General features: G+C 40.0%; 1 long non-coding RNA gene and 1 other non-coding gene across 4 annotated transcripts; both read right to left on the bottom strand.

Annotated features, from left to right (window-relative positions):
* Positions 1-803: 803 nt before the first annotated feature.
* LOC110344217 (uncharacterized) lies at positions 804-100,024 on the bottom strand. 3 transcript variants are annotated; one of them, XR_015450475.1, is made up of 5 exons: positions 94,256-100,024; positions 93,565-93,675; positions 90,457-90,562; positions 89,348-89,402; positions 804-1,096 (listed from the first exon to the last, which is right to left on the bottom strand). It is a non-coding gene; the product is annotated as an uncharacterized LOC110344217 (long non-coding RNA). The 3 variants fall into 3 exon arrangements; XR_002386655.2 differs by having other exon boundaries at positions 97,620-100,024; XR_015450476.1 differs by lacking the exon at positions 804-1,096 and adding an exon at positions 85,912-86,723.
* Positions 52,450-52,554, bottom strand: LOC147828661 (U6 spliceosomal RNA). The gene has a single exon (XR_015450515.1). It is a non-coding gene; the product is annotated as a U6 spliceosomal RNA (small nuclear RNA).
* Positions 100,025-114,271: the final 14,247 nt, after the last annotated feature.

The following is a 114,271-nucleotide window of genomic DNA, read 5'->3' as shown; positions in this document are numbered from 1 at the left end:
TGAATTCAGAGTAGTGTTAGTAAAAACAACACTTCATGTGAGATCAGACATCCCATATGTCTTAGCCATGTGCTCTTCAGTTATATAAGTCATTTAAAATTTGAAGTTTTCTATTTCTTGCACTGTAAAATAGAGGTTCTGGTAATAAATTCCTGTTGATCCCATAGCACTTTCAAGAAGACCAAATGTTGTATTGGGAGTGGAAGAACTATATAAATTGTTAAATACTGAGTTCTGTAAAAGCCAAGGGTACACACTTTATGGGTTGTGTAAGGATTGGTGGGCTTCCGCATAGATTTTAAAGATCTTAATTTGAAATTCTTTATGTTTAATCTCCATTCTCCAAACCACCATGTATTACATCTCTCTGTCTTCCTCATTTGTCTCATTTTCTTGTATTTTGGAGCCATTACTATTTATGGCCCCTGGAAAGGAAATTGTTATGTTTGGAACCAAGAACTTTTGTGCTCTGGGCAGCATTATTAGAGTATGAATCCAATGGCATGAGATGGCCCTTGGCTTCTTCTGCTCCAGCCAGAAGGGAAAACACAGGCGCATAATTCCAATAAAGAAAAATAACACAATGCTTATATTCTCTGAGTCTTTCATTGATTCTTTCTCCTAAAAATTTCGGAGGGATCTGGATGCCCTGTAGAAGCTTTGACAGCCAATCATGCCCAATGGCGATGGATACCTTTAGGATCACTATCACCATCCTTTAGTCAGCTCAAATTTGGGGGCTGGTGTTGAAAGCCACAGGATCAGAAAGAGGCAGCAAATAAGAGAAATTGGTTAAAGCAGAAGACAGTGAAGAAATATACTTTAATAAAATAATCGATAACAGTATCATAATGCATATAAATTATCATTCACTTAGACCAGGCCGTGTGACTGACACTTCACAATCTCGCTAATGTTCATTGCAAGACTATCATTGCCCTCAATTTAAAGATGAAGAATGTCTTCTTTTTGATGTTACTAAGCATTTTACCAACTCTACATTTAGAGATAGCTACTCTTCTTCTTTCTTTCTTTCTTTCTTTCCTTTCTTTCTTTCTTTCTTTCTTTCTGATGAAGAATGTCTTGCTTTGGGTTTCTGCAGAAGAAAATGCCAAGACAAGGAGTTAGTCAAGTACTTTGGAGATGATTTAAAAAATCAGTAGGTCAGTGGGGAGTGAGACAGTAAAGGAAAAGCAGGAACAAAATGTCTACTATAAACTCATTACTGCTGAAGATCCCTGGAGCTTCATCCCACTGGGGAAGGCTCTGAGAAGCAGTGTAGGCCTTGTGCCTTGGGGTGACCCTGTGAAGGGAAAGGGAGTGAGTATATTCATTCGAGTACCACCTCCCAACAGACCTCAACTAGAGCTGCTTCTGGGGACACTTATTCTCTGACGCCTCTGGCCGGTCACGTAGAAAGAAAACCACTTTTGTTGCCAAGGGAAGTCCTCTAGGCTTGAAGGCGAAGTTATGAATCTGGCTAGTATGCACAGAAGTCGTGAGAGTGAGGGCACTAGGAGTATCTGCTGTAAGGAGTCTGTGTGTGTGTTAATTCATGATGTACATGCATTATTTGTATGTACATGTAAACATGTCATGTGTAAATATGTATACATAGATATGTATATAGTCATACATATACGGAAGATATTTGATTTTGAGAAAATAATTTAAGCATTAGATTAAAAGCCAAACTAAAAACTCTTAAACTGTCATTCAGGCCAGTTGTCACCTGACCCTTCAACATTAATAGGGTGCTTTGGTGGCCAGGCATTAGCCTTAACAGGTAATCTCTTCTAACCCCATTAAGATGCCAAACACTCTCAGAGAACATTAGGACCCATATTTAGAGCAGGCTTGTTCAGTGATCAACATCCAAAGTTCTGGCCTTGCAATTAACTCATTGAAGTCATTTTCTTTTTCCATATGTGTCAACAGCATTTTCTTATCACCCTGTACATATTTCACACCCAATGGTGTTTTTTTAAATCCAAAAATGATTGTGTTGTTGAGGTTTTGTGTGGAGCTGTGATTGCCATCTTTGGAACTGAAGATGCAATCAGGGGAGAGAATCGATGCCTCATAATTTAATGAATAGATGTGCTTCTGTGGCAACTTCTTCAGTAATTACTTGTGTAAACTCTGTTTCTGTAATTGAAACTCTATAGAGTGTGGGTGTAATTTATCAAAATCTGTAATTTATGATAACTTTTCCATCTTGCCTTCTGGTTTCTCTGCTTGTCCTCTCTAGAATACCCCCGCACCAGTATGTCATCCTCATTTACACTAGAAGGTGAAAACCATACAGTTCGCTTGGGAAAGAAGTTTCCCGTGGACTTGACAGAAACTTAAAATCCATTTTCCGAAGGACACAGTTGTTATTGTTGCTTTCAATGTGTGTTTTCAGACAGTCTCTAACGTGTGATTTATGAAATGGTTTTGAAGAGATTATCTACTTCAAGTGTCTAGATAATAACACCATTTTTCTCTGGTGGTCACCAACTATTCTAAGTGTGCCTGGGAGAGTGTCAGGGACTGGGACCCATGTTTTGCTAGCAAAGGACACTCAATCACAGAGCCATTGGAGAGAGAAGCCCTGCCTCCTGCTCTGAAGTTGCCACAGGACAACAGAAGGGGGTGGCTTTTAAAGAGTCCCTTCTAAGCAAATGCCAAAGCCACCCCAGGAAATACTCCGGAGCTGTTCTTGGTCCTGACTACTGTCTACTCTCCACTGATCATGCATAACAAGTAAAGTAGTTGTGGCATTTGAAGGATCCTAATGTCAAAGTATTGAAATAAACTTTACAGAAACTTCCATAATCTAACATATTTTAAAACAAAATTTACTTATTTCACAATCAAAATTAAACAAAGAAAATAAATACAACATTTCTCTTACCTCTAAAAGATAACCTATTGTTAGTTCAAGCTTTTTCTCTGCATAGTTTATATGTTAATATTATCTTACATTATCATATTTAATCTAAAATTTCCCACAACATTCAAAATAACCAAAACCATGATTTTATATTTTACTTTGGGATTTTTAAAGTATAATTTAAGTGTGGTAAAATTCACCCTTTTGGTGCACAGTCTTGTGAATTTTGATAAATTTATACAGTCACTATAATGTAGATACAATACAGTTCCGTTGCCACCAACAATTCCTATATAAACTTTATAATAAGTTTATCTTGAAACTCCAGTCCCTGGTAACCACAAATCTTGTTTCTATCCCTCTAGAAAAATAACAGTTAATGATTGCAGATCATTTTACAATGAGTGGATATACCATAATTTTATGAACATCTCCTTCCTGTAAGACATAGTTTATTCTAATATTACCAATTATAAATAACACAGTAATCAACATTTAGTGCATATATCTTTTACATGATATTTTAATTATCTATGGGATTATAGAAGTGGAATTGATACATAAAAGATTAAGAAAAATTTTAAGTTTGACTCTAGAACTAGATGCCAAATAAATATACTTGATACCAGAAGTCCTGAGGAACTATTTGTAAAACACTACAGTATAGAGGGAAGAATATGGAAAACACTAGAAATGGATCCTAGAATTTCTGACACATAACTATTTTGTTTAGTCTTCAATAAGTTTTCAGTGACCTCAGACAAAAACACAAAAGTTTTAGATTGTCATTTACCTTATGCCCATTTCCACACCAAATCCTGATCTACATCTGTATCTATATGTTATATATCTGTAAGGATGGTATAATCCAAATACCTCACACATGGTTTAAACTTCTCTCATGGTTCCTGAATGTATTGTTTTTTCTCATGATTCCTGTATTTGCATGTGTATCCTCTTTTCCACAACACCTCCTTACACCACCCTCACTGTCCTTTGATCTGCTAGCCTGCTTAATCCTAAATCCTAAATGCTGAGATGAACCAGCTGCTCTTGTTTGTGTTCCCATAGAACTTTCTACCTGTCTCTATGTTGGAACTTCTTCATTCATATCCAACAGTTCCATATTGAGTGTCTGCCCTGTTCTGGGTGATATGAACACGATGATCAGTGAGAAAAATTCATGTCAAATCAGAAATGCCATTGTTTTAGGGGAAGAGATGATTCTGGAGCAGAGGCATGGGTAGTGAAATTAAGCAGCCATGGAGATACGTAGATGGAAATATCTTCAGGCAGATATAAAAAGAAATGCAAAGTATATTAGAGGGAAAGTGCTCAGTGTATTTGAGGACCAAGAGTAAAGCCAAGGAACTTGTGTCTGGTGAGTAAGAAAAAGTTGTAGGTACTTAAGGTGGAAAAGAAAGCATGCCCGGATCACTCAAGACTTACAGGCTATGATACAGAATGTGGATTTTATTGAAAATATAAACGAACAAGGAGAAACTTTTAATTAAGAAATTTATAAGATATGACTTATATTTTAAGAACAGATTTGCCTTTTGGGTGCAGAAGAAGGAATATTATGGAAGAAAGTCTACCAAGTAGGAGAACATAGAAGCTATGTAGGCCTGAAGCAATGGTGGCTTAGAGCAGGGCTCAGCAAACTTTTTCTGCAGGGATCCACATAATAAAAATTTTAGACTTGTGGGCCATATAGTTTCTCTCACATTTACCAAGTTCTGCCGTTGTAGCATGAATATGCTTGTAGATAATATGCAAATAAATTAGGGTGACAATTTTCCAGTGAACCTTTATAACAATAGGTTGCAAGCTGGGTTTCGGGTTCACAGGCCATAGTTTGTGAACCCCTGACTTATATATAAGAGTTATGATGAAAGTGGTGATTAGTGATTAGGGTTACCATCTATTTTTTGACAAGGATCAGGTTTCATCAGACAAATCAATAGTTCTTCTTGCCCTAAGAAGTTTAAGATGTCCATTAGATGTGTGCATGAAGATTTTGAGGCAACAGATGGAGCACTCAGTGAAGAGAATATTGTGAAAACTTGGCTAGTGGTACTAATCCTGAGATCATCAACGTATATGACATTTAAACCGTTAACAATGAATATGGTCATTTAGAAAAAGAATTTTGATGGAAAAGAGGAGAGGAGAGAGAAGAGACCAGACTAATGACAGCGTGGAGCATTTCTGTATTTAGAAATTGTCATGTGAAGAAGATCTCACAGAAGACACCCCAGGGAGCCTCTGGCAGAAAAAAACATGATATCTTCAAAGTCAGTGGGGTTTTTTCTTTCCTTTTTCAATGCTATACATTGAGCCCAGGGCCTTTATGCTGTGCTACACCCCACCCTTTGTAATTACGTATTTTTTATTTTGAGACAGGTTCTCACTAAATCATTAAGTTGCCCAGGCTGTGCTTAACAGTGATCCTCCTGCCTCCGCCCCCCAGAATCCTGGGATTTCAGGTGAGTGCCATCATGCTTGGATGGAAGATACTGTTTTACCAGAAGGAACAGTGGTCAAATGGGTCTGAGATTACTGGGAATTCTCATAAGAGAATCAAGAATTCACCATTAATTTCAGCAGCATGGAAGTTATTAGTGGCTTTTATAAGAATAGATGCTTTGAAATGGTGGGGACAAAGAACATATGAAAATAGAATAAGCGTAGATTAAGGGGCATTTTACTATAGATTGGAAAAAGAAGTGGGATGGTGGATGGAAGGAGATGCTGTATCAAGGAAAATGTTCTTAAGAATGAATTGCTGTAGTATGTCTATACACTTATGGGAATGATCCACAGAGAAAGGAGAACTGATACAGAGAAGTTAATGGAAAATTGACACCTTTGTGGAACCAAGACAGTTTGTAAAGGTGACAGAGTTTCCTTTCAGTATTGGGTCCATCTGTTTAAGAGGAGATTCAGAATTAGTACAGATGATTGGATATTTGGTGGGGGTGGGATGGTGATTATGTGCTTATAAATGCTTCTATTTTCTCAGGGGATTGAAAGAAAGTTCATCAGTATTTTTAAGGATGGAAGAAGAGGAACTGACAGCTGGGAGACCAGCTTTTAAGTAGTCTTCTTGTAAAAAGAAAAACAAACACAATAGGATTTTTCCAGCAAGACTATGGTAATAAGGTACACAGAGTTTAATCAGCTTGGTCCATGTTTACCCAAACCTGTTGAGCTGTTAAGCTGCACCCTAGAATAGGTAAAGTACTGGATTTGGCCCTTGGCTCAGGAAACCAAACATAGGGAGAGAAGTTAGAAAAGGTTAAGGTGTGACCCAAGTGACACAACATAGCGCTCGATCAGGAGTCTTTACGGTGTGAAGAAGAAAGTAAGAGTGGACAAGAGATGATCGATAATGAGGTAGTGATGGAGACCCATGGATTAGAAGTCACACTGGTGGAGAAGAATTATTGATTAGGTGGTCTTACCAGAGGTCAGCTAGAAGGATAACAGTATATACACCAGAGGATTAAGCGCTTAAATTGGGGGATTTTGAATTTGGTGCACTCAAAGTTCTGGAGTGAAACTATATAAATGAAGGGCTGAATGAGGCAGAAGAACAGATTTGTACAGGCACATGACACAGAGATGCTAGGGGATGGGGTGGATATTGAAGCCACATGGAAGAGCCATAGGAATAGTGGTGGGCAGGAAAACTGCCAGGTGCTGGAGTTTTCAATGAATGAGAGTGAGCGGCTGGAAGATCAACAAAGGCTAAAAAGAAGGAGCTCTAGATGGTCAAAGCTTGGCATGGGCATCAAAAGAGCTGATATTTTGGAGGCAAGATGGGAAAGAAATGGCCAGGAAGCAGCCACATGAAACAAAAGGGGCATTTTCTTGCCTTTTGGCACACAAGGAAAACAAATCATCGGTCTCAGAAGATAGTCATATTCTGGTGAAGACACACGCACACATATGGTCATGTGCGGCACAAAGATCTTTTGGTCAGTGAAGAAGTACTATTAGGTGATGGTGGTTCCTTAAGATTATATTGCCTAGTGAGATATACACAGCTGTCTTCATTTGTATAAATACGCTTTATAATATTTGCACAATGATGCAATCTACAAATAGCGTTTCTAAGAACTTATCCTGACAAGCAACGCACAACATATACATGTACATGTATATGCACATATATGTATATATAATGTTATTCTACTATAATGGTAAAAAAACCCCTGAGGCTCTATGGGATTTGGCCATCTGCCTAAGGTCTCAGTGCAGCATTCTGGATTCAATCCCAGATCTGCACAATCTGGGAACCTATGGTGTTTCAGTACAAGTAATGAATCGAAACATCATGCTCTAGTCTGCCATGGGTTACTTCCTCCAGCTGTGTTTTCTCTGCCCTGGCCATCCAATGCCCTCCTTCAGAAGTTACCACCCCAAGTTACCCAGAAAGTCCCGGGGATTTGCAGCCTTGTCCAGGGCTGGGCTTGTCCTAGAATTCTTGAATTTTGTCTTCAAGGTTAACAACCTGTGTGACAGGGAATTCACCCTTGACTTCTCCTCCATCGATTCTATTCAGAGCAGGGATAAGTAGGTAATGACAGCTGGTTTTCATTCTCTTGGTGCTGACAAGGAGATAATGAGTCAAATTGGCCCTACTTACGAAATGAAGCTCCGCAAGAGAATTATCATCAGACTCCTTCGTGGGGAGAAGAGAAGGAGATTTAAATTAAAGTGATAACAGCCAATTTTGTTGGCATCCAGACAACCTGCTTAAGTCTTTCCTCTTCTTCATGTCATGTCTAAATGAGACAAAGCAGGCAACTGGTAAGTGGAAGCCAGGTAAAACTATGTTCAAGCATTATGATAATTCATCTTTAATAGCTCTCATTTAGGCCCTGTGCCACGCACTGAACAGGAATCATTCTACAGTCCTTGTAATAATCCTACAACACAGGCATCTTCCTCTCCTTGCCTCTCTTTCGCACATAGGCAATTGAGTCACAAGGTGATTATACATCTTACTTGAGTTCACTCATACATAACTTACTCCAAAATCATCTCCCTCTCCATATTATGGCAGTCCCTCTTCAGGCACCGATTCACCCCTGATGGTTTTGCTTAGCAGCTGGGGAGAAAAAGACCACATCCGGAGGCCAAATCAAATTTCTCTTGTGGGCACTAGTGTTCGGCTGTTGGGTTTTGAGAACACCACCAGCTGTGTGACCCTAGAAAAATTACTTGATCTCTCTGAACCTCATTTTCACTATCTGTAAGACTAGGATAAGTGTAGCTTTTATGGGTCTACTGTGAAGATTAAATCATTTAAATATGGTAAGCACTTAAAACTGTGTCTGGCACATACGGTGGTAGCTGTTATTTTTATAGTTGCTGCTATTGTGGCTTTTTAAAAATATTGTTAGTGACGATCTGGCTAGTAATGATGATAATGATGATGATGGCATCCGCAGTAAGAGCTAATCATTTGTTGTGCCCTTACTGGGCTGCCAGGATTGGCTGTGACAAGTGATTTACACGTAGTGTCGTAATTAACCCTCATCTGTTAGGCTACGTTTGGATGCAATAACAGAAATCGCAGTGCCAGCTGGTTTAAATGATAGGTCATTTATTACCGCCTGGAATGGGAACCTCAGACTAAGGCAGGCTTCACTGGAGGTTGGTTAAAGGGATCAATGGTGGCACACAGACCCATTTCCATTTTCCTTTCTTCTCTGTTGCACTATGGCTTCGCCCATAGTCTGGTAGTCCCCAGGGTTCACATGCAGATCAGACAGCAACCAGAAATGGAAAAGGCCCCTGCGAGAAGGAATTCTTTTCCAGAAGGTCCCAGGAAAGCTTTTGCTCTCATCTTCTTGGCCAATGTGGTGTCACACAGCTGGTCCTGAGCCAAGGGACTGGGTGGGGTTTTCCTCCACACCGATCAGGCCACCCTTGGAGTTGAGGTAGGATCAACCCGCCTGGGGAGGAGACTGCCTGAAGAAAACCATGCTTGTGTTAAGAAAGAAAGAGAAGTGATCTACTTTATGTAGGTATCACTATTTCTTCTAAACAGGGAAGGAAATTGAGATCTAAGCAGGATCATCAAGTCAGAAATGGAACTCAAAATCCAATTGTGATCATAAAATATTCTTAAAGGCCATACTAAAGTTTTGTGGGTTATGGAAATGAAATGTGACCATTTTTATAGGGCATGTACTATGTGCTAGTCACTATGTAGACACAAGACTCTTACTAAATTTCTTTAATCAATCCAATGAATTAGACGCTTTATATCCACATAATAGTATTGTTAGGGGTAAACTGAGGTTTGGGTGGATGAATGGAGGCCACTAAACTGACAAGATTCAAAGCCAAAGTTTGAACCCAGGTCTGTCTGGCTCCAAAGTCCCAAATTTCCTACTATGATTTCTCCCCAAATCAAATGACTTTCTTACATTCCTCTATTTTGGGGATTCATATGAGGAAAAGTCAAACTTTTAATGAGGATCCTGATGCATTTCAATTCCATGACCCAGTTTCTTTTAATCGCTTTTATTTTAAAATGAGACGCTTCCAAAGCACATGCCCCAGTGAACTTTTTTCCTTTTTTGCACTCAGAGTGCTGTGACCTGTTCTTCCCACCTGGCTTCACTGAGAACTTTGAGGATGAAACATCTTAATTGGCTGCTCTGATGCCCCCGGGCCGCATGGAGTCAGGCGTGTGGAACTGGTCTCTTTGGGTGATATGATGTCATGCCTCCTCCTCTCCCTTAGCCAGGAGCAAGGGGAGAGGTGAGGAGACTGTGATCACATGAAACCCGGGCCATGCCCAGCTCTTAGGTGGCATGCCCTCAAACATCTCTCCTCTGAGTTTCCTAAGATCTCTTCTAGTTCCAAGACAGAAAGGAATTAAGATCAGTGGAGGCTTCAACAAAGCGCCAGGCAATGTACTAGTGTTTAATTTTCACAGATAAAAGAACTGTGCTCAAAGAAGTAAAATAACCATCTAATATAACACAGCTATTGAGAAAGAGTTTGGAGCTGACTTGTGTCTGACTCCAAATGTTGGATTTTTCTCTTGGGTTTCCTGGATTGCAAATTTGTAGAGGGCAGGCCTGGCATTTAGCTCAGTGGTTTCGCCTCCTGCCTCGCAAGCACAAGGACCTGAGTTTGATCCCCCGTACCAAAAAAAAAAAAAAATTTGTAGAGGGCACATGCCAGTTTTATACTTCTTTGAACTCCTCCCATATTCTACACATAATCTCATTAAGTTTTGATTACTAGTCAGTGATTATGCAGATTTTTTTTCTTTCTCCCCTCTCTTTCCCTCTACCTCTTTCTCCTTTTTTCTCTCTTCCCCTCCTAATTCTATGCTCTCGGGAAAAGGATTAATTAGCCTGATTAAATCTCCTATAGCTCTGGCCCAATCATCTGTATTCAAAGGGATACAATTAATATTGTATCAAAATGGCAGCTTCAAAAATACAAGAAAAGATTCTTGAAGTTGTGCTTGTGCTGGATAGACAACCTAATAGGTCTCCTTTACAAAGCGGTTTAAAAAATATATTCTCATTATAAGGATCCAGTGAATTTCATGTAACACAGAGCATTGTTAACAAAATGTCAAATACATGCAGGTTATAGTATGGGATTCTCAACATTATCAAATTAATCCCTTCTTTGAAACGAGATGGAAAAAGAAATAGGGTGTTCTCTGACAAGTAGAAAAAGTGCATGAACTCAGGAAAGAATGAAAAAAGGGTCATAGAATTCTTCTTAGAACTGAAGTCGATGCATGTTTATCTCTAAGGGAGATGCCCTTTGGTTACAGGAAGTCTCAGATATTTGAAGATTTTTTTTCTCCCTCATTGAAAACAGTACATTTGACATTTGGTTCACTGGGAGTGCTGGAAAACTGCTAGTGCTAGGACCCACCTCTAGGGGTTTTTAAAAATGCTTCTGAGTTGAATCTAATATGCATAGAGGAAAGAACTAGTGATTCCAAATGAGAGGCAGTTGCCTGGAGACTTGAGTCTATTCCAAGATGATCTCATGATCCCCTTGTGACCAGTCTCATGGTCACAGGCAGGCAAGGAAAGCACAGTGTGTCACAGGCAGGTATTAGCGAGGCTTCTGGTATAAGACCTGCTTTTGATAATTACACGAGGAATAACAAAGTCAGGTATGCCTTGTTAGTGTCAAGTGCACTCCTCTTGGTTACAATTTGTTCTGCCTTTTTCATTCATCATCTCCCTTTGGAAGTTAGGAACAGTGCTCCAGGGTGACAGGATAACAGGTTCAAGGGACTACTGCTGTGCCACTTCTGAGATTCATGAGCAGAAAAAGAATCTGCACCTTGCTGCAGTACTTGACACCAGCAAAGGCCACCTAGCTCTCACCACTCACTCACTTTCTAGACAGTTATGACAACTGCCCTGCCCAGGCAAAGTTGCTGACGGCATCTTGAAGTTGTATAACACTTTACAACTTATAAAACGCCTTCTCAAATATCTCAGTGTTCGGCAGTGTGATACCATAAACCACAGGAGGTGTATAAGATACATTTAGGCAGTATATGGAAATTTTTCATAGTTATCTTAATGCACTTCAGGGAAAACATAATTATCAAGTGAAAAATCATGATTTCACAGATATTATTTCTTATGATAAGGTAGGTTATTAAGGTCCCCTTTGCTCCTTTAAGTGGGTTGATTTAAAGAGAAGTATTAATTCTAAGTGGTGAGTGGATATGGTAAGAAATTGTCATGTGTTTTGAGTATGGTCAAAGTTTGGAAAATATTATGTTGTTTCATCGAGTGACCTGCAATGCCAATAAGGTGTCACTTATTTTTTGATACCTTTTATGTGTTAGCAAATCAAGGATTTGAGAATTTTAACGAAGCATCCAGTTTGTGGTAGTTGTTTTTTTTTTAAACAGGGTTAAATCCCTGTCTTCTGAATGTACCTCCAGGTTTCATTCTACTACTCGACTCTTCCGCAGATTGTCTGAGCCAGAGCATTTGTTTTCCTAGCAGGCAAGGGGGTTGTGTTCATCAGGGGTTTTTTTGTTTTTCGTTTTTTTGTTTTGGTTTTTGCTGTGACAAAATACCCGTACCTGAGAAAATCAACTTAAAGAGAGAAAAAATAGTTAGGATTAGGCTTGGTGATATATATAAATACAAAACCCAGGTAGCCTTTTCCAATGTGTTGGCAAATATGATCTCTCAATTTTAAAGCTTGTATTACTCAACAGTTCTCACACAGGAGAGCAAACCTGTGAGATAGTCCTATATACAATTATATATTCTTGAGGCTTTGAAACTTAAAACAGAAATCACACTGTACCTATTTACAATTTGCTTCTTCCTGGGTCAGTTATTTCTTTTTCTTTTATTTTTCAGTACCAGGGATTGAACTCAGGACCCTGTGCTTCCGAGGCAGGTGCTGTGTCACTGAGCTAGCTCTCCAGCCCAGTTATTTCTATTTAATGTAGTTCAATTATTGATTGATTGCAATACTGGGGATTGAACTCAAGGCCTCATGTGTGCCAGGCAACTGCTCTTCCCTAGCCCTTAAAATTTTTTTTTTTTAACTTGTGATACTCCTCCCTCAACCTCCTGAATACCTAGAATTACAGGTGTGCACATTTACACCTGGAGTCACAATGAATGTGACTAGGTTAAATCTGCTTATTAAAATTAATCTTCAAGGGCCGGGGATTTAGCTCAGTGGTTCCACCACCTGCCTTGCAAACAAAAGATAATAGGAAACAGGGAGATAGATCTTTTGCACTTGGAAAGGAGATCAAGAGATGGAGGGAGGGGACAAGAACCTAAAAAGGGTGAAGGTGTGTTATGTGCATGTGCAATCTCCCTGCAATGAATGTAATCATTAAGTACTATAGATGTGTACTGAAAAAAACTAAAATTAATATGCTCAACAATAAAAAGAGTAAAACAATTTAAAAAAAGAGAAAAAATATTTATTTTGGCTGAATTCAGTCCATAGGTTCTCGGCTCCATTGTTTCTGGGCCATGATAAGGTGGAATGTCATGGCGGAGAGCATGTAGTGGAGCAAGGGGGCTCACCTCATGGCAGCCAGGAACCAGAGAGAAAGAGGACCGGACAGCCTGGGCTAGCAGACTTCACCCTGCTTCTGTGCCCTCAGGCCCCTATCCTATTGGTTGTGTCACTCACATTCAAGACAGGTCTTCTCCATTAGTTTGCTGTCCTACACACTGTCATCTCTGGAAATACCTGCACAGACACACGCAGAAGTGTGTTGTACTAATTTCCTAGGTGTTTCTCAATCCACTAAAGTTTACAATCAAGATTAACCATCACAGAGGGATTCCAAAAGTCATCTGCACTTCATTAGAGCGTCTCATGATCAATGGTATAAGGGGCTCTGAATACATAACAGAATGGACTGATTCAGTGCTTCTCCAAGGGTAGGTCCCAGACCAACAGCATCAGCATCACCTAGAACTTACTAAAAATGCAAATTCTTAGATTCAGTCTGAGAACTACTGAATCAGAAACTGGGGATAAGGCACAGAAATGTATTAACCTCGTAGTCTGATTCTGATACACACTAAACTTAGAGAATTATTCTGCAGTTCTCAACATGGGGTAACTGTCCCCATAGGAGACACTTAGAAATGTCTGCAGATATTTTTAGTTGTCCCAACTGGGGAAGATAGAGCTATGGACATCTAGTGATTCAAAGCCAGCAATGCTGCTAAGTGTCCCATAATGTATGAGACTTCTTGTCCCACAAAGAACTATCCAACCCAACATATCAATAGCGCTAAGGTGAAGAAACACTACATCACTGGCCACTGCTCAAAGATGGAAGGCCAGGGGACAAGGATCTTTTCCAGGCTGTTTATAGCCATATTGATGATACCTGAGAAGGCCATCACATTTTGGGCAGAGCTGGTGATGGGATTCAGCCCAAGAATCAAAGGAAACTAGAGGTGGATGTGGGAGGCACTGTATTTAGTGCTCCTTCGCTCTCTTACCTTACCCCCTTTGGCACCCTAGACTTCAAACTGCTAAGATTCCACCTATACAGAAAGAATGCTTATATCCAGGTCACTATTCATGAGATACTATAGCATAATGGTTACCAGCACTGTTTGGAGGGTCAAGTTCTTCAGCATGAAACCCCTGCCTTATCATTTCTCTGCTGTACAACTGTAGACAATGTCCTCATTTTCTTGAGCTGCATTTCTTCACGTGTAAAATTATATGAAAGTCCTAGTGGTACTTTCCTCTTTACATCATTGTGAGGATCAGATGGGATAACACATGTAAAGCTCTTAAGCAGTGTTAGATCCATAGAAAATGCCTGCCATCTGCTAATTACAATAATTACCAGTACTCTGTACTGTCTTTTTAGGTCTTCTGTCTTTTAAATGGAAAGTCTGTTTCCTTCATGCTCAATAAGAACCTCTAATACTCACATCTCTGGGTTCCAGAGTAAACATTTTCTCTCTTCTCTTCTTTAATGAGCTAACAAATTACAGCATATTCCCCCTGCTCCTGGGATTTCACCGTGGCCCTGGATGGTTGGTGCTATTGACAATGGGGCAGGGCAGGTGTCTGGTTTAACAGTAGCTTCCCTAAATACTAAAGAATAGATTTTAAATGATGGGTGATCAGCATCAGAGAAGATATTTTCAAGCAAGGAATGGCTTTGCCCTATACAGCCAGACTCATACTGAAGCTTTTATAATATTAACCTAGACCAGATTAATGTGATTTCAAAATAATAAAAGGAAAGAATCAGAATCTGTCTGCTCTCACTAAGTCCTTTCATATTAGAATATGTAGAAATCACAGTGGGAAGGACAGCTGTTTCCAGGTTGAACTAGGCTAACGCAAGCAGGGAAATAAATGGGGTCAATATTATTAAAAACAGAGCATCTCCCATCTCCAATTTGTCTACAGATGACCAAACCACCAAAGAAAGGGCTGATGGGGGAGCTCTAGACATGTCATAAAATGTGAACTGTATGAGATTCTTTCCCTCTCTATAACCTTAGAAATTGCCAAAGGTCTCCTAAGAGGCTCTCAGGACATCATCTACCTTATCAAAAACCTCTTTCTGCATTTGTGTCTGGATATCACAGTGGGAAATCTGCCCCAAGTCCAAACATAACAATAACTATGCGGCCCTCTTGATAACAGTGCTCTCCTCTTACCTGGAATTGTAGGAAAGTAGTTTGAATAGTCTTTGGATTTTAAGCCTGGAGGACAACAGAATGGGGGGGAACTCTTTCCAGATTTGTTAGGGTTGTTGTCATTTCAGAGTTCTCTTTGTAGGTCAAAAAGTATCATTCAGGGTGTGTATGGGCTTCATGCAAAAATAATAGTGTTATAACAGCCAGCCTCTGACTCCAAAAGAGTGAGTTATTTCTTGGGTGTTTTTAGGTGCTACACTACAAAGACAGCCATGTTGCACGAAGACTTCCACTTCAAGTGTTTGTTTCATTTTTCAGGAGCAAGTGATATTTTGGTGACTCATCCCAACAACAGTTGTAGGGGAACATCTGCTAAAGGTTAAGAGAATTTAACAGAAGAAACACAAAACAGCTAAATGGCAAATATTCTAATACACAAAACCTGTGGCAGGCACAAGGGTGGTAACTCTACCTTGGATATGCTTTGGAGTTTTCTGTGGCATTAAAAAATCCAGTGCGAAACATCTAAGCTAATGCCAACCCACTAATGAAATCAGAACCCCAGAGGATTACCCCAAGTATCTAGTATTTTTAAACCTCCTCCAGATGATTTCACTGGGAAGTTAAGGTGAAGAACCACTGGCCTACACTGACAGAATTAAATAGGACATAATTTACTCCCTGGAGAAAGTGTAAATAAATACACATGATAAGGGTATTAGATGCACCTATGGTGATATGTACTGCACAAAGGGTTAAGGCTTTGGCAGAGAACGGAATGGCTAATTTTCTTTGGGAGGGCAAGAGAATATTTCATGGGAGAAATAATGCCAGAATAATTTTAAAGGAGATTTTACCAACATGGAAAGTGGAAAAGAAGATTTGAAGGGGAAGGAAGATCACATGCTGTGTACTCAATTAGAGAAAGGCCAGAAAGATACTGGAAATTTCCCACCCAGTAACTACTAGATAGGCAACAATTTGTGCAGTGTGGTCCACCTAATCTGGAAACTGCTCCTGACTAATGAGAAATCAGCAACTAGAAAAACCCCTTTCCCTTCAGTAGAGCTGAGAGACATGGATCTGGGAGACGGAGGGCAGTACATGCCCACAGTTCCCCTTCCTAGGTTAAGAGCTGACAGAGAGGGCCTTGGAGCTGTTAACATTTTGTAAAGAATTTGTTAGCACGTACCAGATTCCATGTGGCTTTGAGTCATCAGGACACAGTGTGTGCTGCTCATAAACATGCACACACTCATGCACTTAAGCATCTCCTGAGCTCTTCCGCTGGAGAGCTTGACCTTCACGATGGCAGGAGGCTTTCAGGGAGTCCCCTTGACCAGAATGTTTTAGTCACCCAATCATACCACTTCAGTGTTGGTGGCTGCTCTCGACTTGTTTTTGGCAAATTTTACCTGTGCCCGTTCACTGAGAAAGGTCCACAAACTTGACAATGGAGCAGAAGCTCTCTGCTTCTGCTCGAAGTGGGACTGTTTCATACCAGCCTTTTCACAAAAGTTGGTTGATCTGGGTTGAAGTTGATCCTGTAGTTATGCCTGCCACCAGCATTACCCTGATCTCCATTTGCTTGTGGTGCTTGTTGAGGGAGCTGTAGCTGTAGCTGAATTTGTTGCTGTAGTTTTTGTGGCCCTGCAGTTTCTGGTCTCTCTGTCTAGATGGCGCACTTTGCAGCATTTCATATATGGGTGTTGTAGCTAATAGAAACACAGGCAACTGTGGCTACAGAAGCAGAAGTGGTGAAGACTTGGTGGGAATTTTAAAGATATGGTGTATATTAGTCAGCATTTCATTGCTGGGACAAAGTACAACACGCATAACTTAACGGAGGAAAGATTTATTTGGCTACAGTTTCGGAGGATTCAGTCCAGGTTCAGCTGTCTACAAGGTAGAAACATCATGGCAGAAGGCGTGGTAGAACGAAGCTGCTCAGTTCATGGCTATTAGGAAGTAGAGAGGAAGGGCCTGGGGACCATGTAGAGTATCAAAAGTCATGTCTCCATGATTCACCCAGCATACCCAGAAGTGTGCTTTACCAACCCTGTGCAGCTCTCAAGCCACGCAAGTCAACAATCCAGCTTAACTGTCACATGGCATGAATTTTGGGAATGGAATTCATGTCTGCAGATATTGTTTGAGGTCCAAATCAGCCACACCACCTCCCCATTAGACAGCAGGGGAGTTACCAACAGGTTCATTTATCACCTGAAATCTCATCAATGACTCCAATTGATAGTGAATTACCCATACTAGTGCTACCACTAATACCACAACTATGATAATTTAAGAAATTATTGAGGGCTTATTATGGCCTAATGTATTCATTGTTTTAAGAAATCTTTGACTGTTTCTGCCACTTAGGCTCTCTTTCTTCTTAATACTCTTCAAATGTTTTCCTTGCAGCTCTGATTACTATGTAATGGTAATATTTTGAAAAATTTAAAGGGATATTTTATTCTCTTTGTTGTGAGGCTAACCATATTTGCTTTGATTTAAATCCCCCCAAAGCGTGAATTTCATTGGAAACTTAGTCCCCAGTGCATCTGTGTTGGGAGATGGGGCCTAATGAGAGGTGATGAGACCATTAGGCCTCTGCTGCTATGACAGCTTCATGCCCTACTTGTAGGAGTAGCTTCATTGTCTCAGGCATGGATTCCTTATGAAAGGTCTTTATAAAGGTTTATGATGTCCTGTTACAGCAGTGTGAAATAGAGTAAGATAACCCTATTTAACACAGCATTACGGGAAGAGGGAAGAAAGGTGCCACCTTGAGCAGGAGGAGGGTGTAGAGAGCTTCATGGTGAGAAGGAAGAAGCAGTGGGAGTCCCATTTCTGCCCATCAGCTGGGTTGGGAAGGAATGTGTTAGCAGCTTACTGGATCGGGAGCAAAATGTGTGCATCTTAATCAACCTCTCTGAGTTAATGTGCCGGGAGAGGAGACCAGCTAGGTAGATGGAGGGACCAGATGAAAGCAGAAGAGGGTTTTTCTCTTTCTGTCTCCTATTTGGGATCTGAGAGAAAGGGATTTATGTGACGTCACCCATGTCCCAGTACAGTGTCAGAAACATGCCACGAGCTGGTTGAATTCGCCTCAGACAGCATTGTGAGGCTCCCTTGGTTCTTGTGGGGAAGAGTAAGAGCCGGTATTTTTTCTGAGTCACTGAGAGGATTGGGTGTCATCTGCGAATGACAGGGGGCCTTGCTTTTGGGGTTGCTGAGAAGGGGTGTATGGTAGTTGCAGCAGGGCGGACCGCTTGGCTTGGGAGACACAAGGCACAAGTCAACCTCCTCAGAGGGATACACAGAATGAAGAGAAGAGGAGAGGCACCTGTCACAGGTCCTGCAAGGGATAGGAGAGCACACAGCTCAAATTTGCCTGTCACTGGCATCCTCCTTGACTGCCAGCAGAGTGCTCAGCAACCCAGCAGTAAGGGGCATCTCCATAGAAACCAGAGGAGCCAGGATTCGGTTATGGCCTGATGGGGTGAATCTGAGGCAGGCCCTCGCTTCCCCGCCACCTAGTGCCATGCACTCCTGTCTCCAAATCCCCATCCAAATACCCAATAAAGAGGACATATAAGAAGAGGGGAGGAAACTGGAAATGTGGGAAGAAACTGAGTTCCCTTAAGAGATGGTTTAAAGTATCCCCTCAGACTCAGTTAACTTGATTAAACTGAATTTCAATTCTTGCCACTACTTTTCAGGATGAAGATTTCTGAGGACTTTTAGGCTAATCTAGAAAATCTAGATGGCACATTTTCTTTGTAATCTGCATATAGTATGCCCATTTGTGACCCAGTCTTATTAGTTTCCTAGAATTTCCACAACCAATCATAATAAACTGGATGGCTTAGAGTAACAGAAACTATTCTCTTATTGTTCAGGAAGCCAAAATTCTGATATTCAAGGTGTCAGCAGGCTTGGTTCCTTTTGGAAGCTCTGAGAAAAATCTATTCCATGTCTCTCTCTTCTGATTTCTGGTGGATGCCAGCAATCCTAGGCATTTCTTGGCTTGCAGACACATCATTCCAATCCCTACCTCCATCTTCTCCGGGTGTGTCTCCATACCTCCTCTCCTCCTTTTTCAAAAGATACCAGTTATTTTACTTTGGGCCAGCCTTAATCCATTGCACTATTATTTTTGGGGGGGGGGAGGTACTGGGGATCGAACTCGGGACCTTGCGCTTATAAGGCAGACGGCGGAACCACTGAGCTAAATCCCCAGCCCATGGGCCAGCCATAATCCAGTACAATCTCATATTAACCAATTACATCTGCAAAGATCCTAGTTTCAGACATCCCGAAGTTGAGTGTAGACATGACTATTTGGGGGACACCATCAATGCACATCACCAGCAACAAGGATTCCTTTCTCCCCCATTACCCTGTGAGCCCTGTGAGGACAGTGAGCAGGTCAGTTTTACGGATCACGTTTGGCATCTCACCCAGGTGTGTCCCAGTGTATTTACCGACTACATCAAAGAACAGGTGCAGGAGATTGGTTTTTACTTTGGCTCCTTCCCCGTAATTCCTCCACCCATCCCAGGAGTACTTCTCAGTTCGACTTGGGTCCACCGAGCCTTTTCTGTCCGTGATTCAGAGCCTGCATCTTCAACTTCTTTCTCATTCTCTAAGCCTGTGGCTTTAGTCATCTGAGCAAGTTCCAAAAACGTTCCTTTCTGCTTCTGGGTACAAGGTGATCAAAAAACCTTCACTGTGCCCGCCATAGCATATGTTGAGGTAGAGAAGAGATCCATGCTGTAAACATACAGCACATTTGTTCACCGCCTTGGATGGGCAAAAGAGATCAAAGCCCTTTCCACCTCTACTGACTCCACATTTGCTCTTTTGTCCGAGTGAAGGATTGGCCTGGACAAGGCACTTCTTCTGCAGGAAATGTATCCATGCAGAGTCTCAAAAGATTTTTGATCAGCCTGCTATATAATTAGGAGACAAAATAGGGCAGAGGCAACTGATGGAAAAACAGAGGTTTTTCACTGTTAAAGGCATTGTCTGATCTATAGCATAATAACTGTTATTTCTTCTGGCTTATTTTGTTGTATGCTTGCAACAAAAGAGATTATCTAGGTGGACTTGCTCACATATTTAGACTCTACAGGCTAAATTCATTACGGTTGCTAGGTGCCAAACTGTTTCTAGTTTCCTGGGACCCTGCATTTCCCATGTAATTTTTGTATTACCAATCCAGATTTAAAGGTAATCTCAATGAGATCTTCTTCCATCTGCAATGCTAGCACCCTACCCCAATTCATTTATCCTCTACAAGGCTCTCTTTGCTTATATATATAAAAAAGCAAAGCCTCCTTTGCTTATAAACAAAGAAATTCAAGAGATAAAGCCCAAGCCACAGAGTCAGATGGACTCAGCCATATATTTAGCTGTGTGTCCTTGGTTGGGGTAATTAGAAAGACATCTCAGGGAAAGGAGAACTTCTCACTGGCCTTTGCAGAATGTGTAAGTCTGAGATGTACAGCTCGTGTTGGAGAAAGAACAACCCTTTCAAAGACAAATGGAATTGATTTTAAATATCCCTCCCGATCAAATAATTCCTTGTATCTTTGGGGTCCCTTTCAAAATAGAAGGGGCAGAAAAGAACATATGTCCGTTGTAATTAGTTGCCTTTCACATTACTGGACACAATACTATACAGTGTAAAGGAGGAAGGGTTTAATTAAGCTAATAGCTTGGAGGATTCTGTCCATAGTCAGCTTGTCCCAAAGCAGAAATGTATGGTAGAAGGTCATGGCAGCTGGGGAACAGAGCAAGGTAACAGTGTTAGAGAGGAATGGGTGAACAGGTGTATAGTACCGAAGGCCATGCGTGCATGACCCACCCAGACACACCTAAGAACGTGCTGTATAATCTGCTAGGCATTTCTTAATCCAGTGACGTTCACATGTCATGATTAATGGTCACATCCATACAGTGGTATAAAAGAACATAAGGTTAAGTAGAGGCAATTTATGGAGGACCTGGAACTCCAAATAAAAGGTGTGGGCCCTTTTGTGAGTTCTGAGAGCCAAGAGCAGTTCTCCTTGCCACATCTCACAAGGTGTTGGTGATCCCACGAGGGCTGCCAACATCAGCTCCACCAGCTTCAAGCCCAGTCCAAAAGGCTATACATTTTCCAAATTGTGTGTAAGATATATATGCTTTGAACTCAAAATTTAGTCCATTGACCAGCAATATCATTGCCTTGTATAGATCCTGTTAGAAATGCACAATCTCGGATCTGATCTCGGAATTACTAATCTAAACCTGAATTTTAACAAAACTCAGGGATTCATGTGCACATTAACATTTGAGAAACATTGGTTTGGAGTCTTCTTGAAACATCTTTCTGAATCTTCATCCAATGGAGCACTGCTGTCATCACCATAACAACTCATGTCTCACAATAATCAGCGAGGGTGTTAAGAAAGACAAAAGGAACAAGTTGGCAAACACAATGTTCACCCCCAATATAGAAATGTTTTGTTTCCAGAAATCTTCAGCTGTGATATCAATTGCTTCTTTTGATCACTCTTCCCTTTTTACATACAATACTTACCTATTAATGGAGGAGAAATCAACAGTAGATCTGAGCATTTATAGCTTCTTGCTGTGAGTGATCTCATTCAGATGCATGACTGCATTTTACAAAGTTGTGCAGAAATACTAAGATTACACAAATCTTAAGAATTGCACCCTGCTCTGATCACATGATATTTAGACTGCCAACAGAGAATGCTTAAGTTATGCTCTATGTGTAAGAGTTGCACAAATAAGTGTCCTTGGGTTAAATTAGTATAGGAAATACCATATATTTTCCTTCCTCTCTTACAGATATATCATGTAGGGAAACATAGTTAAGGTTTGACATTATCTTATTTAAGATAAGCTTGTTTAACTTGTTGTTCCCACCAAGTTTGACCATGAAACACATTTCCTAAATGCATTAATCTCTTATGGAGCACAGTTGAAGAAACTGTTTCAGGAAAGAAAGGGATGTGATGCCAGGTGGCTAAAATGAACGAACAGAAATGCACTATTGATGTAGAAATAAAAGGGAGGAGTAAACAGTGCTGAGACAGACTTGGCATTATCTGTTGGCCTCACACTTCTGTCCTGTAATAAGCTTCTCAACTAACTCAGATTGTAGTTAGCTGAATGTATTTTTAAAACTCCTCAAAATTTCTAAACACATTATTGGTAAAGGAAAAACATGTACACTAATCTCATAGTTAGGATCAAATACAACTTTACGAGAGAGGCAAGGCATCTGACGTTGGACACACTGTCACCCTAGGTAAGTTTTTTCATTTGTATGGGCCTTAGTTTTCTTATCTCTAAGATAGGGATGATAGCACTACATACCAGACTTTTGTGAGTAGAAGTATTATACTTTGAAAAGGCATTTATAAAGAAATACAAAATATGAAAAAAATACATATGCAAGAACACAAGGTATGATCAGGAAATATGGTGAATGCTTAAATTAAATATAATTATCACAGCAAAAGATACATTGCCATAATGCCCCTCAAAATACTCCCCCTTGCTTCAACTGCACTTATTCTTTCTTTCTTGCCACTTTCTAAAGCAATTCTGGAATTTTTTATGTCTTTTTGTGGCTACCTTGATGCTTTCAATCAATTCAAAACGCTTATGACAAAAAAAATGCTTATGACAATTTCTGTGAAATAAAAACATTATGGTGTGTCTTCATCCACCGTTTTCACCAAACCTGGCATAGTGGGACCCCCAGATCTTCCCCAGAATCAAATGACTATGTAAGGTAAATATTTTGAATCGATTCAACATATCAAGGCAGTCACAACAGTGCAAGTAAAGACAATCCTGAAAGAGGACTTCCAGAACTGCTTCGGAAAGTGGCAGGAAGAGTGGGAGAAGTGTGTTAAAAGAAGAGGAGTGGTTTTTTTTGGGGGGGGGGGAAATCAATGACAATCTGTCTTTTACAATAATAATTTTTAAAATTTAAACATTCACCATGTTTTTCATTATATATACATATGTATATACGTATATATACACACATATATATGTAATTACCATTTAGGCTGCTTTTCATTATTTCACATAGCTCCAAATTTCTATCCGAAACACCTATTTTAATGCTAATCTACACTGCCTGAATAGTTTGGATTTTGTATGTCTGAAAATTTCCTTATTTTATATTTATAAAATCTGACCCTCCTTTCTCTCCCCCCAGTCCCAGATCCCTTTCTCATTTCCACATTTAAAAATAAATCTTTTTTTAGGGCTATTGTAAGTTCACAACATTGAGCAAGAAGTACAGAGGTTTCCCATATATTCTTTTTCCCTCTCACCTTTACTTTGGAAAGATATTCTCCCTAGGCATAGAATTCTAGGTCAAAAATTAATTAAACTATCGTATAAAGGCTGACCCCCTAGTCTTCTTGTTTGCATTTTTTTCACAAGATTACCTTCATTCTTATCTTTGCTCCTTTGTACTGAATATATCTTTTGTCCCCTTTATCTGACTTTGTGATTTTCTTTTTATCACTGGTTTTAAAACAGTTTGGTTACAATGTGTCTTGGTGTTTTCTTCCTATTTCTTGTGCTCAGTTTTGTTTTGCTTTTTCGATCAATGAGTTTATAGTTCATGTGGCATTTATAAAATTTTTATCATTATTTTTCCTAATATGTTTTCTGTTCCCTACTCTTCTCTGGGGTCTCCAGTGACACACACATTAAGTCAAAGTTAGCCAAGCTATGAATATGATGCTCTGTTTATTTTGGGTTTTTTTTTCTTTCTTTTTTTTCCTCTGTATTTCTCTTTGAAAGGTTTCTAGTGCTATCTAGTCTTCTGTTGCTCGTTTCCAGTCTAATTTTCATCTCTGGAAATTCAACTTAGGACTTTAAGTAAAGACATGGAAAAAGTATATAATGTGCTCCATTTTTTTCTGCATTCTTGAACATATGGGATATACTTATAATACTGTTTTAAATATCTTTGTCTAATCAGTTCTAGAATATTTGTCATTTCTGTGTCTGTGTTGATTGATTCCTTGTGCTCCTCATTATGGGTTGTGCCGTCTTGCTTCTTAGCATTCCTGGTAATTTTTGTTCCCATACAGACATTGTGATTTTAGCTTGTTGGATGTTGAGTAATTTTGTATTTTTAAAAATAGTCTTGAGTTTTGTTTTGAGATGCTTTCAGTTTACTTGGAATCACCGTGACCCTTTTGAGGCTTGTTTCTCATCTTTGTTAGGGGGAACCAGAGCAAGATTTAGCCCTGGGCTAATTTTGCCTCACTCTCAAGGCAATGCTGTTCTGAGTATTCCATCCACTAACGCAAAGTTTATGAAGTTTTCTGCTCTGACTAGCAGGGATGGGAGTTGTCCTGGCTCTTGGTGAGTTCTGGGGACTCTCCTCTTGCAACTACCAGGTGGTTCTGTGGACCTTGTGCACTTTTCTCAAACACAATGTGCAGGTCAGCACGGAGCCTTGGACTTGAGGTGGATCTTCTTCAGGTCTCCCTGACTCTGTCTCTGTATCTCCCCACCTCCTCCTCTCCAGGACTCTGTGAGTTCTGGGAATCTTGATCTCTCCGCACTTCCAACTGCATCTCGATACAGAGATTCCTGGACTTTTACTGAGATTCCCTTCTGTGACTTGAAAACTCGGTGTGGTTGTAAGTTTGGACGATCTATGAGGCGTAACTGATTTGGTTCCTCTCTTGAAGGGAGCACTGACTTGTATTCCCTTATGTTCATTATCTGAAAAATACACGTTTCATTTATTTCCCCAGTTGTTTCAGGTAGGAGGATAAATTTGGTCTCCGTTATTTCATCTTGGTTGCAAACAAAAAGCTCTGTTAGCAAAGTTAAATAAAAATTATTTCTACGAAAAATGCCAAATGAAGCAAGGAAATAGATAAACAATATGTTATCATTTGTGATCTTAAACTCAAGCCCCATTTATTCTAAATATTTCTGCTTCTCTGCTCAAAACAATATTTCAAGTATCACAACTATGTGTGAATTCCCCATGTCTTTGGGGGCTAATGTTCCCCAAAATTTAATAGAGAAATACCAGGGTCTGATTTCAGCTTACAAATGATTTTTTATTCAGTATAACTATAATCTGGACTTAACTGATTAGTACTCTTAATTTATAAATATTAGCCAAAGCTTAGTCTTTAGACAAGATAAATAGCTAATGTAGTAAGGTACCCCAAATGGGGACCATGTGCTAAATTTGGCTTTCTCTGAGTATCCATGCCTGGAGAAAATCTAATTGGTCTACACAGGCAGATATATGCCTCCTAGTGGCCGGTGCACAAATTGCAAGCATAGCTGTAATCCATATCAACAGGTTCCACTGCAGTTCTCAGGATGAAATGCATGAATGACAAAGTCCTTGATTGCATAAATAGTAATCCATAAATTATTTTTCATTACAAAATACTTTAACTTTTGCATTTATCAACAATAAGTATGTACAGAGAAGCTAACACATCATTTTAGGCTGGATTATAAAATTTTAAAAAAATAATTACTACTTAATGAGGGAATACTATGTTCAAATAATCATTTATAACAGCTGGGCAAGGAAACCACTATCATCTATTCATTTTGAGTGAAAAAATTAAGGTGCCGTTTTTTAGCACAGCATGGAATTACTGGCTGTCACAAACCGCTCAGAAAATCTATTTGGCAATTGTAATTTTGTTATATAAGGTTATGAGAATGAACAAGTTATTTCCAGGATAGGAGAGTTTGTCAACATGATATAGTGGAACAGGTATGATATTTAGAATCACATATATATGGATTTAAAACTCAGTTTAGCCACTAATTGAATTATCTTTGTGATCTTGGGAAAATACCCAAATGAGCATCAAATTTTAAAAAATCAAAAAGTAATAAAGATTCAGCATTATTTGGGCATGTACTATAGGTCATACTATGTATTACAGGGCAGGTACTATGGTACATATTATGTATCATAGGGAGGTGAGATAGAGCCTATTATTATCTGTTTTCCACGTGAAAAAAATGAGGCTTAGAGAGGTCACTAAATCACATGGATAATAAATGGAGAACCAGGATTTGAACCTTAGCTCACAATAGTATCACAAAAAAATAGGAAACATGGCACCCATATTAAAAAGTAATTGGTAAGGACTAAATACCGCCACTTCTGTTTTTTAGTGGTTTTTCAACAAATGGTATTCATCTTTTTCTCACTGTAATTTCTTTAGACAAAAAATCTATAAGGGGAGATCCAACAATTTAAAAATATAGTTCTTCATGATGTAAATTCTTGAAGTCAATGGGAAAATTCAAATTCAGAAAATGAAAGAAATTTTAAGATATCTTAGTAATAACATTACTTTGTTCTGTATGGGCTCCATGCCTGAGACTTCACATGAATTATTTGAAGATAATCTTTGGTGGAGTATGTGAGGCAGGCACTATTATCAACATATTATTCCTACCGAGAATTAAGGGCCACATGGCTTCCTAATGGGTTCACCTCATTAAGACTGTGGAACTGAGCCAGGCTTTGAGTCCAGGAAGTCTGACTTCAGAATTCTGAACTCTAACCATGAAACCACACTGCTTTATTATGGCTCTTAATACACAATAGTTTTACACAGTATTTTTTCTTTTTCTTTTTTGGTTTTTTGAGACAGAATCTTGCTATTAGTTCAGGCTTCAACTCACTATGTAGCCCAGACTGGCCTCAAACTCAAAGCAATCCTCCTGCCTCAGCCTCCTGAGCCACCACACCTGGCTACACTGCATTTCTTTCTTGGGGGTGGCCAGAAATTAAATCCAGGACCTTGTACATACTAAGCACATGTTTATCACTGGGCTATACCTCCCGGCCATTTTTTTTTTTGCATTTTTGGCTGAAGCCAAATATGAAGTTGGTGCCAGGATTATCATAATCATCCAAAAAGATTCTGCCCCACTCATGGATTCAGCATCCCATTTAAAGGCAATATGACAAGTTCCAGACAGGTTATGCAAATATTTCCACTACACATTCCACGGTGTACTTACCCTCCTGCCCCAGCCTGATTTCCAACTCCTGTTCATGAAAGCTAATTTGGAGCCAGGGAGGGTTGAATGCACAAAATCCTGGAAATCATACCAGAAATCCCTTTCCCTCCCAGGTTTATAGCAATTACAGCCTCAATAATGAATTGCTCATCAGTTCTGCAGGAGATGCAAGTGATTGCCTCTGCAGGTAGCAATCATTTTGGGCAATTGCCACAATTATCAATCCCCTTCAGGATGATTGGAATTGAGCAATAGGGATCAGAAGACTGGAAGTTTTTCAAGATATGGACTAATATTAGAAACTTGCCAATGAGAAATTATGTTTTTCCCCAATGAAGGTTTCTTAGCAAGTAAGAAAACTACATCAACATTTCTGAGTCTCTTCCCTTGAAGAATTTAATGCACTGTATCCACCGAAAAGAGTTGGTGGTTTTTGAAGTTTATCACAGACTTCATCTTTCCACTTCACTACTCCCATCCATTAATATGCGGACACACATACAGCTCTGACATAGCATTACATTTTAAATAGTTTTTAATGCTGGTGATGGTATTTGGAAGTATACATCTCCCCAACTCCGGGAAAAAATCATTTGTCAGGATGCATAAAAAGCTATAAAATTTATCTTATTTGTTCTTGTCATTCGTCTTTTGGAAGCCTAACCTAAGGAAAAAAAGCAGAGAGGTAGAAAAAGACTTGAATATTGATTTTATTTCTAATAACAAAATATTAGAAAACATTTCAAAGCTCAGTAAGAGCAGAATAGTTAAATAAAGTATGGTTCATTAAGTGATGGCATATGATGCAGCCATTAGAAGTCATGTTTTTGAAGAGTAGTTAATGACACATGGAAAATGTTTATTATAGAATGTCAAGTGGAAAAAATAAACATGAAGTTGAGTGATGGTAGATGTAATGTAATTTATTAAGCATCCATTATGTAATCCTGAAAGGTAGATATTTTTATCTCTGCAGTACAGAAAAGGAAATAAAGGCTCAGTATTTGTATTTGTGTGTGTGTGTGTGTGTGTGTGTGTGTGTGTGTGTGAGAGAGAGAGAGAGAGAGAGAGAGAGAGAGAGAGAGAGAGAGACATTTAGGAGAAATGTCAGATGGAAAGACACTAAATTCATGTTAGTGGCTAAGCTGGAATTTAAATTCATATCTGTGTAATTCTAAATACAAAATCCATTTCACTACATCATGTTACCCTGCAAGAGTAGGAATCAAAGTAAACTACTTTTTCTGTATGCATAGCGGTAAGTTCCACCATAAGCACTCACTATGTTTGCAACTAAAGAATAATAAATATTGTTAAAATGTTCTGGACATCCAAGAAACAAACAACTTTGGGGAAGAACCCTTAACTGAGCTGGGCTACATGAAGCAGGATGCCTTACTGCAGTCCTAGCCTTCAAACGCTCAAACTTGAGTGCAATCTTGGTTGTTTGGTTTTGACTCTAATAGCAGCATTTCTCAAAAGCATGGTGCAGGGATTTCTGAAGTAGGAACCACCTGGGGTCCTTATTAAAAACACCAATTCTTCAGCCTTTCAGGCTGCCCCCCCAATCAGGATGAAACTGGGGACTCTGCCTCTGTAACAAGAGCACCAGGTGGCTCTTCTGTACACTAATGTTAGACAACCACTGCTCCGGGGGAAATTACTGCTAACAGACAGAAAATAAAGATGCTTAACCCACTAAGAGGTTTAACAGGGCAGATATTTGGAGTCAGAAAACCTCTCTAATCACATCAGGTCAGTAACTTCCTGCTAGGATCCTGCCTCTGTTCATTTCCATTTGGGTGACCTTGCCATTAACAAATTACTTCTCCTGTCTGAGTCTTGTTGTTCTCATGCCTGAAACAGGAATAACAGCTTCATAGTAGCAATGAAAATGATTATTATATTTGAACCTAATTTATAGAAAAACAGGCAAAGCGACCTTTTGCCTGAAATAGAAGTGTGCAATAGAATCACATCTTGGACACTTAAATGGCCAGAGATCCTATGAGATCTACTTCCCTCCCCCAACCCTGACCTCGAGTTCTGCTCTATCCTTGTTGGTCTTTCTTGTGCCTGCCAGGCATGCTCCTGACATAAGGATCTTGAAATGGCTGCCCGATTCCTGTGATCTCTGCATCTCCCATTCCATCAGGTCCTGTGCTTAGTTACCTCCTCCCTGAGGCCATCCTACTGAGAAACCTCAACCTGTTCTCCTCAGCATAACACCAGTCTCCCTCCTCTTACTTTTACTTTTCATTTTCCATTATACTTTCACCTGTAAACATATTGTATGATTTACCCTTTGATTTTTCTTTTTTGTCCCTGACCTTTGGGATGTTCCTGTTGGCATGTAAACTATACAAAACCAGAGATCTTTTGTCCACTTGTTGCTGCTCATTGATATCCCCAAGCACTGGAACACTACCGAACACACAACAAGGGGTTCGTAGATGGTTATTGAATGAATGCATGGGTGAATAAATGAATGAAAAAAGAACTCAATAAATGTCTAATCTCTCATTTATGAGGGGGTGATGCTTAGGGAAGAGGGGCTTGAATCTTCAGATATTTACTTACTTGTCACTTGTTCTGCCTGGGGTTTATCTACTTCATTAGAAATCACTGTTAATCTCCCTGTTATGGTTAGATCTAAAATGTGCCCCCAGAATTTCATGTGTGTGGAAGGTGACCATGGAAGCACTACAGCTGACTCGCTGTTAGAAAGCAGGCCCTGGTGGAGGTAGATCACTGAGCACATGACCGGAAAGAGTATATTCTTGTTCTCTCCCTTCTCTCTCTCTGCTTCCTGGCCACCATGACTTGAGCAGCTTTCCTCTGCCAGATCTTTCCACCATACCGTTTCTGTCTTGGAGCCAGCAGACTATGGACTGAATCTCCTAAAACAATATTAGCCAAATAACCCTCTAAGTTGTAGGTGATGGATATTGTGTCCAGTGATGGCAGTGTGACTAAAGCACTCCCACATCCTCACCAAAAGTCTCTGCAGCTCTGAAAGAACCTAAATATATGCACGGATGACTTAGACTGTCCAGCACTTAGCCAGTGGAAATGCTATTTGTCATGACTGTCATTTTAAAAAGTCGCATGCCTCTGAAAAAGATGGACCAAATGTCTCCTCTCCCACAGACATGGGGGACAAGCTTACTGCACTGGACACAGATCCAAACAACAGTGTGCTGCAGATGGACAAGCTGGTGCCCTGCAGTCGTCTTGCTGGAGGATCTTCTCGACCTCGTGAGTTTAATAAAATTTCCCCAACTAGTTATGGGCTCTCTGCCCTTTCTGAATTTTCCTAAAGCCCCTCAGAAACCAGAATGACTGTCAGAAGTCAAAATGTATAAACTATAAAACACTCTACATCTTAGCAGCTGATATTGTCATCATTATTATAATTGTTATTGTTTATTTGCCCCGAGCCAGACGCATGAAGATTTTCAGTATCTGTTCTTGTTTCCTTGCTCTAACAGCCTTCAAATTCATCTGAAATTGGACTGATAGCATGAGCTGAGAACAGTCATTTGTTGACATCCTGATAAAAGGAAGCTTCTTCCAAACCAGCTTACTGCCGCCATTACCCCAAGTCTCCATAGAGGTGATCAATAAGAATATACAAAGTGCCTGGAAGGGCATGGTTCCCAGGAGAGGGGGCCAGAGGGAAGAACCACAAAAAGCTGTACTTAGCACTGCTTGGGCTTCTGTATGGCAGGCCCACTTGACCTAAATGATTATTTTTGTCATTTTGCCCGGCGAGACACAATTTATCTTTTCTGAGATTTCAGAATAGGGTGCTCCTCTCTTGTGCTTTGGTCTTTTTCAGATAACCACACTGGAGAATTCAAGGAACACCGAAGCCACACATAGAGCAGCTTTTCTCTACTTCTTAGTATGTAGCCACAAATCGAGAGGAAGATGGGAGGATCCAACTATTTTCTGGGACTGTGACCATTTTCTACATAGATAAGGCAGTGGTTTGAGGTCTAGGTGAGGAAGACCTCGATTCAAATCTTGGTTCTGATATTTTTCCATCAGTGCAGACTTGGGCAATTTACTTAACCTTTCTGTGACTCATTTTCTTTGACTCACAGAGGAGAATGATAGTATCTCTCATAGAATTGATGTGAGGTCTAGGGGTATTTCAAGATCCTGCTATATAGTGGGTACAGAATACCTTATTACTGCATGGAGAAAGGTCCATTTGTGATTGCCTCAAGACTGGTGGCCCATATGTTGTGAATAGCGGGCTTCCTTGTGTTACACTCAAATCCTTCTGTTTCTTCTGTATTACTGGTTATTTTCCCCCTTAGGCAAAGATCTCCAGTGATGGCAATGATTTCCATAATCTTGTCACCTTAATTGCTGCTGTCACTGTAAGTATTGAAATTAATTTTGATTTCTTTTTGTTTCTGCTTAGCACTTTGAATGTGACTAATGGGATTATTTTTGACTTTGGCTTGGATCAGTATTGCCAGGAACTTGAAGAGTGAGGCTAGTCTGAGTTTTCCACATGGGGCCACTTTTTGTCTGAAGACCACACAGATGTTGGAAACCTCATGGAAGAGAATCATTTGGTTGTGGTCATTTTGGCCAAATAGCACATAAATGGTATTTGCTTTCTGCCTACACACTCCCTCTTGTATATCTCAGTGAAACCTTACACATGGATCTTACTGAAATTTGGGTATTATAAAGAAGGGAAGCAAATAAAATTTGTTGAGCACCCGGGAATGATAGTGCTTTATGAGAATTATGTGATGACTCATAAAAAACTCAAGAGCTAAATGTAAAGATATCCATTGAGGTTTCAAGGGTGAATATGTTGGATTCTAAAGCCAGTGTGCATTTTGAAAACTAGGCTACTTCTGCAAATTCATTACAGGATTTTACTAATTACACAGGTATTTGTTTATAGTATCCATACCACCTTAGAGGGTGGTTTGTTTCCTTCTGATAATTTATATTATCCTTGGCTTTTAAGGCTTCATTCTAATTTAACTTTCCTGTTCATGTTGTGGGTCCTTCCCAACGTGTCATTTATTCCATGGCGGATTTAAAAACATAAATGTTATTATATTAACATCTGTACTTTAAAACTTCAATGACAATTTATTACATTTAAGATTGAAAAAATCTGTGGTTAGGTACATTTTTTCTGGTCACTCCTCCCATCAAGAAGACTGGCCCTGTGACATATTTGATCCACAGAAGGATGATGCTGTGTAATAGTCAAAGCTGGGCATTAAGAGATTTGCACCTTCCAATTTTGCCTCTTGGAGTGCATCTTCTACAGGTCAGCAGCTACACTGCAAGGTGAACCACACCTAGCCATGCCTTCAACATTCTAGCTCCATTCAATACCCAGGTGACTGCATCATGCATGACAGAGCCTGGAAAACACTAGCAAAAAAAAACTACCCAGGCAACTTACAGAATCCTGACAAATAAAAAGCTATTATTTTAAGCCATTAAGTTTGATAAGGTCTACTACTTAGCCACAGATAACCAAAACAAAATCCAAATGTTTACTGTGCTTATAAAACCTTGTATGATCTAAGCATTGACCATCTCTCAATTTTTGTAACACATTATTTCCCATATTATTCATTATGTGCCAACAGGACTGACCTCCCCTAAAACACTCAAATCCAATAAACTCTTTCCAGACTCCAAGCTTTTGCTTTATCTTTCCCCTGTGACCTCTCTCTCTCTCTCTCTCTCTCTCTCTCACACACACACACACACACACACACACACACACACACAAATCTTTATTTTCGGTATAGGGGACTGAACCCAGACCTTTCACAATGAGATACATTCCCAACCCTTTTTTATTTTTTATTTTGAGACAAAGTCTCATTAACTCACTAAGTTGCCCAGGCTGGGCTTGAAGTTCCAATCCTCCTGCCTCAGCCTCTCAGGGTGCTAGGGTGACAGGTATGCATCACACCTGGCTATGTTCTTTTCTTTATTCTTAGCATGAAAGGATCCTTCATACCTGGCTTAAATATCATTCCTTTAGAGAACTTTATGTCATCCCTATTAAATTAGTCACCCCATCTTGTTTTTAAAAAATTGTTTGTATCCTGATTGTGTTATTAACAGCACTTCTCATAATTTATGAGTGTACATTTCTTTGTGGGTTTATTATGTCTCCTCCAGTAAATTTTAAATATCACATGGGTAAAGACTGGGTTTGTCTTTTTAACTAATTTATGCTCTGTATCTAGCCCAGGCACACAATAATATATATTGCTTGAATAACTGGCTGATATACTGTGCTTTCCAGCTCCTCATAATATTAGTTATTGCAGTATTTTATCTCTGTCCTCTTAAGCAAAGGCCACATCTGGTACACAGTTATTTCTTCCATTTGCATACATCACAGACCCTAGCATGAGAGTGCATACAGCATGAAGTCAGCCAGGGGTTATAAAATGCCAGGATCATGGACCTACATCATCTGGGTTTTCTTGTTCCAGCTACTTGCTTTGGAGTATTTTGTAGGCAAAATCTGACAGCTACATTGGCGATCTTTAAGAATACCTTAAAATATTGTTCTCATCTATACAAAATATTTTCAGGTATATCCTTTTATTTCATCTACTAATTCACTCATTTGTTCATTCATCTAAGTATATATGCATTCTTCCATCCACTTATTTCTTCATATATTTACTTGTTCTTAGTCTTTAAGCAGTTACTGAACCTGTACTATGTGCCAGGCACCATTCTAGGCACTTGGAATGCTGAGGTAAATTTAACAGGTGTGGGCCTGTCCCTAATGAAGGTGACTGATTAGTGCTAAGCAATGAATAAACAAAAAAAAATACAATTGGATAAGTACAAATGGAGAAAATTGCCGTGAATTTGGTGAAGAGAGTGTTGTCATAGGTGCTGACATGCTCATGTTGCCCATGTCTATCACTTCTCTTCTGGCTGAAACCCTTTTACCTCATCTACCCCTTTACCCTCATTGCCCTCCATGACCTCAACATACAATTCATGTTCCTTGCAAGTCATTTCATGGCGCCATCTTCTCTTCCAATTTCCCTTTCCTAGTGGGTTTCTATTGTCTCTGTCTCTATCTGTTTTTCACCTCCAGATCAGAATTTCTCAACCCAAGGACTGGACAATTCTGTCTTGGGGGCTATTCTGAGCATGGCAGGATGACTAGGAGAATCCTAGCTTCTACCCCTTAGATGACAGTAGTATCCCCCCCCATACCCAATTTGGGAAAAGCAAAAATATCTGTAGAAATTTTCAATTGGTTCTTGGTTGAGAACCTGTTCTGAGTTGAGAGTGTCAGGTATGGCAGTGGGAAGGTTTTTCTGTCCCAACTGAACACCCTGCACTGTCAATCAACGTGCCCCCTTCCTCCATCCAAGGGGTAGGGCTGCGACTTATCCTAGGCTTCTAACACGCTCCTTCCATGGGATTTATGTTTCTGAGTGAAACATCTGACAGAACTGGTGATCATCCTGCTGGACCTCCCAGATGAGACCAGTCTAGCTTCTTAAAGCTTCCCGAACCTGCACTTTCTAAGCCTACTCCTTTAACTTTCTTGATGCTTTTCACAGATGCCCTATATTCTTCCTGTAAGCTCCCTTTCTCCCTTAGTTAGAATCAATTTCTGTGATTTATGACCAGAGAATCCTAACTGGTACATCCTCCTACACACTTTCCAATTTCTAGGATTCCAGTAGTAACATGCTCCCTGCTCTGCCCCTCTTCTCTCCTTTCCTCCCTTTCTCCTACTGGAATATCTCCCCCACCTGCTCCACCCACCTGACTCTTCATCCTTCCTGACCGAAATCAAATGCTATCTTGGTCTATGAATTTTCCAGAGAGTCTTTCTTCTGGTTCCTCATTTTCCCTACAGGGCTGAATGCATGCCTTGAGTGCAGCCATGCTGCTGTCTCGGTTTGCCTTCTGCCTTTCTGCCCTTGAACACTCCTCTGAGAGTGAGGATCAAGTCTCTGGCATGTCTGATGCTGAGCACGGTGCTAGGCACACACTTGTCTCACTCACTGATGCTTATATAGGTAGATGGAGGGAGGGATGCATGGACCCTGTGCAAGGACAAAAGGTCTGAGAGTCATGAGACTCCATAACTAAGAGCAATTGTGCCGACCTGTCCCAGAATAAACCTTTAGTAGGTTTGCACTCATAAGTTCAAAGTGCCCTGGGCCAAAATCAAAGAGTTTATTTCTCCAGATGCACAGAGGACAAATAGCAAAGTCACTGTGACCTCTGAGATTCTACTTTCTTCAAAAATAACATGAATTTCTTTTCTGGTTATCAAAGAGGTACAAACATATTGCAGAGAATTTATATAAAAAGGCAGAAAGGAGAAAATAAGAATCACTCATAACCCAGCACCCAAAGATAAATCCTCACCTTTTGAAGTACTTTCTTCTAGTCTTGTTCACCCATGTGCTCAGTTTATAGAGGAATATATTTATATACAATTTTTAATGCTTCTACCCATCTGATCTTACATAATGCTCACTTTCTTTTATGTATTTTTAAAGGGCGCCACTTTAGACTCTGCTCAAGATTCTGTCCTGTAGATAAACAAACACTGATTGAATCTGTCGTTTTCCTTGCCATAGCTGTGTTCTATTTTTGCTGGGTAGAAGTTAGACCCCCTCCTCGTATTTCTAGAGTGCAGTCTCCAAGGCAGGAAGCCAGACCCTTTCCAGCAGGGAGCAAGGACTGCAGATTCAGTCTCCTCACACATTCCCCTACCAGCTGCGTCTTCTCTTTCCTTGGAAGGACCTGCAGGTGTCTTCCACCTGCTTGCCTGTGGCATACCTTTTGATGACAGCTCCAGGATTTTCTTCAAGTAAATTTCTAGAAAAATGACTGGGTCAAGGAGATTGAATATTTTTAAGACTCTTGAAGCATATTTTCAACTTGTTCACTACAAAGTTTATCATTGAGTATTGTCATTTAAAAATGTTTGCCTCTCTATTTGATAGGAGTAAAGCTAGCTTGTTTTATCATGCTTATTTATTTGAGTAGTAATGAACCTTATCATTTTTGTCACCAGTTTGTTGTTCAGGCTTCTTTTGCTCTGAATTTCTGTTCAGATCCTTTGTTCTTTTTTTGCCTACCAAATTTTAATATTTCCATATGACATCAAACTGTCATATATTTTAATTTATTGTTTCACTTTTATTTGTAGGTTAAATAGGTTTTGTATTGTCAAATTTGTTGAATGTTGTGATTTCTTCCATTGTTACAGATTTTTTCCTTTTCAGGCACAAAATGTATATCTACATGATTTTTGTGATTTTATTCATGTATTTTTCATTTAATATTTTAATCTAGTTGATTTTAGTGTATGTTGTAAGGTTGAGATTTGTTTTCCTCTATAATAGATGCATAATTAGGTGTCTCAGCACTAGGTATCTCTTCTTTTACTGCTAATTTTTACATTTTGTGTTTCATTTATCTGTCAATTTGTCTACTTGGATACCATTTTACATAATACCTTATTAAAAACTTCAATGTGTAACAGGACATGAGTCCTCTTACTTCTATTTCCCCCCAAATCTCTTGGTCAGTTTTATTTCTATTTTCAAATGAACTTTAGAATACTTTTATTCTGAAACTGTACCTTTTAAAATTCTGATTGGCATTGAATTAAATACATTAGTTAATCTTAGATGAACTGACATTTTAATAATACCAAATTTTTCTACTCATACAAATGGCATACCAGGCCCTTTTGTCATATATATCCCTCAACCAAGATTGCGTGTGTGTGTGTGTGTGTGTGTGTGTGTGTGTGTGTGTGTGCATCCCATTCGTTCTGGATGTTTTATTTTCATTTAAAAAATTATTGTTACTGTGAACGGAATTTTAAAAATATTTTCTAAGTGTTTTATTTCAAATATATGGAAAAAATGGCTATATTGATTTTTTTAACTCAACACCTCCAAAACATTTTTATTAGTCTTATTTTTTTCTAGCTCATTGCTTTTCTAAGTAGTCAATCATATCTTCAAGACGGTTTTCCTCATTACTTTTTTCCTCATGATCCATTAGATTGACTAGTATATCCACTAATAGAATACTTCTTTATCTTATCATTAATAGGAATGGAAAATCTCTTTATTTGATATTGGCCATTTTCTTTAGATTATTACAAAATTGTATTGAGGTATTTGTATTTTAATTTAGTTGCACCAAGTTTAGAAGTGGCAAATGTTGATTTTACCATATCTTATTGTTGGTTATTAAAATCACTTTTTATCCTTCCTCACATGCTAATAACAACTTCAAGTTTGATGAATATTATTGGCACTTGATCTTTCTTCAAAACTTGATGTTACACAAGAAAAGCTTGAGGTCAGGTTGATGTTCAAATCTTTCTAGGTAAACTCTGTTCTTTCAGTTGTTTCATTCTATTTTATATATGGCTGCAGGTAGAAATTTTTTAAATTTGTCCTTAAAATTATAAAACTTTTTGAGATTATTTCTAATTAGTGACACTGTTTATCTATACAAATTACAAATTCAGGTAGTCCATAAATCTAAAAGATATTTTGCCAATTTCTCTGATTATTGTTTTAGTCCTAGTTTCTAGGATTATCAGTATATGTTTGCAATACATAAAAACTACATTCTTTGTTAGTAGTTGGTACATGTACATGACACATCATAATTTTTATGTGCTCTTACCCCCACCTCCTCCCCAGGTAGTGGTATGCTGAGTGTCTATATTTGGCTCTGTATCTTCTGTTATTATTTCTTATTACTTCATGTCTTTGCTGTTTGGCTCCATATTCTAGGCAAGGTTTGTGGATTTGTCCTATAAACCATTAGTTTAATTTCTATAATACTCTGCAGTATTTCCAGCATATGATTTAATTTGGCTCTAACATTTTGCATTTCCTGGTCATGTTTCTCTATAATATCAGAACATTGTCTTCTCTGCCTTTTAAAAATGTTAACTCAATCATTTTTCATAATATCATTGTATATTTTATGAATATTTATTTTCATTCATCAAATATTTTCTTTCAATCAGAATTTATAACTTGCTTTTAGAGTCTAAAAGTCATATATGTTTATTACAGAAAATATAGACAAGTACATAGAGGATGTAAAAATGACCTTTATCTAATTAACTGGACAACAATTGCTTTAAATATAATGAAATATTCTCTTTTAGTCATAATTTGTGGTTTCATTTAACAAAATTGGGACTTTCTGCTATATACTGTTTGCCTTGTTTTATTTTGAAGTAATTATAGTCTGAGTAGAAGTTACAAAAATTGTGGAAAATCCCTTGCACACTTCAGCATCCTCAGTGATGCTACCTTATGTAATCTCAGTACAATATCAAAACTAGGAAACCGATACCACTAAAATATTGTTTTCTAGCATGCAGATCTTATTCAGTTTTCACTATTATTTAATATATTTATTTTTGCATGTGTAGTTCTGTGCAATTTTATCCCATGTATAAATTCATGGAACCAGGACCACAATCCAAACCCAGAACTGTGACATCACACATCACCAAAAGCACCTCCCCTCATGTCACCACATTGTGTTCTCAACTCTCCATGCCATCCGGATGCTTTGGCAACCACTAAGTTCTTCTCTATATTTTTATGGTTTAATTGTCATAAGGTATAAAGCCTCAGTTAGACAGAATGAATAGTCTGAATTTTTTCAGATATACTGCATATCATGAAATAGTTAATATTTGACTACAGTACATTTCAAAATCAAGCAAATTTCAGATGTTATCACAAAAAAAGTGTTAAATATTTGAGGTACTGGATATGCTAGTTTAATCATCCCTATTGTTTTCTGTTGCAGTTCATGACTCTGGCACAGTGCAAAGATGAAAGATTACTAAGAGTCAAACTCCAAGAAGGCCTGGAGGGACTGCCCTTAGCTGAGACCTCTCAGTGTGAGAGAGTCTCATAAAGACAGCCCCAAGTGAAGCTTCTGTGGCTTTTCATTGATAAAACCAGGAAGCAAGGGTAAAGATCAAAGGAAGAATAAGGGAGAGGAGAAGAGAAAGGCAGGGTAAGGTCAGCGTGGTCTATTACACGACTGACCTTAGAGCCAATCTAAGTAATAAGGTGCAGTACGAGGAGGACAAAGTCCAGAGCGTTCATTCCTGAGGCAATGTATTTTGATCCTACTTGGACTTGTGGCCCTGGAGGCTATCTTTTAATCTCTAGCCATCCATTCTGGGACATTTGGGGCATGTGGCTTCAGAAGTCCCTCACCTCTGCATATCTACCTCATGGATGCCTCTGGCCCATGTCCCCACAATAGTCAAAATCTAGTGGCATTACTTTGCAATCCTATAAATATATACAATTATCATTTGCCAATACGTAATTGTGTAAAACATAGTTTGTAAATGGTATCTCCTAGCATGTAACCTCGTGCGAGTGACTCATTTTACTAAACACGTCTCTGAGATCTACGCAGTGTAGAAGCGGACCATTTGTCATGTTCTCCTGTTGTTCGTCAGGTACCTACCTCTGAGTAACTGGTGACCAACAGCAGCCCTGTCTTCTGGTTCTGACACTCCGCCCTCGCACTGGTCACTTCAGTTGCCCATAATTTCAATAGAATTTTTAATTTCCTGAACTTTGGGGGTAGCTTTTCATAGAGTTCTTTGCTGCACTGGTTTTGTATCATTTTGTTTAGCTCACCTAGTGTTTTATTACCGTCTTCTATAAACTCACTGATCATTTTGCTCATTAGGTCCATTATCTATTTTTGTTATATTTTCTTTGATCTTGCCCAGCACCTTATGGATCTAGTTTTTTTTTTTAATCTCCTCTGTTATCATTTTGAATAATTAGGTTGTGTGGCTTCTGATTTCTTCCTCCTTGATGCCCCATGGATCAGCTTTGACGGAGTTGGGAGTTGGGGAGACATTTTGTTGCTTGTCTTCTCAGGTTTCTATTGTTTTCTGCTTATTTGTTTTGTTTTGTGGTGAGGTTTGTGGGTTGCTTATAGTGGAAGCCTTTGTTGCTAGTATGGAGACCTTTCTAGTTCGTGTCTGCTTTTCAGTGATTTCAGAAAAGAGGCTAACTAGGCCTGTGCCTCTGTTCCAAGATCCAACCACCCCCATTCATCAGGGAGAGGAGGTTGCTTTGTGTTTGCTCCCACACCCAGTTCTCCAGGAATGAGCCACAGTATTGTTAATGACACACAGACAATCCAGATATTGGCATACAGAGAAAACCAATCAGTAACAGCGACTGGGCCACCTTGGCAGTACCAATAAAATCAACAACACTAATAGCATCAAAGAAAAGGTGGATACTGACAAACCCTACAAACCAGTTATGTACCACCCTTAACCATAGAAAAGAGATCTATGATTAGAGTACAAACACTAAGAAAAGGGCTGGGGATTTAGCTCAGTGGTTCCAGCGCTTGCTCTGCTGCCTGCCTTGCAAACGAGTTCGATCCTCGGTACCAATAAATAAATAAACATTAAGAAAAACCAAATATGGGCATAAAGTAAAGAGCATAACCGTCTACCCACTGAAGAAAGTATGAATTGATTTCATGTTTTGCTAATAAGAATAAAGCTGCTATGAATATTCATGCACAGATTGAGATTCTCTGATACACATTGTATTTTAAATCCCCTTTTAAAATACTGCATTCTACCATAAACATTTTTCCATATCATTATTTAGTCTTTCAAAAAGTTTTAACGGCTACATAACATTCTACCATATGGATGTATCTCAGTATATTTAACTGAATTTTATTGCCAACATACCAGATACTTTTTAGAGTTTCCTTAACCTCATGGCAAATATTTAAAGAATGTGTGTTCTTTCTATGCATTTTGAGTGTAATGCTCCATATCATTTATGATTAGAAGTTGTTTCCTATCTCTTAGCTGTTTTTAATTGACTTTATTTTGCTCAAAAATGAAGAAAGGGTTACGCAGGCTTGATGTTGCTGATAGGTCGGGAGAGTTTTTCTGGTGTCTCTGATTATTTACCTGGGTCCTGTTGGATCTCCATCTCTCAGACCTTTGGATGTCTGGCTGACTAATGTGCTCTGCTGCTGCCCAGATTTCTGAAGCCTGGTAGCTATGTACTGAGTGTAGGGAAAGGGAACTTTGACTCTCTTTGGATCTTTGTTCCAGTGGACATTTATTCATAAATTATTTTAATTTTTTAATTGCACATGATGTCTAATCTCTGTCTCCCCCCCCCTTTCCTCTTTCTCCTTTCCTCATGCAGATGGAACCCACAGCCTCTTACATGCTAGGTAGGTAACTCTATCACTGATCTGTGCCTTCAACCCAAGTTCTTCTTTTGTCAGAAGCAACAAATTAAACATTACCCGGAGCTTGCTGCTTCCTTCTTCTCCGCACTCTCTGCAGTGCTGATGATTAAACCCAGGATCTCAGAATGCTAAGCATGCCTTACCACTGAGAGGCACCCCAGCCCCCTTTCCTCCCACTTCACTCTCACGTCTTGCATCCCAGATTGCAATGGACCTCCACTGTTCATTACTACCCTTGCAGCGTTCACCATCATCACGTCACAACTCCGGCCATCACATCATGCTCGCCAAATGATTGTAAGACAAAGTAATTGGGGGGGGTGTTGCAGAAATCATAAGCTAATGAAGGGCACCTCTTATATATCAGAGATCCATGTCTCAGATATCAGGGTCATCAACAATCTGCTGTCCCCTTCCTGGTCATGCTGTTCTGCCTCAGTTGGACAAGATAGCATTCATCATGGAAATTTCTTCTAGAGTATGTCCAGTGTTATTGCCATCAGGCATCTTGGTGTGGTTTGAGATTATTTTAATGGAGATGTGGGAATGTAAAAATCAGGTGTCTCTAGATTGTTGCCTGCATTTCACCGAAGTCTATAATAGCTTTGTGATATAAAAGAATGGTACTGGGGGCAGTGTCTTATTCTCGTTCAAATGATGATGATTGTCATTTCTGAAACACTTCATTGTTTAAAAGGCACTTTATATGGATTATCTCAGCTCATTCATCCAGGTTTTGAGCACCTGTTATATGCCAAGCACGGAGAACACAGAGTGAATGACACACCCCATCCATTTTCCTTAGAATTCTCCAATCACTTCACATAACACTCAGAATAAAAAGTCAGTTTCATTCTTTTTGAGAGGCTGGTCCTTCCTACCTCTCCACCCTCACCTCCCCTCTATTCCCAGCTCCTCTTTAGCCACAAAGGCCTCTAGCTGCTCTTCATCCATGCTACGCACCTTCTCACCTCAGAACCTTCACTTATTTTTTCCTGGAATGCTCTTTCTCTGTGTTCATTTATCTCACTGCTCCCTGTCATTCAAATCTCAGCTTGTTACCTCTCTCAGATTGGTCAGAACATCCCGATTTGAATTATCAAATATTGGAAACAAAAGCATTCCACCCCCACCAAATCATTCTTTGCTTTACCTGCAATCAAGCAGCTGATAAATAATTAGTAAGTGCCCCACTCTGAGTGAAGCAGCACATTTGACGCTATCGCTACAGTGGCCAAGAGCTTATCACTCCCCTGATCTCTTGGAATGGACATTCTCCTGGTACCTGACAGTCTTCAAATGGGTAAGATCTTGCTAAAAGATGAATGATGTCAGCCTAACTGTAACGCTCTCAAATCCCTTGCTAGGAACTCCCATCTGTTTCTTCCCTTTAATTTCTAATTCTGCTCGTTTATAAACTCAGATTCTGGAGGAAAAAGGATTAATTTTCAAAGTGACGCAAATGCTCTCCAAGAGCACCATTAACCTTACCTATTTAGGAACCTGGCCGGCTTCCTAGCTCCAGTTGCAGGAGTGATTCACCCTATTTAAGTGGGGACGCAGAGGTTCAAACACCCTGGTCCCAGTGTTTGCCCACAGAATGTTCCAGCGGAAGATCTATTTGACTTTTGCTTTTCTGCTCCTTATGAGGAGCCTGAGTAGGGGCTAGTTGCCATGGTGACACAGGATGCTGACATCCTTGCCTTGTGCTCCAAGGGAAGGTTTTCTTTGTTCTTCCTTCTTGGTAGAGGAGGGGTAAGGTGGATATGGTCCCCCAGGAATGTAGCCTGGAATCCAAAACAGGCAGATGTCTCTATCTGAGATTTAAAATGCCCTAAACTGGTCATACTTAGGCTATGAAATTCTACCAGTATACTTATCCCTGTTAGCCTCAGTTTTCTGTTCAGAAAAAATGGTGAGAGTACACAATCTTGTTTTAGAAAGTCTTTGAAAAGTAAGTGAAGCTATTCCTTTAAGTGCTTATGGCAGTGTCTGGTATACAGCAAGGTAGCTGATGTTTGCTATTATTTGATGACCACTAGTACCATGATCATCATTACTTCACCATCATTACCATCACCATCATCACCATCCCAGTAGATTCCAGTTGCTTCATGGAGGAAAGAGCTATAGCAAAAAACAAAGAGAATGCAGTTCCAATCCTGACTCCATTATTTCAGTGCATTAATGTAGTGTCTCCGTTTCTATATCTATAAAATGAAAATAATAGAATCTATGTTTCAGGGTTATTTGGAAGATCCAGCAAACATAGTCAAATGAAAATGCCTAGAACACAATAAATGCTTAACACAGATTATCTGACCGTGAATTGGAACAGAGATCTAGCAGTAATCCCGCCTTAGATTTTAGGATGGTAGCCACTGCTAAAACTTGAAAGGGCCCTTAATAATTAAAGGACAGATAAAAAGAATATTTCTCTCTCCCAAATATTGGGGAAAAAAGAGTATTTTACAATCTGTTTGAAATAAAGTTAAAGTAGTTGAACATTGTCAAGTTCACTTGGTTTCACCAAATCCCCTGGCATCCTATGTATGATTCTCTTCACTATAGAGGTGAGTCTAAACGTGTGGGCTCTGCAGTCTGACTGTCTTGGTCCAGTGCCATCTTACCCACTTGCCTGCACTGAGACCTTGGGGAAAATAACCAATTTATGCCTTAGTTTTCCCATTTGTGAAGTATAATCCATCTCATAACATTGATGGAAAGATTAGACGACTATATATATGTATATAAAGAACAATATATTTATAAATATATAAATATATTTAACAGAACTCTGGGCATATAATTAATGGTAAATAAGTATTAACTACTGGTATTGTTATAATCATTGCTTTATTTTACTGGACTTCTCTTTTAGACTATAATGTTATGGAGAGCATTTACTGAATATTATTTGAACTTATTACCAAATACCAAATAAAGAACCAATGACAGATGACAATAGATGTTTATTGACTAAGTAAAGACCTAGATTTGTGTTCTAGTTCTGCTGTGCAATAGCTGTGTGATTTTGGACAAGCCATTAACTTCTCTGAGGCTCTTTGTTAATCTGCAAACTATAATTTTAAAAAATAAATTTTCTACCTCCTAACATCTTTACCTAATAGTGTAGTTACCATCCATTTCATTCATTCTACAAATATTTTTAATCCCTACTATGTATGTACTTGGAAGTATACACACTGCCAGGAGGTGAAGGTATCTTATACCAACTGTGCATATTCTCCTGATATGTAAGGAGTTACTTATAGAAAGAATAAGTATTGGGCACAGGAATAAAAAAGTCTTAATATGAAAGCTTCCCAGCTGATAGAGAAAAAAAGCATTTATATGGATTCTGAGACTTGAGATCAAGCGGTAGGTCAATAACAGTCCATAATAAGATTTCCAAATATTGTCATCAAATATATGACTCATATTCTTTGACATGAAATTAGAAGTAATTCCTTTTCCCACAGTCTGAGGAAGTCTGATATTCACAGGCCATGTATATTTGCTGGAGTGGGAAGAAGGTTAGGGTGGTAAAACAATTAGGAGCTTAGGTGGAAGAGACAGGAAAAGATGGTTGTTGGGGTCAAGTTTGCTGGCTAACAAGCCTCGCCAATGCTTTATCTAAAACATTTGATGGGATGGCTTGGATAAACAGAGCAGTTTGTTATTTTGGATGTGAACCAAGTTCAAGTACTAATCTTGTTAGAGGTTCTGTTTGGTCTGATGGAGTGAGATCCAATGTCTTAAAAAGGAGTCTTCTCCCTGATTCCAAACTATCCCCACTATGTGACAGTCCCCAGAATAATTCCATTATCTTCACCCAGAGTGTCTCAGCTCAAGGCACATAAGTAATGAAGAAAGAGAAGGAAAACATTCATCCAAGAAAGGGACCATCAACATGGATAAGTAACCATTAGCCTGGCACAGAACGTGGAGAAAATTATTACAAGGCCCCATGTGAGCATCTACTACGTGCCAGGCCCTGTGTAGATGATTTATACACACCCTGTTAAAAAAAAAAAAAGTGTTCCAGAAAAATCATACGTCCTGTTTCATAAATGAGCAAAATCAAAGCAGAAATAGTGTGGAATAAAAATGAGTTGGTATTAGTCTAAAATTATTTCAACCTTTAAAAAAACTTTGAAAAGTTGATATTAATTTGCTACTTGGGTGTTGACTCTTATTTGCAAGTGATAGAAATCCAATGAGTTTCAGAAAAGTGGGCACTGGGGTGACTCGTGGAAGCCAAGACAACAGCATGGCTGGACCTTAGGTCTAATTGGAGCCAGGGATTGTTGAATGCTGTGTGCCAATCTCTTCTTTCAAGCCATCTCATCTCTGAATGGCTGTTTCACTTTCAATCCCTTTGTCCAGATCGGGTTTCTCCATTTCTCTATTCCATGGGAAAGGAGACCTAAATGCCAAAATAATGGAGTTTCTTGATTTCCATATCCCCAAATCTCACAGGAGGACTCTGATCAGATTCTATGCTTATCCAAGGACCATATAAGCCAGGGTAACATTTTCCAGCTTCTACGATAAACCTGTGGGTGGGCTGGATGTGGCACACACATGTAATTGTAGCACCCAGCAGACCGAGGCAGGAGGATCATCACAAGTTTGAGGCCAGAGTCAGCTACACAATGAGTTAAAGTCCAGCTGAACTACACAGTGTGACCTTAAACAACGACAACAAAGACACCTAACAAAACAAAAAATAAAACCTGCGCATGGGGTCAAGAGGAATGACAAAGATGTTTGGGAAGATCCTCAGTATCGTGGAAAAGAAGCTATGTGGTATAATAACAAGAGGCCTGGTGTTGTTACTGAAGCAAAACCTCACAGATACACCTGCCAACCCAAGCTTCCTATACAACCAAGAGGCCTAGCTGTAAGTGTGAGGGACACTCAGATTTGGCCGTGGTCTAGAGCACTATGAGAGGAAGGAGGCAGACCAACAGTCATGCACAAATAGTCTATCCTGCACTGGGGCATTTTATACACACATCTCATTAATCTCTTTGCTGACATGGAAACCAAGGCTCCAAAAAGGCAAGGTGACTTGCTCAAAGTCACAGTTGAAATAAATGGTGAAAACAAATTCTAAACTCTGTGTGATTTCCAAAGTCTTTCTCACTCTGAATCAAGCTGGCCTGTTTTGTGACCAGTTTTCTCTTCTCCCTGATGTCTTTTCAAACTTAAGACAAAGTTTGCAGAATAGAGTTAGGCAGTAAATTTCTTATTTCCTTCTAATTTCCATAAAGCATTTGACTCTCCTCTGGTCTCAGGGGTGCTTGCCAGCATCTTTGAGTTAGTCAAATCGTCCCTTAAAAATGAAAAAAAAAAGTACAACCAATCCAGCACTAAATGATTCATGATACGCAGCATACATATTTATAGGCTATCTCCAAGAGTGAAATCCACTTGACTCTCTTGATCACACCCTCATGCACCTGCAAGCCTGCATCGGGCACTTGGAAGAACCAAAGACCGTGCCACTTGTTCACCCACACGTGTCTGTGATGGGGACTGAACTCTCAGTGAACCACCGCCACCCTCAGAGCCAAACTCTGAGTGCCCATCTGTGGAAGTGGATTCTGAAATATGAATCTGCTCCTGGCCCCCACAAGATATTCTTCCAGTTAATTTTTCTGTGTATTACATTCTCAAGCTTGATCTTACCTTTCGGTCTGCTCCTACTAACTCTGCAACCTTCGGATGTCTCTTCATCTCTTTGAGACTTAACTTTCCCTTCTTTAAAATAGAACTACCAGTGACCTGTATTATGAAACTTGTTATGAGGAGAGTGTGGACAGGGCTTAAGGAAACCCATCAAGTATAGTGAATGTCCCAAGAGTAGTCACAGAAGGCAGCTGATAACGACCCCTAAGCCTGTGAAGGAAGAGGAAAAGGTGGTTCCTGGAACCCAGAGCGGGCAGCTATATGGGGAGCTCTGCCAACAGAAGCTGTGGTCTGTAGAAGAGGGGAATGAAACCAGCTCACCCATGGTGACTTGACAAGGAAGGAACCAGTTGAACAAATACCCTGACTTCCTCTCCTCTCTCCCTCTGACTTCCACTAGTGCCTCCCAATGGTTGAATCCATTCTGTCTGTACTGATTAGCATCCCAGAATTAAAGTAGGATGGACAAGGTTTTGAGGAAGGACTGGAGGGGTCAGCCGAGACACCCAGCTGAAGTTCCAAACAGAGAGCACCATGCATGTGGAGTATCACATCACACCACTGGATGTGTGATATACGTTTGATAAATATTGGTCCTAATTACTTAATCCGTGTAGATAGAACTATCAACTTCAAATTTTATGTTCCATTTTATAGAAAACTTGGGAGAAGATAGTTTTCATTCTCAATGTTATTTGCCTATCCCATCACTCTAGCAATGACCTCCGGCTTTCTACCTTCCCCTCCTAGAGAAACATTTATTCATTCATTCATTCATTTTGTTCAGCAATGATTAACTCAGCCCTGTCTATGTGCAAGATACGGTACAAGGTGCTGAAGACATTGCGATGGCCATACACCAGGTCTCACACGTTTGCAGACTGGTGGAGATTAGAGACCCATAAACCGTCAACTAGGAAACAGCATGTGAGATGTGAGATCGAGGGAAGATAAGGAGGCCATGGCAGAAACAAGACAGTGGATGGGGCTCCAGCCTGACACTGCCACTACTAAATATTTGAAAACAAATGCTTAGGAATATGCAAAGAAGAGAAGCTTTGCAGAAAGAAAGATGAGTCTTTAATTGCAAAGGTTTGAGGATTAGCAAAAGCAGTTGTTCAGTCCCAAGTTTGGTGTCTTTCCAGGTGTGTAGTGGGGCACATGTTTAAACGTAAAAGACTGGGGTCGTTCCTAATTACTTTTAGAAAAAAAGACTCTTGTTCATGGGCTGAGCATATTCTTTTCCAACTAATTAGTTTGACAAAGCTGAACAGAAAGTTGTCTCTGACCACCCCTCAAGCAATTAAACATAAGTCTTTTATTCTGTCTACAATGCCTTCTGAGTTTCTGCTGCTAAGGAATGGTGCACAGGGGCTGGGCATGCATATCACTCCTTCTGTAGCAAAGGAATAGTGGTATCAGGAAGTCTAATGCTGATGGTTCCCTTCCATAATTCTTAGCCTCTTAGTTGGGTCTGCCTATAAAAGAAAGTTTCCACAGCAACTGGGGTGGAAGGCAGACATGCTTTACTGCGGAGGATGTACAGCATGGCACGACAGGAAGAACACATCTCAGCCAGGAATGGTGGTAAGTGACTATGACTCCAGTACTGTGGGAGCCTGAAGCAGGAGAATCACAAGCTTGAGCCTACCCTGGGCAACTTGGACATTTAGCAAGACCCTGCTTCAAAATTCTTTTAAAAAGGGGTGAGAATGTACCTCGATAAAAAGCCCTGGGTTCAGTCCCCACTAACGTCCCTCTACCCCCCCCACACACACACAAAGCATGCAAGGTGATCTGTATGTTAATTAGCTTGATTTAATCTTGCCATATTGTATACATCTATCCAAATATCACATTGTATACCATAGATATATACAGTTTCGACTCATCTATCAAAAATAATATTTTTTAAATGGCAATGCGCTAGAATGCCCTCTCCCATGTCATCTAGGGATAGCAGATGATAAACAGAGATGGAAATTGTCCTGGGGTAGCTGCATCAAGAGTCTCAAGGGTCTGGGTGACCAGCAAGGTGCAGTTATTTTGACACAGTAGTGAGTACTTCAGGCGTCCTTCCCCCTCCCTGTTCCCTGAGATCTAAGAGCAATAAATATTCCCTATGCTCAAGAAAGCATATTTACTATACAGCGCTAAAAGTGACTGAGTCTGCAGTGGCCCTGCTTTAACCAGCTAGCATAAAGCAATTTCCAGGAGGAGCTGGCACAGACTGTCAATAATAGAAAAAACAAAACACCATCTCCCTCAGCACAGCGTCACTTGATAAGCCCCAGAACTTGGCTACAACTGCTTGAGAAAAAGAATGGAGAGTCCTAAATACCTAACAATTTTTTTGGCTTGGTGGAATTGAGGCTCAAAAGAGAAACAGACCAAGAAAAGCACAGGCCCAGGAGTCAGAAGAGCCAAGCACGTGGGTCTGGTCTGGTCCTAACTGCTGGTTGATAACTGTGAGAACCCATTTTTCAAGTGAGGAAACTGAAGCACAGGGAGATTAAGTAACATAGCTTTCAAATGCTAAAAACAGGATGCAAATAAGATCAATCTGGCCCCTAAGCCATCTTGTCTTAATAGACACTATTCCAGTGATGGTGAACCTACGGCATGCATGCTGCAGCAGGCTGTTTGTATCATTGAAAGCTCTAAAAGGTTCACCATAACTGCACTGGCCTATGCTTTGAAAAGAATACAGTTTCACTAATGGAGAGTTCTCAGTGACAGGTGATGCAGATGGTCCTCTATTGTCCAGTGATATATAGAATAATTTTAGCAAGTATTTCATTGGCATCATCTAGAGCCAGTTCATTGGGTTTTACAAAGAAATCACAGTTACAAATTCTGAGACCCTAGTATAAGCACCAGCAAAACCAAGTGAGCTCACTATCATGAAATCAACCAATAACAAATGCTGGCGGGGCTGTGGGGAAAGAGGAACCCTGCTCCACTGCTGGTGGGAGTGTAGACTGGGGCAACCGCTGTGGAAATCAGTGTGGAGATACCTCAAAGTACTAGGACTGGAAGTCCCATTTGACCCCGCTATTCCACTGCTGGAGATCTTCCTCAAAGAATTAAAAGAATCATACCACAGTGATATATGTGCACCCATGTTCATAGCAGCACAGTTTGTAATAGCTAAAACTTGGAAACAGCCCACATGCCCATCAACAGGAGACTGGATAAAGAAAATGTGGGGTTTTTTTTAATAAAATGGAGTACTACTCAGCCATAAAAAATGAGAAATGGGATAATAGCTATAGCTATTATCTTATAGCTAAGTGGATGCACATTGAGGCCATACTCCTAAGTGAAATAAATAGGACACACATGTGTAAATACCGAATAGTTTCTCTGGTGTGAGAAACTGAAAGTGTAAATAAGGACAAAATGTATAATAGGTAATGTGAAATAGGAAGAAAAGGGGCAAAGGGGAAGGAAGTGGGGGGGCTAGGGGAAAGGCTAGAAGGGAATGGGATTAATATGAGAAAATGGAAAAATAGGAACAAAATCTTTGTAAATAGGGAGGACTGGAGGGGTTGAAGGGAGGGCTGGGCAAGGGTGAAAAATAAGAACCAAGAGAGACTATGTAAAGGTGCAAATTTCCAATGATGAATGTCATTATACTGTGTACCTAAAATGTACCTATGATTAGAATGAATAATCGATAACAAAAAATAGGAAAAAAAGGTCCAAAGGGGTAGGGGTAGTGGGAGGGGCAGGGGAAAGGAAAGAAGGGAAAGGAAAAATGATGAGAAATGGAAAAAATGGAAATAAAATCTTTGTAAATAGGGAAGGGTGGAGGGCGTGAAGGGAGGGCTAGGAATGGGGAAAAAATAAGAACCAAGATGCATTATGTAAAGGTACAATTCCCAATGAGAAATGTAATTGTGTTGTATACCTACAATGTACCAATAAAAGAATTTAATACAAAAAAAAAAAAAAAAAACAAATGAGCTAGTGATACAGGCTAAGTAATGGCCTCCCAAAGATGTCCACATCCAAATGCCAATACCTGTGAGGATGTCACCTTACATGGCAAAAGGGACTTTGCAGGTGTGGCTGATTTAAGGACCTTGATGTGGGAAACTTCCCTCAGATAATGGAAGGCCTGAGAGTTAGAGAAGGGGATGTGACAAGGCAAACAGGTAGGAGCATTGCTAGGCCACCAGCCAAGGACGCTGAGTTGCTTCCAGGACCCTAAAAAGGCAAGGAAATGGATTCTTCCAGAAGAGGGCCCTACTGAAAGTTTAATTTTACCCCAGTAAACTAATGTAGGGCTTCTAAACCTACAGAGCTGTGAAAATTATCAATTAGTGTTGTTAACCCTCTAAGTTTATGATAAATTATCACATAAATAAGAGAAAACCAATACAAAATGTTACCCACAGGAACATCAGAATCACGAAGGGTAGGTCAGTGGGCCTGGCATCTTGCTCAGCATAGGATTGGGACATAATCCCGAACTGCATAATTCCTGTGTTGAAATCTTGAAAGATCACAATCCCTTCCGTCTCAAATACAGAAAGAACAAAATCCCAAAAATGTAATTCTGGACAAAATAATTTTTAAAATTCTTTAAGAGAGTTTTTATTTTTAAAAGGGGATTTACTCAAGGAATATAAAAACACAACCAAACATTTCAAAGTCCACTTTATACAATAAAATAGTCTATAATAATATAAACTTTTATTTTTGTGAATATATTTTGACCATGTATTTTTTCATTAGTGCTTTTAAATATACCAAACATTGGGTTACACTGTTACATTTTCATAAATGCATATAATGTACTTTGATACTATGCATTTTCCCCATTACCTTCCCCTTAGCTTTCCTTCTCTTGAACCCTTGCTTTGGTCTAATAGTTTCCCTTCTACTTCCATGTTATGATGGTTAAGCTTAATTGCCAACTCAGTTGGCTTAGGAGCCATGTAGAAGAGTAGTAAAACATAGGTCTGGGTAAGTCTGGGTGGGTCATGAAGGCTCTATGTGGCTCCTTGCTCCTTCCTCTCTGGCCTGTTCCCCTGATCTGCTTCCAAGCTGCCATAAACTAAGCAGCTTTGTTAAGTGATAGCCTTCTGCCATCCTGTTTCTGCTTTGGAGCAAGCAACTATGGACTGAATCCCCAAACTATGAACCAAATAAACCTTTCTTCCTTGTAAGTTGTGAGTGTTGGATAATTTGTCCCAGCAATAAGATATCTGGAATACACACATTTTTTTTTCTTAAATTCTTCATATGAAAAAAAATATGGATAATTGTCTGAGTCTGGCTTATTTCAAAAATATGGAATACTTTGCAAATATGCATGCTACCTTACACAGGGGTTATGCTAATCCTGTCCGTATCATTTCATTTTGGTATGTGTGCTGTCTAAGTGAGCACAATAATATACATTTTTTTGCCAACCTAAGCACTCAGATATACTAACAGAAGAGCAGTTGCATAGATATAAATAGTTAGGAGCAGATGAACCATATTAATAAAGAAATAGGTCAAAAAGCAAAATGTATAAATGCACATCATTATGGTATTTCCTGCACTATTTCATAACTATAGTTACCTGAAACACTGTGACAGACAACTCAAGTTTTTTTTTGATGAGATCGATCAAAACCCGCAATGGGTTACCAATGCCTGTGCAACCTAGGACATATAAAGGCCACCGGGTCTAGGCTTCTGATATCCAGAGCACAAAGAATCAACAAGTGGGATCTCATCTTATTGAAAAGCTTCTGGGTCAAATGCAGGACCTGAAGCAGCAATCAGTCCAGGGATTGGGGTAGTCTAATAATGGTGACCAAGACTGGCCCAGAATCTAGAGCTACAAAAACATCCCTTTGGATCAAAGCAAGAGAGAAACTGGTTCCTCTAGGGAGCAATCTTTGGTTTTGCGAAGAGAATGTTGATTTGAAAGTGTGTATTTTTTGTTAAGTTTCCAAACAACTCAAAGCCGAATTAAAAAAACCTAGTTTTTGGGCTGGGGATTTAGCTCAGTGGTTCCGGCACCTGCCTTGCAAGCGCAAGGTCCTGAGTTCGATCCCCGATACCAAAAAAATAAATAAATAAAATAAGAACCGAGTTTTCTTGCAACCCTATGTAATCCTGTGAAGGGTACATTTGTATATTATCTTTTCCCTTAGTCTCATTCTCTCCTCTTCCTCTCCCTCCTCCTTCTCTTTCTCTTCTCTTCTCCTCTCTGCCTCTCCTCCCCCTCTCCTCCCCTTCTCTTCCATTCCCTTCTCTTCTTTCTTCCTCCAGTATTTTATAAAGTTTTCTACTGTGGAATTTTAAAAATTCTTATTGGTCATGAAAAGGATATATCTTTAGAAATTTCATGGAATAAAAAAGGGATCAATATTTTTTTTAATTCTTGGAGCAACATCTCAAAAATGGAGTAAAAGACATTAAAATCAAATGTGAACATAGGTAACTGCAGGGCATCCCCCATGAACTACTTCTGCAGTAGGACCAAGGGCGAGCAGGGTTCTCACTCAGATTAGAGCTCCAGCTTTGGTAGACCAGAATTCTACATTGTGTGCTGTTCTCAGAAATTCCTGCAAAAGTTTGCCTTTCTACAGAAAAAAAAAAGTACGGGGGAATGTGTATGCATGTGTGTGTGTGTCTTGGAGGTCTAAAAAAAAATAATGAGAGCAATCAGGAGAAGAATTAAGTATATTTTTCCCTACATGGTAGAAGCTATGATGGGCCGAATCCAGGAGAGCTTGCAATATATGACTCTAACTCCATAAGGAAGCTCCAAAACTCTTAACAGTGAGAGCAGAACTTTGGCAGCGGACCCTGGAGCAGAAAGAACAGGGAACAGGGAACAGGGGACAGGGAAATGCCCTTCCACGGTTTGCAATCTCTTCCACATGTTTTTAAATATGCCTAGATGGAAGAAGCTGTCAAGTTCCTGACATGTTCCCCCTGGCAGGTTTCCTTTTTAGTTCAAGAAACAACTGGGTAGAGGAGGTACAGAAAGAATTTCAGATGAAAATGCTAAGATATTCCCCACACTAAGGAGATCCATGTTCAGAATAAAATAAGTGCCCAGGATATAAGATGGGGAGAACACCAGCAAGCCTAGTCTTTTAAATGCAGATTGCAGATTTCAGCCTGGATTTCTTTTCTCTCTCTCTCTCCTCTCCTTCTCTCCATCTCTCCATCTCTCTTTCAGAAAAAGGCAAGGAGAGAGGGAAAAGGGAGGAAGCAAGAGGCTTGAGACTTTCCCTCGGGGCCAAACTAACACTGCCTCCTCAAATCCACCTCACTTTTCACTTTATGGTCCAAGCACATCAGAGCCCCAAGAATTTTTCAAGCTATCTAGAGCCCCTGTGATTTTGTTTGGCTTGCTCTGTCTGCCTTATAATTCTTTCTCTGCTTTTGTCTGACAAAACACTTTTTGCTTCCATCACTTGCTCTAAGACAGCTTTTCTCATTGCCTTTTCCCATCTAAAGGTATCCTCGGGTGTGACCCATGCTGCTATCATGACACTAATTATGCTGCATTTAAATGGTGCTGTATGATTCTGCTTCCCAACTTGACTGAAGGCCCCCTGAGTAAAGGAAGGGCTATTATTTTTGCTTCAGTGACTATCTCAGTCCTGGACACATGGTAGATGTTTCATAAGTATTTGCTGAAACTCCTACAGAGACCAATGGGCCACGTGGCAGAAAGACAAAAAAAAAAAAAAAGAGTCCAGAGGTGCCCGTGGTTGATTGACAGGAACCCAGGTGAAGAATGAGGTGGGCTAAGTGGAATGGAAAGGAGGATCATCTATACAGTCCTGACTCCTGGATTTCTCCTTACACACCGGGAAATTCAACCAACCAAGAGATAAGGTATGTATGGGCTTTGATGTACAAGTACTAAGTCTGAATTTCAGATTCTTTTAACTACTTTAATAATGCAGCAAAATACTCTCTGTGTGTCTGAGCATGTGTGTGTACTTATGTACTTCTTCTCTACAGTGTAAATTCTATGAGGGGCCATGACACATCAAGATATGATCTCTCCTATTTCTACTTTACTTGACATATATTGGTTGCCTTGGTAAATCAATACATGACAAATGTTATGTGCTAGTGGAGAGGTTTGGCAAACTACACAATTTTTCTCACATATAATATCCACTGATGTTTAATCTCTTCTTGTATGTGAATTTCCATATATGTGTGTGTGTGTGTGTGTGTGTGTATCTTAACTAAGATCAACCTTTCATTCCCTTCTCTCACATTCTATAGCCAATCCCTGGGTAAGCTGTGAAAACTCTTCCTTAGAAATGTAGTCCAAATTTATCTCCAGCTTTCTGTCTTGTTGTCCTCTCCATTCTTTCCCCTTAAGATCGATTCCCTAAACACCACAGATTGATTTTGTAGCACAGTAAAGAACTCATGGCACTCCCGTGCTTAAGATCTCCCAATGGCTTGGCACTGGCCTTGGCACGGAATGAAACTGCTGACCTCGGGTCTCTCAGTCCTTCCTCTCTGGGCTCCTGTGAACACCTACTGCCTCATCTCCTTCTATCCTCCTTATCACACACTGGCCTTTCCTGCTATTTTTTTAACCCACTTGCTGTTGCACTAGCTAGTCTCCATCTGAAGATGTTCTCCTTCTTGTCATTCAGATTTTGCAGTATGCGGCGACTTCTCAGAGAGGCCTCCCCGCAGTGACCTGATCCAAAGTTATTAGTACCTTTACCTTTATCACATCAGATGTTTTAATAATTTTCAGAGATTTGTTCATGGTCATGATTTTTTATCTGCTTTATTTGATATTTACTGGTTCCCCGACAAGAACGTAACTCCAGGGGTAGAAAGTATGTGTGCTATGTCCGAGGATATAGAATAGTTCTAATAAGTCACAAATCTTTGTTGAATAAATATATAAATTCATCCATCATAGCACAGTTGTGAGACTGCGATAATTTACGTAAACCTCACAATCTGGCACTTAAATAACATGCAATGAATATAGTTGTTTTAATCATTTATTACTTTGCTTTAAATGAAAAATTTGCACCTCTAAGTTTCTATTTCTGCATCAGTTCTACAAACCCACTGGGAATTGGGGAGGGGGAGGTCCTCCAGGCAGAGCTGACTTCTTTTTCCTATGTCTTGGGTAATGAAATGAAACAATATTCTGCTACCCATAGGGGAAAGGATCAGAGAGTCAAAGGGTTATAAGCTCAGCTACAGGTAATGGAAACCAAGAAAAAACATCAATTTAAACAGAGTATTTTCTTTTCATATGAGATGTCAGTGTATAGACAGCCCAGAGCTCATACCCATAGATCCTGCTTATCTTCTTATTCTTTAGGGCTCCTAAGTATGGTCACTCACATATACTGCACATTGCCCAAATTCAGGGTGCACCATTCACATTGGACTGTGTGGCCAGCACTGCCTGGAATTGCACTGCGCAGGTCAGCACCAGGACACAGAAACAAAGTTCCTCAGGACCCTTTCCCTTTTCAAAAAGAGTTTGATGCATATCTGCTCCCTAAAACCTGAACATCTTCCCCTTGACTATTTTTTCAGAAACAAAACACTGATGCAGAACTAAGGTCCCTCACCTGACTCCTTCCTTTGTTTTTGTTAGTTACGAAGATGAATAGACAACAGTTCAGTCTTTCCTTGATGTCTCCTCTGTTTCCATTATAACATAAGCTGACCTGTATCAGGCATTCTGTGCAAGGAATATCCTATATCACATTAGCTGTGACTGGGTTCTCTAAGACTGCTACATTTCTCAGGATAGGATAGGCTTATCTTTTTAAAAACAAAACCTTAAATTCCAATAGATTAACACACAAATGTTGACTTCTTGTTCATTCAAAGTTTATTACAGGTTAGGTAGTACCATGGGGAAGTCTCTCCCAAGATCTCTTTGAGATCCAGTCTATTTCATTCTTGTAACCATCTCAGTGGATACATTCCAAGGTTGTCAGTGCAGGAGAAACAAAAGATAGAGTTGGATGGAGGTTTTTACTGCCTCAGCTTGGAAGGAACACACACCACTATAATGTTAATTTATTTGTCAGCTGTAGTCACTGCTTAAGTTCAAAGGAGTAAGAAGTTTAGTGTTTCATAATCTCAGGATGAAAAAGGGGAGAACCAGGGTTTTTTTAAGCATTAATTGCAAACACAGCAGTGTTTCCTGAGCTATATACAGAAAATTCAAGTTTTGAGATGTTAATGTTAATAAATTAGCATTCTAAAATATTTTTAAAAGGTTATATGGTGCAGAAAGAATTTGCAAAAACCACACCACGTACCTTCAGCCTTCCTAATTTCAGAACTGCTGCTAAGGACAGTTCCCCCACACCTTGTCTGTGTGTCTTGTTCAAGGTGTGCCCTGTTGTCTCTCCATCCTTGATCAACTCAGACATACAGAGGTTTAAGACCCTTAGGGCAACTCTTAGATGATAAGGGGCTATGAGTAAGGGCCGGGATTTAGCTCAGTGGTTCCACCAGCCCCCTTGAAAGCGCAAGGTCCCGAGTTCAATCCCTGGTACTAAAAAAAAAAAAAAAAAAAAAAGAGGCTATGAGTAAATGTCTCATTCTTTCTATTCTCCAGTAAGACAGTTCTATGATGGATTCTACATGGATCTTTTAAGGGGTTTCCAGCAAGATGGAACTCTGGTTGGTTGTACAGAGCGGTCACCAGTTCATTAATATACGTTGGCTTTCTCCCTATCCTGATTACTTTTCCTATTTTCTCACTTATATTTTTGGAAATCTTCTCTTAATAAAATAACTATGCTCAAATATTTGTTTTATGGTCTCTTTTATGAGAAACAATTAAAATATTTATGATAAAATAAATTTGCAAAATATTGGGTAGACTGTGATTAACATGTTTTCTTTGTTACAGGTTTCAGAATCTTTAATATGGTAACACCTCTTATGACCCTTCAAGGGGGAAATGTAGAAATTGAAGAGTCCCAATCTTAGATTGTAAACTTTCATTCTAAAGTCAACTTTCAGAATATGCCAAGAAACATGTGTTAGGGATGCGTGATCTAAATTTTTAGTAATTTCCCTAATTTTTAAATAAAGAAAAATATTAAGATTTCTTTAATATGTAGCAGAGTAGATATGGGAATTAAAGGAGTTTTTAAATGTATGAAACTATAAACACTTCATTTTGTTCTGCCAAGAAGAAAGAATTGTTTAAAATGAAGCTGTCTAGCCCAAAGGAAATGTTTCACTGTGGGTTCCAAGAGGGAACATTAAGTGGCCAGACATTCCCTGGAAAACTTCGTGCAACTTCCACTGGAGGCTGTTAGCATGTGCTCCTTATAGTGGAAAAGCAAAAACTCACCACCACCACCACCCCACCACCCCCATTATGGTGCTGGACAGTGAAATGAAAACCAGCAGGTAAATACCTCCTATATAGATTTCTGGAGCAATCTCATGCTCTGGTTAATTGTATCAGTCTATGGAGGCTGATTAGCATAATTAATCTTACCCTGTGATCACCCTGAGGAGGAAGATGTTCTGAATTGCTGAGGGAGGATGAGGTGAATTGGTAACTTGTGTCTGTCTCCAAGTGCCAAAGAAGCATGGGCCAGAGATGGTTTGGAAATAAGAGCCAGAGTCCTCCGTGAGCATGGAACTTGGATTCACAGGACAGGAGAAGCGAGAGAAGAGGCAGTTTGTGCAGTCAAATTTCAAAGGCTGAGATACCCAGGAGTACTAGAGGTCTCCTCTCTGACAGGACTTCTTTGAACATCGGGTCTGTGTCTTCACTGTCTACAATTCTCTCATCACTTGGTGCAGGGATAGGCCTCTGATTATTTTGAGTAGAACAAGGTGGGAAAGGCAAATATAAGAGAAAAACCTGATGGAATTAGAGGGAGAAATGAAAGTATTATATTTGCTCGTTAGGAGTAGATGGATAGTCAGGCAAGTCAGGCAAAGGTAGATATAATGATGTGTGGTAGTGACTATGTGCTAGGCTCTGTGCTCGTTATGGTTATCCCCCAGAGCCTGGTGCAGTCATAGGTGGGGCTTTTTCAAAGGTGGCTGGACCTAGACTGTGTGACAGTGCAGTTGATCCACCCTGCAATGCTAGGATCAAGGGCACTAGGATTGAGGGTGTGAGTGCTACCTGCTCTAAGCAGCCTGGATAGGATATAAGGGATAGAAAGAGCTGTGGTTGTCCCTTGTTGCTTTATTATCTTCTGCCCACCACAAACTGTTTCTCCTCTGTGATGCCCCTCTGCCACGCCACCCTGCCTTGGAGCCAGCTGATTATGGACTGAAACCTCTACAAACTGTGAGCTAAATAAACTTTTTCCCCTTTAACTTTGGGTATTGAGTATTTTGTCTCAGCAGCAAGAAAAATAAGACAGTGCTCTTTGCTTCATATATAGCATCTTGTTTAATCTTCAAAATAACTCACTTCACCCTTTGGTTTACAACAAAAGGGTCCATATGATCAACCACTGATAGTTGTTAAAAGGAAGATTATAGGAGATAGGAATCTGCATCATTAAGAAGTGGCCCTTGTGATTCCCATAAAGTTGGTCCTAGAACCTAGCTTTGGATGGATTCTCTTTACAGAATGAACAAATGGATAGATGAGCTCTTTGAGGAAGTTATTCTAATGATCACTTTATTTTTTCCCATTCAGTTTATTAGTACATTTTAAGTATACATTATGATCACATTCATCATGGGGAATTTGTACCTGTGCGTGATATATCTTGTTTCTTGTTTTTCCCCATTCCCCTTCCCTTTCTTCTACCTCTCCACAACTTCCTATTTATAAAAATTGTTTCCATTCTTTCCCTTCTTTCCTTTCCCCTACTCCCCTCTCTACTTCCCCTTCAGTCCTATGTTATACATTTTGGTCCTCATTTACACTTTTAGAGTCTCACACCAGACTAATGATCACCTTTAAAAGGTACAGACTGAGGAAGAGAGCGAGAGAGTAGTTTGTTGAAACTTACACCATTGTTAATGAGGGTATATATGCCACATATCTGCTTCCCCTGCTAGATCATAATTTAAGAGAAATGTATAAAATAGACCCTGTGCTCTTTTTAGCTTGTGTCCTTACAGTAGAAAGGGTGGCAGTTGTTCAGTTGTTAGTCGATTCCAATACCGTAACTCTTTCATCAATATTTTAAGCCCTTATCCTAGGCCAGACAGTGAAGTTATAATAATGAACAAAACAGTGAAGTTTTCTGCCTTTATGAAATTTGTACTCTAAGATAGACATCAAGGAGAATATCCTCACAATTGTAACTTTATAAACTTCCTTAAACATTCTTTATTAGTAATATATGATTACAGTCACTATGAAGAATTGGTACATGTACCTAACACATCTTAATTCATTCATGTTAGTTCCCCTCTTCTCTCCTCTCCCTCATCTCATTCCTTTTTGAAGAATCTGAAAGAATACAGTGTCCCCACCCCCCACCAGAAATTGAACTCAGGGCCTTTGCACCGAGCTTGCTCGCTCTTTTTCCCACTTTCCTTCCTTCTTGCAACAAGGGTCTCACAATTAAGTTACCAAGGCTGAACCCCAATTTGCCGTCCTCCTGCCTCAGCCTCTCAGAGTGCTACGATTACAGGTCCATATGTGACTCAGGAAGCCGGGTCCCTGTTTAGGGTGCCGGCTGTAGCGGGCGGAGTCCGCAGCCCCACACTGGGGCGCCACCTGTAGCCTTCTTGCCCAGCTAGCCTTGCTCTGGGCCCTAGACCTGCTGCTTTGTTTCTCCCTAACCCAGGAAGCTCGTACCTCTAGCAGGCAGAGAAGCCCCAGCCTTCGGCTCACCTCGCTTTTATTCACCCAAACACGGGCCCCAGCAGTGAAGGTGACCCCAGGTTCTTCGGCTCTCCAATAGCCACTAGCACGTGCTCTGATAAACAACTCAACCTCAGCTGCCTTAACTTCTCCCTAATGTGCGGTCATCCCCGAGTGCGGCCTTTCTCACAGAGGAGGCCAGTTGGGTCTTAATTCTCCTCTGGTCCTTGACAGGTGTGTGCCTTTGCATCTGGCATGGTCTTTAATTTTTATTCGTACATGTTTGCATGTTACATAATGTTTACACTCCTTGTACTCTCTATATATCTTTGTGTAAGAAAAGTTGCAATAGGAGCCTCGATACCCTGAGAACTTTTCCTACTTCAGCTGGCATGCCAACCACGAATATGAGCTAACCAAGTAAACGAGGTCGAAGGGCACGCATTCCAGGCAGTGAAAAATGCAGGTGCAAAATCTGGAGTACAGGCTGAGGAGAGGGAGCACAGAGCTTGAAAACCTGAAAGCATATGAGTCAGGCTAGAGTAACCCCAGAGCAGCACGTCCCTGGAAACAGAGTGGCTGAACACGATGCAGCTTCAGCTAAGAAAGGTGGATGTGACTAATGGTTTAGGACTGGGTAAAGGCAAAACTATCTCGAGGCAGGTCTCTGTGTTGGAGAAATTAGATATAAGGAGACTATTGCAAGGTCAGATCTTTCTGGAGACATAAAAAAGATCGAGGAGAAAAAGTTCAGGAATAAGCTTATGATTAAAGTGGGTGTTGGAGACCGGCTTTATTTGACGTCAGCTGCAAAATCCAGAAGATTCAAAGACTCCTTTGGGATTAAACAAACCTTTTGAAGGACACATGATAAAGGAAGATAGAAAGACAAATCCCTCCAGTCCCACTTCCCTCTGTAATGAATCCTCATGCTCTGTACCCCAAAGCATGAAGGCCGTACTGCCCGGTTAGCCGACACTTTTGAATCCTGAGCACCATGTGACACTGCTTATACAGCAGTGAACAGAATGAGAATCTGGGACCAGAACTCAGTAAATATTTGTTGACTCATTGGACATAAACATACTTTGTTTCTGGCTTTCTTTCAAGTGGAATGATTTCCCCCTTTAAAAGGCCTCTTGAAACATAAGAACAGCTTTTCTAAATGGTGTCTTGCTGGAGGTTGATATGTTCCAATATTAGATGAGAAGAGGAATAAAACCACATCCATTTAAAATCTGGCAGGAACAGGAAGGACAAAGCACTCTCAGTCTAGTGGCGGCATAGAGACGGGTGTTGTTGTAATATTAGTTGCTGTTAAGCTCCTCAGCTCTTTTCAAGGAGGTAAAATACCATCCAGTATAGTGATATGCACAACAGGTAAGTGCCAGGTACATTCACACATGCAATTTGTGTCACAGGTCCCACTTCATGAATCCTTTTCCCTTGTCAATCACAAGATTTGGAGACAGATGAACCTGGTGTTCAGTGAATAGGAAAGAAAAAAAGAAGTAAGAGTTGGTGCTCCATGATTCCACGTGAGAGAGGGTGGCCTGTCATGGTCCAGATTATGTCGTCTGTCTCCTGGTCCAGGAATGGGGAATTGTGCACCAGAACCACTTGGAGTGAGAGCGAGGGAGAGGTAGCGAAATGAGACAATGCAGTGTCTTGCTGCTATTTGGTTCTACCCAGCAAGCAACCACTGGAAAATATCAACAGAGATCCATTTTCTAAAGCATGGATTGGAAATTATTTTTCAGTAAAGGGCCAGATCGTAAATCAATTGGGCATTTAGGGCCATGGAGTCTCTGTTGCTTCCAGTCAAGTATTTTTGTGGCAAAAATAAAATTGTAAGTAATAAATACATGAAAGCATTTTCCTGTGTTACAATAAAAGTGCTTATATAATCAGGAAATGGGCCACATCCGACTGATGGGCTGTGGCTTGCCAACTCCTACACTAATTATCTCATGAGCTTCGTTTTTCTCCTCAACAAGCAGAGGAAAGAGAGAAAAGGATATGAAGTTCGATAGCTGTGGTCTGGAGCCTGCTTGGCCTTCCCAGGTATATGACCTTGAGATACGGCACTCACTTCCGCAGGCTCTGCGGAGGACAGCTGTTGTATTGTTGCCTAGCATCTCTTTCTCCTAAAGACAAAGGGTTTTGTTTTTTTGTGGTTTTTTTTTATGGGATCGACCTCTCCCTAAATCTCATTCGCAAATAATTCTGGTGAAGAGCTCTCCATTCTTAGACCCAGAGACAGATCATATCAGCTCAGCTGTAACAACCACTTTACACTATTCTCCTGCCTGCAACAATCGCTAATACTGCCTAGTGAATAGAGAGGCCAAGGATGCTGCTAAACACTCTATAATCCACAAGACATCCCATCTTCCTATAATAGATAATTACTATCCCAAATATTAGTAGTACTGAAATATACACTCCTGCTATGAAATCGGTGGCTAACATAGCATTTTCCTTGATAAAAATGTATGTTCTACAATGAGGTATCCATTATCCTTTAAACAAAACCTTTGATCATCCCAGATCCCTAAATATTAACATTAGAAAGAGACTACCCCTGTTTAAGGCATTAAAGAAGTCTATATCTAGGCTTTATCTAGTTAATGAATGACCCAGGCCCTTATTTTTCTCATGTGTTGTATACCTAAAATGTACCAATAAAAGAATTAAAAAAAAAAGAAATAGAACCTACCTTAGGAATTGTATAAGGACCAAAGAATAATATACACATTGGCTAAAGGTATAGCCTAGAGGTAGAGTGTGTGGTTGGAATGTGTGGCCCGGGGTTGGCCCCCAGTACCCAAAAAGGAAACATGAAGAATAAAAGAAAGAACACATGTAAGTCCCTTAGCAGGGTTTCCAGTACCTGGCAAGCATTCAATTTCAGTCACCATTATTAATTTATTAGACATTATTCTTATTAGTCAATGGAAAAAATCTCCCAGTTGCTCTACTCAGGGAAAATGAATCAGTGGTTTGGGAATGAGGGAGGCAATTCCGGCTTGGAGCGAAACAAAATAAAAATAAAGTTCCAAGCAGGAAGCTTTGGCTTTCGAGGAAAAAATGTAGTTCAGGTTCAAGTCACAAAAGGGAAATATATATTCAAAGCATCTAAACACTCAGGCTGAGATGGGAACAGCAGCACTGAGATTGCATCCTTGTGAGTTCTGGACTGATTTTGTGTGAAGCTGAGCAGCTACCATGAGAAAGCCCTGCAGACATAAGCAAACTCAGGAATGAGGAAACCTATCCCACGCAATTCTGAGGTGATTTACTCCTCCAATAGATCAGAGAAGCGTTGGTAGCTGCTCTTCATTAACCTCTAAGTACCAGGCAGGATTCTTACCTGGATGGCTTCCTCTCATCTTCACAATTACTGTATAATGGAAATAACAGAGTTAATAGAATTATACCCATCTTAAAGATAAGGTAACCGAGGCACGGAAAATTTAAGTAAAGAAACTTCTAGGTAATTCTCACAATGCGGTGAGTAGTAGGGTAGGGAGAACGAGCATGTGCTTTGAATGTGGGAGAGCCTAGGCCTCCCTAGTAATTAGAATTCCCTACGGGCAAAAGGTAACTAAGAAAAAAATTAAAAAGAACAACGTTGGCAACTAAATAGTGAAGTAATTAGATGAAAGTCAATATTAACAAGCTTGTGCAATTCCAGGGAGCCAAAGGCATAGATTCAGAAGCCTCTACCACTTAGCAATTTTGAAGACTTGTGGCCTAAGGGCAAGAGATGTGACAGAGGAATTGATTCCTTGCCAGCTGATTAGTTGCTCGATATTTTCTGAGCAGCCAAGAGTCCTGTCCCAGCCATAACCACAAAGACGCTGCCAACTGTAACTGGTTAAATAAGGAATCAGCTACAGAAGCTGTTTTCCTTAAGGAAACAGTGCTCTCTCTGCCATGTACCTACACATGATTTTCAGGTGTTTTCCCTTCTTCTGTAACTTGGCTACCCAAAGCACCAAGACAAGACTGGTACCATGACCAACAATATAGCTGGCATTCAGTTTCATGATTTCTGCAACCAGTGGAGGTGAGACGGTTCACAGGGAATTCTACAGAGAAGATTATGTCAAACCTTGCAGCCAGAACAAGTCCAATATCCTTCCCAGCTTCCTCTCTCCGCACCAGGACCTTTAAGGAGTCTGTCCCCTGATAGTGTGGATTCCACTGCCATCTCCCTCTCCGGCCCACATGGTCATTTCCCTGTACCACCAATGTCCATTCTCATCCTCAGCTTCCTAGAACTGCAACAGCTTCCTCCCTGGTCACCCATTCCATGTTCATTCTTCCCAGTGAAAGCTACTTTCTACAGTGCAGTTGTGACTGCATCACTACCTTACCCTAGATGGTCCCAAAACAATAGGGTGGCATGGAGCTCATCAACATGACCTAATAATGCACTCTAAAATCTAGGCCTTCCTACTACTTCTCCAACCTCAATTCTCACTCTTACTTCCTCCAGATCCCACCATGTTAAGAGTGACTTCCATTCTTTAGACTTCTTTACTTCTTACTGTTTCTTTTGCTCAAATTGCATCTCCTTCCCTCTCCAAGCTCCACAGAATCAAGCCACTTGTGTTTAAGACTCACATCTATGCTAAGATTCCTTGAATTGAGTGAGGCACTTGTTCCTCTGTGTCTACGTGTTCTTTCCTTACTTCTTGGAGCGTTTTTAATTATGTCCATGGGTTCTATGATACTGTTCCCTTCAATGTATACACCCCAATTCCTTACTCCTTGATTGTGGGCCAAATTGAACAACTTGCTTCTAGCAAATATGATGTGGCAAGATAAGAGTGTGACTTTTAATGTCAGATCATTAGATACATTTCTGATCTCAGTTACTCCTGCTTGGATCACCTACTCTAGGAGGTGCCAGCTACCACTTTGTGTGAAGACTTGAAGTAGTCTGAGCCTCTCTCTCATATGGAGAGGAGCTGAGGACTCCAACTACCAACAGCATCTTGTGAGTTGCACACCTTAGAAGTGGTTCTTCAACCCCAGTGAAGCCTTCAGTTGACTAGCTGCAGCCCTAGCTGATATCTGGGCTACCTCCTCATCAGGGACCCTGAGCTGGAAATGCCCAGCTATACCACTTTTGAATTCAGACTCTAAAATTATAAGGATGATAAATTGTGGTTTGAAGCCACATCTCTAGAAACAGACTGTCTGGGTTGAAATCCTTGTTCTGTCCCCTAACTAGTGCCATGACTTTCAGCAACCTTCATTTCTTTGTGTTTCAGTTTCCTCACTTGTCAAACGAGAAAAATAATAGTAGCTACTACTTTCATTTTGCTGTCAAATTCTGCCAAACACAGGCCTGGTACGTGGTATCTGCTCACTATATGAGGGGTAGTCACAGAATGCCCACCTTTCACACTTCTGGAATTGGGAACCACTAGAGCAATACAGCTAAGAATCTGGTACTTAGATTAAAATCTAGATTCTAGCCAGGGTTCTCTTACTACTGCCATTTATAGGTGTTCTACCTTAGGGTTATTTAACTTCGCTACTATTCTTGCTCCTCATCTGTAAAATGAGGATTATATTAACACTAACCCAAGCACTTTTTCTGGTTATTAATTACTGCATAACAAGTATAACACAGGGTTTATTTAACACTAAAAAACTTATTTCACTTGAGGATCTTACAGTGTGGGTAGGCTCATAGGGAAGGCTCCTCACTGCATCACCAAGGGTCAGCTGTAGCTGCTCAGCTGCTGGTTGAAGTTCCGCTTCCAAGATTATTTTCCTACAGGTTGTGAAGCTGGTGTTGGGTAGGGGTTTGACTGGGACCAAGGACCAAGGACTTTGATCGCTCTCTACGTGGGTATCTTCATGTCCCTGGACTTCCTTCACAGCATGATGACAGTGACTGTCCCACAGCAGGGCTGTATTGCCCACTACAGTGCAGTCTTGGGAATCACATAGCATCACATTCACCACTCTTTGATTCTAAACAGCTACAAGAGCTATCCAGGGTTAAGGAGGGGAAGAGAGTCCACCTCCTGATAGGGCTGGCAAGGTTCCACAGGGCATATGGAACAAGAGATTACAAATCTACCATGGAAGTATTGCACAAATTAAAGGTAATGTATGTAAAATTCTTAGCTTGGTATCAGGCACAGAGTATACATTTTACAATATTCATTAAGTGAATTAAAAATGATAAATTTCTTTTCTCCAGGGGAGTAAGATTGTGAGCTATTAATTTCTACATCATCCATGCCTGGTCCATGGCCAGACACAGTAGATATTGAATAAATGTCTGATGGATAATGACATGTAGAGAAATGGATTTGTGTGCCTCAGAAAGCCAAAAAAAAAAAAAATAGAAAAGTGAAAGTGTCTTTCAAAGGGGCCAGTGAAGGACGCGTCTGGTTATGCTTCTGCCACACTGTGGAGCTAGTTGGAAGATGGTAATGATTCTGGAATCCTGGTTTAGTTTCTCTGAATATGAAGTACGATTTATCTGAAGACTTCATCACAGTTTTCTGCAGCATTACAAATCCAGACCAGCTGCAGCTGAACTAGGACAGGTCCTAGTGAGGACCTCACTAACCTTTGCCGAGTGAGGTTAAGACATTGTTGGGAAGGAAGAAAGGAAGGGAGGGAGGGAGGGAGGAGGGGAGGGGGAGGGGGAGGAAGGAGGGAAAAGGACAAAAGAGGAGAGAGGAAGGATTATGTGTAACTAGGGAGAAATTCTCCCTAAGATTCTGTCTAAAGAGTCCCTAGTCATGTTTTTTATTTCTCAGGTGGAACTACTATTTCATTTAGTTTTCTTCTTACTTCTCAAGTAAATCACTTGGACCTTCAGCAGACAAACTGCTGAGACCAGTTCCTGTTTGAGGACTGTTCTAGCATAAAGGGTGATAATAGGACATGTGGAGGATTGTGGTAATTGGCGGTTGTGTAGCCAGTACAAAGAAACTCACTTCAAGAGGGATGAATATCAATGGTAAAATGGTTCTAGGTCAATTAAAAGAACAAAGGACATCAAGCAGATACTGGAACAGTTGAAAGGTCTACAGAGCTGGTATTTATTGGTATACAGCATCAGCCAAAGAGAGCCTTTCAGCATAGAGGCTCTTGGTGGCACTTGGTGGTGGGTCTTCCTCTGATGTGGTGCCATGCAGCCAGGGTAATGGCTGCAGTTGGAAGCATCATGGACCTCCCCAGACTACTCTCAATTCTGGTGCTAATTTCAAGTTCAAAGGGAGGGGAAAAGCCACACTCACTTTTGATAATTAACTAGAACAATGCGTAGAACTCACTGAAAGCCATAAATTCATCGTTGTAATTTATTATAGAGAAAGAATATAGATTAAATCAGTCACAGGAAGCACGCCAGGGGAAGAATCCAAGAAAAGTTTCAAATACCAAACTCTGACGTCCTCTTCTCATGGAAAGAACATCTATCTATGTGTAACAGTGGGCATAAAGTATCACCACACAGGGATGCCACTCAAGGTTTGATGACTAGCGTTTCGATTGGACCTTGAACAGCAGGTCCTCCAGAGTTAGAACTGATAACACAGAGCTAACATTAGACTTTAGTTTCTCTGAAAGTAGAATTGAAACTTTAGAGGCCAAAGCCTCCATCATCAATCACATTGTTAACTGTCCAATGACCAAGACCTCCAGGCTAACAAAGACAATCCATCAGGTGTGACACTCCAACGGTCTATCAGTTATATGCCAGTAGCCAAGGGCAAAGACTGGACCTCACTTTGGGTAAGATTCATTCTTCACCACCACAGATGGTCCCCAATTTGACATGTTTTTTTTGACTTTACAATCCTGTGAAAGTGATATGCATTCAGTAGAAGCCATACTTCAAATTTTGAATTTTGGTCTTTTCCTGGGCTTGTGATATGCAAGTCACTCAAGTATACAGCACAAGGCAAAGAGGAGCAACAAGACAGATTTTTGTTCCATTTTATTTTCTTGGCACTTATTATATCTGAAATGGTCTTGTTGATGTGTTTGCTTTGTGTCTGTCTCTCCTAGAAGGGAGGGGTGTGGTGTTTGTCTGTCTCACCACTATCTTCATTCTAGGAAGAGTCCTCATCCTAAGGTAGACACTCATTATTCATTTGTTAAATAAATTTGATTCTCATCCGATGCCTGAAGAAGGATCTCTGAACTTTCTACATAAAGAGATTAGGTTTCTCCAGCTAATCAAAGCGAAGTTTATAGCTTCCAACAGTGTATAGCTCCCTGTCAGCTCTGTTCATTTCTTCCAGCAGGAGAATGATGTCCCGTATTGGGGGCAATGGAGTGAGTGTGGTTCATATGTCCTTTTAGATCTACTTCAAAGCTGAGGGATAATTACAGATGTAAACCTACTCTAACTGTAAAACTTCACACTGACTTACTAAAGAGTTGGGCACTTAACTTCATGTTTTTGCAACTTAACACATGAAGACACTATGAGAAGGGTTGAATGGACATAATTATCAATTTCTACATGCATATTAAAGCTCAGCTGGGGACAGGCAAATGCTTCTTAGACACTTCCTAGGCAGCTGACAGTGGCAATGAACATTTTGCTTCCACTATGTCAAAATTGTGTCACTTGTTTCAGACCGTATTTAATTGATTGCCAAATAAATCCTGGTAAATAAATGCAAAACATGAAAGTCATACTTGAAGTCCACCTAGTTGGAAGTGGGGGCAAAAAAGATCTGTAGAGTAAATAATACATACATCTTCTTTGGAGAAGTATAAATTGGCTGATAATGTCTTGGGACAGTGTAGAGATGGGCTTCTTTCATTTCCTGGGAGATAAATTCAGAGAAAGGCTGGAGCAGAGGACAATGCAAAATACTGAATAAAGGGAAATCTTTTGTTCTGAAGAAGGAATGTATACTGAGTTATTTCTATAGAATGAATTCGAATAAATGAATTATAAGGGTATCGTTATGTGGTTGCATATATTTGGAAATATTCTGCTGTAGAAATTGAATGAACTAAAATAGTAGAATAAGAACATGATTTGGGCCGGAAAATAAAAAGGAGGTAGCTGATTGCTACCATGACAGTAATAGTGAGATGAGTAATAGTGGGTAATAGTGAGAGAGAGAGAGAGAGTGACAGTGAGAGGAGTCAAGAGCACAGGTTGAATTCAACCAAGTCACGCGGAGTATCCTACTAAGGGTAAAAACAGCTCCAAATTGCTTGTTTGGAAGGCTCCCCTGCCCTCAGGTTACTGTAAATAATACATTTATCTATGTGCCTAGAAGCTTGTAATAATCAGAAGCAGAATGACTCAGGTCTAGCAGCTCTAATTTAGGAGCCCACCACAGAGCATAGAAGAAATGATTCTCCCTCCAGTCCATTCTTGTTGATCCACTGACTCAATGTTCAATGCACAATATAATGGCCTACAAAGGTTACTTCCTCAAGGGCAGCTGAAATACAGATGTCAGGGCAAGTCTGCCACAATTTGAATGCTAGTTCCAGCTATGTGATTTTGAGCAAGTTCCTTTCTGACTCTTCTTCCTTAGCTGTAAAACGAAGCTGACAACAGAATCCACCTGTAGTGTTATCTCGAGGGGTAAATGAGAGTTTGTACAATGCCTGGCATGGAGGAGGTTGCTCATCCAACATTTTCTATGAGGATAGGTAACGCTTCAAAGACAGGACCTTGAGTGTGCATCTGGGTCGGAGTGGAGGAATGTCAGTGAAGGCCAGCTCCTTCTGTAAAGTCTCTCTCCTACTCTACCAGCAACTCTTACTTCTTTTTCCTTCTTGTACCTGTTCCCTTACTCTCTCCTTGGGGGTTTACACTGAGATTGTTTCTCCTTCATTTCCTGAAACAAACACACACTTATAGGGAAATGGTGTGTACAGTGTTTTCTGGAAATGTCAATCTTTTATAAGTGTGCATAGCCGGTCAAATATGCCCTGTAGGGGGAGCCATCTCCTTTCCCTCTCATAACCAGTCCCTGAAAAACATTCCTGACCACTCAAAAGGATCAAATGGATATGGCTGCTTTCTCCTTACCTCTCACTGGACCTCCTAAAAGAAGAAGTTCTTTACTTGATATATGCAAATAAGGAGACTATAGTATAAGTTGGACCAGTCTCTCTACTGGAAAGAATTAATGTGTTAATGGCAGTGGACCCCTTTTGTTCAGCTCTGTACTCTTCAGTAGGAGTGAGATAAGCTATTGTCTTTCACATACATCTGGTCAGAGAGACCTAAACCTTCACCTATGGAGGCTCGTATATCATCATCATTAGCAACTGGCATAAAACAAACAATAGTGGCTTCAAACAACAATAATCATATTTATAGGCTATGTGGGTAGTTCTGCCAATCTGAGTGAGTTTGTTCAGCTAGCTTCATTCAGTCAGCTAGTGGCTGGCTGAGGCTGGCTGGTCTAGAATGTCCTTGACTGAAACAACAGCACTGCTCCATGCATCTCTCTCTCTCCAGAAGGCTGGCCCAGGCTAGTTCTTGGGGTGGTGCATCTAAGAATGTGTGTAAAAGGGCAAGGAACCCACAATGCTTTCAACATCTGCTTATGTGAAGTTTGCTGTTATCTTGTTTTACAAAACAAGTCACACATCTGAGTTAGATAACTACAGAATTATAGGCAAAGGGCATAGATGAAGGCAGGGATAATTAGGGATATGAATACAGTGAATGTAGCCTAGACCCAAGTTGGCCATTTGAGAGATGGTATATAAATCCCTATATTTCAAAGATCAAATCAAACTGGAAAAGATTCTGGAGAGAAACTTTGGAAGACAGGAATGTGTTTTTTAAGACAGGCAGGATAAACCAGGTGGAGAGCCCAGGTAATGAAAAGCTCAGAGGCCCCACACAGCTTGGTGTTTTGAAAAACTGGAAATAGCTTAGCAGAGTAAGTACAAAGGTGCATAAAGAGGGCTGAGGTTGAAGAGGTGGTGTTAAATAGGTTAGGGTTTATCTTGCAGTCTACCAGAAGCCACAAAGGTTTTAATGCTATTAAAGAAGGTGATCGGCCTTCCTTTAGAAAGATAACCCCTGTCCAAGGAGTAGGGAAAGGAAATGAGACTTACACCCATCTGATCTGTAAGTCAGGAAACTTTTGTTGTCAAATAATACTCCTTCTTGTACCACCTTGCTTTGTTTAGTACTACTGTTTCTCTCAGGAACACAGCTAAGTGGGTCTAATTCACAAATCTGGAAGCTAGCTCTTTTCAGACAATAACATATCCAAGCGTTCTGGCCACAGGGGGAAAAAAATATCAGAAATAATGGCTGGAATAAGAAGCAAAGCCCCAGTTTGAGGCTCTTTCTTGCATTTTCAACCTGAAGCATCTATAATTAGACTAAAGAGAAATGATTTACTTAATTCATGCTATTTCCTGCAATATCATTAGCAATACTCAGTCGTATCTTTATTACCCCTGTGCTTGCTCCCTCTCTCACCACTGAGAGCAACAATGGGGCTTTACTTATCTTCAGGAAGCCAGCCCATTCTTTTGATGCAGGAAAAATGGCCCATCCCCAGGTTGCCATAGACACTGGAGAAGGCTGTCACCAAGATGCAGCACACCTATTTCCTGGTGACGTGCAGAATTAGAGGTATTGGAGAATTAAGGGGAACACTAACTTGATGAAACAAAGGATACCTTCAGAGTCTCCTGACATCCTTCTTTGCAAAAGCAGCCTCCCTCTGCCCTTCTCCTCCTCCCTGCAGCCAGGTGAATGGATCTGAATCACAAGACTTTAGTTAGAAGAATGAAGGCAGTAACCTACATGCAGGGCTCAAATTCACTTGCAGAGCAAAGACCCCCCCTTAGACCTCGTCAATGACTTCTGGGGGTTCCAGACTTCTTGACATTTCTACACATCCTGAAGATCTGTCACCTGCCTGTTTCCAAATCCTCAGTCACTATGCAACTGCCACACTGTCTTCCTTTGAGTTCATAAATATGCAAAGCATTTTCTCAACTAGGGGACTTTATCTTGTGATGTTCCCCCTTCCTAGAATCCTCTCCCCCTTGGCCTTTGTGTGGCTGGCTCCTTCTTGTTCTCTTGGTCTCAGTTTGAAGGTCACTTTGCATGGAAACCATGTCTCCCTGTTATATCTAAAAAAAATCCTGCAGGGCGTGGTGACACCTGCCTATAACCCCAGCACTTGGGAAGCTGAGGCAGGAGGATCACTGAAAGGTTGAGGCCAGCCTGGGCTACACAGTGAGTTCAAGGCCAGCCTGGACTACACAGTAAGACCCCATCTCAGAAAAATAAATTCCTCCATCTCAGGAATTCCATCCCTTTCTACACCATTATCTTGGTTCTTTCCTGCCAACTGTTGTAATCTACAATTGTTTTTTATTTATATTTGCTTATTTATGGATGATTTCCCTCACTAGGGTACAAGCTACATAAAGACATATTAGGGTTTAGATCTAAACTGTCCCCCAAAGTGTCTCGTGGTGGAAAGTCATTTGCTCTCGGGGGTGCTATTCTCACCAGTGGATTCATCCTCTGAGGAGTGCAGTAGGTAAAGGTGCCGGCAGGAGGTGAGGGCGGGCTGGAGGTAGGTCACTGGGGTGTGACCCAGAAGGGTGTGTTCTTGTCCGTGGATCCTCCCTTCTCCCTCTGTGTCCTGGCTGTTGTGGTTTGAGCACTGCTTTCCTCTTCCAGGCCCCTCTGCCATCTCCTTCCTGCCTTGGAACCAGCTGACCATGGGCTGGAACAACGAGCCAAGCTAAACCTCTCATCCCCTGAGTTGTGGGTGTCAGGCATTTTGGTCCAGCAGTGGGAAAGTGACTAAGATAAGGCAGATGCCTGATAGATACATGCGCTTGCCTTTGTTTGGTTTCTTCCTAATGTAGATGCTCAGGCGGGGATGTGGGCGGTTTATTTGGAAGGCAAAGGAAATGCAATAAGGAGATGGAGAAGTAAGGCAAAGGAGGGAAGACGGCCAAGAAGGGTGTGTTCTCACACAAGTTACACTTGGGCACCTGGAGTATTAATCCGACCCAGTGTGGACACCTGCCTCAGAATTACCTCACCTGAATAGTGGATTACACGCCATCCCACATCAGTCCCAGAGGGCTCTTGTCATGGAGTCAGCCCTCTCAGCCCTTTTTAGTCTGCCATGTCCCTGGGCAAAGTGTGCTTCAGTGGCCAGGGGAAAGTTTTAAGTGAGGAGTTGTGGATGGTGCCATTGGAACTTAGGTTACGTACATGATGTCAGTAAGGCCTCAGAGAAAAAGAAGGGACAGGAGAGCATCTGTTTTGGGTATGAAAGATGATGTTTGTGCCTGATGCTAGTGGCATTATCTGACCATCAAGAAACTTTCAAGCCTATTAGGGCAGACAGCTAGCTCATATTAAAGAAGGAAAAGCACAGATTTGAGGCTTAGGAAGAGCTGGGCTCAAATCCAGCTGTATAACTGAGACAAATTTCATGACCTATTTGAATCTTTTACACTGAATTTCCCCCTCTCCTATAAAATGGGCATAATGGGCCGGGGATTTAGCTCAGTGGTTCCGCTGCCTGCCTTGAAAGTGGAAGGACCCGAGTTCGATCCCCAGTACCAAAAAAAAAAAAAAAGCTGCCAATAATTAGACAAAATATGAAAGCTGTACTAACCACTAAAATGGGCATAATGATTCTTGCCTCATAAGATTATTATAAAATGATTAGAGATATTGTGTACCAGGTTCACAATGATGTCGGCATGTAGTGGGTAACTAATATATGTTTATTTTTCTTTGTCATAAAATACCAGAAAATTCTATATTAAAGTATGTGGTCAAAGGCTCAATTGAGCAACCAAAAGTAGAAGACTCATGAGAGCTGGCATGGACATGAGTGAGGTAGGAATGCTTTGAAGAATGAGGTAGGATATTTTTGAGGAATGGTGGGGTTGGTCTGGATCAGTAGTAAATGGGAAACTAGTCTGCTAAGAACAGTATTTGACTCTCTTTATTAGGTGCCCACCATGTTTTAAGACATTGATAGGAGCAATTTATACATTTAACCCCAAACTGCACAGTATAACCCTATGAGGTAGGTGTTATTAACTCCCTGCCCTCAACTTTAAAGATGAAAAAGAAAGTTCAGGAAAGTTAATTCCCTGGGGTTACACAGCAAGTGAAGTTGTAGAATATAGATTGGAAGTAGGAATTGTCTTCGAAGAAGTGTGTAGGAAGGGGATCAGGTGGTTCTCCCCAGCAGGTATCTACAATATAAAGATGAAAGTAGGAGCATGTAGTGGGGAGCGATTTCACAGGAGTGATGGGGGCCATGTGCAAACAGGGGCTGGCCACGAACATCACAGGAGAAAGACAAGAGGGGGCATCACACAATGAAAGAGTCAACATGCTGCATTTCTAAACTTCAGGCAAGATTTGTAGGGCATGCACCTATCTTGATGGCACAGCCCAATGAGTTTTTACCTCTGATTACAACCATATAACCATCACCCCAATCAATACATACAGTAGTTCCATCACTCCAGAAAATTCTCTCTTTCCCTGTGCCAGTGAATATTTCTCCTTCCAGGAAATTACTCTTCTGACTTTTACCATCCCCACCCCACCACCAAAGATTAGATTTTTTTAAAGTAACATCTTATGCACAAAAGGAATATATGCATAAAAGGAAAATTTTGACAATGTAAAACAGATTACAGAAAGTAAGTGAAATCACTCATATTTCTATGGTTCAGAAGAAACCTTCTTGAACATTTTGGTCTATTTCTTGCCTTCTTAATTGTACATTTTTAAACTTTAACCATATTGTATATTCAATTTTATATTCTGTCTTAAAATGAATCATTAGGACATACGCATTTTCCTAGTACAAATTCTTTGTAAGCTTCATTTTACACAGCTTCCAATATTCCCTTGAGGAAATGCTTACAAATTCCCTAAATGTTAATTCTTTTAATATGTTTCCAAAGCTTCAGAGTCATTATCACCTTTCTCCATAAAGCTCTGTCTGGATTTCAGATTTTATTAGAATTGGACAGAAAGATCTCAGTAAACTAATATGCACTCTTCAAATGCTTGATACCTATTGCCAAAATGCTTTCCAGAAAGCATCAATTTAGATTCCCATCACCTGGATCTAGAGTTAGGAACACTCCTATTGCTCCTGGATCTAGCACACTTACCAGCATTAACGGCTACTGGTTTGAAATTCTTTTTAAACTTGAAGGACTTTCCAGGAAAGTTGAGAAAAGTCCTTGAACTAAAAGCTCTGTTTAGTATCCACTCTGAAGGGCAATGCTGCTTTATTTTTTGCCTCACATTCTGTAACGCTCAGATATTCTGAATGGATGACCTCAGAAATCACTTTGTTTCAACATCTGGAACCATCAGTGAGCTGTAAGTACAGAGGACACAGGGAGGCCTTCGTGGCCTGCCCCGGAGCAGGGTCACAGATGGTTTCTTGTTATGTAACTCCTTTCCAAGGAAGACATTCTGTTCCCCTCTCACATCATCACGGGCATCGCGAAGGAAGAAGTTGACAGATCCATCTGTGACTTGGGCAGCTTTGGTGGGTGCCTTTGTGAGGACCAGAATAGCAGGAGAACTGATAATTAGAGCACAGGGCACAGCCGAGAGGCATAATGATCAGGACCAACCTAAAATTTAGGCCAGACTCTACAATGGCCTTTGAAGCCATATTCTGCTGTTTAAAATTACCTCTCATCTCCAGGAACTCTGGTCCTTTTCGAGGGAATAAAAGGGCAGGATATTTGTGCATGTTCTCTAGATCTTGCTTCCAGGAAAATTCCTCACATGAAAATTTTAATTCAAATAAGCAAGAAAATCTACTTCTTGTAGACTTTCAAACAATTCAAAGGAGTAAGTCCAGTGATGGTCAGGCCCCAAGAGGTTCATGGGAACAAATAGTCTTGTTCTTAACCTAACCTGCACGTACTGCTTCCCAGCTGAACATTAGATACACCTGGGCCTATGTTTACTGAACATAGTTTTTCTTTACAGGTTCTTCTCTAAGTGACTTTGGGTCACATGATGGTCACTATCACCTAATTACTTCTGGACCTCTTTTCTCAAATCCATCATACATTAAAATGATGAGTACACAATAATTTTTCTTGTGAATATAGGCATGATTTTTTTCTAGGAGACATTTATTAGATGCTATAATGTTTACCCATAACAGCAATCACGTTTCTGTGACAATCTTTCAATACTAGAGACAGAAAAACAAGGAAGAAAAGAAAAAGAAGATGTGTGTGTGTGTGTGTGTGTGTGTGTACGCATGTGTGTTTGCATGCAGATGGTAAGTCTGTGCTCTCCAAATCTCAAAAACCATCATATTCTTAGTTCTTTTGTTTATTCTATGATTTGCTGCTTTTTAATGCAAGTCAACTTCCTATAGAAAATGATTCCAATTTCCATGGAGATTAGACTGAGAGTAAAGAGCAATGTCTGTCCACTGACAGAGCTCATAACCTGGATTAACCCACATGTGCAGCCTCTGGAGTTAATGGTGTGGCAAGTGATTTTTTTCTTTCTCCACCTGCCCCAGGTTTCTGGGCTGGCCCCCACTTTCAGGCATGCTGTGAGGCAAGCGACTAGGGGGATCAGTCACCTTTCTACACACCTCTCAGTCATCCCTCTAAGTTCCTACCACCTTCTTCGGGGCAAGTGGAATGCAAATTCCCAATGCATATGGAACCCAAATCAGTACTTTCTAGAGTTAGGAACACTCCTACTGCTCCTGAAGCTTATGACTAGATGTACCAAAAACACACACCTACCATAATTCACATATCCTCTCTGATGGACTTTTGAGAATCAAAATCTGCCACAGATATGGTTGATATCCTCAGCTTTTGGCTCAACGCACTCAAGCTAAAGGCTCACAAATGCCAAGCTGCCTTCTTTATAAAGGGGTGGGGGCAAAACAGAAAACAAAATATAGGTGGATGCAATCCTTAATCACACACACACCCCCCAAACTGCCCTGGCATTTGTAGATTTTCTTCCGTAACTCCTGCTTGTCCTTCCAACCTTTGGCTCAGAATCTCCTTCTGTTAGATATCTTATTTATATCCTCCTACCAATCAAAAGCAAATCATCTCTTCCTTCTGCTGACCTTGTTTTATTTGCCTTATGAGCCCATCATACAAAATTAAATTTTTGGTTTATAGACCATGAACATTTTGTGGGCAAGGCCCAATTGTTTCTACCATACTTTCCTCCTTAGAATTTAATTCAGTGTCAAGCGCTTAGTAGGGAGTCAGTAAATGTTTTAAATTATATTAAATGTTACAGTAAACCTACCTCCTAATTTGTACAAATAATAACACAGAGACCAATTAGGTGCTAAGTGCTGTTCTAAGTTCTTTTGTGCTTACTCCTTACCTAACTGAGAAGTAATACAATTACTGCCACTTTACAAACAAGGAAACAGAGGCCCAGAAATATTCAACAGCTTGCTGAAAGTCATCCAGTTAGTAAATATTAAAGTTGGGATTTGAATCCTGGTGACCTGGCTATAAGTAGAATCCTTGAGTTTAACCTGCCACCATTGTTTAATGTTCCCTGAATAATATCAGAGCTATTAAAACCAAAGGATTCAAGCAAAGGAAAGACGAGTGAACAAAGTGATTTCAAGTAACCTAAAAAGCACTTCCTTTTTATTATTATTAATTCTTAGGCCAATATACTGTATGTTCATTTGTTTCTTCTTTCATTCTTTCTGCCAATATTTATTGACTACCATGACCCAGGGACTATGCTAGAAATTGGCTTTCAGTTATGAACAGAAAAGAACATAGCCTTTATATCTACAAACTTAGCAACTAAATTCATTTCAGTTTAATTCTCTTTCAACAAACATCTGAGAACCTCCTTGGTTCTGAGATTGTGCTAGATGCTGGAGACACAAAGATAAATCCAGGAGAGTTTGAGTTCCTTGACAAACTCATAAATGGTGAAGAGAAAAACACATAGCAACAGTTAAAATATAAGCTGGGTGTGGCATTGCATACCTGTAATCCCAGCACTTTGGAAAGTTGAGACATGAGGATCACAAATTCAGCCACAGCCTTGGCAGGACTCTGTCTCCAATTTTTTTTTTTAAAAAAAGGTCTGGTGATGTAGCTCAGTGCAAACTCCCTGGGTTCAATCTCCGATATGTCAAATAAATAAATAAAATATGAAAAAGAAAACAAGTATGAGCTTCCTTCCAAGTAGATCCTGGAAGCAGAGATCTGGAAGAGAGCTATTACTTGACAATAGCTATTGACAATAATATAAATATTGCCTCACCAATCTAAGAAATACTTTGGGAGTAAGTTCCTGGACCTCCAGGCTGGAATCCTACTTTGTACTAGAAGGAAACTGCACTTAAACATGATTGATGACCTGATTATTCTGTAAGAGACAGAAAATAATGTAAAGGGGGAGGAAAAATGAATAAAGACAGGCCTGAGAAGGATAATGAGGGGGCACTAGTGGGTGGTTTATGATGCATGGTATTTTGCTAATGTTAAGATTTCCCAGGTGTGGCATATAGGTCACAGAACAAGGTACTAGATGGAAATTTTATTTTCTTGTTTAAAACAATAAACCTCTCTGAACTAAGTGAAAATATAGGGGCTCAGGAATACTAGGAGTTGGTTACAAGGGCATAAAATTGAACACAGGCTTTTTGACCCACCATGTAATAAGAAGAACAACCGGCCGAATCACCCCGCTGCAGACAGGCAGGCACCTGGTTCCACACTACAAAGACTCAGAGGACACCAGACAACCAGACCACCAGACCAAGGTTCTGAGTCCCGCTGCTCCCAGCCCAGAGGTAGGGGCTTCTGAGCCGCCGTCCCACTGCTCCTGGTCCAGAGGAAGGGCCTGCCTGGTCACCATCCCTCCCGCTGCTCCCAGCCCAGAGGAAAGGGCTTTTGGGCCACCTTCTGTCCCGCTGCTCCTGCCCCAGAGGAAGGGGCTTCTGAGCCACCATCCCACTGCTCCTGATCCAGAGGAAGGGGTTTCCCAGCCACCATACCTCCCACTGCTCCCAGCCCACAGGAAAGGGCTTTTGGGTCACCATCCCTACCTCTGCTCCCGGCTCCTGTCCCACCTCTCCCAGCTCAGAGGAGGTAATCCATGCAGGCGCTAACAGCCTCCCCCCGCAGTCGAAATGAGAAAACACATAAATAAGTCTCAAAACCAGACTTCCAGATCACCTAAAGCAACTCCAAAGGGAAATGAGATGGAACACTCTGATACTCAACCACCTGCACCCACTGAACTGGCAACAAAAGGGGATCTGGAAAAAATGAAATCAGAAATGATTTCTCAGATAACAGGAGAAATGGTGCTCCTGGTGCAAGACATGATTAATGAATCTAGAGAGGAGCTCAGGAACATGATGGAATCCCGACATAAGGAACAAATGGAATCCATAAAACCAATGCAAATAGATTTCCAGGACATGAAAAACTCCATTGAAAGTCTACACAGCAGAATGAGCCAATGTGAGGACAGAATTTCAGATACAGAAGATAAGATTGCAATTAGTGACCAGGAAAAGAAAAATTTCTTCAAAATTATAAGGGAACATGAGAAATCAATCCAGCAGCTGCTAGATGATGCAAAGAAGAATAACATAAGACTGATTGGAGTCAAAGAAGAAACAGGAGAGAGTGCAGATGACATAAAAAACCTCTTCACAGAAATAATGGCAGAAAACTACCCAAGGAGGGGAAAAGAACTTGACATACAGATAAGTGAGGCATATAGGACTCCAAATAGCCTTGATCAAAAAAAATCTACACATAGGCATATAATTGTTAAGATTCCAGAAACACAACAGAAGAACAAAGTTCTACAAGAAGTTAGAGAAAAGAAACAAATCACATACAAAGGAAAGCCCATCAGAATCACAGCAGACTTCTCAACACAAACCATCAAGGCAAGAAGAGCTTGGAGTGACATATTCCAAGCCCTAAAAGAAAACAGCCTCCAACCCAGATTGATGTACCCTGCAAAACTATCTTTCAAAATGGATGGAGAAATAAGATACTTTCATGACAAAGAGCACCTTAGGAACTTCATGAATACCAAACCAGCACTTCAAAGAATTTTACACAATAGCCTGGGAACAGACATTGAGGATCACAACCCCAGGAAGCAAAGCAGAATGAACCCATCTGCCACAACAAGAAATTAAATGTAAAGGGGGAGAACCCAACAAAAAAAAAAGTCATGGCAATGACAAGTCAATACTTTTCATCTATAACTATCAATGTTAATGGTCTCAATTCACCAATCAAAAGAAATAGACTGGCAGAATGGGTCAAGAAGCAAAATCCAACAATATGCTGCATACAAGAAACACACTTAATTCAAAAGGAAATTCATAGACTGAAAGTTAAAGGGTGGAAAACAATACTCCATGTGACAGGAACCCGAAAAAAAGCAGGAGTAGCTATCCTCTTGGCAGATCAAGTAGATTTCAAACCAACACTGATTAAAAGAGATGAAGAAGGACACTACATCCTTGTAAAGGGAAGAATCCAAGAGGAAGAGATGACAATCATAAATATCTATGCACCAAACACTAGTGCACCCAACTATCTAAAACCAATACTAACGGACATGAAAAGTCATATATGCACTAATACAATTGTAGTGGGGGACCTCAACACCCCACTGTCACAAATACATAGATCAACTAGACAAAAAATAAGTACTGAAATACTAGAACTCAATTGAACTCTTGAACAAATGAACTTAACAGATGTTTACAGAGTCTTCCACCCCAAAAAATCAGAATACACATTCTTCTCAGCTGCACATGGGTCATTCTCCAAAATAGACCACATACTCACACATAGAACATGTTTAAGTAAGTGCAAAGGAATTGAAGTTATCCCCTGCATATTATCAGACCATACTGCGATGAAATTGGAGATCCAGAGCAAAAGAAACTCAAAAAATTTCATAAACACATGGAAATTGAACAACACACTTCTGAATAACCAATGGATCACAGAGAAAATTAAAGAAGAAATCAGACAGTTCCTTCAATTAAATGACAATGACAATACAACATATGGGAATCTGTGGGACACAATGAAAGCAGTCTTATGAAGGAAATTAATAGCAGTGAATACACATATTAGGAAAACAGAACAAGTCCAATTAAACAACCTGATGCTGAACCTCAAGCTTCTAGAAAAAGAAGAGCAGGACAACCCCAAAGCTCATACAAGGGAGGAAATTATAAAGATCAGAGGAGAAATCAATGCAATGGAGACTAAGAGAATGATACAAAAAAATCAATGAAGCCAAGAGTTGGTTCTTCGAAAGAATCAACAAAATTGACAAACCCTTAGCCAACCTTGTCAGAAAAAGGAAAGAAAAGGCCCAAATCCATGCAATTAGGAATGAAAAGGGTGAAATGACAACAGACCCAGCAGAAATCCAGAGGATCATCAATACCTACTTCCAGAACCTATACGCCAATAAGATGGAAAACACAGAAGAAATGGACAGATTCCTAGGTACATATGAATTACCAAAGTTGAATGAAGAAGACCTAAAAATTCTGAACAACCCAATATCAACCAATGAAATTGAAAATGTAATTAAAAACTTATCAACTAAGAAAAGCCCGGGCCCTGATGGCTTCACTGCTGAATTCTGCAAGACACTTAGAGAAGAACTGCTGCCACTACTGTTTAAACTCTTCAATGAAATTGAAAGGGAAGCAATACTCCCAAATTCATTCCTGGAAGCTAGCATCACCTTGATCCCCAAAGCAGAGAAAGACCCAACTGAAAAAGAGAACTATAGGCCAATCTCACTAATGAACATAGATGCAAAAATCCTTAATAAGATACTGGCAAACAGAATGCAGAAGATCATCAAGAAGCTCATACACCCTGATCAAGTGGGATTCATCCCAGGGATGCAGGGATGGTTCAATATATGCAAATCAATCAACGTAATACACTATATCAATAGAGCCAAGGACAAAAACTGTATGATTATCTCCATAGATGCAGAAAAAGCATTTGACAAAACCCAACATGAACTTATGATAAAAACCCTACAAAAAATTGGAATAGATGGTCTCTACCTCAAACTGATAAAAGCCATCTATGAAAAACCAACAGCCAATATCATACTAAATGGTCAAAAACTGAAACCCTTCACACTAAAATTAGGAACAAGACAAGGATGTCCACTATCACCACTCTTGTTCAATAGAGTTCTGGAAACATTAGCCACGGCAATTAGACAAGAGAAAGAAATAAAAGGAATAAAGATAGGTAATGAAGAAGTCAAATTGTCATTATTTGCAGATGACATGGTACTCTATATAGAAGACCCCAAGAACTCCACCAAAAGTCTTCTAGACTTAATAACCAAATTCAGTCAAGTAGCTGGTTATAAGGTCAACACACAAAAATCAGTAGCTTTCCTCTACACAAATGAAAGACTCACTGAGAGAGAAATAGGGCAAATAATTCCTTTCACAATAGCATCCAAAAAACTGAAATACCTAGGAATCATCCTAACAAAAGAAATCAAAGACTTCTTCTCTGAAAACTATGGCACTCTGAAAAGAGAGATTGAAGATGATATCAGAAAATGGACAGACATCCCCTGCTCCTGGGTAGGAAGGATTAATATAGTGAAAATGGCCATACGCCCAAAACTGCTATGTAGATTTAATGCAATTCCAATTGAGATCCCAGCAGCATACTTCATGGACCTTGAGAAAACAATCCAAAAATTCATTTGGAACAAGAAGAGGCCCAGAATAGCAAAAGCAATTCTAGGTAACACAGACATGGCAGGGGGTATCACAATCCCCAACCTGCAACTCTACTACAAAGCTACTGTGATAAAAACAGCATGGTACTGGCAAAGAAACAGACCTGAGGACCAGTGGAACAGATTAGAAGATGTAGAAACAATGCCAGACACACTCAGCCATTTCATCTTCGATAAAGGAGCCAAACACCCTCACTGGAGGAAAGATAGCCTCTTTAATAAATGGTGCTGGAAAAATTAGCCTTCAACTTGCCAAAGATGAAAACTAGACCTATATCTCTCACCATGCACTAAACTCAAATCAAAATGGATTAAAGATCTAAATATTAAAATAGAAACTCTGAACCAGCTGGAACAGAGGTTAGGTAGAACCCTTGAAGACACAGGTGTAGGAAAAGATTTTATGAACAAAGCCTCAGTTGCCTTTGAACTAGCACAAACAATCAACAAGTGAGATCTCTTCTTATGAAAAGGCTTCTGCACAGCAAGAGAAACCACCAGCAGTGTGAAGAGACAACCCACAATGTGGGAAAAAAATCTTCACCTGCTCTTCCTCAGACAAAGGTCTACTATCTCGGATCTATAAAGAACTTAAAAAGATCAGACCTCCCAAATTTAAAGACCCAATCCAAAAATGGGCATCTGAAATGAACAGACATTTCTCAGACAAAGAAGTAGAAATAGCAAATAAATACATGAAAAAATGTTCAACCTCACTGGTCATTCGAGAGATGCAAATGAAAACAACGCTGAGATTCCACTTCACTCCAGAAAGAATGGCTGCTGTCATGAAATCAACCAATAACAAATGCTGGTGGGGCTGAGGGGAAAGAGGAACCCTGCTCCACTGCTGTTGGGAGTGTAGACTGGTGCAAGCACTGTGGAAATCAGCATGGAGATACCTTAAAGAACTAGGACTGGAAGTCCCATTTGACCCTGCTATTCCACTGCTGGGGATCTTCCCCAAAGAATTAAAAGAATCATACCACAGTGATATATGTGCACCCATGTTCATAGCACAGTTTGTAATAGCTAAAACTTGGAAACAGCCCAAATGCCCATCAACTGGAGACTAGATAAAGAAAATGTGGTTTTTTAATAAAATGGAGTACTACTCAGCCATAAAAAATGAGAAATTAGAGACATTTATAGCTAAGTGGATGCACATTGAGGCAATACTCTTAAGTGAAATAAATAGGACACACATGAATAAATACCAAATAATTTCTCTGGTGTGAGAAACTGAAAGTGTAAATAAGGACTAAATGTATAATAGGTAATATGAAATAGGAAGAAAATGGGCAAAGGGGAAGGAAGTGGGAGGGCTAGGGGAAAGGATAGAAGGGAATGTGTTTAATATGAGAAAATGGAAAAATAGGAACAAAATCTTTGTAAATAGGGAGGACTGGAGGGGTTGAAGGGAGGGCTGGGCAAGGGTGAAAAATACGAACCAAGAGAGACTATGTAAAGGTGCAAATTTCCAATGATGAATGTCATTATACTGTATACCTAAAATGTACCTATGATTAGAATGAATAATCAATAATGCAAAATAGGAAAAAAAGGTCCAAAGGGGTAGGGGTAGTGGGAGGGGCAGGGGAAGGGAAAGAAGGGAAAAGAAAAATGCTGAGAAATGGAAAAAATGGAAATAAAGTCTTTGTAAATAGGGAAGGGTGGAAGGTGTAAAGGGAGGGCTAGGAATGGGGAAAAAAAATGAGAACCAAGATGCATTATGTAAAGGTACAATTCCCAATGAGAAAAGTAATTTTGTTGTGTACCTACAATGTACCAATAAAAGAATTTAATACAAAAAAAAATGAAGAACAACCAACACCACTTACGTGTGTTTGCTGCTTTAAAGATTATTGAAGACTTTCAGTTTGTATTACTTCATGTGATTCTATCTCAGACCTGGGAAGCAGAGATTATACCACACCCATTGCACAGGTAATAAATAATGAGAAGGGCCAGGGATGTAGCTCAGTGGCGCCGCACCTGCCTGGCAAGCACAAGGTCCTGAGTTCGATCCCAGGTACTGGGGGAAAAAATGATCTGAACAAGTCTTGTCCAAGATCTTTTCAGGATTTTTAAGGAAGGAAACCAAAATTGTACTGAGTGTAAAATGAATTTATTTGGTCTTTATGGCACAACCCCCAACCATCCTCCTCCAGCCAAAGTCCCCCAGGAAGGTTAGAATTCTTCCACCTCTCTACTCTAATGTTAGTCACATTAACCATCAACTCAAATAAAATTTCTTCTATACTGATGAAGTTCATTATTTTTGGAACAACTGGAATTCTCCAAACATTTTTTTCTACTTTTCTCCAGTGAGCGTACCCAGAAGAAATAGTTTATTGTGTTAAAAGAAATGAAGTATCAGGAGAGGTCCTTTTCTGGGCATCCCTGGGAATACTGTCTGCTCTTGCTTCTCAGAGCTGGGACTCAAGAAGCAAGGCAGCCTGTGTAACTGGAAGAGTGCAGGAAAAATGTAGCTGCCAGCCTATTTTGTTTTGATTTGCGGAGTGTTGTTTTAAGCAATTTCTCTTTCCTTCACTTTTAATTTTGAAACATGTATATATTCACTGGCAGTTGCAAAAATAGTACAGAAAATACCATGTTTCCTTTCCCTACCTTCAAAGACAACATCTTGCCTATCTGCAGGGCATGCACATTTCTTCTGAATTAGTTCTCCAATTTAAAACAAAACAAACATCAACAGCAAAACTAGAAGTTCTAATGTAAAGACTGGATTTCTGGCTTTCCTTGGAAACTTGGAAGCCCTTGTGTGGACACTCCTGGTACCTACCTGGTGGTTTTGCTTTGTCCATGGGTGAACATTATCTGGGTCGGTGAGCGCTATCTGGGTCTGTGAACATAATTCACTCTCACTGTCTGCCTGGCCTCTTCCATCAGCTCCAGTAACCATCTCAAAGGGTAGGAAATGTTTGTGTCTCTCTGAACCTAGAAGGTTTAAGCATTTTTATTCTAGAAGAATATATTTTTATTGCTTATGTGTTCTCACCTATGATTCAGCTCACACTGTCCCCTGTCCCTATGGATAGAAATGGGGTCCTAGGCACACCTCACATATAGTTTTTCAACTGCTTTTCATCTTTTCACAGGGCTTTGTGAAATAAAATTAATTTTTTTCTCTGCCATCTACTGTTCCATTTCTTCTCCATTCCCTGTCTCTTTGTCTAATTATTGCCGTTGCGAGCTGCTTTAATTTTCTTCACTCCCTGATGATTGCTCCCAGGATTTAGAACATGCCCTGACCCCCTTCCTTAAACACAACACAGGCTATTGGAAAGGGAACTCAAAGAAGAAAATAAGAGATTGATAACAGATTAACTAGTAAACAGTCAATCTTCACATTTTTAAATGTGTATGTCTCAGTCATTCTGTTTTAAAGCCAGACAATGGGAAAGATTTTCTTTTTCCTTTTCATCCTTCAATAAAAAAGCTTAAAACTATCCACCCCTGATCCCCAACCCGGAAGGGAACAGGATAGATGGAATCAACTGACTGACATCTCTCACCTAAAGCCAAAAAGAAGAGATGAGACACTTCAGGGAAAATAAAGGAGTTAACGGGATTAAGGTTCCCTAGATTAGGAATGGGTATTAGAGAGCATATAAAGGAAAGGAGAACTCTCTTCTAAGGAAAGGGAGACCCAAGTATCTAAAATGACCCCCAAATCATACTAAGAAGCTCTCTGCAAATGCATAGATTCTGTAGGGCAGGTGACTGGGTGAAGGTGGGGCTGATAATTTGCCAGCCCCACCCCCTCCTCAAAGAGACAATTTCACCAATAAATGCAGGCAGATTGACCGTCCTGGACCACAAGTCCTCCTGCAAGTGGAGTCACTTGCCTAAATATTAATAGTCCCTTAGCAGCATTTCATCTAATCATAGCCCCAGCTGCCCATGCTGATAAATCACTGAGATCACTGCTTTCTAATGGGAAATTTGGAAGGTCACAAAAAGCAGAGTTGGCTCCCAACTGTGCTTTTGACAGCTGACCTTTTATTTCCTCCACGGCTCTGTGGCAAAAGCAAGTCCTTATTTTCCAAGTAGCTCCTCGTAATTGAGTATAACACAATGGCAGTGCAGAGACTTTGGCAAAGTGGAAACTAAGACTCAAATTTAAGGGATTAAAGGTTCGAGGACTGGAGAGTCCACCATATGACCCATCATCTTTCAGTTTCTGGCATTTTTAACACAGTGAGACTCTGTCTCAAAGAAAAAAAAAATATGGCCACGCATAATCCCAGCTACTCAGGAGACTGAGGCAGGAAGATTGCAAGTTTGAGACCAGCCTGGGCAACTTAACAAGACCCTGTCCTAAAATAAAAATATAGAAAGGGCCGATGATGTAGTTTAGTATAAAGTCCCCGGATTCAATCCCAAGTACCAAAATAAAAGGTATGAAGGTCTATGCTCCTGGCGAACCCTAAGTGTACAATGCAGTATCATTAACTCTAGTCCTTGTGCTGTACGTTAGATCCCCACAACTTACTCATCTTAAAACTGAAAGTTTGCAGCCTGGGACAAATGTGTCTCCACTTTCCCCACTGCCCTGAAAATAATTCGCTGTTCTACCCTCCACTTCTATGAATTAGACTTTCTTACAGTCCACATGTAAGTGAGAGCATGCAGCATTTTTCTTTCTGTCCCTTGCTGGCTTCATTTAGCACAAGGTCCTCCGGGTGTATCTATACTGTCTCAATGGCAGAATTTTAAATGTTTGCTCTCTCAAAAATGTCTCAAGAAGAATGGTCTACATCTTTGCTTTCTTTTAAGGTCATTGCCTCAAGTTTTCTCATTAGTAGAGATAAGAGCAACGGCAGGATGGAAGGCGACTCATCCTGCGAAGGAATGAAGACAGTAATTAAATTGCCATTTAGTCTTTTCTTCTGGACTAACTAATCCCAATTATTTTTAACCTTTTCACACGAGCCCTTTTTTCTTGACCACTTAATGAGTTTTCACTGCTTATGTCCAGTCCTTCTCCAGGGGTCACATATTCCTCACAGTTTGCCAAAGGTTTTCAATACTAATCATGAAGTGATTACTATTTTCCCCTAGTTGTAATAGCAGACTCCCATACATTTTTGAAAATCATTTAATAACTATGACATGCCTAATTTTCAGCTACATTTCTGCAGTGACATTTTGAATGAAGAGCATCAGCTAGGCCCTTTTTCTTTTGAGTGTGAATGTTTTAGATGCAAAATGAAATGATTATTTAAGATTTGTTCAAATGCTACTGTGGCTCCAATGGAAAAGTGAGCTGGGTGCTGTAAGGCATAGAAAATAGGGAGTTACTAACAGTATCTTACAGGTCCCTGTGACTTAAACACTGTCGTGATGAGCACAGTGAACTGACTGATACCTTTAAGAACCTATTTTGTGTGTAATACATACTTGACCACTTTAAATATTACCAGAATCCTTGCAGAATGGAAGGTAATATTGCCACCTTTCGGATGAGCAAACCAGGCCCAGAGAAGGCAAATGCCTTGAAGAAGTTCTCAGAGTTAATTAATAGTAGGAAAAGGACTATTAACTTAAACTTGTCTTACCTTAAAGCCAATACAATCATCCCTCAGTATCCTAGGTGATTGATTCCAGGACACCCTACAGATACCAAAATTAGCTGGCAATCAAGTCCTTCATATAAAATGGCATAGTATTTACATAATATCTTTGCACATTCCCCTGTATACTTTAAATCTTCTCTATGTTATTTATAACACCGAATATAAAGTAAATGCTAAGGAAATACTCAATACATGTTGTTTAGGGAATGATGACAAGAAAAAAGTCTATACACTTTTTTTCCCAAAATATTTTTGATCCATGGTTTAGCTGAATCCCCAGGTGTGAAACCTATGTATTCAGAGAGGCTGACTGAGCTTGGAACTTTCAGGACTTTATTTTTGCTCATGGACAGGACCTTGGATCCCTTTTCCTACAAGTCAAGGGTCACTTGAAAAAGACAAAGCTGATATTAGGAATAACTTCAGAAATACTGTTATGTCCTGGAGGTCAATGGGGGAATTCACAGGAAAGAGCATTAAAAGCTATCAATATCTTCTCAGTGAAATCACTGTTACCCTGTTCTTTATGTCTATTGAGATAATAGCAGGTATGATTGTAAAAAGTGATGAATGTCTAAAATTTTAAAGCATTATTACAGTAAAAGCCACATTGCCCTGTATCTCTCTCAAAATACTCCCCTTCACTCCAGACACACTTGTCCCACTATTCTTGCTATGTTCTGAAGAAGTTCTGTAAGTCCTCTTTCCTAAATGTCCTCATTTATACTCTCATGATGGCCTCAATGTCCTGAATTGATTCCAAAGGAACTTTTGTGGTCATTTTGACTTTGAAGAAGAGTCAGCAGTCACATAATGCCAAATCTGGTGAGTAGAGTGGATAAGGACACACTGTGTTTTTATAAGCCTGCCTTTCCCTCGGATGACACTTGGGCGAGGCATTCACTGAATTTTTTATCACACCTCACAAAGACACTCAGGAAAGAGGACTTCCAGAATTGCTACAGAACATAGCAAAAATAGTGGGATAAGTGTGTTTGAAGTGAGGGAGATTAATAGCAGTGTGTTTTTAATGCAATCTTTTAAAAAAACATAAACATTTGCCGTATATTTTGACCATCCCTTGTACAGACCTAGAGTCAACAGATGAGCCCAGGGTCAGGCTGGTTTTCATCCCAGGTCCTCTTCTGAGTAGCCATAGGTGAAATTCTTCACTTCTTTCTGCTTTCAGCTTCTCATCTGTAAAATGGAAAAATGGATAGTGTCCACCTCATTGCGTTGTTGAGTGTATTGATATGCGTAAAGTGCTTAAAATTGAGCCTGAACTAGATAAAGGCTGAGCAATTAGTAACCATCATTATCACAGAACACTTTTCTCCCCAGGGTGTAGCAGGGGGGAGCCCTTTTATTGTCCATCCTCTCTGAGCCACATCACTCTTACAGTAACCATGGCAAACAGCCCCTCCAGATGTTTCCATGGCATTTTTTTTTCTTCAAAAACAATTTGAAAATCTCTTTTGAAAACCAAGGATATCTAATGTTTTTCCAGACCAAAAGGAATCTAGTTTTCTATCACAGCCATAATAGATTTTAAACAAGGATATGGGGGATTAGACACGGTGCCCTGGAGCAATTATCTACACAAATGGGTGAGAAAAGAAGCATATCTATACGAGGTAGAAGGTCATTGTGTTTTAAGGTGACTGTGGAGACTTAAATAGGAATTGGAAATGGGAGAGAATCCTAAAGTGTCCTTGCTTATCTGAGTGGTTTATTCCTTTCTATTTTTCAATTTGAAATTTATATTAAAATATAACACAATATGAGAAAATGCTCAATCTCATGAATTTTTGCAGAGGCACACAGATGTGATCACCTCCCAGATCTGGAGACAGAACACTGCCAGTACATTTTCCTCTTTGGTTTACTTTCTATTTGCCTTTATATGCACAGCCTAACGAAGATTGAAAATATCTTAATGTTTGAAAAACATATGCCATTTTCCTTTGAACTGTCTGAGGTTGTGCCATATTTTTTCCCCCTCAGACTTTGGGCAAGATCAAGCCCTCCAGAAATACTTCTCAAAGGGTTGGTATAGTTTGTATAATAACTGACTCAATGCCAAGTACTTTTTCCAGTTATCCTCCAAAGAACATAAAATTTTAAAAACAAAAACTCTTATTGGAATAGACATTATTCTCTAACAAGTTAGGCTCAGCCCACGGAAGGATTTCTGTCCTTCTTTCCAATAAGGTTTACTGTCATTTGCCCAGTGTTTTATTATTTAGCTTCATTGTGTGTGTGAGTCTATCTTATCTTCTAAAACACATTTCGGATTCCCTGAGGGGAGAGTTCTGTGAACCACTCTTAAGTTTTTGCAGTTCTGAGTGCTCATGACTTACAGTTACCTCAATTATTGATTCAAAGAATGGGTACATCTATCTTTTCAGGCAATAGATAGTGTTAGGATAATGTAAGTTTTACTACAGAAACAAAAACAAAACCATGCTGTTTTCCTGGAAGCTGATGTTTTCATTAATTAGCAAAATGAATCCAGTTAATATGGAAAGAATTATGTTTGAAAAAGAACTGAATACTTACAGAGCTGAAATCTTGCCACACAATAGATTTGCAGTTTTAGTGTATTTTTCATTTTAAAGTGGAATTATTAAGCCCAAAGGCATTCTGTGCTCATAGTATATTTTCAAGAGCACCAACCTCTTTCCAAATAAAGAAGAATCCCACTGCTTTGTAATCAGAAGACTGGCTAATGGGCTGTTGAATGCTACGTAAGTGTTTAGGTAATGTTCTGCTGAAAACTCAGAATGCCACTCCTTTATTCATTAATCTATTTATTTATTCCTCATTTTGCTGACAGTCATTGAGCATCTGCTCGGTACCAGGCATAGCTTGTCTAACACAGAAATGCCACCAAGCTGACAACAAAGTGATACATGGTCAAAACCCCCAAAACACCAGGCAATATCTATCTTGATAGGAAGATAAGTCAGGTAGGAAAATTCTTCCTCTAACCTCAGCTCAAAATCTAGCTACCTCCTCCATGAATCTATCATGGAGTTACTGTGTTTCCCTTGCATTCATAAAGTTATGAACTAGCATGTCCTTTCGCTGTTATATTGTCTTTTGTGTTATATTATCACCTTGGATACAGAGAAACACAGTGATAAGAACGTGGATCTTGGAGACAGGTTAATATTTGCACCCTAACTTTAATTTTGACGAATAAAATTATAGGAAGCCATTGTTGTAGACAATGCTTCTGTACTGGAGACCAGATTAAAATTAAAATGGAGTCATCCTTGCTAAAGCTCCACTCACCAAAGTAGAGCTAAGTCATTTTCTAAGTTTTGGAGAAATTAGAAGAGAGAGATAACAGCCAAATTTTCCAAATAGGCCAGTTTCAGTAGGCATGATATTGAAGTTCTCTCTTAATCTTTACACACAAAAAACCTAACCTTAAATAACTTGATGCTAACCAACTGGTTTAATATTCTATTATTTTATCTCTCTGTCCCTGATGTACAAGTAACATGACTTTGAAAACACATATCCACTCTTTGTTCTTTGCTTCTGCTTTCCTCAGCCTTCTGTCTATGAAACCAGCATCTTCTGCTCAGCTTATTACAACACTTATTCTGTTTTATGGAAGGAAATGGTACTTGATTCTAGAACTGCAAATAAAGTCAGTTCAGACCTTTAAACTAAACTGTTGTAATTTTCGTCCTTTGATAGCCCTGACTTGCTCTGTGTACTTGAACATACTGATTAACCTCAATGGACCTCAGTTTCTTCACCTGTGAAGTAGCAGTAATGCATGATGGCCATGAAATATGACCTATGTAGTAACATTTCACACATAGAGAGATGAGAGCAATTATAGCTAAAACATATAGGACTAACTACATTTTAATTAATTAATTGGTAAATGAGTAATTATATATATTTATCCCTGTAATTCTTATAATAACCCTGTGAATACATTGATTGCTTCAGATTCACAAATGAGCAAATGGGATGCTAGAGAGATTGAGGAGCTCTTTCAACAACACACAATGAGTTAAATGGTGGATGTGGATATTAAGCCAAGGCCAATTGCCCTCTGTGTTCATGATCTTACCATACTGCTGTATACTGATTTTTTTAAAAGAACATAGTAGGCATTAGAAGTGGTAACTATTATTATCCTTACAATAAGCCCAATTTTCATCGTTTTTTCCTACCTTTATGTTAATAACCTCTGGAAACAAACTATGTCAAACTCATCTTCCTGCTCCTGTACTGTGCATCCAGTAGGATCACAGGATTTGTTGAATTGGATTGAAATGCCGTTCCTAAAAATAAAATAGTAAACACATACATTAGGTTAGATTTTTAATTCTGTCCATTTTTGTGGATAAGTCTTTTTCTTCCATAACCCCGGAGCCTGTGAAGAATGTAAATCCTTGAATGCTTTAGGATGTCACTCTCCATTTCAAACACTTCACAGCTCATCAGCCTCCAATTGTCTTCTTCCTCTCCCAGCCCCTCACCATAAGCCATTCTTAGAAAATAATTCTCACTTTCCATTCCAGATTTGCAACTTCTATTTATTTGCAACCTTGCAAATAGTCACCTGTCCACTGGCCCAGGGGGATGGCATCGATGCTAACAGGTTTAATGAGCATGAAAGTGTCCTACATCTTCTGAACTTGAAAGTGTACAAAGAGGGGGAATGAGGGAGGACTGGTTAGCTTTTACCAGTTGACTGTGGAGTCTTTCCATCTTTTAGAGACTACAGAGTAGAAATGTATAACACAAAACTTTACAAGACTGGATGCAATAAATAAGACAAGCAATTTTGAATTTGTTGAGTTCAATACATATTTCTTTACAAGTTTTAGTTTCCAAACAGGACTTTGTCTACGAACTCACTGTTAAACGGCAAAAGTGGTGGGTCCTTTGTGCCAATTTGTTTAGATGGACCAATCAAAGAAAATCCTGGCTATCACAAGATGGGCCATAGGGCATTGTGTTGCAGGAAGGAAAAAAAAAACAGTAGAGGGAATGTTTGTTTTCTCCTGTGTTTTTGCCTCAAGCTGCTGTTTCAAAGCTGGTTATTCAGTCTGAGAAGGCCACAATAAACGTCAGTTGGATGCTGGAAAATACAACCAAGAAATCATGTATTTGAGATGCACAGAATTTACAGAAGATCAACTTCAACCGCCTCTTCAAATCTCTTTTGGATATTCAACAATTTTTCCCACTTGACCTCTGAGTATTTGCTCAGTTCTCAGCATTACAATGAGTGCTGTGGCTCCAGGGCATACAGCCAGGATCCTGTTTCAGAGAAGCCCAGTGTGCAGTTGCAGAAAGGGGCCTCAGAGGGTCAAGGTCAAGGTCCTGGATTCAGGTTGGATGGTAAAGATGATTTGGGCAAGCTTTCTCATGTAGAGAAAACTGAGGTGGGGACTGAAAGACATGTAGGAGTTTTCTCTCCTCTAGCAGAAAAGGTTTTCAACCATTTTTATGAGGCAACCGTTTCTCCTCCAGTAGTTGACCAGGGGACAGTTGTTTAAAAATTCTTGAACCTACTCCTTCTTGTAACATTTCTGTCGCCTCTACTTCTGTGTTTTAGAAAAAAATGTGCTTTTTTTCCTGATGTTTGAAGACAAACTTTAAAGTTTCCTGTAACTCACTTTTTTCAAGATAAACATCTTTTGATCTCTTTTTATATTATTTAATATCCATTGCCTTCATTTTTCTGATCCCTCCTTGCTAGTAAAAGTAAAATTAAATATTTATGGCATCCTTTCCAAGGCTAAGCTAAGTACTTTTCACTTATTAGCTTTAGCCTCAAAACAAATCCTTTGTGGGCCAGGGATTTAGCTCAGTGGTTCCACCGCCTGCCTCGCAAGTGCAAGGATCCGAATTCGATCCCCGGTACCAAAAAAAATCCAAATCCTTTGAGATATTATTTTACCCCATTATACAGAATGAGAGAATAAAGACTCAGAAAAGTTCTGCCCAAAATAACAGCAAGAACACAATTCAGGCTTGCTGGTGCTGGAGCATTAGATTTTAATAGTTAATAATGTTCTCTCCTTGATGCCCACTGATTTCACTAAAATGACCAGAGACAAAAGCTCGGGCTATCCTAGGCCATCTTTCAGCTGAGAAAAAGCATCATATTGAAGAAGTAGAATGCACTGGAACCAATTAGAAGGAAGGCATGAAACTCTGATATATGACTGTGTTTAGCTGGGTGCTCCATATTCTGAGTAGGGAAGAAATTTCAGTTACAAGAAATGTGGTGAACTGTCACAGGTATATGACATCAGCTGTCTTGTGAAGCAAAAGTCAGCTGTCTGTGCCTGATAAACACAGCACACTGTGTACTGAACGCTCGGTCACACCTATGCCCCCAAATGGTGGGGCCCTATAGGAACAATGCCTGCACCCCATCTTCCTAACGGGCACATGTTTCCTTACCTTTCCTTTCTTCTGTAAAACTAAACTACGTGCATATTTTTAGGGAAATTATGCCACAGCCTAGATAGACCACAAGTGATTTTATCCACCAGAGTGATTTTATCCATTCGACACTGACTGGACATATTTTTGGTTGTCACATGAGTGCAGAGGGCGCTACAGGCATCTAGAGGGTAGAGGCCAGGGATTCTGTGAAGCCTCCTGCAGCGCACAGCAAGGCCTCACAAGAGCCACCCAGCCCGGAATGTCAGTGGTGCTGAGGCTGAGGAGCTGCCATAGCCTCTCCAATAGTGTCTCTCATTCTCCCTTCTCCTTCTGTCTTTCCTTTTGTTTTTCCTTTCCCACTACTTCATTCTTTCCCCTCTCTCTAATCTTCTCTTCTATCCAAATTCTTTTCTTTCTTGATGGCAGAAAAATACTCAGTTGGCTTTTCTTCACTGAGCAAACCTTTCATCTAAAAACCCAAGTGGTAAGGGTTGCCGGAGGCCAACAGCACAGCACGGTGGCATTTAGCATGCCAGCACTTGTTAAAGTGGGGGTGCCTCAGACTTTCAGGCCTTATGAAGTTTGCAAACCATCAGATTACAGAAAGACATGCTAAATCTGTTCCTGGGTGGATATGGATCCTGTTAGGGTTGAAAGACTCAAATGTTCTCCACTTCCCAACTACTGTCTCCTACCCCAGGCTCAGGCTTCAAATGACTTTATTAGTTTGCTCAGGATGCAGTAAAGCAACATCCAAACTGGGAGGCTCAAACAACAGACATGTATTTCCTCACAGCTCTGGAGGCTGGAAATCTGAGATCGAAGTGTCAGTGAGTTTATTTTTTTCTTTTCCAAGTCCTCTCTCCTTGGCTTGTAGATAGCCATCTCTCTCTCTCTCTCTCTCTCTCTCTCTCTCTCTCTCTCTGACTTCACATGCTCTTTCTTTGCATGGTGTCTGTATTCTAAACCCTTTTTATAAGGACAGCATTCATGTTGGAGTAGGACCTAGGTTAGACTTCAATATATGAATATTGTTATTGCATAACAAGGACAGGGAACTACTGTTTAATTTTTGCTAAATTGAAAATACTGCCATTTTAGGTTAACACCTCATCATTTCCAAACTATATAAATTCATAAATAACCAACCTCATTCTATTTCTTATAAAGCCATTTTAATTAAAGCTCTTTGAAATGGGCCCTGTCATGGCTTGAGTTGTTTTTCTCCAAAATTTATATATTAAAGTCCTCATTCCCAGTTCCTCAGAAGATGACTTCATTGGAAAATAAGGCTTTTACAAACACAACCAATTATCTGAAATAGGGAGGGCCACCCATCTAATATGGCAGGTGTGCTTATAAAATCTGGAAATGTAGACACAAACACAGAAGGACGATAGTGTGAAGGCACAGGGAAAATACCATGTGAAGATGAAGGCAAAGATTGGAGTAATGGGCCGGGGATTTAGCTCCATGGTTTCACTGCCTGCTGTGCAAGCGCAAGGACCTGAGTTCGATCCCTGGTACCAAAAAAAAAAAAAAAAAAGATTGGAGTGATACAGCGGAAACCAGGAATGCCAAAAATTACTAACACCAGGAGCTAGGAGAGAGGCACAAAGCAGACTATTCCTTATAATTCTCAGAAAGAACCAACTCTGGAGCTTGGACTTCTAGCCTCTAGAACTGTATGACAATATATTTCTGTTGTTTAAGCCACCTACTCTGTGTAGCATCCTTATGACAGGCCTAGCAAACTAATACAGGTCCCCTCCTCTTTGTCCCCATAACTACAGCTAAAATTGAGGTCTTCATTCTTTCTTACCTTCTCTGATTGTTGTAATCAACTGCTGGTACCATCTGCACTGCAATATCTTCTCCTTCCATCTATCTTCCACCCAGCTGCCTAGTGATATTTCTAAAATTTAAATGACCCTTAGAAGTGAAGTGTGACCGCTTGAGGGTCTCCGGACAGACCACTGACCACATAAGTAGGAGCAAAAATCAGCTTTATCGCTGGCAGCTTCAAGGGATTCAGATCACCTCAAAAATGTCAAACAGAAGTTTACTCTCGTTTTTATACCTTTATGTTTCTATGGGAGGGGGAAACAGCAACCGTAATCACTGGGAAAACAGCCATCAATCTAAACACAATTACATAGGCAAAGGGGCAGTGAAGGTGGGAGCAGGAAGTTTGGCAGGGCTTTCTGGGATTGCTTTGCTCTAGTGAGTTTGTATTACAGTAGTGACTGGTTACAATGTATCTTTCTCAGCAAGCATAGTTACACAGTTAACCCATAGTTGCCCATTTTTACACCGGGAGACAGTTTTCACTCTCATAAAATATGGTGACTATTATCCTCAGGATGTGTCCAAGATCAGCACCCCAGCATGCAAGTACAAGACCATTTATTAATAAAATCACTTGTTTTCCCTGATCCTCATTTGCCTAATTTTTAGACTTTCTAAATTCTTCTTAGGGGTTAGGATTCATTTGGGTATGAAAAGGAAAAAATGGTCCATTCCCAGGAAGAAACACACCAGGAGATTTCCACTCATCACAGAGTTAGAGATGGGCAGGGTACCCAGAGAAGAATTCCCTCCCCACTTAACATTTGTGTATTTTGGGTTAAGGAACTCTAATTGTTTTGACAGCCTGGCCCCTGAAAACTTTCTAGTGGTAAATCCAGGAGGGCTCCCATTGATCAAACCAAGCAAAGGGTGTGCTTAGCTCAAGTGTTTTATGATTTAATTTTTCTTTCTTTCTCTCTCTCTTCTCACTGATGATTCTAAGCACGTAAATAACAATCAGCTTCATTACACTAGGGTTATGGTTTGGGTCTGGAAGTCCCTCCAAAGTCTCACGTGGTCATAGGCTTGAACTAGAATGAATGTATGAAGCTGGAATTGATTCATGACGCAATGCTAGGCTCAAGGTCACTAGTATTAAGGGCGTGAGAGCTTCCAGCCCTAAATAGTCTGAATAAAATAAAAGGGCCAGGGATACATCAGTAATTCTCTCTTGTTACCTTTGCTGGCTTGTGTGTGCCATGTTGTTTCTACTCTGCCATGCCTCTTTGTCATCCCTGCCTTGGAGTCAGCTAATTATGGACTAAAACCTCTATGAACTGTAAGCCAAATAAACCCTTTCCTTCTAACTTTGGGTGTCAGGTATTTTGTCTCAGCAACGAGAGAGAAAGGTAACTAACACAACTAGGTCAGGAGGATACTCTTCCACAGAAAATTACATTAGATAAAAGCAATTCCATATAAAAGTTCCATTCACTGCAGGACTAGTCAGACCTCAACCACACAGTCTGCCCTAGCATTTCATCTTTCTTATTTTCTTGGCTGTTTGCCAGCATGTTGGTACTCTCGAGTCCTCAGTGACAAATTCAATCTAGAAAATCCATTGCAGGTTTCCCTTATCCTTAGATTTCAAGTAGTACTTGTTTTTCCCTCGGGGTAAACTCTAAACTTCATATACCTTTCTTCTGGAAATCATTCAATGTATGATAAATATTTATTAAACATCTACAATGTACCAAGCACTCTATAAAACTCTAAAAAATGCTACAGTTCTATAGAAATGAGACTTTTCACTTGTTATTGAATACATTTATGCCTTCAGTGACTTAGAATTTCTAGCTGTGGATATGAGTTATTCTAGACTAATACCCTGTTTGCATCCCCTTATGGCTGGGAGAATAAATAAAACCAATAGTTTGTCACTAGTCTCTACCTCGTTTCCTGTTGCTTCATAACCTAACTCCTCTCAAATTCCCCTTACTTTTGCCTTACAAACCCAACTTATCCTGCACACTTCCATCTCTATATTTTTGGCTTCCCCTCTTCTCTTGGGATGACTTTCTCATCTTTCCAGATTCAGCCGGGGATTTATCTCAGTGGTTTCACCGCCTGCTATGCAAGCGCAAGGACCCGAGTTCGATCCCTGGTACCAAAAAAAAAAAAAGTAAATCAGATTCAATTCAAGCCATATCACCTCCTCAATGCCTTGTTTTTCTCTTTTCTTTTTAAGATGTTCCGCCTCCCAATTAGAATTATTCATTCTTTACAATTCACTTGAGATTTTGTTGTTATTACTGAAACTGCTATTGCATCTTAATCTATTTTGTATTATAGCAGCCTGTTTAGACATCTATCAGAAAGTCAAATCTTGGCTTAATGATTTATCGAGCTAGATAACCTTAGCTAAGCTCCTTAGCTTTCTTTCCTCTTTTGTAAAAAGAAGGATAATAACAACATTTGCCTTCAAGCAAATATTTTATTTCTATCCCTTTCTCATGTGGCTCTGATAAGTTTGCATAAAAGCAACATGAAACATTTCTTGACTTCATATTTAACTGGTAAAATGAGATATTCAAGCGCTCTTTTCCTTCTGCAATGCCAATCAACAACAATATTCCAAACACCAACCAGAGATGTTGCAGATAGAATATTCCAGAAAGTTCCAGAATGGTCTTAGATTTCAAATGGTTCTTGAATTTCTTGATCTATGTGCAGCACAGTCTTCAGGTGACTATAATAAACAAATAGCCTGAACAAGAAATAAAACATTGCTATTTTAAGCCTCCAGGATTTTAACATTGCCTGTTACCATAGCAGAGCCTAGATTATCCTGACTAATGCCAATGTTATTATAATTAAATGTATAATGTAAATAGAAATTTTGATGATATTTGGTAAATGGAAAATGTTTATTCATCATTGAGATCATTTGTAGAGGACACAGTGGAGGTAGGAATATCAATTCTAACTTTGCTATGCACAGCCATTCAATTCCAGTGTTATATTTTGGTCTAAAAGATCACACAAGGAAAGAAGCTTTATTAAGCTACATATGTTGAACTTCTTCCTTCTAATAGATTGCTCTGTCTGAAATAAAGCCCACTAGCCTATCATGAACTTATTTACTAGAAACGATCAATAGAAGTACTTTATTAAGTGGCTTTGATCTTAAAAGAATGTCAAAACTATAATGCCCTTTATGAGGAAGGTCATAACCTTCCACTGCCTTGGGGGAATTGGGGGTAGAGGTAATGTGCACACATAGTGTATCCCAGAGGGACTCAGACTCTTAGTTGCAGAATCTCCATGCTGTTATATTTAGAAGGACTCGTTTTTGAGTCAGAGAGATCCACATTCCAAATTCACTCACCATTTTCTGGCTCTGTGAACCCAGCAAAGCTGATTAACCTCTTGACAGTACAGTTTCCCATGCATAAGATGGAAAAGGAGTAGTGCCTATCTCATAGAATTGTGAGAATTAAATGAGATAACACATATAAAACAGTTGGCAAAGTGCCTGGTGTATAGTAATCTCCCAATAAATGGTAGCTATTATTACTACAGCAAGTTGCAGCTCAAACTACATTTTCTGCCAAAATACTCTACAGAACTCATTGAACTGTGAAGTTCCTATTATAACAAGAAGGAAAAAGAGAAAACAGAGGTCTTCAGCAACGGCTTGGGTAAGGAGAGATAACTCTTCTGTGTTGTATTCCCTGCCCATTAGCCTTTCCTACAAAATGGTGGATAGAGGGGGAAGCACAAGTAACTTGACCTTGGACAGGCCCTAAGAACTCTACATCTACAGAATGAGTTAAGCAACAATAATTTCAAAGTTTTTCTTGGATCCATGGGTTGCTTCAGTGTTCTACTCTAGGAAGAAACAAATCAGCCAACAAACAACAATTGTCAAGTTAGTTTTTCCAAGGTAATGTAAAATTCAGGAGGACATGCCAGGCATGGTGGCACATGCCTGTTATCCCAGCACTTCGGAGACTGAAGCAGGAGTTCAAGGCCATCCTGGGCTGTATAGTGAGTTCAAGGCCAACCTTGACTACATAGGAAGACCCTGTCTTAAAAAACCAATCAGGAGGACAAAGTTCAGGAAAATGGAATGCTAAAATTTTTTGAGTTCTTCTTTTTTTTTTTTGAATGCAGAGTTTATTTGGATGTTTTCTGGAATAGAAAAGGGTTTCTTCTTTCAACTTAGAGTTTAAGGAGTAGAGATTCAGCTCCGAGAAAGTGCATCATAGCCTCATAGCAGCCAGGGTCTAAAGCAGAGGTAATCAAACAATAATTCACAGGCTAATTCTGAACCAGGCCTGATTTTGTAAGTAAATTTTAACTGGGACATAGTAAAATCCATATATTTATGTATCACTGTAACTGCATTTGCATTACAGTATCAAAGTTGAATAGCTGCAACAATCATATTAGTCCATACAAAGTCTAAGATATTTATCACTTGGCCCTTTACAGAAGTTTTCTGAGCCCCACCCCAGGTCTAAGGTGAGAGATTCTCATCAAGAGACTTCTGATGGGGCCGGGGATTTAGCTCAGTGGTTTCGCCACCCTCTGCACAAGTGCAAGGACCGGAGTTCGATTCCTGGTACCAAAAAAAAAAAAAAAGAGAGAGACTTCTGACTTCTGATGTCCTCTGACTTGGACTGGAGGGGATTGATGCAATTTTACATAATTTCATTATTACTTGTTTGCAGTTGCAACCATTGGCCACTTTCTGTGTGGAGCTCACTGTATCTGCTATCAGCCTTCTGCTAATGCTGCCTAGGAGAGCCCGGGTCTGTTGGGCTGAACCAGGAAAGACAATCAGAAAATCATTGTCCTGTTAGCATGGCCATGATACAGCCAAAGGTAACCAAGAAGAGGGCAACACCGGAATTGCAAGAGAGAGAAGGTCAGTAAATTCAGGAACACTTTTTTAACACACATTTCTTGAGAACTTAGGGATTTAGTCAATGATGCATTTTACATGGAGCTATTTTAAACAGGTGTATGAAATATATAACAAAACTTAACTGTGGATGTCTCTGGGGGTTGGGGTAGATGATATGTATGATTTATTTACTTATTTTTGCTTTTCTCTTCCTTTGAACTTGTCTCCCTTTTGTAATAAGATAAAAAAATAAAGAGAACAATTGTCAAGTAAACACAAGGCAGATGTCAGATGGTGAGAGGTGGATAGTCTTTCTGCAAAATACGTAGGCAGCAATTTCCACACTGTCTGGCTGATCGAAGCCTGGATTCTTCCTACATAACCATTAGGATGCTTGACCCCCTTGAGCTCATGAATACTCTTCAGAGAAGATGACCAGGACACTCCCATCTTTGTGACACTAACTCATAAAACTTAAAGCTGATTAAGCCACCTCTCATTTTATAGGAAACAATTGCCAGAGGCAGGAAATTATTTATCGGAGTCTATACAGCTGATTACTCGTAAAGCGAGGACAGGAATTCAAACTTTGTAACTTGTAGTCCCATGCTCTTTCCCCTTTATTCCAAAGTTACCACAGGAATTTGGCTTCAGAGCCAGGAGGAACTTCAGCTGTTATCTTGAGTAACACTCTTAATAGATAAATGAGAAAATAGAGAGACAAAATTGATAAAATAATCTCAGATCACTCAGGGATAGAGGAACTGACAGGGTCAGAATTTAGATTTCATCATTTTACTCAATTATCTTATCTCAACCTTTGTTCTTTATCCAGGTAGCATAAATTGTATCCTCCACACCCTTGGAATCTCATTGCCCATCTGTGTTTTCCTTAAGGGAAACATTTGCAGAAGAAGGCATTGGAGTCTGAGATCAGTGAGTGGGTTCTTGAGGGTGACTTGTTCATGGGCATGCTCTCTGGTCTAGAAGAAACTGACCATCCTTGATTGCACGGCTGCTGAGTATGTGCACTCAGAGCTATTTATATTAGAGGATGCATGGAGTAAAGGCCTCATGTAGAGTTCACATCACCACACAGGCATGTCCTGGGCATGTCACCAGGCATTTAGCTTTTCCTCTATATTCTGTCCACTAGACATTTCTTTTAGTGTGATTGGGAAGGACTTGCCTCCAGTGTGAGAGATGATTATGTAAATGCCCCTAAGGCACCAGGTGAAGTGGAAAATATGGTACATGAAAGGTCTTGTAAGATTTTGGGCGAGAGTTGAACAGCAGAACAGTCTGGCAGAACAACAACAGAACTAATATTTGCTGATACTTACTGTATGTCAAATGCTGTGTTGGGTCCTTTACCTACAACATGATAATATAAATTAAAATTTACTGGGTGTTAACTGTGTTCTATAGGGTGAAGTTACTGTCTCAGTTGATTAGAACCCAAGGACAGTATATTGGAATTACATGGCATGCAGAAAGTGCTTGTTTTCTATAACGACTCAAGGAGAAACAGCACTGTCCCCAGGAGATCCAGATGCAGTGGATGTGCTCTTACCTGGCATTGCAAAGCATGAATAGTTTCAGCCAGCTACATATGCCTGTTGAAGGGAAAGCGCCAAGGCTCAAGTCCAAGTGCTCTGTGGTGTTCATCAATTGGTTCTAGTTTCTTCAGTGTTGAAAATGATGTCAAAATGGGCTTTCGCCTTGAATGGTAGATATAAAAAGTAGAAGTTGGACCACTGCTTTCCCCTAACGTAAAATTTACCTGATTCTCTTGAAGCAGCCATAACACCATTATCTCCTGGTGGACTCCGTGTCTGCATGAGAGGATTTCACAGTGTTTAGCATCCTCAGAATCTCAGCTGTTCTCAAACAAGGCTGATTACAAAATTCTCTGATGCATCTACTGGGGAAGAAATGAATATATACTGAGAGTCAGAGGCATGTCATCCTTTGTCTGTTTCTTGGGATACTGGTGGGGTCCCAGTAAGACCTCCAGGTCTGTCCTCCATTTCTGTCTTTGTTGCAGCCGTATTGAGCTTTTCTGTTTCTCTAATAGTCTCTCTCAGAGCACTTTCCTAGTATGTGCAAGGCTCTGGGTTCCATCCACAGCACAGCCAAAAAAAAAAAAAAAAAAACAATAAATTAATGAATAAAAATAAATGCTCCCTCTCACTTCTGCATTTGAAATTTGAAATGGATGATGGATGCTTCTTCTACATGGGACACATTTCCTTTGCCTGACCTACCCTTCTCCCACATGTTGACAAATTATCTGTGTTAAGAACAAGGGTTCTTCCAGTCTTAGATTTAGTGTTACTTCCTCGGGGAAGCCATTTCTGGTTACTCCATTTCCTAAGTTGGGTTAGATTTTGGAATAACTTCCCTCCCCACCTCCACACTTTCCTCTGAGGCTGGAAAGTCTGTGTGAGGTGAGGGTCATATTTACCTGTTCAGAACTATATCCCACCTGACCAGCACTATGTCAAAGGCACAGTGGCCCTACAGTTAATGTCTACTGAGTGAAAAACTTTTATATCACATTATATTCAATAGTGAATTCAGTGTAGATGCTGGTAATTGTCTACAAAATTACATTGAACACCCACAAGAAGAGTAGGAAATCTATGGATCAACCTGATTCAACCTGCCACTTGGCTTGGTAAGTAAAGTTTTATTGGAACACAGTTACAAAAATGCCCATTTGTTTATACCTTGCCTGCAACTATGACTACTCCTGGCCTAAAACAGCAGAATTGAAAAATTACCATGATGATCGTATGACTCACAATGCCAATCCCTCTCCTAGATTCTTTCCTTTTGAGTCCGAGCAGATGTATAAGAAAATAGCCACTATAAAATACCTCTTCTATTTTTGAGTTTTCAATTCCTTCTTATAACCACAGCTAATCTTCCCATGAATCTTCAAATCCTGGAGTTCCATGCATAGCACCCTAAAAATGGCAAAGGCTTAAATTTTTTAAATGTTTAGGAGAAAATAATTGTGTGTTGGGCAAAAAGTCATTAAAAATATTTCTAGTTTTGAAATTTCTTCTACTTTCTACCTAATTAAGTTGTACCAACTTCCAAAGCACAGATCAATTTTCCTCTCCCACGAAGATCCCTGTTCCTTCTAGCTCTCAGAATGCCTTCCTTCTTAGAGGATATTCCTATAAAACTTAATGTGGGAACCATTTACTCAGGACTCCCTGGTGATAGTTCTTATGTTGTCTTATGTCATTACTTAATATATATTAATTTCATTTCCCAATTAGATGCTAAACCCCTGAGGGTGAGGTCATTAAGTACAAAGCTTGAGCTAAAATATTATAAAATGTAATTCTCATCTTTACACAGTACTTTGTACAAATGAGCTTATAGAAGATGGAATATCTACATTTTACTAGTTTTTCTTTAACTGCTTACAGAGGACCCCCAAGCTTCTTTGAGTGCCCCTAGTTTGTGTCTGGGGATCCTACAGGGGTTGTCTCATTTGTGTTCATAACTCAGGCTGTTAGCTATGGCCAGTATGCAGTGTACAATGTGTTCTTTCTCTCCTACTCTGGAAGACTGTATTTGTTTATTCTGCCTCTTAAGCTGGCTGAGGGCATCTCAGTAGGATCATGCCAAGTTGCTATCTCCTGTGTTCTCAAGGTTAGATTGCTATTTGCGGCTCTTATGGTGCTAGGGCCACATTGTGTAGCTGCAAATTCATGCAGAAGGTGAATAAAATCATTTCACCTATGTGCTGCTTTACTAGCTGGGCTCCAGAACACAACAGTGCGGCCCATCTCACCAGAGATTCTGCGGCTTCTGCCCTTCCCAGGGGCCCAGGCTCTGTGTCGAGTACCTTAAAACCACTATATTATGAGGAAGTTCAAGTGGTCAGGTGGAAGGACAGAGATGCTAGGCAGCCCCACATGCCCTAGTACCCTCGATCCAGGTGCCAGGCACGTGAGTGACAGTCTTCTTGGACGTTCCAGTTTCAGCAGATAACACAAGGTGAAGGATGGAGGCTCCATATCTCTGTAACAGTTAAGCTAGATTGTTAACTTGATTGGCTTGAGAGCCATCTAAGATTAGTAAAGCACATTTCTGAGTGTGTTTGGGTGGGTCATGGAAATGTGACCTTGGGCACTACATCTGGTTCCATGTCCCTGGCACTATTCCCCTACTTTGCTACCCAGCCACCATGAACTAAAAAGTTTTGCTTTACTACACCTTTCTACCATGATTTCCCTTCCTTGGAGCCAGCCCATGGGCTAAGCTTCTGAAATTTTGAGCCAAAATAAACCTCTCTTCCTTTATGTTGTGGGTGTTGTGAATTTTGTCCCAGCAACAGGAAAGCTGACCAATATAACCTACAACCTGGTTCAGTCATTCCAGCCATCTCTGGCCATTTATTAACCAGACATTGTGGAATATGGACATGGTTGGGAGGACAAGCAGTCTTTCCATGTGTTTGAATTTCCTGATCCACAGAGTCACAAGCATTTTTAAGGGCCATTCTTTTATGTCACTGAATTTGAAGCTGTTTGATATGTAACAACAAATACCTGGAGCACCTCTTCCACTTTCTTCTTGAAAGATGATGCTAATAAACACATGTAGGTCAAACACTCTTCCAATAAATCAGACATGCCTGTCCAAGAAGCCATAGTCTCAGAAATGAAGGTAACCTAGTTTCTTTTAGGAAGGACTTCCACTCAAAAATGTGACATGCATGTGTTGATTGAAGGAGAAAAAGAAGAAAGGACTGAAAAAAAAGGAGGAGGGAGGAAGAAGAAGCTCATAGTTTCAGCAAGGAAAATGAAAGATGGGGATTATGTATGGTTTCCTTTGGCATAAATATGCCGAAGAGAATTTCAAAGTTCTACCAACTTCACACCAAAGCTTCAAACACCTCTGTTTGACTCTGCCATCTGGAAGATAAATCATAATGAACATATTGCTAGGTGACTCATCGTGCCTTCTTTGCTCAACTCACTGAAATCAACCTGCCTGTTGGCTCCACTCAGAGGGCTGCAATGGGCTATTCCTTGAACAGGAGTGACCTCTCACCATCCCACTATTAATGCATAGACTGTCTTTGCAGGTGGTACCTGCTGAGGTAGCCTACGACAGTGAAGTCTCCCCAATGTGCATAAAGCTAATTCCTACGCCATTCAGTCTGACAGGCATGTGTACGAAATGAGGGACATGGTAGGATATTGGGTGGTTGTAAGACACCAACAATGAAGACATACAGAAGGATGAGAAGACACAGTGGCAGAAACTCAATAAATAACAAGAGAGAGAAATCAGATAAATGGAGCAAACAGTTGGTTCCCCAGCCTTGCTGCAGACTCTGACTACTTCCTCATTTCAATCTAGTTTTTAATGTAGTAACTCTCTTCTCTATTAGTGGACAGATTCAGTATCAGCTTTTTTCTTTTCTTAAAACCTCTCGATAACATGTGACAAGAAACGAAAGTTGGCTTCTGTTCTGTCTTTATAAGGGCTTCCACCTCTAAATTCTTACAAGGTGACAAAACATATCATCAAATATGAAGTACACACCTTTGTCTCCTTTGGATGTCAACCATCCTTCAACACATCATCACGAATCGTGTGCTGATGTTAATAGTCCTCTAACTTCCTGAAAATGACTACATCAATCCATTCTCCTGCAGTACTCTGCAGTGATATAGGTGGTAATTTATTCAAAAGGAGACTTCAGCAAATAAAAAATACAGCCTTTGTGATTTTTCTCTGTGGCTGCTTGATGTTTTTTTTTCATAGACAGACTTCCTCCATCTAGTTAATACTGGATAATGATTTCAACATTTTATTCCACAGGCAACTTTAGAGAATTTACCCCAATTTCTTAGGTTTCTGGGTTATTGCCCTAGGAATAAACTTGTGAATCAACATGCTGATTGATGTTCCATGTGCTCTCAATGTACAAGAAGCAGTGTCATGTGATAGCTACAACATGGACCTTGGATGTGGGTGGCTTCTGTTTGAATATTTGCTCTACTGCTTATGGGTTAAATGGTCAGAGGTAAGGTAATCAAGCTTTCCAGTCCTATTTCCCTTCTAAGAATGGGGTGACAATTGTATCCACTTTGTCATGTTGAAAGAATTAAATAAACTAATGTATTAAAATGCCAGATTCTATAAAAAGGCTATGATAAACTTTCATCTAATATTGTTATCATTTATGAATTTCTTTGAAAAGCCTTCAGCTAGCTTCTTTTTTAACTTTGTGTGAATTTTGTTTTATATTTTACTTCTGATTCATGCGTGATATACCTACAGAGATCTGCTCAGGCCCTAGGAATACAGCTCAACAAATTCTGAAGAACTGATCACAGTTATATAATCAGTTCCAGATCAATAAACAGAACATTACAAGCATTCCAAACATACCCTCCTCAGTCCCCTTTGAGTCACTACTTCCCAAAAGTAATTTCTTTTCTGACTTCTAACACCATAGCTGAGTTTTACCCACATCTGAATTTTATATAGATATAATCTTTCAAGATGCCCTCTTTAGTGTCTGGCTTCTTTTGCTCAATATTTTATTCATATGATTCATCCATGTTGTTATGTATATAAATATCTCATTATGTACAACAGCCCACTGGGTAAATATACCGGTTTATTAATCTTTTCTACTGCTGGTGATACTTAGGTAGTCTCCAGTTTCAGGATGCTACGAACAATGCTACAAACATCCTTTTACATTTCTCTGGGTGAACAGTTGGGCATTTTACTGTTGGCAATGAAATAGGCGATGCAGATAATATAAGTACATATAATTTTAGTAGAAAATGCCCACTGACTTCTCAAAGTGATGGTACCACTTTATGCTCCCACCATCTGTGTTCGAAAGCTCAATTGCACCTCATTTCTGCCCCTCTGTCCTTTCTACTTTTAGCTACTTGGGTGGGTCCATTGGTTTGGCTTTTTAGAATCAATCTAACAAAGAACATTGGAAAGAACATAACAGTAAATAAAAATCCATTTTGAGCCTCTAACTGAAATTTACATATCCACTTCCTAGACTTGTGACATAGCAAGTCACTTTACTTCTCTGAGCCTGTTTCCTTGTGTTTAAAATGAGGCTAATAAAGTCTCCAAGGGATTCAGAACCCTTGTTTCCAGGAATGTTCTGTGGGCATTTGTGAACTCCTACTCCATCCTGTTTTCAAGTCTGTTTTCTCCCTATATGTTAGAACTTACTCATCTGCTGGGACCACATACCAATAAAAAAATTGTAATCATTAGGTCTAGGTAGTAATTTCTGTGGTTGGAAAGTCAAAGCTTTAATGGTCATGTTGCTTTTGCAACAGGACTTCTGAATGCAAGGTTACAACAGGCATAGAGTTTGATTCTCTTATTTACTAAACTAAGATGTGAAAAGAGAACCCAGTGATAATTTAAAACTGTACACATATTTCAGTACACCTCGCTCTGTCTCATTTGTTGGCTAAATGTGATAACTCAACCATGAGAAAGCAAAATATAACTCATGAGGAAAAGATGACAGAAATAATAAAAAAATTTTAAAGTACAAAAATATAAAAGATGATACTTTAATAGTGGGACTCAGAAAACAATATGGCCAAAAAAACCCCCTCTTGGTTCTGCAACTGGATTCAGTTTAGCCATTGCTACAGTTCTAAGATGACTTCAGACGGTGGGAAAAAATGATGCATTTCAGTTTACAGAAACTCTGTTATCTCTTTCCTTTGGTGCCCACAGTATCAACCAGGTGTTTCAGACATCAGGTAAACCTACTTCTAGTCACATGTACACTTACAACTTCCCAAAGCCACACTGCACAATTAAATAGAATCTTGGCATCAAAGACCCTTTGTTAACTATACAATCCATGCATCTCCAGCCCTTCAAGAGGGGCATCCTTGTTTCCGGAGCCTATCTGCTTGTTTTACAAATGGCAAACACTGATGAAAAGAGAGAACAAATGACTTACTTAAGGTGAAAGTCAGTGTTTATCCAGATTTATTGATTGTTATTCATGGAAGGTTCTTCAAATTCCATTAGGCAATTTGGGGGTTGGGATTCTGTGACACTGAAGACCTTAACTGTGATTGCATGGGGGTCTCTTATTGTGAGAAATGTCGCAAACTACTCTTCATCCTTCAGAGTTAAATTAAATGTTTCATCTGTAAAATTTTTCCTTGGTTCTCTCCTGATCCAGGACAAATTAATCCCCCCTTTTTTCTGTTGTCCATAGTATTTTGTATATTTTTGTCTATCATTTTATTCATCCCTTCCTTTACCTTCTATCTATCTTTCTTTCTCTATCATCTATCATATCTATCATCTTTGCATGCATTCCCAAAGCATATAAAATTCTACTTCAATTTATTATTTAATCCTCTCTTTCCTTCTCGAATCTTAATGTTGGCTGAAGTCAAAGACCGTAAGAGGTTGATTTTTGCATCTTGTACATGGAAATCATGGGAAGGGAGAAAGGGAGAGTTCAGGGGTAGGGGAAGAAGTATAAGGAAGAGGAAACAAAAGCAAGGAAAGCAACGAGAGAGAGAATCAAGGATATACGATCTACATCTGTTATTTTTGCACACTAATCATTCTATTTATTCCTTTTCCTTCCCTTCGTTGCTATGTCTTTTGCATCCCTGCTTACTGGCAAACCAGTCCTTCCTATCCCAGCCCATGAAATTGTGTGAAGCTGACCTCACAGCTTTCTACTCCAGAGATGAACACATAAGCCAGGCTTTCCAATCATCACATGATGTCTGCCCCACAAGAGACCAGGTCAGACAATGGTAACTCAGTTCTGAGAAAATTATTAGAACCACCGATCAGAAATACTTTTCTTGGCTGCAGGGAAGGAATCTGGATCTTCCAGCACCAGTTTTGCTACCATGAAGGGCAACTCTGCAGCTTAAAGAAGCTTATTCATAGAAGCAGAGATGGCTGAGGACATATCCTGATGCTCTGACTTGAGCCCCTACATCCATCCTTGCCTGAGGCCGACTTATTTATTAATCCAGTTACATGAGCCAACTTATTTTCTTTTTCCTGATGAAATCATAAAAGTTAAGTGTCTTTCATATGTAGCTCACAGAACTTCAACTAACACATCTGTAAGAGAGAGAAGGATGGAAATCAGCAGTACAACAGAGGCCTCAGTTATGTTCGTGTTCCCTTGATAGGTCACCACCAAGGGATGAGCACACCTAGCATACTCCATCAATTAAATTAATAGGTGGACTTTTACTTTTCTGTTAGGCAGGAGGGAAGGCCACCCTGGGAAAGCCTGGGGTGGAGGGATGTTTGGAAAAATGCCTAGTTCTTAGCCCTCTGCAAATCACTCTACACATCTTGGCACTTAGATATGCCATCACTTTGGGATTTTTTTTTTTGGTTTCTGATATCCAGCACTTTAACCATAAAGTCAGGGTTTGGCCTTGAATTTGGCCCATTTTTTCAAGGTCTCTCCTACCTCTGACACTCCATATGCCCCAGTTGATTTTCCTGTAGCTCCTACCCAGTATCATCCCCAAAGACTCCTCTGAAGTCCACTCTAGGGACATCTTGTGTGATTGGTCACCTCAGTTTTCCCAGGGCAGAAGGGATCTTGGGACATGGGATTTTCAGTGCTAAAACCAAGATCATCCTAGGAAAATGTGATAGGTCTGTCACCGAGGACTGACATCTTCCCTTTGATTATCTCAAACTGAGGTTAATGCTCCTCTGCCAAACTGTAGGGACAGATTACCAGGGCAGAGGCAGGGATGATGTAGTGCAAGACCTGGGTGGCTGACAGTTGTGTATTTACCACAAGCTTATTGTGCACTCTGTACTGGAGGAAGCTAACTCTTGTGAAATTATTACTTGCATTCCCTATGTGCTCCTAGGCCCCTGAGCTTTATCTCACCCAGAAACAAAGGCTAAGATTGGCCTAGATTACACTAATCAGTGAAAGTTATTTTTAGAAACCAGATTACCCCTATCAGTATGAGTACAGATCTTTGAAAATTCAGGCAAGTTCCCCTTGCCATGTAGCATGTTCTGCTACCTGGCAGCTTTTCCCTGCATCCCGATATAAATAAACCCGGGCTTTGCATTACTTTCATTTCTGACTACTTCATTCTCCATGGACTTGACTTCCCCATCCTCCACCAGGGGCCTTAGCCTCTGAGCCGGTCTCACCCCATCTCCCCTTCTTCCAGGGAGTGGAGGTGAGGAACCCTGAGGCACCAGAGGGAAAGTGGAGGGACACTGGGGATCTCTAGCCCCTCGAAGACCACCCCAAAGACCACCCACCTGATACTACAAAACCATATGTTGAAGAGTCAAAATAACTGTAACCTATTTCAAGGTACATTAAGTGCTTTATAAAAATTGTTTTACTTTAAAGTCACATAATGATAAAAGTAAAACGAGAGAGAGAGAGAGAGAAACAGAAATTCAGGGATCAAATATTTTAGCATCCGCAAAAGCCTGACAAGGTTTTCCAAAATGGAAAATTGCTTCCCATTGAGCAATAGGATAAGGGACACTGCAACTGAGAACCTAAAATACGACTTCTTGTGGTTCCTGGGTTGGTCTCTTCGAAGCTTTCCCTTTTCTGCACTGATAGTAGACGAGAGGCCCTATGTGTGCTGAAAGTGAAAAGTACTCCAAAAAGAACAGAACGTGTTAGACTAGACCAGTCTTAGTCTGAGAATCTTAACTGGATTCCCTCTTTCAAACATGTTTTCATGCCCGATGGTTCTAGATTAATGACAACCTCAATTTATTGACCACTCAAATGTGCTAAAAACTTGGGATGTTGTGTCCCCACTGTAAATTCTCCCTTTCTTCCTGATAGCAAAGAACCCCTGAATTTAAGCTAGGTTTGTGGCTCCCAAGAATAAAGTCTCCATGCCTCAGTCTCTCTTGGATACACAGGCAGCCTTTCATCTTAAGTCTCAGCCAATGAACATGAGCAGAGGTGTCATGGGCAACTTACCAGTTGTATCTTTAAAGCATGTCCTTATTTTCCTCACCTCATCTTCATTTGTTCTGCAGCTTAGCATGTAGATGCTTTGTCAAACCACTTTTGCCAGTACAAACAAGAACACCAGCTGAGGGATGGCAAAGCAACAGTGAGAAGAATCCTGGATCTCGAATGACTTTGTGGAGCAAAGAGGCCATCCTAGCCTGGACCCCTGCCTCAGCTTCATCTTCTTTATGTTTAAGTCATAATTATTCTGGGATACTGAGTCACACGGGTGAGCTAATTCACACACATAAGGTCATATGATCACTGCCACAGCTGTTCCTGAAGGAGGGAGGTTAGCATTCTGTCCGTGGCCTGCTGCCTAGTTACAGCAGAGGCTCCTTCTGCCTCACACACAATTTGGACTTGTAATTACCATGCTCTGTAGCCTTTCCCATTTTTTCTTCTATGTAGTACTTCCTATTTTTCAAAGTTTTCTACAATTTTATCTCAAAGCAGGAACTATTGTGATCCTTTTGAGCCTCGTCAGATTAGAAGATTTGACTAAAAACCATGCAGTGAATTACTGATGGATCTGGGATGAAAATGCAGTCCCAGACAAGGATATTTTCTCTTTCCCATGCCCATTACTATGCCTCTCCTACAAGAAAACTAGTGCATGTACCCAATCATCTGCCAGCTTCCCTTAGTAGTTTTTAACACTCTAAGCAACTCATTCAAATTTTAGATTCAAGGATACCCAGGACAAGTGCTTTCATTGAATTAAGGTGTA

The sequence above is a fragment of the Heterocephalus glaber genome, unplaced genomic scaffold (assembly GCF_053883595.1).
Source record: "Heterocephalus glaber isolate CG9 unplaced genomic scaffold, H.glaber_assembly_v1.0 deba00000943, whole genome shotgun sequence".
Lineage (NCBI taxonomy): Eukaryota > Metazoa > Chordata > Mammalia > Rodentia > Bathyergidae > Heterocephalus > Heterocephalus glaber.
Note: the sequence above shows the minus strand (reverse complement) of the source record. Positions and strands in the feature narration are given on the sequence as shown.